At 46.7% G+C, this 119,638-nt stretch overlaps 5 protein-coding genes and 4 long non-coding RNA genes across 12 annotated transcripts; 3 read left to right on the top strand and 6 right to left on the bottom strand.

The window, feature by feature from the left end:
* Nucleotides 1–3,510: 3,510 nt before the first annotated feature.
* MRPL23 (mitochondrial ribosomal protein L23) lies at nucleotides 3,511–14,662 on the bottom strand. Of its 2 annotated transcripts, XM_068193945.1 has the most exons (5): nucleotides 14,552–14,662; nucleotides 14,282–14,404; nucleotides 13,561–13,643; nucleotides 11,640–11,713; nucleotides 3,511–3,852 (listed from the first exon to the last, which is right to left on the bottom strand). In XM_068193945.1, exons 1-5 carry the CDS (start codon nucleotides 14,575–14,577, stop codon nucleotides 3,688–3,690), a joined length of 471 nt encoding a protein of 156 aa, XP_068050046.1. In that variant the 5' UTR covers nucleotides 14,578–14,662; the 3' UTR covers nucleotides 3,511–3,687. The 2 variants fall into 2 exon arrangements, with proteins under 2 accessions (XP_068050046.1, XP_068050048.1); XM_068193947.1 differs by lacking the exon at nucleotides 14,282–14,404 and having other exon boundaries at nucleotides 14,552–14,595.
* On the top strand, nucleotides 9,047–12,437 carry LOC137475997 (uncharacterized). The gene is made up of 2 exons (XR_011000183.1): nucleotides 9,047–9,168; nucleotides 11,720–12,437. It is a non-coding gene; the product is annotated as an uncharacterized lncRNA (long non-coding RNA).
* Nucleotides 14,663–16,404: 1,742 nt separating the features above from the next.
* TNNT3 (troponin T3, fast skeletal type) lies at nucleotides 16,405–39,295 on the bottom strand. Its single transcript, XM_068194958.1, has 15 exons — nucleotides 39,274–39,295; nucleotides 37,934–37,951; nucleotides 36,875–36,886; nucleotides 36,275–36,289; nucleotides 30,302–30,313; nucleotides 29,916–29,936; nucleotides 25,822–25,840; nucleotides 24,993–25,038; nucleotides 24,080–24,196; nucleotides 23,680–23,757; nucleotides 23,315–23,428; nucleotides 23,046–23,155; nucleotides 22,124–22,214; nucleotides 21,389–21,429; nucleotides 16,405–16,794 (listed from the first exon to the last, which is right to left on the bottom strand). Exons 1-15 carry the CDS (start codon nucleotides 39,293–39,295, stop codon nucleotides 16,746–16,748), a joined length of 765 nt encoding a protein of 254 aa, XP_068051059.1. The 3' UTR covers nucleotides 16,405–16,745.
* Nucleotides 39,296–39,576: 281 nt separating this feature from the next.
* On the bottom strand, nucleotides 39,577–46,745 carry LOC137475994 (uncharacterized). The gene is made up of 3 exons (XR_011000179.1): nucleotides 46,437–46,745; nucleotides 41,683–41,731; nucleotides 39,577–40,506 (listed from the first exon to the last, which is right to left on the bottom strand). It is a non-coding gene; the product is annotated as an uncharacterized lncRNA (long non-coding RNA).
* A 472-nt stretch (nucleotides 46,746–47,217) lies between these two features.
* Nucleotides 47,218–64,171, top strand: PRR33 (proline rich 33). Its single transcript, XM_068194957.1, has 3 exons — nucleotides 47,218–47,736; nucleotides 53,361–53,496; nucleotides 62,555–64,171. Exons 2-3 carry the CDS (start codon nucleotides 53,476–53,478, stop codon nucleotides 64,169–64,171), a joined length of 1,638 nt encoding a protein of 545 aa, XP_068051058.1. The 5' UTR covers nucleotides 47,218–47,736; nucleotides 53,361–53,475.
* LSP1 (lymphocyte specific protein 1) lies at nucleotides 57,065–105,467 on the bottom strand. 2 transcript variants are annotated; one of them, XM_068193942.1, is made up of 11 exons: nucleotides 105,313–105,467; nucleotides 80,738–80,890; nucleotides 78,468–78,557; nucleotides 75,062–75,248; nucleotides 73,945–74,076; nucleotides 70,778–70,821; nucleotides 70,524–70,605; nucleotides 70,023–70,163; nucleotides 69,153–69,233; nucleotides 68,178–68,292; nucleotides 57,065–58,446 (listed from the first exon to the last, which is right to left on the bottom strand). In XM_068193942.1, the coding sequence occupies exons 1-10, from the start codon at nucleotides 105,390–105,392 to the stop codon at nucleotides 68,203–68,205; spliced, it is 1,080 nt and encodes a 359-aa protein (XP_068050043.1). In that variant the 5' UTR covers nucleotides 105,393–105,467; the 3' UTR covers nucleotides 57,065–58,446; nucleotides 68,178–68,202. The 2 variants fall into 2 exon arrangements, with proteins under 2 accessions (XP_068050043.1, XP_068050044.1); XM_068193943.1 differs by lacking the exon at nucleotides 105,313–105,467 and adding an exon at nucleotides 93,506–93,672.
* Nucleotides 92,604–94,437, top strand: LOC137475995 (uncharacterized). 2 transcript variants are annotated; one of them, XR_011000181.1, is made up of 3 exons: nucleotides 92,604–92,686; nucleotides 93,108–93,190; nucleotides 94,002–94,437. It is a non-coding gene; the product is annotated as an uncharacterized lncRNA (long non-coding RNA). The 2 variants fall into 2 exon arrangements; XR_011000180.1 differs by lacking the exon at nucleotides 92,604–92,686 and having other exon boundaries at nucleotides 93,072–93,190.
* Nucleotides 105,468–106,136: 669 nt separating the features above from the next.
* On the bottom strand, nucleotides 106,137–108,091 carry TNNI2 (troponin I2, fast skeletal type). Its single transcript, XM_068193944.1, has 5 exons — nucleotides 107,936–108,091; nucleotides 107,519–107,647; nucleotides 107,033–107,122; nucleotides 106,724–106,900; nucleotides 106,137–106,411 (listed from the first exon to the last, which is right to left on the bottom strand). The coding sequence occupies exons 1-5, from the start codon at nucleotides 108,035–108,037 to the stop codon at nucleotides 106,313–106,315; spliced, it is 597 nt and encodes a 198-aa protein (XP_068050045.1). The 5' UTR covers nucleotides 108,038–108,091; the 3' UTR covers nucleotides 106,137–106,312.
* Nucleotides 108,092–109,948: 1,857 nt separating this feature from the next.
* LOC137475993 (uncharacterized) lies at nucleotides 109,949–112,383 on the bottom strand. Its single transcript, XR_011000178.1, has 2 exons — nucleotides 111,687–112,383; nucleotides 109,949–109,983 (listed from the first exon to the last, which is right to left on the bottom strand). It is a non-coding gene; the product is annotated as an uncharacterized lncRNA (long non-coding RNA).
* Nucleotides 112,384–119,638: the final 7,255 nt, after the last annotated feature.

The following is a 119,638-nucleotide window of genomic DNA, read 5'->3' as shown; positions in this document are numbered from 1 at the left end:
AAACATTCAAGGACATGTTGGACTGCGCTGTGAACAACCTGGTCTAGTTGAAGACATCCCTGCTCACTGCAAGATTGATGGACTAGACGATTTTTAAAGGTCCCTTCCAATCCAAACCATTCTATGATTCTATAGTCTGGGTAACACAGCAGATAAAGCTGCCACAGTTTTCTGTCAAACGAGTTAGCAGCTGTGCTGAACCCTCTGAGGTCACATAGCAAGGCTCAGGTGATGACAAATGGTTACAAGACTCGGTACCTTTGTTATCTGCAGGAACCTGTCTCTAGTGCCTACCAGAGCACCATCTACAACACAAAACTCATTTCTAAGGCATAATGTTAGGGGAGTCACTTAGATAGCACTGTCTCTGCAATTCATTTTGGTTTATTTCAAAAAAAACAGAAGCAATTACATGTTCCCTCTGAAGTGTCCTGGTACTGCTGGAATAGCTGGATGGTACTGCTGGGATAGCACCCACTCAGCATAGCCAGATGACTTTCTCCACCAGACTGGCCAGCACAGCCAGCCGCACATCCGCCGGCTGTTCCAGCACTTCACTCTCTTTGGGGGATTGCACACATTCGGAGCGGAAAGAAACTGCATTCAGCATCTCCCTTGCACGTCAGAGAAAGCAGCAGCTGCAGAGCTGTGCACGCCAAGGGCAGGACGTGGCTTCTCCTGCACCACAGTGAACATCAGTCTCTTCAACCAAGTCATTACTCTGTTCCTTGGAGAAGTTGTTCATCTGTATATGCACATCCTTGGCCCACAGGTATGGCCACTAACACAGCCAAGGGCAGCTCAACACCTCTGACAGCAGGGGTAGACGGAACTTCACAGGAGCTACTGACCCTTTACATCACCCAAAACAAACATCAGGATGTGCTGGAAGGAGCACAGTACATTGAACAAAACTCAGAAAAAACTCTGAGTCCCTGTCCTAGTTTCAACACTTCTCTCTGGTACACCTGATACAATCTGTGCCTTTGAATTAAAGTATCCTGTCTGTTATTTTTTAGCCCACCTGTACAGCCTGGGAGATGGGATTTGTGAAACACTGAAGCACTAGATCATACTAACAAGGGACTGGGAAAGACTCGAGATCTTTTTAATCCCACTTCCATAGCAATTGGGAGTATTAAAGCAAAATAATGTTGGCTCTTTTTTTTAAATCTTACCTTAATTTCACAGGAATATTGTTTTAGAGGTAGCCGGTAACATCGATGAACTTGGAACTAGGTGATCTTTTAGGTCCCTTCCAACTCAAATCCTTCTATAGGATTACATGATTGCTCTCTTATGCAGCTTGAGTATCTGCCAGAATTTGGTTACAGCAACTTCATTCAGATATGGGTATATTTGCATCTCTTGTTTCTTCCCTTTCGTGCTACTCGAAAGAGAAACCTGCTTTGAACATGAGCTAGAAATTAATTGCCCGTGGAGAAATGACAGAGTAGCAAAGCATGGTAGACCTGCACAGGGGCTTTTGATACTCACTGAGCCTAGAGCACATTTGGGACTGCAAATAAATTTCACTCATCTTGGGTGAACACCGGTACAGAAGGTGGCAACTCCAATATCTCCTGACCATTAATAGGGATGGCAGAGGGTGATGGTTAAATCTATCTTTGCTGTTACACCTAATGCAGCCTCATTTATCCAGAACTAAACCTGACTGTTTGCTTGCTCAAAGCTGACCACCACCTAGGAAGACGTATGGCAGCACTAGATGAGCCCTTTCTATCTCCACCATGGTGAAAAACATCAAGTTACCCACATTGGAAATAACCACAAAGGACAGTGAAGAACAAATAGCAAATTCCATAATATTATACTGAAGGAACATAGCCCAAGTTGTAATATAGGTCATCTCCATAATGATCTGTGAGTTTGAGAAACAGCTCCTTTAAAAAATGTATTAAACAAAGGAGGTGGGAGGAGGAGGCTGTGTACAGCAGAGAGACCCTTGCACCCAGACAAATTCAGTCACCCTACTTTAAATCTGCAGGCCAACTTCTGATTTAACCTGGAGTTTCACATGTCACTACAAAACTCTGGAAATGTTGCTTTTGCAGATATGCCAAACACTTGAACTGTCTTCAGTGAAGTCAGTATTTTTCCATATCTGCTATTGTAACTCTGCTGGCAGGCTGGGAGTAGCAAATCCTCCCTTATCTCCCTCCTCTCTAAGAGCATCTCTCTGTTTAAGTACCAGCTAACTTAGATCATACACGATCCCCCTTGGAAAGTGGACAAAGAGGGGGGTGTAAGCAACAAACCACAGAAGGAGGTGGACTGTCATGCACAAGGAAAGTAGCAGGGATAAGGAGGTGACTAATGAACAGAAGGGGGTGCGTAAAATCCTACTTGGATTGACTCTCTGGAGAACAGCTGTTTCCTTGTAAACATCTTGCTAGCTGTCCAAACAAGAGGTTCAGACACAGAATAATAAAGGAGAGCACCCGGGTAGAAGCATTGAAGGCATGGGCTCATTCACCATCCTGCCTATTGCTCCAAGTGACAGAATTCAAAAGCCAGGGAAACATTAGCTATACATTTAACCCTGCATGTGCTGTGTTGCAGCAAACCTGCAGAGACACTCTTCTCCATCTGTGAAGTCGTTCTTAGCACTCCTTTTCCCCCACTATTTCTGACACAGCAGCAAAGCACATTATTGAAAAAGAGGAAATATCCTCAGCAGAGCGAGGAGAAACAGCCACAGAGCCAAGAAATGAAAACACTGAACGTGGCAGCCCAGAAGGCCTAGAAAAGTTCTACCACTACCCTGGCATCAGTAACATGGAAGTAGAGGGAGTTACACCAGAAAAAGTAAAAAGAGTCTTTTTATTAGTCCTCAGCACAACACAGGCTACACTGGCAGAAGCATTTCTATGCCAATACAACTGTGTCCACACAGGACACTTGCCAGCACGGCAAGGTAGCTGTGGAGTGGGGAAGGAAACCAGCACAACTATGCCAGTAAACATTCCTAAGGCAGGCTGTCCACAGAGGACAGCTACCTGCACAGCACAACAGCAAGCAGAGACGTGCACCACCTCTGCTTCTTGGTGCTTAAGGGGATCAAACACATATGTGCGCAGTCACAAACCTGTCCTATAAACCCTGTCCCCAAAATGCCACACAACTGTTACAAGACTACATTAAGATCACATGCGTTTCTCCAGGACAGGAGGGGTCACTGCAAGGAAGGCAACAAGATAGCAGGACATACTAAGTGACAATAGGGGAACCCTACATCCTGAGCCTATAATCCAGCTTTCTACACTGCCATGGCCACCTCTGGCTAACCTATCTTGACTTTTAGACATTCTAGTCAATACAAACTACACATATCCTAGGAAATTAAATACCCAATTTCTACTCAAAACAACCCACAGCAGCATGAAAAAGGTAAGCACAATGACACTCTCATAGTCAGAAATGACAACAAGGAATTCCACATTTTAGAAACAGTCCACAAGTTCACAGAAAAGACCTGGTGCAGTCAGATTTATTTTACCTTTTTATTTCTTCAGGGCCATTTTGTTGTAGTCATGTACAAACAGCCAGAAAAAAAGACATGCTAACAAGGGCTGCTCAAGAATAAACATTCGGTCATTACAAAAAGAGAAGAGTGCAAGTTATGCTAATCAAAATCCCTCTGAACCTAAAGGAAGGCAGCTGGCTTCAAAGTCCAAACCAGTCAGGGACTCCACCTCGTCTGGGGTCACCTTCCTGCTTCTGCTTCTCTTTCTCCATATATTTATCCCTGAAGTCATCGAAAGAGCGAGTTTCTGCGTCTTGTTCTTTCTCTGGAAATAGGTTGGGAAACTGAAAGGTTTGTCCTTGGCCCTAAAGAGAAAACAAATGGTCAGAGAGACATTCCAGCCTTTCTGCAGTAGCTATGATCTTAGGGTGAAACACCACCCTGAATTTTCAGCTAGTGCAGAATGGTACCTCGTGACCTCCCAAAATCTCTTTCCACCCATGTCCCCAAGATACATGTACGTCCCTTCTCCTCAAAAGCTAACTTTCAGCTTCTCCTCCTATGTGCTACTTAAAATACTGACATCTTTTTTTTTTTTTTTTAACAGATGAATGCTCAGGAAATGGAACATCTCTTCAAAGACTTTGAATCAACTCAGAGATGTTGTGTGAGTCATACAGTAAAAGCAAGATGAGCAAAATAAGTGATTTTGTTAAAGTAACCCCACCAGGGAAATACACAGTGGAGCAGGCATTCATTATGTTAACACTCAGGATATGAGTAGTGGTTGTAGTTGTTTAGATCTCAGCTAAGGATAAGAGAGAGCAGTCCTAGCAGCTGTTATTGGAGGGTGTAATGTGGGAATACAGAATAACAGATATCAGAGGTCTCTTATCAACAGACATAAAGACTATGGTGTAAAACAATTACAGTGGGAACAATCTAATATATCACTAATGAGACTAAAGTGATTACATCTGCATCAGTCATTCTGCCTAAGAGACAAGTCATTTTAGTGAAACATCATCATCAGATCTATGTCTCCCACTTGGAAAATAAATATTTGCTTAGTCTCTGGTTTTTATCTAACAGCAGGAAACCATTTTTCTGTGAAAATGTACTATCCCATTAACATTACCTACTTATTTTTAGTGGCGTTTGCTCTAAGCACAACTTCATTAAACTCAACAATATCAGCCCTTCCATTCTGTATGGGACCTTGCATAACAAAACTTGTTAACTGGTCACCCATAACCCTAAAACCATTCTCCAAAACACTCATAAACGCTACCATAGATTAACTTCTTAACTTTCTGCATACAGAAATCTCAAGAAAAGCATTTAACTGCTTCGGATGAAAACAGGTGGGTTTGGCTTTTTTTTCAGATCAGCCAGTCTTTAAATTTATGCAGTAAATACAACCAAACAAGAAGCTCACTTATGAAATGGTTCCACAAAGGACATGAAAGGAGCCTTCCCCAGCATACCTACTCTGCATTTTGGGATCAGATATATGACATAAATAAATCCAACAGAACCATCACCATATCCGTGACCCAGCTGAATGTCTGCTATGTTTTATTTAATCATATACGCTCAACCTGGCAAATAACAGGTGTGAAAAATCGAAACCTCTTATGCTTTGGAGAGAAAAAAGCATGTGTTATCCCAGATTAGATTATCCAGATATCTACAAAATACCAACTCTACCCAGCAATACCCCGGTTGTTTTTGTAGTGCATACTTCTTGGGGGTTTCCTAAGAGCCTGACCATACTACAAAAACACCAAGGGAGCTGCTGTGTACATTGCTTTTTCCTTGAGTCTAGCCTGGCTAAGCTCAACTGGAACATATCAAGGTTTTCTTTTCCATTGGTGTAGACGCTGGGGTTTCAGCTCTTTTGTACCTTTAAATTACCAACAGGTATCCTCATAATAGCTGTCCTCTGACAGCTAAACCACAGTCCCATTTCATGGCACAGAAGCTGGCCTTACCAGGGTCTTTGAGCAAGCCCAAAGCTGCAGCCTACTGAACCTCTTCCTGTACTAGGATCAGCAACAAGCACCCTTGAGGCCAAGCACTGCCCAGGATTTTAGCACACTGAAGCATTTGGAAAGGAATTTGCTAATATTACAAAAAATTGCTGTGTTTTAACTGCACTGCAGGTCACTCAGCCCTGCAGGACCTACAGAACAGACAGGGCCCACACTAAAGACCTGTCTGCCCTGGAGAGGAAGCCATTTTAGTTAAACAAGTCAGAAAACAACTCAGGCTAACATGGTAGGCACACCACCTCCACTGAAAATCTGAGAACTATTTATATTGGTAACAGTGTAGTAAGGGACTGTTCTTGTTATGCAGCTCTTTCCTTCTGGTATGCTTCCAGGACCAATGCATTTCCCTTACTGGAGAATGAAGGAAAGCTGTCCCTAAAGCATACTAACAACATCCACAGTAATTCACTAAGCATTGCAAAACAGTTATTATTTTAAAAAGAGGGAAGAAAACAAAAAAGATACACACAGAGGCTGTAGCAAAACCAGACAAACCTTTAAGCTGTTTATCAAAGTGCTCACAGTTCCCATTTCAAGGCTGGTGGAAGTCAAATATTGAGCTGAAAATGTCAATCTGTATCTGGAGTCTTTTAATAAATCCAAATCAGCACAGACAAGTTGGCTCTTTCCAGCTCTTGTTTTGTGAAGAAATTCTGATTTTGGCTGGCAGCCAAACACGATTTGAAACAGCCAAGACATTACACCCTGAGAACTGAAGGTTGATAAATCTTAAGTAACAATACTCTGCAGTAATACTGCACTGTAAGGCTCTGGAGTGATGAAAGCTGTTTGAAAAATAGCTGTTGTGCATGCTCAGTAGCTAGTTTTCAGAAGAAGCCTGTATCTTGGGTATTTCAAAATTTCAAAAATACCAAAAGGCATCAACTTACATAAACGATTGTGAGTCTGTCCAGGCATATTTACACTCAATGCATCTTCTACATAATGCCAGAGGCTACTGAGGTTCAAGCTCATATGCCACCTCCTTAAAAAAAAGCCTACCAAAGGGACAGAGGGATTGTCACTCCTTTGCACAGTGCTGCTTTTCATTAAATTTCTTTTTTTGCAAAAGTTTTTCCTTCTATATAGCAACCATCTGACAACCATATGATAAATGCATCCTCAGAATGAAATCCTCACTGGAATAAAGCAAGCAATTTTTACCAAGTTCATCAGGGTTTATCTGGTTTACAAATTGCTAGAACATGAAATGCTGGCATATCCAACCGGAAAAGAAGATTCTGCCTTACTTGAAAACCTTGTATATGTCCATAGTTTTACCTTTTGCAAGCTATTTATCCCTTTAATTGCTGAATTACTGAAATTATCATAAACTGAAGTAGCCTCTAAAAAGGCTAGAATTTGTTTCTGCTTTAGAACTTCTGCCAGCATAATTATCCTAGGTAGAAGCACAGAGAAAAGGGGAGAAGATAACACCACCTTTCTACTCAACACAGCTGTGCTAAAAGAAAATCCTGTGAAAAAGACACATTGGAAAAAAGTAATTTTGCTAGGAAAATTCAGTCTGTCATGGAACTGGATGGTGCACTGACAGTGGTGCACTTTTTCACCAATGTGAAGTGATCCCCTGATACTCTGGAATTTGTCAGGGTAAGCTCTACCACCAGATGTTCACCTTGCTCTCAAGCAAAGCCTTATGATACTACTAAAAAAAGGAGCAAAAAGCCCTGAACAAAGCAAGTCAGAGGTGGCACTGAACACCTAAAAAAATAAAGGCAACATGATGATTTTACACATTGCTGTTCTCAGTTTGGGGTCTTCCCAGAGACCTCCCTTTTTCCTACAAATTCTAAGGTTATGCACAAGTGGGATGTGTTGTCTCACAAGTGAGAGTGTTCAGATAACAGAAACGGGACCCATTAAAATGCTACTCCTCTAATCCTCAATTCAGCATTACCCAAAAGTAGACATGAATTATATACAAGGCCTTATGAGGATTCATTTGTTAAATGCTAGTAACATCCTTCAGGATAAAAAGTGACCTAAGCATCAAACATGTATTTTCCCTTTAGATTTCAAGCCTTTGTCCTAAGAAAGGGTGAAAACACACCTTGTCCTTGGAGTCTGTCTAAGGAGTTATCACAGGAGTGGTACAGATTGCCTCTGTTCATTTTAATGAGAGGTTATGTGACCATAATTAAGCCTATGAAGTCAAGTGCTGGCCTTTCCACTGCTGAGCCTCACGTCAGAAAACTGCTGGAAGGATTATCCAGCACAAATTCACTTATACTTCTCTGACCTTTGAGTCCCCTGAAAAGTTTAGAAATGGAAGATCAGCACAGATATTACTGTGCAGCAATGATGCAGCAAACACCGATCATGTAAACAGCTGTGAGATCTTCTGGTTATTTGGATAATTGAAGCACTTACTACTGTCCTTCAGAATTAACAGAAAAGTGATGTTTATCGTATCATTAACTACAAAAATGTTGGACTCCCAAAAGCACGGGATTCAGTCCAGCAGTAGCAGCAAATGCAGCTAAGTTTAATAATCCAGTGCATTTGAACAATTCTCCTACTACTGCAGTGGTGACATCTGATGCTAAAACATATGGCAAAATAGCACAGAAAGCAACTTCAAAAATCCACTCAGGAACAACACTTCATATGGATCATCCAAGTTTCCTCTGAGTTCAAAAGAAAACTGCTGTCATATCTGATGTGCAAATAGGCTAACTACTGTGAATGTACAAGATACTCTAAAAGGGGGTTGAGGAGAAAGCATTTGCAAAAATGTTCCCACCGGTGCCATCATTCAAGCAGCTAAATAGGTGTTAGTCCTAACGCTGACAAGGTCAGACCCCTTTTTACAGCCATCTCCACTAGATTTCTCAAAACAGGTTTAATTAAAAATAGGTCTGGATTCCAGAGGCTTGTCTACAGTTGTGCTCCCACGGGTGCTAACACCTGCTAAGCGGGAACACTGAAGGAGGAGAAGGAGAGGATGTTGTTGGTTTTTTTTAATTTCCCCGATGTTAATTCAACTGCAAAGTTTCCCACAGGCTTTCTTTTCATCTTTTTTTTTTTTTTTATTTTCATTATAATAATTATAGATGTATTTGAGTAAGGAGAAAGGCTGATGTATTACATGTATTTTATCTAGTTTGCAAAGATACAAAACTTGGGTTTAATTTAAAAAATAGAACAGTGTAGAAAAGTAGCATTTGATACACAGGGCCATAAGTCTCTAACTTAAACCTCTCTCACTACATACCAAAAGGGGAAAAAAGGCAAGCAGAGGCTCTGGAATGGCAAGATATTGTTGATCCACAGCCTTCTATGATTTGAGGTATTTTTTTAGTGTGAAAATATTATGCTTGGACAGATCATGTATTTGTGCAGTTACCGCCTGAGAATAAAGTAAACAGCTCTGAATCTCCAAGAAATAGTATTTGGAAAAGAAAGGACAACAATGCTTACATGTGGAGCAGCTGGAGCACTAGTCTGACACCTAAGGGCATGTTGACTATGACTTCATACACCTTCCACCTTTGAGACACTTGCAGTAAGTCAAAGGATGTGTGTGTTGCACTGGGACACATAAGGTGATGCTTTATGAAGCAGGGAAACATAACTGCTCATGAGAATAAACTCAATTTCATTCAGGTAAACTGCACCACAGTTGCAATGTCACACTGGAAAGAGCAATACTTCCACCTAGTGGGCAACAGAAAGATCAACCCAAGAGCTTCCAAAAACACATTCATATTTTTCCAGTCATAAGCAGTTTTAACTTGAAATTGGATTAATGAGAGAAAACACAGCTGGTAAAAATGGTGGGAAAGCCCAGCTACTCTGACTCATGGAAGATGCAAACTAATTCTCATGAAAATAAGGATTTTACAGTGGTTACCAAAGACTTCCCTAAATTAGGCAGATAGTAACAATGGACTGCATGGGGCCTGTAATGGCCTGATCACACCATGAATGAGAACGAAGGCAAACCCTTAAATTCAGAAATGACACTGGGTTTCTGGCTCTACCCACTGTTTCAAGCTGGTGTGAACACAGAGCTGGGAGCTCATTGTCTGAGACATCAAAGCTAGTGATGAAAAGCAACAAACAAAAGTAAAAAGAGAAAGGGGGAGGAATAAAGAAACCTAAATGTTAATGGAATTAACAGACCACAACAACAATAGGAAAAAAACAGACCAAAGAGACCAGGAATGAGGTGAGGAAAAAATACAGACACCAAGTTTCACTGGCAAGAGTTTAGCAAACAGCCAGGATTCCCTCCCTGGACATGAAAAACACCACCAAAAAGTGATCCCCTGACCCTGTTCACGGAAGAGATGGAAAACATGGCATTCCTTAAGAACTTATTATTGGCAACTACAGTGTAAGGCACTACGGGACTCTTGCTGTCCCATGTACTATGAGACCTCAGCTACAGTGCAACAGGGCTCTGTGCATTGCCCGGAAGACAAAATGGGAGGCTGAAGGAACAACCAAACTATTCCTGTGCACCTGCCTCCAATACCAAGCTTGTTTAGGTAAATCTCCACACCTGGGCTGACCAACCCTTATGGTTATGGCAACTATTCCAGGTTGAGAGGCTGAATGTGAAAGAAATGTAAAAAGACACTGCCTTAAACCTCTTGCTCCAACAGAGCAGCAGCATTCTGCTTCCCACTCCTTCCCCCTGAGTATCTATGGGTTGCAGACTACCTCCTTCTCACCTCAGCAGACATAGGATACAAGACTGCATTACAGTGAAATAAAATTTGAGAACTGACTACAGTTCACTAGAGACCCATGTCTCCTTCAGTCTTGGGAAACAAGTTTCTAAAAGCAAGGAAGTCACTAACAGGAGGCTGTAGCAATGGAAAGCGCCTGCAACTTCCTACTAAAGGGAATAACACTCAGAGAAAGCAATTTGTGAGATACAATATCATCAGTTCAAGCATTCACTTCCTAATCCTACAGTCCTGCTCTCCAGCAACAAAAACCTAGCACAGACAATCCAGGAGGGAGAATTTGCTCACCAAAGCCAACTCTTCCTTGAAAAAGGAATGTGCATTTTAGCCATAGTAATGTAAAATCCTCATAGAGATGACATTGCCTTTAACTTCAGCAGAGTTAATCAAATTAGCTCACCTAAATATAACTGTTACTTTTTAGTAACATTGCACGTTACATTATTCTTTTAAATTAGGTAAGGGCTGTGTAGAAAAACACTCTGTCCTCACTTTTCTTTCTACTTCCCTTCCCAGAGGGGCTTAGAAAAAAAACTTCTAAGTATATTTAAACTTTGAAATATTAAAAATCAGATTTCCCATTGTTTGTGCCTCTTGAGTTTGACCCCAAGTCCATATGAAATCTTAGCCAGTCTTTAGGGTCACAGAATGTTCTTCCAACACTGAATCCTTGTTCCAAGACAGAGTTAACAGTGACATGGTGTTGCCCACTGCAATTTTGAGCTTATGGTTTTACAACCATAAATACCATCCCTTTAATGTCATTTTAGTATGTGAAAGGGTTTTCTGTCACTGGTTGCACTTCTGTTTTGCATAAAGACAGGTAAGCCCGACAGAAGTTTAAACTATAAACTGGTCCTGTTATGAAAGAAATTTACAAGAACATGAAGCTCCTTTTCCACTGGGCAACCAATATATGTTTCAGAGACCGGTTCAGCCACAAAGCAAACTTGTTTAGACTTGACTAAAGGCTCTCCAAGGAATAAGCCTTAGTCTTCCCTGAAATTCAAAGACCTTTAATAAGAAGTTCCCTACCCTCACAATATATTCTTTCACTTACTGGACATTTCAGCAATCAACCACACAAGTTGTGAACCTTCCAGCACACAGAGTACAGGGTCAGCATGAAACTCTCTGGCAAAGCAGCACCCTATGACATCAGCCCACAACCTACAGACAGACCTCAAACCAACACGGGACTTACTTTGTTTGATTTTGATCTAGAGAACAAGTCATTTAAATCTCTTTACATTCTGGAATGTGTTAAAGAAACTGTCACTATTAGAGGATTGGCAGAAATATTCAGCCAACCAGCACAACTCACTGGCATTACTTTCAGCTTGGCTAGTTAACAGTGCCTTCCATGTTATGTTAACTCACCAGCTGTACATAGGCGACCTTGTAATCTGGCTTCTTCACTCTCTGATTCCTGTGAGTCCTCTTGTTGTTTGCACCTGCAGGAATGAAGAAAATCCCACCTTTTACTTCCCAGGACTTCTGAGTTCTCCAAAGCAAGGCTAAACTGAAGGAGGGACTTGGCTATCTCTGATTTATTGTTAAGAGGAATACTCTTCCTTCACTACCAGCACAGTACCACAATTATTAAAGTGTACTTTAATAAACTGGTAAACACTGCTCTCCTCGTTTATAAGAAGGGAAAGAAGGCATCACCAGCCTGCTGCCACTGTGCCTTCACACACAAAGTCTGCAAAGAAGCAAGGAGAAAAGTCTCCCAAGTAGGGGCCAGGGGTGATAAACTGCCCTCCCAACATCCACAGCTTCAGGAAAACAAGGAGAAAATTACCACTAAGTAGCCTTAATCTTGACAATTTTTACTGCTCAGCTATGAGCTGGATCTACTGTTTATACACCAAGATATTATATTCCACATCCAAACAAACTAAAGCACCTCAAACTTCTCCAACCATGCTGGTCACAACTGAAGTGGGGAGTACAACTCACCCCCTTCATGTCAGGCAGATACTAAACCTCTCAGATTATTAGGAGTTCTAACCCTCTTTAATTCCTGACTATATACCATCACCTAAAATTAGCAGTGGTGGACAAAATAGTTATAAGGACAAGCATGACTATTTTTCAGTGCTGTTTGGAACTATATGTGTTTGGTATTTATGACTTAATTTAATTCTGGTTTTCACATATGCATATTACAGATGATACTTCCAGGGTTTTTCCTTCCTTTGTAAGTTAAGAGTTTTAGAACCTTATTATGAAACTTCTTCTTTTATCCTTCATTTTTCACTACTACAAGTCTTTTTTCCTATTCCTTTTAAAATCATTCTTTATCTTACCATCATAAACAGACAATTCCTTTCATAGAGTCACTACATGAAAAATCAAAAACCCAGCCATCAAAGATGTCCTAACCAACAAGTCACTCTCCATCCAATAATTACACTGCCTGGTAATCAAAAATGTAAATTAACATGAAAAAAAATATTTTTGAATGTATCCAAACCACAGTCAGAGAAGGTCTGGAGAAGGAAGCATTCATATGTAAAGGTGACATTATCTAAATTTATCTTATTTCAGTTAGAGATGAGTCCCTCTGCCTCTAAGTCAGAATTCAGCATAGGTTAAACTAGGAATGTTTTTTCTTTTTCTCTTGGATTGTTTTTTGTTGGGTTTTTGGTGGACATTTGGGTGTATTTTTTGTTCTGGTTACTGTTTCTAGGGGGTGGACAGGAGAAAAATACCACAAGTGGAAACATTCAAGTCTGTAGCAGAAATCTGGTAACAACAGTGATAAAAACCTCAAAGTTTGTCAAGATGTTTTTCTGGCATTATCTAATGGTTCAACAGAGCATTTTTCTTTGCTCTACAAATGTTACCTTTTGTTAGACCATAACACCTCCTGTGTGTGCATGCAAACTAATCTCAGTTCATTTTTTAAATGAAGGCTACAGCTGAATTTAAGTTTAATTACTACTTGTACTAAAACACATGAAGCAGTTCCTTCTGAAGGGAGACACCCACTGGACTTCAAGTATCAACTACAAAAGCACAAGTTAAATAACTGGCAGGATGATCAGCCTTTTTAAATTCTAAATTTCTTTTTAGAGTGAAACTTACATCATCATTTAATCACAGCATTCAAATATGAAGTGGTGCGTGTTCATTTGAGGGGATGAATAAACAACTATGCTAACAGCTAACCACCCGAAACCACTGCAACCAAAGTCTGCTGAAAAGGTCTAGCAGACCTTTTGAAAGGTAAAAGTCTACTCTGGCTGCACAGGGATGCTGTATTCATCCCTTTGCATTACTCAACTGCACTTACCATACTGTATCCTGGTTCTCACAGCAGCTACAGGCACATTGTATATTCTTTCAAGGTAATTCCTGATATCCAGTTTTGTCATTCTAGGCAATGAAAAAACATTTTGGGGAAAGAAAGAAAAAGAAGTGTGAATATTTAAACAAAATAAACTAGAGACTGGTTGATACTGAGGAATAAATATGCCTTCTTCTTGCTTTAACCAAGACAGATTTACAACACGAAAGTGTAAACTCAATCTAGACCACACACTGCTACAGCGATTTATGATCCATATACTGTAACAACTGTCAAATACTTTATCCTCTGTAGCCTCAACATTCAAAATGCCAGGTATATTCTGTGTTCAGCAGGCTTTCTCGCTGCCCAACCTGAGACACCTTTATTCTGAGTAGGAGCTGCTGATCTTACCAGAACCTGCCACAGTCTTATGGGCTCTAATGTGTGCCAGCAAACTAGTCAGGCTGAAAGGGTCCTGACAGATAACTGGATACCACCTTGCTTACTCTGATCAAATTCTAAGCACTTCCTTCTTCCCAAGCCCGTCCCTGGGAAGGCCGAGCCTCACTAAGACTCGGGGAAAGGAGCCACGCAAAGCTGTCATTAAATCAGTGCCCTCGCCGCCCTCTGCAAGGTCTGCCTGATGCCGGGGCCCCTTCCCTGCCGCGGCACTCGGCCCTCCCAGCCCTCAGCCCGCAAGGCCGGCTGCCGTGCCCGCACTCACTCCATGGAGACGCGGAACTGCACGGTGTCCTCGGGCTGGGGCACGCCGGGCCGCACCGCCAGCATGAAGAAGTTGGGACGGAAGATCCGCAGCTGCGGGCCGCCCCTCTGGAACAGCGGGTACCTGCGGGAACACGCCGCCGCTCACTGACCGGCCGGCCCCCCGGCCCCGCTGCCCCGACTGAGCGCCACCGGTCCCCACCGCACCCCTTCCCAGCCCACCGCCGCCCGGCCCGGCCCGGCCCGTCCCGGCCCGCCCCGCTCGGCTCACACGGCCCTCCTGGCGCCCGCCGCCATGGCCGAGCCCCGCGCAAGCGGCGCCGCCAGAGCGGCTGCGGCGGGGCGGCGGCGCCCCCTGCTGGCGCGGAGGAGCGCGGCAGGGCCTCAGCCGCGCAGGGCCGGGGGGCCGGGGGGCCGCGCCCGGCCCGGGTCGCCTCAGAGTGAGAAGGACAAGGAGCCACCTGAGAGGGTCCCGCGGATCGTCACGAAGATGAGGAGGGGCCTGGAGCATCTCTCTTAAGAGGAGAGACAGACTGCGGGAGCTGAGGCTGTTTAGCCTGGAGAAGGGAAGACTCGGAGGGGTCTCCTTGTCGTGTACAAATATCTCAAAGGCAGGTGCCAAGAGGACGGTGCCAGACTCTTCGGCGCTGCCCAGCGACAGCACAAGGAGCAATGGCCGTAAACTGAAACAGAAGTTGTTCCACCTCAGCACGATGAAGAACATCTCCACACTGAGAGTGGCAGAGCACTGGAACACGCTGGCCAAGGGAGAATGTAGAGTCTCACTCCCTGGAGATATTGAAACCCACCTGGACACATTCCTGTGTCACCTGCTCTGGGTGACACTGCCTTAGCAGAGGGGTTGGACTGAACTATCTCCAGAGGTCACTTCCAACCCTAACAGCTGTGTGGTTACATGAAAATCTTGTCTCTGTGGGATGCTGCAGTGCTGTCTGCCTTTGGTCCTGTCCTGACTCTCCTCCTGTCCTCCACGCTGGTGAGACCCCAGCACAACACACACAGGGCTGTTGGGTCAGGTCCAGAGGAGGCCACGGGCGTAATGGAAGGGCTGGGACACCTCCCTTGTGAGGACAGGCAGACAGCTGGGGTTGCACAGCCAGGAAAAGGGAAGGCTCCGTGGAGACCTGATTGTGACCTTTCAGTATGTAAGGGGGCATACAAGAAAGACAGAGACTTTTTACCAAAGTATCCCATGACAGGACAAGGGGCAGCTGTTTTAAACTGAGAGAGGGCAAGTTTAGATTAGATGCTGAGATGAAATTCTTTACAGTGGGAGGGTGGTGAGGCACTGGAACAGGTTGCCCAGAGAAGCTGTAAATGCCCCATCCCTGGTAGTGTTCAAGTCCAGGTTGGATGGGGTTATGAGAAGCCTGGTCTAATGAGAGGTGCTCCTGCCCATGGCAGGGAACTTGGAACTATGTGATCTTTCAGGCCTCTTCACACCTAAACCACTGATGAGTCCATGACACCTCCACACATGCCAACAGAGAGCCAACAGTTACCAGAAACAGAAATTTGGAAACATGGGAGAGACTCCAATGGGCTTCCCTTCACCAGGGCAGTTCAAGGGTTGGCAAAGACAAGAGGCCCTACAGAACAGCTTGCATCTCAAATTTAGTAACAGCTATTCATCTTTTGACATCTACATTGGATTAACCAAGTAATTCACACTTCAGTATTGGACTTTTAATATTATATGCAGGCTTACAGCCTCAATAATAAATATTTTAATGTAATATTTGAATGAATCATTCTCTATTGCACTTGTCTGCATTTAATAAAAGGTATGTGCTACCACTTCTGTAGATTTGTTCCTTTATTCCCAATTCTTTGATTCACTTCGTCACTTGAACTTTGAAGTCAATTTCAACTACATTTGGCAGCCAGTTTATGAGCGCCCTGAGAACAGTCGGCTCTTGGTATCTGCCTGTACAATGGCTTAAAACAGGCCCCCAATCCTGAGTCTTTGCTGATGACCCTGAGCCTCTTCCCACTTGGAGAGACAGATCAAATGATACTAAGTAAGGGTTTGGACCAACTCCCAAATCCTTGGAAAATGGGAAGGCATTAAATAAAATACAAAACATCATTCCAGAGGGCTGCTATTGGAGTAGGTACTGGTTGTGCTTTATTTACAAAATCCAGAGATTTGTACACAGCAATCTACAGGACAGCATAGGATTGGTATCAGGAGGATAAGGGACATGCTCAGCAGGAATTGAAGATGCCAGCAAGGAGTCATCCCAGTTCCACAAGGAACCTGCTTCCCCTTGCCTGAGGAAGCCACCAGACCCCTCCAGGAAGAAAAGCAGCAGCAATAGCCAATCCAGGCTGATGTGATTTTTGTTATCATTGAGGCATGAGAACACAAGTGATCGGTGAAGGAGGAAAGAGGAGACCAGCAGGGGTTCAGCACACCATTAAAGGCCATCCTGCCTGGTGCTTTACTTCCAGCGCCCACCAACCTTGCCCTTGGCTCCTGCCTTCTTGCTGCTACAATGCAAAAGGAAAGAAAAACATGTCAGCATGATGGAAGCAGAGGGGGCCACTCTGCATTTCTGACTCTTAGGTTAGGTTTCAGCTGCTTTCACTTCTCACATGTTGGGCACACCTGCCATTGACCACATCCTGAGAAAAATATTGTTGATATTGTGGAAAAATACTCCTCCTGGGGCTCTTAGTGTGAAAGGTAGGATGTGCATGCCTGAAAGAGATGGACCCTTCCAGACTCCTGGATTATCAGCGTAGAAATCTAGGTGGTCTCCAAACTAAGCAACAGGTATATGCAGGCACAGACTTGATATTTTCTGAATATCTGAAATTTGCTGTGCTCTGGATTTTAGGATTTAGAGCTCTGTCTAGAGAAAGTTGCTCAGTATTAAAGAGCTCTGATCAAACTCCCCAGATACTCCATTCAGTAGTGGAGGCAAAAAGCTGAACACTAATTTAAATACAACTAAGAAGTGCTTTGCTCTAGCAGACTAGCTATTTTTATCATGAGAGCAAGAGCCTCCAAAAGAATTCAAACAACTTTTTAGGCCTGATCTCATATCAGTATCTTTGTCTTGTTCATGTGTGTGTGGGAGCAGTCCAGCTACACTCCCCCCTCAAAGCACCTGAGGCAAACTCTCTCCGAGAGTTCTTGCACACAGAAGGGCAATCCTACATGCAAGCCACTTACCTTCTGGCCTGAGAAGCCTGAACTCAGAATGGGGCTGGGCAGGAAGTTAGTTGAGTTAGATTCTGCACTAGTTCACATTAGCAGCACCTTGGTTTGTGGGGCTTGGTACACCCCCAAACCCTTCCAGCTCACACACACAATGATGAGGCTGCTTCTTGAACCAAAGTACATGCAGAGTGTGGGGCTGGGGACCAAGCACAAAGTGCTAGGGCCTTGCTGCCAACAGAGGCCTTTCTTCAGAACCACTGATTCCTCCAGGGAGAAAAACATGGGGACATGACATCTGGGGTGATTTTTGTTGTGCTGCCCCATGGATTGGTTCAAGAGCACCAGCCATATTTACAGAAGGATGTAGCACAGTGACAGACACACACATAGTGGATACTTTACCTTTGACCAAGATAGGCTTGGTCTATTTTAAAAAATTGATGGCTTGCATAAAAGAGAGAATGCACTTTCTGTTTATCTTAAATTAAGCTCTATGCCCCTTTTGCCAGCCTTTCTGAAGGTTCAAAGCCCAGTATAGCAACTGCATAGCTCCTCAAACAAAGACAGAGTCCTTTTATGTCCACAAGCACCTGTGATGTTTGATGTTACACCTAACCTTTAGAGTGTGCTTAAGGAGATTTAATAAAGTCTGAAGCAAGAGACTCATTTGATCCTTGTATAACACACTGGCAGGCACTGCCTTGGAATGATAGTGTCTAACATGGATAGAAACTGAAGCACACAGAAATCTCGTTAGCTCTGGGCTTCTCAGTGCAACCTTTTCAAATTATGTCCTTGGAGAGTATCATGTCTTTTGGGGGAACAAGCAGGCCTGTTGTGGGTGGTGTGGTAGCACCCCACAAGAGCAGGAGCACCCAGACAAGCCATGGCATCCTTCTGCAGTTGCGCATTCTGCTGAGGTTTATCAGCCTACAGCTCTGTACAGAAAATACCACAGGAAGGTCAAGCCTTATGTTTGGCATTACAGACAACCAAACCCCCAGTGTTATATTCATTTGATAAGCCAGGGTGTCTTGGGGAAGTGGGAGGGCAGTAACTGGTCACTCCTGTCATCCAAAGATATCACCAAAGACCACTGCTTCATTCCTGGTATGACTTTGGTAAAAAGATACAGATGCACAGAGAAGAGCAAACCCACCACTGGAGACCTCTCCTCCCTTTCTGCCCTGCAGTTACTTCTCTGTGAGTGTTAGTTTTCTGCATGTTCTAACCCTCAAGCTGCGTCTACCGCTGGTATCTCATAAATCCATTAAAAACACCTAGAATAAAAATATTAGACTCTAAAAAGTAATGAAATAGTCTTGTGATGAAGGAAAGTGGGAGAGAGATGATGAGTGAAAAGAACTCACAACAGAAATCCCATTATGTTAGTCTTGTTACACACCATTCTTCATAAACTTAGCAACCACTTGTTTATCCTTCATAAACAAGGGTTGTAGTCCCTCAAGTATTCAAAGCACCTCAATCAGGTGTTTGAAAAACCCAACAATAAGCAGAGGAAATTTTTGAAGGTGTGGTGTGAAGAAACATGATTTGTTCTTGTTAGGTGTTACATTCACTTCAGTTTCCCCTTCATTTTCTCAATGTGAGGCAGGATGGTAGTGGTCCTTCCATCTCTAGCCCCATTTCATTGCAACAAGAAAATGTCAGTGTTGAGGCTGAAGTGACACATTTGAACACTGAGAAGATATCCCCAAGCCAGGAGCTAGGAAGGGGATATATAAATACTTACTGCTTCTGTGCCTGATCAATCCGGTTTCTGAGGGTGACAATCTGCAAACAACATACATGACCAGGGTTTTTAGAGACAAAGAAACCTTGTTCCCTCAAGGAGAGGAGCATTTTACCTGCTGAAGTGCTCAAAACAGGCATCTGTAGGAGCAATTAATACTTTCTTGGAAATAAAAGCTCACCCATGGTTGAAGGACAGAAATGTTACTTCTTGGCAATAAATCTGCAAACCAGCTTCATAGGGACAGAAGAGCTAGAATTTTATAACCCTTAGCAAAAGTGTTTCTACATATTGAAATTAATCTCCCATGAACTCGCATGTCAAACTGCAGGCATGTAAACTGAAATGAGTATCACCTTGGCCAACTGGAAAACCCTTGGATGGCTCCATCACCTTCGTCTTTCAGTGTCACCATCTCACTCTTCCCTTATTCCTATGCATCAAGTGTTTGTGTAAACCCAAAGATGTTCAGTGATCTTTGGATGGGGACCTCAGAAATGGAAGATGGGTATCACATTCTGCTGGAATACCTTTTGCTGGCTGGCAGAGCAGGAGGTGAGGAGCTTGCAGCACTCACCACTTTCCCAGCCACTCATTTAATAAGAGAAGATTACCTGATGCATAGGATCATAGGAGAGGAAACACCCACCTTGCACGGGATAAACACATTATATAGCCTGACATAGTAGCACTGTTTGGTCTGTAGGCCTGGACTCATTACTGAAATCCTGGGACTCATGTACTGGAAGAGCCTACAATACACTAGGATGTGATAGAGACTTTTACCCCTTCATCTTCTAATTTGTAACTGAGTCAGTGTTCAACTTAGTTTTCCTGGACTGAAGCAATGCCCTTGCCATGAGGTATGCTTTGCTTTTGCTTTTGGCACAATTCAAAATTCTGCACTGGATCTGCCAGTCCAAGAATTGATGACCTAAATTTTGAATATTTAAAGTCGCACTTGACATTCCCTGCGTGCAAAAAAAGAAAAACAAAAGTCATACATTCCATTTGTCCCAAGAACTGGTAATTCCTGGCTCACGTCTTCCCATGGCAAACAGAAAAAACATAAGAGACTGAAATATTACCAGGAACAGGACAACACAAGCAAGGAAAGATCAACAGATCACTTGCTTTTGTACTTACTTGTGGAAGTTTTAGTATTTGTCACAGCAGTTTAAATTGCTATTTTCCAGCCAAGTATTTTCCCCAAGTGTTGAGGAGAACCAGTTTTCTTCAGTTTGACCCAAGCACTTCAGACTTACCTTCAGTCATAAACCTTATGATCGTGACTATGACACTCACTCTCCAATGAAGCACCAAAGAGCAACAGACACTAGAGCTAAAGAATGGCTCTACTTCTGTGTCCTACCTCCTTCCTTTTTCTCTCCCTTGCATCCTTGCTTGTGTCTCCTTCATGCTCTTTCCTATTTTCACTTAACTTTCTCCTTTTTTTCCTGCTGTCATCCTCCCTTTATTCTTCCACTTTTCCTCTCCCATCTTATTAGCTGTGCATTTTCCTTCTGCTTTGCTCATTCTTTGTACTTTGTCTCCTTGCTTTTCATCAGCAGGCACCCACCTCTTTGTTTATGCAGAGGTCTCATTACCATAGCATGTACCTCTCCCCTGGCACTGCCTTCTTTCCTGTTTTTCCACACCCACTTGGCCTGCCATAATTAAGCTAGCCCTCTGCAGTATTCTGGATCTAGATAACCATGTGCCACAAGGTGGAGAAGTTTTCCAAACCCATACTATTCTCTGTACACTGTAGTCCAAGCTATTATCCATGTATCCCTATTTCTGCATGTACCCCAGGTGCCTCAGGGTCATGCTCCCATGTATGCAATACCTGGTTTTGGATACAGAGTTTTGGATAGGGAATTATTTTAAGGTGCTCTCAAATAGACTGCATGCTCAGTTCTTTAACCAAATCCCTGTTGAACTCTTGACTCTTTTCCTAAATTACCACTTTGCATCTTTTCAAAGAATGGAAAGGGAGAGAAAAAGGAAGTGAATGGAAGACACAAGATCCATCTTTCTCTTTTCTCTCTGCACTTGGAGCCAAGTGCCAGCTCCCGTCTGGCACCGGCTCTGACCATGCGGCAGGCTCATGCATTTGGTAGCCTTTGCTGCTGCTGTTACACAGGCAAGTTCATTGTACTTACAACTTGGAAAGCTCCTGCAGCCTGCAACGCATTGTTAAAATCTAAGAGAGATTGAGATAGTTACATTGGTGTTGCTCACTGCCTGTCAGCATGTGTCTGTGTGATTGGGAATTAAAAGGAGAGCGAGACAGAGAGAGACCCAGTAGGATTTCTCAGCCACTGAAACCTAATGCGGGTGAGTGCCGCCCTATCCAGTGACTGTGTGAAGGAAAGACGCCCACTTTCTGTTACCATATGACACTTCCGTCAGATGCTCCTCTCTGGAGACAGTTTTCAGTGACTCCAGAGAGCTCGGGCCACAGGAAATCTGTCTGGGATGGAATAAAACTTACAACGTTCAAGTTTGAAATCAAAGATGGATGTAAAAATATTACTTTGCAATGGAGGTGTGAGAGAGTGTACTGAGAGTTACTGAATTTTCAGGCCACAATTACCTATAGATAAACAAGAATGAATGATGTTTCAGGAGAAGGCAGGTGGTCCATTTCCCATTGGGACTGCCTTTCCATGTGGCACTGAAAACCTTAGACGTGATCTATTCAATTTTAGGCTAAAATGTGAAATCTGGTTCAAGTACGTATGTTAGGGGAATGCAGTTCCAAGCATTTTGCTGCATCAATATTGCAGAGGGTCATTGGAGATCCAAATAATGTCACAATATGACTTTTGCCAGATGAATCAGAGATTTTTACATTTTGGACCCAGTACCATTAGCAAAATGGCCTCTCTACTCACCTCATATTTTTTCCTCTTGATCTGCTCTGTAAAGTCATACTTTTCAGTCTCCAGCTGATATAGCCAGTCCCACAGCTCCTTAGCTTTGTCCCTGTGTGTTTTTGGGGGAAGACAGAAGAAACACATGACATCAGATATTTTCCTTTGTTTTCACATTAATAGTGAATTTTATTTAATGCCACTCACACATCTTCCTGTAAACCCTCTGTGTTCTCTTAAAGCTACTCATCATTTTCAAGGTCACATTTTTCTCACCTTCAAGTCTTTTAGACTTGCAGTCTTGTATGTGTCACACATTAACATAATTCCTCTAATTTTCCCCCTAACTCTTAATGAAAGAAAAGACTGCAGTGGAATCAGACAAGAAGGAAGGAGGACTCTGAAGGTCACCCAGATAAGCAGAGTGGTTGCCATTGTGCAATCTCATCTGTGTCAGGGCTGAGGTAAGCCAGCTTAATCTTTCAATCATGTGTAAACTCCAACACATGCAGTCCAGACTATCATCTGATGACTGCTGTGCACCAGAGCACTTAGCTTCCAAACCTCCAGCCTTCATGGAGATCCTATTCATACCTTAGCAGCATTAACTCAGCCCTGGGAATGCTACAGATACCAGTCTGTAGGCTTGTTCATCTAATTGCAGAGCTAGGCCTGTGAGCAACTAATCCTAATTAGCAGAAGAGGCTAACAGAGCTATGCCAGGAGCACAGCTAGACGGCTACCAAACCATTTCAACACTTCCCTACATTCCCATTTCTCCTCCATTCTCCAGGTTAAGCAAGGGCACAACTTAAATGTGTCCCATGATGAATTTCAAAGAAGGCCCCCCTCCTCTACCTCACTTTATCACCAGAGAAGACTCCAGGATAGTAAAACCAAATATCAGTGGATTACATTCCATAAATTAGGATAAACATGTTACCTCAGCTTGTCTTCATTAAGGTGGTCAATGTTCAGGGGCTTGCGCCTCTCAGCCAGGACCTTCTTCTTTGTCTCTCTAGCTGTTTGCTTCTTTCCTCTCTTCTGGTCAGCCTATTTTCAGAACATCAATTAATGTCAAACAGCAGAAATTAAGCCTGAATGAAACAATTTCAACACTGGGCCTTTTCCTCAACTTCTAATGAAGACTGTTCCCAGTCAACTTAACGGTTAAATTTTTTCATATTTCTTTCATCAATCCATGATTTTTACCTTAGCCAGATAACTGCTGTATGTTGCACCCATGGAGGACAGAGCCTTCTTCTTCTTCAGATCATCTTCAGCTTTTCTCTTGGCATCTTCCTCCTCTCTCCGTGCCTTTTCCTCCTGTGGAGTGCAACACACAAAACAAGTGACGCCAGGTCAGACTCCCAGCTTCCCCAGCAGCCAGTGTCAGTGCAGGGAATGTGATCAGAGAAATACATTGATGAGAATTAGCAACTCCTGTTTTCTGCCCTTGCTTTAGAGAGCGGTCATTTCACCCCTGGACTGAGGCAGGCAGAACCTGTAGTTTTTCTGTCTCTAGAGATCTCTCCAGTCGGATGCAGGGACAAGGAGAGGGAAGCAAAGACACTTACCGCAAGCCTTGCCTGACGCTCCTTCTCCTTCTCAGCCCGGATTCTCTGCTGCTCTGCTCTTTCAGCTCTGCGCTTCTCCTGCAGTGGCAGAGGCATTGGATCACCACCGTGGCTTTACCTGCCTCCACGGCTACACCCCACTACCAAGAGCTTTGCTTCATTGAGTGTGAGCCACTTCTTCTCTCTCTAGAGCATGCAGAAGGGTCTCTGTGCAATTCTCAGATATAAAACAAGGGGCTACGAGAGGGGACAGATGGGGGGAGTAGACATTTGATGACTTGAGCAGTCACTTCTTGTACATGACAGCACTGCTTTCTGTCAAAGTCTGACAGCAGTTTCAGCTTCTCATCTACAGATGATCTCTCAATCTAGTACAGGGAAATGGAGTACAAGGACTCACAATCCTCTCCTTGAGGGCAACCAGCTCTTCCTCTTCCTTTCTTCTGGCTTCAAAGTGGCTGTCAATCAAGGCCTGCAGTTCAATCAGGTCTTTGTTCTGCCTTTTCTTTTGGATGTCCTAGAAAAGCGGGGAAACTCATTAAGTCCATATTGCTCTAGTATTATGTCCTGGACATTCCCAGCACCCTGCATGCACAGTGAAACTAAAGTAGAGACTGTCTGTATATTTCCATGGAAATCTATGGATTTCCATCCAAATCTATGGATTTGGTACAATCAGACACTCAGTCATGCAACAGTCAGGAGCCCAGAAGTGTAAGGAATCCAAATCTCCCACTTCCCTACACCCTATTGTATCCCTGGCTTTGCTTACACACCTATCTTTGCATATATTCAGCTGCCTTCTGTTAGTTTTGTAATAGAAATATTACCTACAAAATATTCCTGCATTTTGGGCAAAGCAAATATTTCTATGGAGCTTTTCAACCAGAATTTCTTAATTTTTCTATGAACATTCTAGGGAGGTGTTTGGCTCTCTACTTATTATTGTAATTTTAGCTACTGTTTCTCAGCAACAGATGACGGCCTGCAACTTTCAAGGCATTTGCAACAGTGGGACAGAGGATCTGAGATCCCTACAACACTTTCTTTCTCCTCATAATGGTTTCAAAGATTCAAGGAGATAAACAAACAAAAAAAAATACATAACTTTAGCTTAGTCATATTATCAGTGAATGCATTCAGACAGTTTCAGGGAGCAGAGCCTTTTGCTGAAATCAAATGACAAATCAACCATACTTTTGTCTTTGCCTTTACCCTCAGCAATATCCAATGCAGGAGGAGTAACATGGGTTTGCACTCATGTCTATTATCAGTTACAACGGACTAACACAGCCAGTCTGAGGAATACTTACATCAAAATCTACTTTCTCACCCTCTGGTATTTTAGGAGCAGTTAGTCTGCAGAGAGTCAAAAACAAAACAAAAAGAAAAATAAAGGATTTTCATCTTAAAGAATATGCAGCTTTTTAAATAGCCTATCCCACCCTGCCCTCAGGAACCACGCTGACAATAAGGAATGTTGGTGAAGATAGGGAGGGATGAAAGAGTACATCAGTGGAAAACTACTCCAGAAAAGTCCTAAGGACCACTGTCCTTCCTGGAAGGTCATGCACGGCAGGGAGTTATCCCTAAAACTCCTCTTTATTCCCAAAGCCTGTGGTCATTCCCTACCACATGGAAAGATGTGTTTGTCTGTGAGTCTGCCTGTGCAGGAGTCCATCCTGGGCAGCTGGTAAAGTGGGAAGGGAAGGTGCTGGGGCCCAGGGCCAGAAGGTCCATGGGAAACCTTAGCAAAGCTCAACTCAGCCCAGCCCAACATTTGCCATTGTCAGCAACCCTGGATGGAGAGGACAGTTTCCCAGCCATGGCTCTCACAGAGGATTTACTGTGGAGCTGCCGGAATTTTGGGATACTGTGAGCCCTCTGCATCTCAGACAGTCCATGAATTCTCTGGCTCTACCAGGAACAAGTCTTAAGGCCCAGGCCAGTAACTGCTGCTAAGGCATCCTCTGAAGGAAGCAAACATCCTGGAGTAGCATGCAGGAACAAACAGATGGATGTTGTGGGAGGGAGAGCTGCATAAAGGCTTCTGGTGGCCATTTGCCTAATAGAGAATCTAAGGGCTTCTGCTAGATCAGGAAAATGAGCCCAGGGTTTTGAAACCCTGCCCATCATACTTACTTTATTCTGGGCTTCTCCTCTGTATTTGGAAGGATGTAGCAAAACAAGAAGGGAAAAAGAGGAAGAAAGTTAAAACAACAGAGATCACGCCAGCTGCTAAAGTAAAAGGAGGGAAGGGAAATTTAATCTTAGGGGAAACATACAGAGAAACTGGTTAAATCTCAAGCACTTCCAAAACAAATACACACGCTCACACACCCCTTTTGCTAGGAGTGAATCTGTTTTTACCCTCGAAACAGAATTTGGCAGAAAATAATCAAGAAACTGTATAAAAGTCCCAAACATAGCATCTGGAAAGCAGTAGTTTTATGTAAATGCAAAATTATTTTTCTCAAACCATCCTGACCAAAACCCTAAGGAGGCCAGCTGGGCTGGAGGGTAGAAGAAAATTATGCCTTTTTCAATCAGCATTTTTTTTTGTTAAAGTTAACTCAAATTCACAAGATCATATCTCAGTGATAGCCAGGCTCCACCAGTTTTGTTCAAATGCCTCACATGGAGTCCAGGAGGGGAAAACCGTTATGACACATTTTTTCCAGGTTCATTGGCTTCATCTTAGGGCATGTGTCCCTGAGATACCTCAGTGCCATGGGGATGGTACTTATTCTTCTGCACTGTGTGGTGTTCCTCAAACCCAGCTTAGAAAGGCCATCCTCTCTTAGCAAGCATCCTCTCCTGCTGAGGTACATGCAAAATCCCCATGGGCATAAATGGGAATTATGTTTTAATCTCCAGGAGAGGCATAATGCCCTGACAGGCAGGCCAAACCATCACACAGACTGCCAGCCTGGGCCCTCTGGCAGTAAGAATTGTTCCCTTGCAACAAGTGACCTTTCCCTGGCTCTCAGACATGTGCTGGTCTCATGAGTTACTTGCTTAACATTTGTGCTTGTGGTCAACTCCCCTCCCTGCTATTATTTTTAAACTTCATTTATTAACTCCAGCTTAATGCCAGCAAGTTCAGTGCTGTTACTCTCACAAACAGAAATAAATTAAACCTATGTGCTTATTCTGGCCCATTCTCTCAGACACCCAGGTTGACTTTCATAACCACACACTACATTTGAACTTTCAGGGATGCTGATGGATTCTGCAAGACAAGACTCCCTGTGTTGGCTCAGTGGGAGGAATTGAGGTAAAAAAGCTTACAGCCTACCGAATCAGCTAAAAAAAATTTTAAAAAATTGTAAAGTAAAAGTAAGAATAACTGCTTCAGTAGCAGGTGCATGAACCCTGTTATCAATATCATAATTCAGAAAGATATTAAATTTTTTCAAGTGCTTATTTTTATCTAGCAGTTTGGGGACTGATGGTGGAAATTTGGAATAGCAAATAGAAAAAAAAAATAGGAAATAGAAAATGAAATATTATAAGGGGGAAAATAAACTTACACTGGAAAAACATTATTGAGGCAATCAGATGTAAGGGTGTTGGATAACAAAAAATTGAGAGAGTGGTTGGAAATGGGTTATTGAGATAATCAAGAGAAAAGATGTGAAAGATGGGTAAAAGAAATTAGAAACCAACATTTCCTTTTTTTCACTCTTTCCCATACAAATTTCATTAATGCCATTTTAGGGGGTAGACTTTTCTCATTTACTGCAAGAACACTGCGTGCCAAAACATTTCTCAGTTGAGGCCTCCAGATGCCAAAGCAATGCTAAGAAAATAAACAGCATGTAATTACAAATGTGCTTTAGACTGCTCCACTATAAAGGAAGTCCCAAATCACTCCTGAAGAAAAATACCATTAGCCAACAGCATGCTTTTCTATTCCTCCCCTTATTTTTTTGTTTTGCTTTTCAAATAGCCAGTGAGCTTTTTAACATGTTAGCTAAATTGCCTTTTACCTAGAGAGAGGAAAAGTAATTATAATTAACCAGGTATGTTATTTACACAGGATTCCCTTCCTTCATGACATACCCAGATAATTTTCATAGATATTCCTGTTTGGCTTAAAGCTGCCAGTTAGTAACACTTCAAAGAGAGGGGGGAAAATAAGAGTAGACAGGAAAGGACTGGTTTTGTTTGTTGATCTTGGTTGCCAGGATCGACACCTGTCTGTTATTACTGTGTGAATTTGGTCTCAGCTGCCACCAAATCAGCACTCCAACAAACAATTGTAAAAATGAAAAAACAAGGTTAGTTCTTGAAATAAGAAATAGTAGTTAGAATTCTTAAAGGTACCTCCAGAAAACCAGAAAAGGGGGTATTTTATTAAAAATTAAACAGTAAAAAAATCTATCTTCTGCAGTGCATGACCCAGCCTTTGTCCATACTGTATGAACCAAAAGCAGTCCAGGGATGGGATTTATTTTGAAATGCCCCTTCTTTCAAGACACCAAGTCAAGGAACTGGGCCAAAATTTGTTGACCAGCAGGAATTGTCATAGCAAATTCCTGCTCCTATGGCGGATTTTGACTGATGTTCCCGTCATTCTGACTGTGAGCCATGGGGCTGAGACACAATCCCCACACAGAACCCTGCCAAAAGAAGGCAAGAGACACTGCAAATCCAAGTTCACTGCCTGGGTGATTAGAGAGTCTTTGAGTTTCTGGTTTCCGAAAGGCTTCACACAGGGAGAGGGTACACCACCAAAATACCAACACCCTGCTTGCTTCTGCCCAGTCTTTAGATATTCACACGGTGCTCTCCTTCTCAGGGAATCCATCTGAACTGCCTTTATGTCACTCAGAAATCCCTAAACACCGTCCCTTAATCCCACTTCTCAGAAACAACATATCTAACTCACACTGTGTCCTTGGGGAAAAAAAGGAAATCAATATGCTATTAAAAAGAAAAGAAAATAATGAGAAAAAGAAAGAGATGGGCTTGGGAAGGTCCTCAGGATACTTCCCTATATTAAAAAAAGAATCCTGAAAAGCAAGCAAGAAAATTAAAACAAAAGAAAAACAACAACAACAAAAATAAATCTACAAAAGCAAAACAAGGAAACATAGAAAATGCAGGGTGTTTTCAAGTGACCTTGGGCTTTGTCTTTCAAAACAGCTGCCTGAGTGTTCTAGGGGCTGGGGCAGTCAGGAAGAACCCAGTTACTTCAACAGCCTCTAAACCTCCATGAGAACTTTCTATATGCTTAAACTGTCCAGGGCAGGGCTAAGCTATCTTCTACAATAGCAGCACTGACCTTGCATACATTTAGGTTTCATCCTTTCACATGAGTTTTGTCCCTACCTGTGTGCTCCAGCACCCACACAACCAAGTATTACAACCAGGCCATATTTAGCTCCACCCATCTGAATAGATGTTTAATGTTTAGCACAATTGTAAGTGCATGGCTTGAGCAAAAGTTTACATTTCTGTAGATTCAGGCCTGGAGCCCATGACCACCTAAGGCTGTTGAGGGATGCATGTTTATGCAGGGCTCAGCTCCATTTTCAAATATGCCACTATGATTTAAGAGATTCTTTCCTGAATTTTGGAGATAGAGACATTTTGCTGATGAGAGCTAGGACACAACAGATTCTGGCTAAAAGACAAGTCCAGAGCAAGCTTCTAGATCTTGATTTTCACCATCTACTATCCTAATGAGGATGTAGAGGCTTCTCAACACAATAATGACTCCCCAAGGGTGACTGGATATGCACAGTGAGCAATTCTTTGCAGCAGAGATGCTTTGGCCCAGTTCCTGAATTTAAAATAAAGTGAGGAACAAAAACAGACTCATGAAAGAGAGTGAGATGTTAGAAAGATGACTTTGTTGTCCTAAGACAACGCTGAGCTACCATCATTGTATTCGCCTTCTTCATTGGCTGTAGGTTGGAGGACAAAAGAAAAAGAGAAGAAGCACAGTAGTCAGTCCACAACCAGCACTGTTCTAAGAGCACCTGTCCCCACTCCCTCCCTGTTATGCTGGGAACCTTGGACTCTCCAGAGATGGAACAAGAAGGAAAAACACCGTTTTGGTGATTTGACTTGGCTAACAAGTGTCCCTTTCTCCATGTTCATTGAAATCCATCTAGAAAGATCATTTCCCTCCCATACTCTTTTCTCTTGAACAGTGTCAGTGGTTTTGACACTTTCCCCAGCACTGAAAGAGAAAAAGGATGAGGGTCTGTAGACACACCACATACCTTCCTCATGAGCTTCCTCTGCTGTTGTCATGGCACAAGCAGTGATGGAAAGACAGGAAATAGAAGGGGAAAAAAAAAACAAAACAGTTATTTAAAGCTCTTGGAATCCTGAGAAAGAGACTGGGAAAAAAAAAGGGAATTAGTGAACTAAGGCAGGCAGAAAACTGGAGAGATTGTCAGGACTCAAAAATGCTGTAATGTTAAAGCAGCAGTAAGCATGGAGGTTAAAGGAGAAGAGGGCTGCAAATGATAATTGTGGTTAATGTCTGTTTCTCTTGTTTTCTTCTCTTCTACCAGCCCAGGACTCCTGTTCTCTCCCTCTCTCACACACATACACACTTCCGTGTTGCACCTAGGTGGAGTAAACCAGAAGTCGTGTCACATACCTGGCTCATGAACTTCAGGTGTGAAGTGTCATGGAACAAGTTGCAGTAGACAACAAGAGAATGAGAACGAGAAACCTGTTATTTCACACACCAAAAGAGCTTCTGAGCCAATGGGGAGGAGGGGCAGGGAGGAAAAGGGGAGCCAAGGATAAAGTTAAGAAGTAAACAGGTAAAATATTTACATTTTAAATAACACAAAGAGAAGTCACAGAACAGGAAAGGTGAAAGAGGCAGATTTATGATAATAGTGCAGTGCTTAAAAAACACTTCTAATCATCATATGGCATAAAGCACAACCTGACAGCACAGTGTACCGAGGTTTACCTTGATTGGAAATATGCACATGAACATAGCCAGCACTCTCAAAGCACTATTGGACCCGTCCTTTACTACAGCAGTATTTCAGCCATTTGAAATAAACGCAGTGTGGTTCAGAAACCTGCTGAAATACCTGCCATAACTCATCATCAACGTTCAGCTAACTTCCAAAGAAGCTCAGTTCCCTTCTAGATCTATGGCTCAGGCCATTTTCTTCCTTGAAGACAACATTGATGTCTATGTAAATGTACTGCCGCTGTTCAGATCCATTTGCAATGTACAATTACAAACAGATTATTTAATAGGAAGAAAATGTTTATTAGAAGTCTGTGCAGGTCTACATGTCATTCTTCTGGGTTTTGGCAAAGCAGGAATAGATCAGCAATGTGAATTTGCAGGGTAGATTTTGCTTTTCAGCTATACACACACACCACCAAATATTTTGCAAAGCAGGCATAAAAAAATCCACGAACTCTCACAGTGTTTATATTCCCCATGTACAGTCAATGAGTCAAATTCTGCCCTGAGATTTTAAATAAATCCTTCCCTAGAGGAAGAAATATTAATTCTCATATCACAGGGCAGAATTTAATGCATTCCACAAAGAGACTTTTTGCTGAGCTACCCTTTCACAATAGTATATGTGTGTTCCCCCAGTTTCTAGTGAAATTTTCATGCAAGAAGTAAGTTTCCTCTGCCTTACTGCTGATTACACTTTACTGAGAAAAAATATTAAACTATAATAGAACCATCCCAAAGGCATGCAAGTTATAATCCATCCTTGACTGATCAGTTGTTATCCCCTGTCACCTTGTATACACTTCTCACACACACTATCACAGACAGACACCAGGGAGTTTAGAAGTTAAATCACATACCTGGAGGGGGGGCTTCATTTAGTAGGATGTGTCAGGGGAAAAACACAGGAAAGGAAGATAAAAGAATTAGAAATAAGTTATGCAGGAAGGGACCACCTCAAACTTTGGTAAGACTGGGTTGGAGAAGTATAATTTGCAGATCAAGTTATAGGGATGGACTGTTAATAAGAGTGGAAAAGGAGTGTAATTACAGTGGGAAGTAGATAGGAAGGAGATGCCATAGAAACAAAAGATAAAGGGAATTTGAATGTTGATGATTTGCAACAGTTTAAACCATGTGAATTTATAAACCATGGGCAAGTGTAATAACACTGGTGATCCTTAAATTTGAAAGAAAACATACCCAAGAAGAGAGTTTTACAAGCATTTAGTGTTACCTAGGTTTCAGTTGCCCTTTTAGCTACTGCTTTGGATGTATCCCTATGCATGCACCTGAAACTCCACCATCTACGAATCTCTGCTAGCAGATTCTGAGCTTAGCTCTGCAGAACTGGCAGTATTTGTGTTTGCACAGAGCTTGCCTTTGCTGCAAAGGACTAGAACTGCTTGAGTTTGTGTGCCAGAATCTTGCTGTAATCCACGCTCTGCAAGTGTAAGTAGCTTGGGTAAGTAGCTTGGGTTTCTGCAGCTCAAGTACCCTCATAGCTCAGGGGCTATGGGGTAATCACAGCCTTCAAAGTTTTCAGGGACACTAAAAAAGCTTGTTCTAAGTTTCTTAGATGGTGATCCTTCAGTTACAAACAATATTTATACTCTCCTATAGGGAAAATAAGTTTTAGGGAATTTCAAGAATGGATTGATTCTTCATGATTCTGGTATTCTTCAACATCCTCAAATTCCTACGTACAGGAGTGCTTCCGATTAATACATAGGAATTTAGATGTCACAAACATGAGCTTGGTTAGGTGGAAAGAGTCAAGAAGGAAAAAGAAAAGAATTAGAGCAAGAATTCCACAACAGCAACAACTGTGACTTGTGCAGGCCAAAGCTGTGACTTAGATGTGGTAGGCAAAGACAGCATTAATAACATAAATAGTCATGCAATTACATGAAAAGCTGGGACAGTCTCCTTATGACATAAAAGTTTTTTGTTAAGCTTGTTACATTTACACTGCCTTTTGGTTTTATTGTGCTTTATGTTACAAAGGGAAAAGAAAGCATGGGGAGGCTGTGGTTATGGCTCTATTTTTTATCATGCTATGTTAATATCTTGTGTTTTGCACAAATTTCAAGCTCATACATCTGTCAATGCTAGAGAACCAGCTCTCAAGTAGTGAGCAGCAGTTCAATAAATATCACAGAAAAGAGATACAGAGGCAGGCAGAGCAGCTCTGATGGGAGCAATGACCTTTAGCTCGTGCAAAACAAAGAAGAACCTTGGGTCCAGATTAAGAGACAAAAATGAATATGATTAAAAAGAGAAGAGAAGGATGTGAAACAAGAAGCAATGAGAACAGGAGAGACAATGAGAAGCAGTGAAGAGATGAATGTTGAAGTATTAAGTCATGTAAAAATCAATCAGCTTTCACCTCACTCCAGCCTTGGCAAAAGCATCAGTCTGCTCTGAACTAGGAGGCTGGTCTTCCTCTGTGGACAGCAGAGGGAAATAGCTGGGCTGGAGGCTGCTGAGAAGTGACTACTTTAATAAAACTACTCCAAATGGCACAGAATCATTTCCACAGACAGTTTAGAGGACACTGCAAGTTCAGTTTCTGTTTTCCCAGGTAATAACCATTATAACAGACCCATACGCACTGTGAGGGTGGCTCCAAGTCTGGTGAGCGCCTGTTGTTAGAGCTCATACATTGAGATGTTTGTCTACAAAAAATGTTACTACGTTTTTCATGCAGCAGTTAGCTTTATCCTCATTATTATGAGTCACAGAGTGATGAGGAAATTATGACTGGTCAAAGGTGTGAGGAAGCTGCAAGTTACTGTTTATCGTTAATATTTGATTTTTGCATTTACTTCCACCATCCTTGAATTCCTGAGTATAATACTAGAGTTACTGTTAAAATTTTCCAACATAAATCAGAGTTTAAATTAAATTTCAGTATTTCAGAACTCACATAGCTGAAATTTTAGTTAAAAAAAATTAGAAACGTTTCACAACCATAAAGGCTGCAGAGATCTTAACATCTCTGGAACAAAACTTTTCCACTTTTTGCCTTGTGGCATCTTCTTATTCCAGATTTGTTCTTGCATTATACTATATATACCCCACATTATCCATAAAGGCAATGCTTCAGAAGCATCTAAAATAGAATTTTCATTTCAAAATTTGGAAATCTTCCATAAAGGAGAGAGGGGAAAAAAAAGTTGGAACAAAATGTTTTAACTAAATAAAAGCCATAATTTTCAAAAGCTGTCAACAGAGTGTTCCTCTTTTTCTTTTTTTTTTTTTTTGGTTGGTTGAAAAGTTTCCATTTTGTCCCAATTCAGCACATGACCCAATTGTGAAATTGCCATGTGGAATTGAATTTCCAGCACACAATAACCCTTCAGATTGACGCAGAGGAATTCAGAAGTCACATACCTGGTTCATGGACTTCTTTAAAGGGGAAGTAGCAGGGAAGGAGATGCAAAGAAAGATAAGAGAATTAGAGCAAGAAACAGAGGATAATTAAAATCTTTACACTTTCCTTTGCCAAGGTGGTGGAGGGAGTATTAAAGGGATAAAAACCATTAATAAGATTAAGCGAGAAATAGATGGCACATGTGAATGTCAATTAGAATTGTGGAGAGGAAGAGTTCTTTGCATATAAAAATGCAGATGCCTAACATATAAATTCATAATGTTATAAATCAAATGCCACTATAGCCTTTGGCTGACAAACATGACTTGTATTTAAATTAAGTCCATTACCCATAAGTTTGAATGTGCAAAAGGGGTATAGACAACCCGCTCTTATTCATGTGCATAGAAATCCCAGCCACTGTGGAAATCAATGGGCTCTGAGGAGCTGGCATTGATTTTCTTGGTGCCCAGGATTTCACCACAGGTGCATAGGGCTGCACACCAATGTGGGAGGGCGAGTATGAGCATGTTACTGCTCTCCAACCTGCAGGATAAAATATCCCATGGAAGCCTGGCTGGGCAAGCAGAGAGGGGCAGGCAGAAGGGCAATTTAATGGTAAATGGGTTTGGGCTGCCAGGCTGATGCTTTAAGCAGCATGACCTTCTATTTTGCCAATCACAGAGATTGTCTTACCAGATCTGGACCTTAATTCTGGTTACAAAATCAAGTAAAGATACAACCCTGCCACCCCATTTTTTGCATAAAGCACATTAAACCAGAAACACCCCAATAGGTAGGGAAAATGCACACACTACATCTCTTCTCAAATATGCTCCAGCCAAAATGATGCCACTTAGTCCAATCCTTACCCCAAGAGTAAAAACTAGGTATGACACCATGTCACTTGTTGAAACGTTCATTACTTTGGGTGCAAGTCTCCCCACATCTCCATAAACTGCTGTAAAAGGGAGCTCTGTCTCTGTGCAGTGGCAGGGGAACTGGGGAAGAGGTGCACCCAGCTGAGGCACACAGTATTGCCTCAGGACATGGCTGTCCCACCTCTAACCCTGGGGCGTGGCACAGAGGAAGTGCTTTGAGGAACACTATCCCTGTACCAACTGGTGTCCATACAAATAGCCTGGCTGGAGACATCAGGTGCTGGGGAATACATAAGCAGTGCCCAGCCTGTGCCCCAGGCATTGTTTTCAAACAGCAGTTAGTACTCATTACTCATCACACCACATATCCTATGAGAGCAAAGCAACCGTGCAGAAGATATTTTTTGCATCGGCTCATCTTCAACCACCTTCAGAATTCCTGCACGAGTTACTGCTCCAGACAGAAACAGAGGAATTCACAAGTCATGGCACATACCTTCCTCGTGAGCTTTAGCATGTGGGAAGAGTCACAGAGCAAAATGCAAAGGAGATGAGAGCATTAGGAGCAGAGCAACTTTTTACTTGGGCAAAATGGAGGGGGAGGGAAAGACTAAAAATACGTTGCAAGGAAATAAAATTAGTATGGATACCAAAAGCAGTACTGGAAGTGAGGGTGCAAATGGCCTGAGATATTAAAAATATAAAGCTGATTTAAGCAGCCATATCAGATTACATTTGTCTTATACAGCCATTCCTGCAGTCCAGCCCAAAGCCAGGAGCAGCACGCTGTTTCATAACCCTGATGCTTGCCCAAGTGGATTTACAATCTGAGGCCAGCAGTTTTGGGTAGCTGCAAGTACTGCCATGAAACAGTGGCCTAGGAACTCCATTATATGAACAAGAATACCATCTTTAATCATTTGCAAAGCTAAAACATCATATTTGTCACCATTTGCTTTATACCACAGGGTTTAAGCTGAAAAAAAGACATGTGGAAAGGCTATTGTAAGAATATCAGCCAATCATGAGCATTTCTGCATACAGTCTGCAGGCCACATCCACCCCAAATGGTCCAAAATAAGCCTGCCAAGGAGATCCAACCAATCTCAGAGTAAAGGCTTTTCAACATTCATCCTTTTAAGAGGTTTACATTTCCCAGCACTTTTCAAGGTTTTATTTCATGCAACAGTTACCACGTATATTGACAGTGCATTCAATGTCAAGACAGAACGTGATGGCAGACAGCACAAAAAACAAAGTGGTGGCAAGTTTGGTCTATATTATTATGCCTATTTGTAACTCCTGTTTCCTTTTGCCATCTTATGGTTTGCTGGCTAAGCCAAAGCTTAAAGACAAGAATTCAGGAGTCATGTCACATACCTTCCTCCTGAGCTTCTTTAGGTGTGAACAGCCACAGGACAGGATGCAAAGGAACATTTGGAGAAATACATTATTACATGAGCTGAAATAGGCTGAAAACCTTTCATAGGCTGAAAATTCTGCTCAGGGGGAAAAGTTTTATCCCAATAAAGAACGTGCTAATGGCCAGGAGGGGAAAGGAATTTGAGGCACCTGTGGCTGAGAAACAACTTCCCTTCATGTGAAGGGAAAAAGCAAAAATATATCAGACAGGGAAAATCTCACAGTAAGCTCAAATATCATGTGCAGGAATTACTCTCTGGTTCCAGTTTTAGAGGACAGCTCCTGCCCCTGCCCAGCTGGGCTTTATGGTGAGCCCTGCACATGGCAGGGGTGGCAGAGAGGCTGGGTTACCACTGAGCCGACTCTGCCAGACCTCGCACTGAGATTATTCCTGTGTGTTCCAGTGGCAGAGCCCATCACAGAGGGGACGTGGAAAGCAAAGACAGCAGAAGCAAAAAGGCAAAGTAACTGGTACTGCTCTTCTTGCATCACCCTTGAGGCCCCACCACCACCACCAAGGAGACAGCAGGGAGCAGTTTGGAAGGTGATGGCACATACCTGCTGGAGGAGCTTCGTCAGGTGGGATGTGGCAGGAAGCAAAAGCAATGAGATGGAAAATGAGAACACAGTTAGACTAAAGAATGCGTGAATGCAACAGAGGGGGTTATTTATTTAAAAAAAAAAAAAAGCACAGGATTTATGAAATAAGGAAACAGAGGAGGAGATTAAATGAGACAGGTGACCAGAGCGCACACAGATACAAGAAATGTAAAACCATCTGGACCTGGATGCTGTAAAAACTCTGCAAACTGCTCAGAGTCTATTGTGGCACTACAGACAGTTTTACCCCTGTTTAAAATATGCCCATAGCACAAAGCTTTGCAAATATGGAACCAACACACCCTTTGGCTCCTTGCACCTGGAGCACCATATCCCAAACCTCTCGAGTGCAAAGGGTGAGTTTCTGTTCCTGCCCCTCTTCCACCATGACTGTCCCACCTTGCCAATGCTGTGTGCAATGTGAGGAGCCAGCTGGGGTTACTTACCAGCATCTACATAGTTATAATCCTGCAGCATTATGTATATTATATATCATATGATATATCATAGCTCATTAACTTATAAAATATATGATATATTTTATACACAATATGATATTATAGCATATGTACTATATAACACAGGGCTAAGCACATATTTTACCACAGATGGATTTTGACTTCAAAATCCATCTGGTCATGATCTGCCAAGCTACATAGGAGAAACCAGTTGACACCTGATAGAAACCTTTCTAGCCAGACCCCAGTTACTCCATGGCACACAAATACCCAGGGCTAAAAATCAGCCTCAGAGCACGTTGTGTCTTGGACAAAGGGATAGTATCTGCATTTTCTGTGCTGCTTCCTCACCAAAACTGGAGCAGAGGTGTCTGCACAGATACTCAGGGATGTGGGGTACCCTCAGTGAAATTTGTGCAAGGGACAAGAAAAACCCTCCAATAGTTTGTCCCAGCATCTTTCTCTTGTCTCTTGCTTTCTTCTACCACTTTGCAAAATTGAGGTGCACATCATCCTGCTGGTGCAGGAACCAGCAGGGCTGAGATGCTGCTTCACCTACCTTCTTCCTGAGCCTCTTCTGTGCATGGGAAATGTCACACAGCAAAAGAAATAGGAGGAGAAAAATTAAAACAGGAAATATGTTATTGGAACATTCCTGAGGTTTGCCAAGCTCCCAGACTGTTATGAGTAAGAATACACAATGATGGAATTACAGGGTAAGACAGAAACATTTTTATGGGCACATTATGGGGTTATAAATGTTACTGAAATATGGGAATATGACCACAAGTGAAAACCACATAAAAAGGCATCCAGTATGTTATTCTTTATTAGAGCTGGCTAAAATACCTTAAACCCAACTTTTGGTGAATTTTCAACCAAAAATAAAACTGTTATATTTCTTTTGCTTTACTTTTTTTCTCATATGGTGAAAATTTTTCACCAACATTTATCAATTTTTGAAATTTCAAACAAATTTATTCCTGAATTTTACCAGATGAATATAAAATTTGCAGGGTGTCTCCCTCCCTTTAAAATACTCCTTTTGACACCATTGTGCCAAAAATAAGTCAAGCAGTAAAGTAAAAAATGTAAAATAAAACAAATATATATATATGTTTGTTTTCATACACATATATATTTATGTCTACATTGTATACATTTTTATACATATATAGCAATGCATTTTATTTCTTTAGTATATATAAATGCTTTGGGGGTTTTTTTTAATAATTTTTTTAATAAAACAGGCCAAATTTCAACAATTTTTTTTAATAAAATTGGCCCAATTTCCTACCAGCTCAATAAACAACATCAATGTCCACTATTGCATTGATGTCTGTGGCTCAAGACAGTCCTGACACTGGTTGTGAAATATTTGATCTGGATTTCTTTACACACATTCTCCCTCCACACTGAGAGAGAAAGAAAGCAGGAGCCATGTCACATACCTTCTTCCTGAGCTTCAGGTGGCAAGTGTCATGGAACAAGAAGCAACAGCAAGCAGGAAAATGAAAACAGAAAACTGTTAGAAACTGGTGGTGGGGTGAGCTAAGGCCTGGAGAAAAAAGGTGGTTAGAAAGTGATGGAGAAAAGTTATATGGAAAATAAATGGATGACGTCAGAAAGAGACACAAAGATCAAGCAAAAGTATGGAGCAAAGAGAAGATACACCTCAGAGGAGCCAGTCATGCAGATTAAAAAGAAATTCACCTGCCTATTAATGTCATATCAGTCATTAAATTCTTGAAAACAAAAAGTAGATGGTTAGAGAAGAAAGGAGAAAGGCAAAAAAATGCTTTTCCTTTAAGGAAGGCTTGTCTGTAGGAGCAACACCCTTCACTTGCTCTTTTGACATTTGACAAGACGTAAAGGATGGAGCATGAAAAATGCCTTCACCTTCCTGGCTCTGCCACTCCATGCAGGACCAGAGAGACAGATGATGACTGAAGGCAGCTCCACAACCTATTTAGTTTTCTATTCTATTTTCTATTCTATTCTATTTTCTTTTTCTTTTTTTTGAGCCCGTGGTCCCTTCAGAAGCAATGCCAGGGGAAATGAAGCAGAAACTAGTCTCACCATGGCCACAGTTGCACCTCAAATTCCCACCACCACTGATGGGAATTTGCCTGTTGCAGCAACTTGGAGGAATCCATGACAAAAGAAAAAGAAAAAAAGAAAAAAGAAAAAAAAAAAAAAACCACAAAACTTTGTTGTGTATAAATCCCCAAAATGGACGTTTCTACACAGGGACAATTCTCTGTCTCTGAGTTGGTCTCATACCCTGCAAGTGCAAATATTCCACCTGCAGTAAAGGGTTTTTCTTTTGACCCCCTTAGAAGATGCCTTACACACTAAGGGCAGATCCTGGGAGAAATTCCAAGAGTTTGGCCCTTAGCTCTGTTCCAGACACCTTGAGAAAATGAAGGATGACAACTGGCTTCTACACTTGCCTGAACTGAAGCCAGTGTGTCAAAAGTGCCCAGCAAAGACAGTGATACATCTCCAAAATAATCTCCTCCCTACTGCCTACAAAAGGTGAAACAACTTGGGTGACAAGGATTTTTCATGCTCCATCTTTCCAGATCAGCACTCTGTCTCTCACAGCTTGTCAAATCACATTTTGCCAGCTAAAGGCATGGTAAGAAACTTCATCTTTGCCAGTTGGTTCTCTGCCTTGCCTCTGTCCTCAGCAGTGCCCTGTTGGCTGCACCTCAGGAGCTGGACAACCTGCTCTTCTTTTCAATTTCAAAATTAAAATGCAATTTGTGGACACTGCCAAAATGAGAATGGCAGGAGTTCACCAATGATATGTTATGGGGGCTCTGCACCAGTCCCTGCTCTAAAAAGCTCCAAGTTTATGGACAGATGAGCCCCCAGCTTTTTCACCATCCCCTCATACAAATACTCCATTTCACTGTAACACAAGGGCTCTGCACATCACAGCAACCATCAAGAAACTTGACTGGTTTTTTGTTTTCCAACTGGTTTACTGATCAAGTGTTTCAGATCGCCTTTAGCAGCAAGCACCAAAGAGAAGGGTGAAACATAGACAAGAGAAAAGCAGGACCAAGAATCAAAGAAAGATAAATTACGTTCCGCTTTTTTTGTTACCTTCTTCTTCGTACTCCTCTGCATTGAAATGGGAGAAGGGGGAAAAAAGCAGACAAATCAACCATCAGCCTTGATGCATTAGTAGGACATTAACCATGGCAGAGCCCTCTGTGCTCACAGGGATGCTGGGCAAGATGGTTTCTGAGAGGCCACTAGCAAACCAGCAAGTCAAGTAACAGATTAAATGACTTTGAAAACAAAGAAGAGTAGTTATAAAAAGGGGAGGAAGATAATAAGGTATTGAATTTTTCCTTGGGCAATGGAAACTCAAGGTTACTTGTGCATTAGAAGGGAAAAGATAGCAGCGAGGGCTTCTGAATAGAAGAAAAGTGTCTTATGCATATTGTTTTATGAACATTGAGGGGATTTGTGTTCTAAAAGCAGAATATATTACACATACAGAAGCTTCAAAATAAATTGCCAGCAGATGGCAGTGCCCTTACAAAAACTAGCAGCATCCCCTCCCACCAGGGCATCAGTTTGGGGCTGAAACCCCACAGGCTGCCCGCAGCACGGACACCGCCAGGGTGCTACAGGTATTGTAAAAACCCCAGAAGCTGGTGACAGTCAGACAGACAGAAGCACAAAGAAGAAACTTCAGATTTGTCTAACCATACCAGCTGACACAGCCAGCAAATGTTGCAGGCTTGCACAGAAGCAATTACAGACAGATTTAAGACTTACCCTCGCCTTGTTCCCTGTGAGAGAGGAAAAAAGGTTATTGAAACTAGGTAAGTATTTCTCCCGCTCTGTACTGATGTCAAGCTTTAAACCATACACTGAAGCAACCCAATGCAATGTTGCTTAAATACTGTTGTCTGCAGGTCTGTCCATGACTGATCCTATGACTACCCTAAATCTCCCCTCTGTACTACTGATGCAAAAATGTTAAATGATCCCATTGGGTTTGGTCATACTACTCTAGATTTGTTAAACCAAGGCAGAAATCACTGCAGTGTGGGTTTTACTCGCCCCTCCTCCAGGTACAGTGCCACAGCCACAGAGGACAGGCTGAGCTGGCTGGAGGTGTTTGGGGGATGTCCTGTGTTGGACAGCGGGGGTCTTTGATGCTCTAAGTCAAGATGCCCCTTCCCCACTGCCTCGGGGGGCTCCAGGCTGAGCACAGAGCAGCACCCTGCAGGGATGCCTTCGCTCTGCTGTGTGGAGCCAAACTGAGCAGATAAACACACACACAACTTTCTACTTACACTTCCTCGGTATCAGACATGTTGGCAATTAGTTTCTAGACAAAAGAGAAGAAAAGGAAAACAAACAAGAAAAAGAAGAAAAAAGGTGTTATTAGTGAGTGCACCTCATAAAAAATACCAAGGCAGAAGCAGATGGATTGACACTTGAGGACAAAAAAAGCCAAGCACCTGCTTTCCCACACACCAACCAGTTCCCCACCAACACTGACATTTTGGGAGAAGCACAAACCTTTGCCACCCATGTCAGAGGACAAAAGGAGGGGAGAAGAAAAAGATCATCTGGAAAGATATATCCCATCAATTCAGCTGCTTCCCACAGCAGACCCAGGGGCTGCCTAGTCCCAGCTTTGAATTACAAAATCCCCAGAGCTCATGGAGACAGGCAAGGCCAGGGTGTCCTCCCACACCCATCTGACATTTCCATTGCTCCAGTAAGGTCAGAGGAATTTTTCCTTCTTTTTGCTACCACAGGTGGGAAGGTGCCAGTTCCAAAGCCTCAGTCAGTTACAAAAATAACTGAAACTACCAATAAACTTAGAGATATGTGCTTATTTGTCAGCACCCAAAAGTGTGTCTGGTTTATACAACTGATAAGTGAGTGAACAGTAATTTGATGATTAGTTTAAGATGAAAACCAGCCACATGCCTAGTTAGGCAGTTCACATTGATATAACCATTTCTTTGTAATGCAACACTGGCTTTCCTAACAGCAGCAGCTGCCCTGAGGCCAGGGGAGAAGATGAGGAAAGGCCCCCAAAACTTTCTCCAAATCTACAGCAGATCTTAAATTAGAAAGCCAGACTTCTCCTTGCTGGCCCAAACCCCAACTTTCATGACTTCATTATTCAGCTGATATATGAGAGATGTCTTGAAGGAGCAGGTGGGCTGACTTAGGTTCAAAAGGAACAACTGCAGCTCAGCAGCTTTCTATTTCAGAGGAAGGCAGTAATCCCACAGGCTCCAACCCTGCCCTATAAGGGATTCTCTCCATTCCCCAGCAATGACCTTGGGCACCATACACTACCATCAACAGGATTTAAACCCCCATGTTGCAAGGAGAGATAAACAGCCAAGATTTTTTCTTCTAGTTCCTCATTTATTCTCTTTTGGAAATTCAGCATTGCCCTGGAAGTAGTGCTAGCAGAGTCTGTGTTATGGCATGTCCTGAGGTACTGGATGGGAGGGGTAATCTACTGGCAGATCACATGAGATTTGTGTTCAGTGGTCTCATGGTCCCAGGCTGCTTTTAACTTCATAGCTGTGGTTGCCCACTCCTTGACTACAACAGCCACCTAAAGGATGACTCTAGTTCTACCAGGCAGAGGGAAGGAACAGGGGGAATTTTGTGTTTGTGAGGAATTTCAGCTTTAAAGTGTTTTCTTCTCACCAATTTACACTGCTTCTTCTGTTCATTACTTGAATGCTACAATGCTACAACACTGCTGGTCTCTTCTTCCCTGGTCTTTTCAGTCTAGATTTCATAAAATCTTCAGGATGAAGACTTGCACTTGCTATCTCCTCAGTGGCTAGCATGTTAGCAATCTCATTTCAGCCTTCAAAAATTATTCAAGCTGTTAGTAATAATGCTTGACAGCAAGTTGGTTTAAGCAACAGGACAGCAGAGATTTTCCAGGCAAAAGCCTGCAGAGGGAACCTGCCTAATGCCCAGCTGTTGGCTTCTTCCAAAATACATGTTCTGTAAAAACTCAGGGCAATGGCCAATCCTCCCATGGATTAAGCTTTGATAAATGCAGCATTCCTTCTTCCTAAGGTAGAGGATTAAAACAAAAATGGACTTTTAAAAGGCTGTGGGCTAAAGTCCTCTCTCATTCTAGTAAAAAGAAAAGTAATACCACTAAATGGTGAAGAAATCAGCTCGAGAACACTCTGTGTGCAGACAGAGTGAATGTCTGCTCAGGGCAGGGCAGGCACGTAGCGCAGTGCACGCTGTTCTTTCCAATGCAATTGAAGTCAATGGGAGCCTTTGCAATCAGGCTTTCCATTAGCAGTTATTGGAATGAGCTCATCTCATCTCCAATTTAGCTCTAAGGACATCTTGCTGAGAGTTGTCACACTGGCTATTCCCCTACCCCCTTCCATATTTGTTAATCCAAGCGCTGCAAATGCGAATGGGATTTTGCATGGCATCTGTCCGTGTGCTATAAAAGCAGAGTGAGAATGCCAGCTCCCCTAACACCATAAGACCCCAACCCTGAGGGGATTTCTTGGCCCCAGTTAAAATGAATTAATAACAAGTGCATTGGCAGACTCTGTACAAAGATGAGCCAGATATGGGAACCCCATAGGCGAGGGCAGGGGGATAAAAAAAATCCAGGAGAAGATCACTAATTTCAGCCTTGCAAGGGCCAAACGTTCAACCAGGTTTGGTCCCTATGTCAGGAGAAGGTGGCATTTAAGGCAGTACCTGACTGCCACTGCCCTGGCTAGAAAGATAAAAAGGTTTAGCTTCAAGAAGAGCAATGTGTCTGTCCACTTCATGGCATTCAAAAGCCATCTGGTCTCTTAAAGCCAGGGGCAAAATGCAGACTGGCATAGCTACAGCCACCAAAGACTAGAAAGGCTCTTTGATGCCCAGCACTATCCACATAGCTAACTCTGTCATCAAAGCAGCCAGCAAAATTGGACTATATTTACATCCAAAAGGCAATAAAGAAAGCAATCTGTTAAGAGCGGCAGTTTTTGCAGCTAGGATTAAGTTTGCCCGAAGGCAATGGAAAGTCTCCAGCTGGCTCGGGATTAGCCTTTGGTGGAAATTACTTTACACACAGCAAACGCAGCCCAGGATTAAGGCTGTTAGCACCTTCAGGCAATAATTGGGCTTTGTTTGTATAGTGGCAGAAAAATGGATTCTGGTCTTGACTGAGGTTTAAGGATGTAATAAAATCAATTAGCTAATACTGCCCACCCTTTGGAAGGAAATCAAAACACATGGGAAAGTTTCACCAGACAGAAAACTTCCTGCCTGCTCCCACCCCTTAAGGGTGAAAGCAAAGATTATTCTGCATTTTGTTCAAGCCAAGCAGGTCACTAGAAGGACAAATATACCAATCCTTAGCCCCAGGTGGGCAGGAATACCATTTCCCTTTTGGCCCCAAATGCTCCTGGCCTCAGCTGAAAGAGCAGAGCCAGCACATCCCAAGAAGCCTCTTAGCAGCTGAGAATGCACCCGGGAGGGGGAATGGGCTGCCTTGCACCTCCAGGCCATCCCTGGAAATAACCCACCCATCAATCATCCCCTCCCAAGCCAGGCCATACAAGGTAGGCAAGGTAGCAAGAGCCATATGGAAAGGGGCAGCACAGAAGTGGCCATGCATGGGCAGTGGGACCTGGCAGGGACAGCTCTGGGGCAAGGACTGGGGCTGTGATCCACCAAGCACCACACAACCACTCTTTCCCAGCAGGAGCCACTGCAAACCCACTGCATGGATTTTTAATATACATACGTATAATATGAAAAGAGTTGGGTATTATACATAATATATCTAGTAAATGCATAAACACATGCATATACTTCTCTCTAATGCTGAAACAGAGTAGCAGGACTCCAGCACTGCTGCAGGGTCATAGCAAAATCCCAATTCCCTATCCCAAAATATACCCTTTATCCTTGTCTGCAGGGTAGTATGAGCTGTCTGTTTCCTGCAAGGGGCTTTCCAGGGATAACGAAGCTGAGACAGAGAACAAAGAGCCAATGACTGTGCTCAGCTCACATCCCCTGCCTTTCCTTGGTCTTAGAATCACCAAGGTAGGAACAGACCAACAAGATCATCCAGTCCAAACATTCAGCAGGCTCGCCCACTGTAAACCCTAAAGCACTCAGCCAGGTGCCTCTTGACATCTCCTGGGGACTCCGCCACCTCCCTGAGTCTTGCCCCCCATGAAGGATGGCTGCCTGCCCTGGCAGTCACCTACAGCCTCACTGGAGCTCCCCCACATCAGCAGCACAGCTCCCACCCAAACTGCTGGCCCCAGAGTCACCTGTGCTGGTGTCCCTCCTGCCCCCGTAGGATATCCACCACCCGACAGCAAGAAGCTGATCCAAGAAATATAAATATGCTCATGGAAAACTTTCCACTCTCACAGAAAATGAGAAAATTGTGAGAGAAATTACTTGTGTGTGCAGAGGGGCAGGAGGAGGGGGTTAAATTCAGAGTGGTGATGGGATGCTCTCTATATTCATGACTTCCAACTCCTTCACTTTGCTAGCCTGACCATGCAAAACTCACAATTTTCTTCTTTCCCGTGGGAGGGGACAGTTTTCCTTGGCCACATTTTTTTTTCCTGGATCTCCCTCTAGACCTACAGCCCTCTTCATCCACCAGAAGCTCCCTGAAGGTCTGCCCTTCATACCTCCTGCCCCAGCCATCAATTTCTCTGGGTGAGTGACAGGGCAAGGGAGTTCAGCACTTTCTTCCTGCTGCTTGAGGGAACTTTCCCTGACTGCCCCAAGAGATAACAATTTCCAGTCCCAAATCTTGGTTTGGAAGGATCTATTCTCCCACTACTAGTTCTTGAGAGATTAAAGCACCCAAACCTCTGTGGGTGACCTAAGACTTGTGAAATGCCCAACTAAAGCTCAGACCTACAAGTGCCTTTTCCTTAGGATCCTGTGTCAGATCCCAGATCCTGTGGACCCCAACCCTCCCCTGGTGCTTCTCCATTCAAAGCAAGGCTCATCCCTTCGTAGTGCTGCCCCCCTTGCCAGGGGATCCCACTTACCTGGGAGGAGTGGAGAGAAGCACCAAGCTCCCTGTTGGAGGGGACAGGCAGGCTGGGATCTGCGAGCGTCCCAAGGTGATGCAGCTCTCAATTTATAGTGACATTTGATCGTCCAGAAGAGCCGATTGGCCCCAGGCTCCCTGTGCTGAGCAGGGAAAGGAGCAGGGATGGGCGGGGAAGGGGTGAGATGGAGGGGGAAGCAAGGGAAGGGGAAAAAAAAGGTCATACCATGTATAGGAGCAGCTGGAGGAATTGCACAGATTATGCTAAGATAGGAGGGACATGTTTGGAGAGAAAAACCTCCAGGGCTTTTGTTTCTATATTTACAGCCAGGCAGGCAGGCAGGGCTCAAAGAGGGGTATCTGAGGCAAAGGCACCTCAGAAGCAAATTGGAGGGCTCCCATAGCTCCGTGGTACATGATCACTGCTAAAAACTTGGCTGTGGCAGCCTGGATCTCCCAGTCCCAACACACAGCAGCAACCTCCACCCTCCCCCCTGGACAGGGGCTCTTCCCAGCTCCCCTCCACATGCAAAGGGTTTTGGCTGTGCTGCTGGGTGAGAACTTTGGGAAGGCCTGTGGACTTCCTTCCACATCCAAGGCTCTTGGAAAGCAGCAGTCACAGGCACGCAAGAAGGCAGAGGCGCTTGGCACACATGTGGCCTTAAGTGCATCTGTGTATGGGTGCTGTGTGGCTCACACCCACCTCTCACTGAGACTGCTGGGGCTCTGCCACGCACCAGGGCTTGAGGGGACCTGGAACAAAAAGCAAGAGAGCAGGAATGCAGCTAAAGAGCTTGTAAGCCTTTCTTAGCATGATATGAAAACATTATTTACATTAGGACTTCTTAGGGAGGGCAACCCCAGGTGGCTGGAGCTCGGGTGCCTGGAGCAGTTTTGCTGCCAGAGCTCTCTCCACAGTTGCATGACTATTCCAGCAGAGGATTGCAGTGCCTCGCACAACCCTCTGGTTCAGGGTTTCCATTTCACTAAATATCCCAGGCTTCAGCTTCCCGTCCTCTCCCTCCCCCCCCCACTCCCCTTGGCAGGGCTCCCCAGCAACAGAGTGTGTGCCCTCCTGTGTGCCTGGCAGCTCCAGCACCCCCTTCCTCCCCGCCTGTAGGAGCAGAGAAGAAGTTCAGGAGCTGTGGGGCAGGCGATATTTTTGGCTCAGGTCACAGATTGATTCCTGCCCACTCTTTCCCTGCTGCTTGCAAGAAAGGGTCCCCATCTGAGGATGCAGAGACAAGCTTTCAAAGCCGTGGAGTGGGAGCACAGTGCTGCAGCTTCCCAGTCATCAGGTAACATGCACGAGCTAAAATCTCCTGTCCAGCTTGCCTTTTCCAGCTGTCCTGCAGCTTATCCCCTCGCCTCCCTCCTGCAACCCACCTCCAGCCAATGCTTCTGTTATTTGTCAGGCGGGAGGGGGACAGTGTATCCATCCTCAGCGCCCCGGCTCCATGTGGGAGTTTGCCAGGTAGGGTGGGGAGATGGGTGGGCACCCTGTGCTGCTGAGGAGAGCAGCAGCTGCATGGGAACACATGGCCAGACCTCATATCATCACCTCCACACCCCACTCCAGCTCTGCCCAAAGCACTAACATGGCAAAGTGGCTTTCACACTGTGCCTTCGGAACCATCGAGCAGTTTTACTCTCTTCCACTGGCTTGTTTCCCTCAAGCTCTCCACCACCTGGGCATGCCTCCAAGAAATACCACATTTGCCCAAACTAGCAGCAGAGTGGGGGTGCATGGGAGGAGAGGCTCCCAGCTGTTTCTCTTTTCATGTCTGTGGTGGGCCCAGTTTAGCAATGGCCTTCACCAGCCCCCTGTGCCCGCCTGCCAGCTATAGACTGTCCCTGCTGCCAATGGGCGGCTGCAACTCAGGCCTGCCACGCCAAGGACCGGATCAATCAGCTCAAAAGAATGTGTGTGTGTGTGTCCAAGTGCATGCAGAGCCTGGGCTTAAAGCAGGGTGCTTCCCAGCAGACGTGGACTGAGTGCTCCCGTGGGCCCATCTGCTGCCAGCCATTTGGCAGGAGCAGAGTGAGCATCTTTGGGCTGCACAGCCTCCACCAGAGCAGCGCTGCTTGTGCCCACGTCACTCAGGGTTCACTCTAAGCATCCTGACAAACGTGCAGCTGGTACAAAAGCAATGGGAAGGGCAGGTAATCAGACCTCTCTGCTATAGCTCCATTTGCAAATAGATGAGGAGCAAACATTGCTGCCTGCAGTATCCACTCAGTTCCTGGACATGCCCAGCAACTGCTCCGGACAACACCCATCTTTAAATCATGTGTCATGTCCGTGCTCTTTCCTCCCCATCGCCATACCCTGGGAGCAGGGCCTTTCTGCTCAGTACTGTCCCAAAGGACATTTGTGCATCCCGTGGGCTGCCTCTCTCAGAACTCATGTCCATGTCATGCATCTCATTTGCAGTCCCAGCATGATCTGGATCCCTCCTCACATGGGACAGAGGGTACCTTTTCCATCTCTTGGTAAAGAGGGCTTGTCTGATGCACACCTCTTACATTTGTTCTGCTGACACCTAGTTCACAACCGAGACTCATTCCCCACAGCCCAGTTTATGTTTGTCCTTTCTTCCCTTTGTGGGTCTCACTATCCAGTTTAGCATGTAACTACAGGCCCCTCCAGCATTTGTTTCATACCTTAGCCACATACCCTGCTTTTCACACATTCTCTGTCACGTCCTTATTTCACCTCTTGATTCCATCACACAGCAGTTTCATTCACAACCTGCCACATTTTCCTCATCAGCTTTGTCTCTTGTTACTTTAGATGCTCCTACTCTAGGAGATATCATTTTTGCTGTCTTGACATCATCTGCTGTCCCTGCACCAGCAGCAAGGTGACTGGGGCTCTCCTCTGAGCTCCACAGCACAGCCATGCCAGCCTAGAGAGCAAGCAAGCACCACCAAGTACTTCACACTCCCTACTGATCACAGAGACCAGATGAGGGGGCCATGATCCCAGCTGTGCCTGCACAGCTGCCAAAAGCTACCCAATTTCATTAGGTAAGGGTGCAGCAAGCACCTGTCATGGGATAAACCCCTCTCTGCCACCAGCTGCCAGGTTAGAAGACAGGACCAAGGCTAAAGAGCACACGTGAGGTCACAGACACAAACCAGGGTCTCAAACCACAAAAAGTCCCTCTGCCAGCTGTCCTCAAGCCAGAGCCTGGCATGCTTTTACTGTGACAGCATACAGCAGACCAGTGTCCCTCCTTGAACAAGAACTAGAGGCTGGAGCAGAGATTTAGGCAAGTTTCTATAGGTAACCTGGCCCCATGTCACATTTCTTCTTGGTAAATAGGAACACCCAGACTGGCTACTTGAGATAGGCTACATTAATTTATTGTGTTGCTGGGCCACTTGCAGGGAAGCTGTATTCAACTCTTCTCATCTTTTCTAGCTTTTGGTTGATCTATTGCAGCAGCCAGTGCACTCGGGGGAGATGATTTTACACACAATATGCATACACATTAGCCCAAATAATTTTACAAACTGCATAAAGATGTGCACCTTGGTCAAAGGCTGATGTGCATGTTTTGTTTGGGTTTGGGTTTTTTTTTAAATATCCTTTCCCTGTGCTCACTGAACACCAGTCAGCATTTTCATGGATCATTGCCTCCACGGCTGGTTAATACTCAGCCAGCGAGCTGAAATAGCACTGGACAAATTCATCTGAAAACCTCTACAGTCCTGGATGTCTGAAATCCTATATGTTCATTAAAGACTACAGAGTTTGTAAATAAAATCAGCTACATCCTTCCCATTAAACTGCCCAGGAGAGATCCAATTTCTGAGATAAAGTAGTACCTATCCCTATGTACCATTGCTCTCCAACACTGAACAAACAGATCTACTTCCAAAGCAGACTTTGCTTTGGCCCTGGAGTTGGGCAAGAGGAGCTCCTGAGGTCCTTTCTCACCCAGACTTGCCCATGACTGCACTTACATCTTCGTGGTAGAGGTACAGAGGAACTTTCACTGACACCTTCTGTCATTCAAAAATGGTTAAGTTATCCAAAGTGAATTTAGTTATGAGGAAAAGGTGTTTTACTTGAGTTCGCAGTCTGAATGATTCTTTATACCCCCTCCTCTCCAAAGTCATGTTTGAATGCTTTCAAAGCAACGTTTTTTACTCTTTTGCATGATATAGGTGTTTTGGGTTTGGCATGTTTGTCTGCTTCTACAAATACCAGCCTTGAAATAATTGAAGGTATCCAGAAAAATGTATTAAGCTAACTGGCAAAGTGTGGGGATGTGTTTTTCTGTTCTGTGACATTCAGTTATAAACCTTTTACCATGATTCAGGGCAGAGGGGAAATGGGAATCACAAAAGCCATTTAAGAAGGCAAAGTAAATTTTATACAGTTCCCCTTCGTCCTTTCTTCTCTTCATCCCACCCCAGAGAAAGGGGTTCTGCAGGGGGGTTTATTCAGCAGTTCAAGGTTAGAGTAGATGCCCTATGTTCATTAAACACTCTTTCCAAGTTAATTGAAGTAGCTGTCAATAAAAAGGCAGATCAAATAGTGGCTAAGTAAGTACATTCAGAGAAAGGACAGAATATATATTTTATATATATATATATATACATATATATATATATATATATATATAAATTCTTTTCTGTTCCTGGGCAAAATCCAATGACCTGTTTTATGCAGCCAGTCAGAAGAGATCAGAATAGCCTTAAACTTTATAACCAGCTCCTCTGAGTTATCAGCAGACCACTGTCATTTTGCTGGTGACAATGAGATCCTGGGGAACCTGAAACAGCCAAAAGGGGCTGAGCAAAGACCATCTTTTCTCCCTGGCTCCTCTAATAGCATCCTCTTGGCACTTGGGCTCAGGATCTCTGTCCTTGGTTGCCTCTCCTTTCCCCAGAAGTGCCCTGGTGCAGTGTTTGCCATACACAGTGATGCACCTCTTGCAGCAGTCATTCAGATAACAAGGAGAGCAAACAGTTTCCAAGCTGTGGGTTCACCTACCTGAATCTTGGAAGGTGGCTGGGGAGCATCAATGTGCCAACACCTTCTGCTGGTTGTAGCTTCATGAAATCACAGTTCAAAGGCATAAAAAGGAGAATAAAAGGCAATAAACTAGCACTCTCTTATTGATGACTACATTACCTACATACACCTTCCTGGCACTGCTGTTCTCCTCCTTGCATCTGGTGGGAGGGAGTCAACCAACATTTCCATGGAGATCTCTAGTGAATATCCCTTCTGTGAAAATTGGTTGTTAGAAATAGCTGCCTGTCTTATCCCCTCTTTGCCTGCAAGAACAGAAACTCTACATCTTTGTTAAGAAATAGGAAGGAATCTGAACACTCCCTACTTCAGCATGTGCAAACACAAGCCAGCCCTTTGCATCATTCATACAGTGTGTGCTGCAAATACATGCATTAGGCTGGTGTGGTCTCAGTGGTAGAGCAGGATACAATGTGTCCTTGGGCATTTCTGAAGTCTGCTAAAATATTCTTATTCAAAATATGGGGTTTCTTAAGTTTTCACTTGGGTTGTTATTGCCTGGTTTTGTTTTGGGTTGGTTTTTTTTTTTTTTTTCCCCTCAGTAACATCTTCAGTGTTGGGGACTCACAAAGTCACTAGCACTCCTAAAAGACAAGGGCATTTTTGAGACATTGAAGTTGTCAAAGAGGAATTAATTGCATTAGGGTGTTTGTATGAAGGACCAAGCAGCTACCCCAAATCCTTCCGGAGGTCTGCACTGCAATAAGGAGCAGTGTGTCCTGCAGAGCCAGGCAGGATCTTACCAGTCATCAGGGAGGCAGAGGGGAAGAAGGCAAATGGAGAACTCACCTCTGAAACCCATTCCAAAGCACCAGCACATACCCTCCTTCCACAAGAATCAGCCTCATCAGATGGGCCAGACTTCTGATGGATGAAGGAAGAGCTTTGCTACCTTGATCCATGACTAACTCAGATTAGAAGAGTCAATGAGCAACAAGGCTTAGCAGGGAGAAGCAGAAGGAATTTGCCTTCAGCGCTAGCTTTCTGGTGTTGCTCACCAGCATCTGAAATGCCATATGAAACAGCCCAAGCTTAACCTGGGCATAAAGCTGCTTTATAGACCTCCAGGAAATTGCTGTCACATGCCCCCGTCTTCCAAGGGAATATGTTTAAACCCCCAGCTGCCATGGCATTCACACTTAAAGGCTCCTGAAAAGCTGGGAAAAAGCAGAACATGCGAAGTCAGCTGGAAAACGGATGAAATGCCTCAAGGCCAAGAGGCAGTAAGCACCTGCATGGTGTCTGGGCAGCTCACAGACTGCCCAGGACAAAGGCAGGCATTGATGCCATCCTTAGCAGCTCATTTCAGCAGTCTTAGCTGAGATCTTGGGAGTCAAACTGCACAAAAACCCCTCAACCAAAATTCACCAAAATAATCAACTCCAAAACTTCTCTGCTCCCAGTGCAGCATTTTCTACACTTGCATCCTCTGCACATAGCACGACCCTTGCCAGGAACAAGTAAAGACAGAGCCAGAGTTTGCTCTCTTCCTCTCTTGGAGAGGTAACTATCAAAGCACAGCTCCAAATTTGCATTTTGCAACCCTGACTTTTACAAAACAGTAAATCTTACCAGCCAACTTGAAAAGCCTCCAACTGGTTTCATCGCCTGGAGCTACTCTGCTAGAATAGCCTTCCTGGCAACACCACCATCCTCTGCCCTTCACCTCTCCAGTACTTCAGATGCTGAACTTTGCAGAGCCAAAGTTGGGAGCACGCAATGGTGTCACTCAATAGCCCCTCTTCACGCTAATTTTAGGTGGTGGAACTTTTCATGCTTTTAAAAAGTCCCTTTATTTAGTTTTGAGAAACCTCTTTTACTTAGTGGCTACCATAAACACTTTTCTATCTGATGTTTTGAACTCACCTACAGGGCTCTAGAAGTCACAAACAACCAGAACCTGGCATCATCTCAAAGGAACAAGCACCTGTTAATTTTGTAAACTGGACTGAGTAGCATGATGCTCCCAACAGGCAAATGAATTCAGATGGAAACAAATTACACATCAGTAAGTAATGCATTTCTTTTTTTTTCCAGTTAATATTGATTTCTGACTTTTGTGGTAGACTGTTTGTCTATCAGTCATTTGTTTGCCCTGGGACATGTCCTCACTGCATCTGCTTTAGAAAACCAAGGCACAATCCCTGTGGGATTCAGGAGATCCTGCTTGGACACCCTAGATCTAGGCTAGGTACCTCTCCAAAGATAACAAATCAGGTTTGGCCATTCAAGATAGGGGCTGGGTCTCATCCTCACACTCTTTACACCTAAATGGATGAGACAGGTTGACAGCAAGGATGATAACTAAGCAGCAGCATGGGAGTCAGGACCAATGCCTGGAGCTGCTGGTTTGTGCCCCTAAAGGAGGTGAGCAAGGCAGGAGATCAGTCAAGGAGCTCACAGCTGCTCCACAGCCTTGGGGAAGACCCACCTATCCAACCAAGCATCCTACTGGATAATTACACTTGCAATTTGCTACTTTCATGCCTTAAATGGCTCACTTGTGTAAATCCCAGTGGGATCTCCCCCTTACTTTTATTCAACTTTTCCCCATTCTTCCCATCATTCTTACAAGTCCCAAGTCCATGACACATTTTTCTATTTGTTTAATGCCTGTCTTTAGCATTGCTAAGCCACTAATTCTGAGAGTTATCAGGAAGAGATGAAGCACCGTTCTGAAAATTTGTGATCTAAATCAAATCACTCCACTGCAATCAAAACCCTGAGGGGACTCAATGCAAAATCCCAGGGAAATCACTTGTCTCAACACCAGGATCCTTGGAATGGTTCCATTTCTAAAGTAAATCCTAGCTCCAACTGCACTTCTGTCAATGTGAAATACATTTTTTCTCTTAACCTGTTTATATACAGATAGAGATATATATAATGCAGCATCAGGGAAAGTGTCTTGAGCTGGCAAGACACCAAGAGACCAACCTCAGAACCTTGTTCAGCAGCATATCAGCTGCCACCTCAGTATTTATAGCCACCCTGCTCTTTGAGCTTGTTTATTTTCCTTCCCAAAGGTGGTGGTGGCAGGAGGGAAAGCTCTGATATTCAGGCTCAGGTGTCCCTGAGGCTGACCTTTCCTTCAAGGAGCAGAAGCTGCAGACACATTTCAAGGAACAAAGTCATTTGGAAACTCTAGACTCTTGTGTCCATTACCACACCAGAGGCCCAGTGCAGAGCTGCAAACAAGGGTTGAGCAGAGATCTGTTAATTAGCATGCACTCATATACATTAGGATAGATGTAAAAATTAGTCTAATTATTTCATACCTGGAAAGAGAACCAGATTAAGTCCAGCCCCCAGGGTCGAGGCAGAAGAAGTGCTACATAAAGACATAACACTCAAAACACACTTGAGTTTTCTGTTATTTAAGTTTCCCCCAAGTTTAAATAATGTTGCTTTATAGCAGTACTGTAGTCATGGAACACATTTTTCAATCCCATCTTGCATACATTCATGTAGAATTCATATGTTAAACTCTGTTGGGGAAAAAAAACAGCCCTGAAGCCCACCACAAAGACAAGCAGCACATTTCTGTATCACTGGAGCCTCCACAGATTTACTTCAGAGCCACTGCTGCCAAAATAATGTTCCCCTTCTACATAATCTAGACAAGATGGGTAAAAAAGAAACTGTAGTGAAGCAACACCTCAAGGTATGCTACCAGTTCAGAGCAATGACAGCCTACATAGGGGTTCCCTGTCCCTCTTTTTGGGTACTGCCAACCTGCCAAGGGGATGGTAATTTGGGGAAGCATGGCAGGACAGGGATGCAGGCAACCATCAGATACAGGGACCAGGAAAGCATCACTCTTCTCCAGCAGGCTTTGAGGGTAAGACTAAGCCTGCAAGACTCACTCAGTGTGACAGTTTGTCCTTGTTATGCGCAAAATGCAGCAGTCTCAGGAGAAGACAGAGCTAAGGTCTCATAGCAAAAGCCTCTGAGATGCCAGCACTGCAAAACCCCCAATGCTGTGAAAAATGAACAGAGGAAAGACAGGAAGCAGTCAGCCACTGACTAACACCAGACAAGTGACTGCTGCAGAGTGGCACCAGCCTGCTCTCCTTCACTCATAAAATCAGCCACAGGTGCCTGCAGGTCCCTGCTGAGGGAAGAGATGAGCCTCCGTGCCCTCATCCCCCTCTTAGCATTGCCCAAAATGCACATCCAGCATGTCTGGGCTGCAGCATCCCTTTTTTTTTTATTATTTTTTTCCATTTTGGGGAGGTAGGGGCAGGTTTCACCATTCTGGTAACCCCACCACCATGTGCACACCATGTTACTTTGGGATGAGAAACAGCACATCATCAAGTTAATTTAGCTGTGGAAACATTTCCCCTGGCAGGTATAAGTACCTCATGAAGAGCTGCACACATTTACTCTGAGCCAGTTCTCTCCCTCATTCCTAACCACCACTAGAGAGCTCTGGTCTCCCATAACCTGCTCACTTCTCTGCTGTCACCACAACCTGAATTACAGCAGTTGTTTATTGAAACCGCATCGAGGTCCCTGTGGGCTTTAAGTGGAGAAAATATACTCTGCAAATTAACCCTCCTTAGAGAAGGAATCTCACACAAACAGCCTTTGGGGCTTTCCCTGCCCTCTCCAAACTGGCAGGGTAGCGGAATAGTAACTGGAGAAGTTCTCAGCCATCATTCCAGCAGCCAGCTACAGAACTGTATTGAAAAATCAGTGCAACCAGTTTGTACACATGCAAAGAAGTGTTATTTTCACCTCAAGCTAGAACATCTCTATGCACCACACTGCTACTGCTTCAAGCCCCACTTGAAAATCCCAGCACAGCAGAGGAAGGGCTGAAAGGAGGAAAATGGGGCCATGCTGCTCAGTGCTTTGAAGAACACTGAACTCCTTTAATTCCTACTGAAGCAGAGAACAAGGGTACCAATCGGCAGAAATATAAGAGCAAGAAGTTATATTTGGAATTACCTCCTTCCTTACCTACAGTTTCCTGAAGTGTTAGGATAGTAGAAACTCTTCATTGTCTCTACACCATAAAAGTGTTATTACTTGGAAGGTCACCCCCATAAAAAGGTTTTTCCATAAAAAGGGAGATGGTTCCAGATAGAGCCATGAGCTCATTAGTGTGCTGGGTTCCAGTACAGACAGCTACACTGACCTTATCGAAGCTGGATGAGCGGGATCCAGAGGAAATTTTTTTTTTTATAGCTGACATCACCAGTGATTTTGGTTGAAGCCTTTGAGGTTGCTCAGGTCTATTAACTGAGGAGTTAAGCTCTGTGCTTCTCCTAGCTGCTCACACTCCCCAGAAAGTCTCTGCAGGCTGCTCCATTGCTCACCCAAGCATTACTCCTTCCCCTTTTAGAGGAATTGCAATTACTCCCAATGAAAAATTCAGCAAAATAACATGGATCTAAATGGGGCAGGTCACAGAAAGCCCCTTTCCCTGCATATGTCAAGCTCCTTTTCTTCTTGTCACTCGGATTGATGCTTCTTCTCCTCCACCTCACATTCAAGCAGAGTGTCAAGGTCTTGGAAAACAGCTTTGCTGCAGACTTCTACATGAACAAAACTCTCAGAGCTACCATCATTACAACATAGTCTTCAAATTTTATTAAATGCTTACAAAAAAAAAAAAAAAAGAAAATCTGGGGGCAGAAAGTTTTAAGCAGAAAGCACACTGATGCAGGAGGAAAAACAAGCTGCCCTCCCTTCTCCAGGAGGGTAGAAACAAGTTGCAAAATTATGTTGATATGGGAAGAAGGTAGGAATGAGACTAAAGAGGGGATGGGGAACATGTTAACACCATGAAGTATGAAGACATAGGAGAGTTCAGGTCAATTTGCAGACCTCAGGCCCAAGCCCAGAAATGCCACTCTTGAAGGACTCAGTTCCCTCAAGTTCACAGCAAACCTTGGTCTCCCCAACAATTCACTAGGATGCTAATTTCACCAAGACAGCTTCCAGCAGCAGCCTGATATATTTCCCAGATATCCTGCTCAGCTTCAGGAACATAGCTCACAAGACATCAAGGTGCCACCACATCTAACTTTCAGAAATGTTTCAGTCACTGGCACTGCAGCTGACTGGCTGGAGAATAAGCAAATCACTTTCCCAGAGAAGGGAGATAACACCAGTGGCCAGGGCTCCTCACCTGGGAAAGGAGATCTCCAATCCATCTTAGGCAGAAGAAGGCAGCAGCTATTAGAAACAAAGCTGCTATTGCCCTACTGAGAAGAAAAGTGGCAGGAACATTTTGGCATGGGCACATAACTGGGATTAATGAATGATTTGGGAACTAAAGAAAAAGACCAGGAATAAGTCAAATGCAACTTGATGTACACTGACTAGTGATGGAAGTCCCTCAAAGCAGATAACATAGAGGGACAGAGGCTGCATCATAAACAGGGCAAGACTATACCCACAGCTGGCACCAGCAGAGTGACAAGTGGTCCTTGCACTCTCATCACACTCTCCTTGCAAGTCTTTTTACACTCAGGACCTGCCCACTGCCCTCCTTTCAAACACCAATTCTTCACCAGATTTCTGTTGAGTTCCCTTCTCTGCCACCACCCATCCACCAAGGGGCACAAAAAGAAATTCTTAATCACATAACAAAAGCCTTGCCTGCTCAGCAGTGCAGCAGATCCCTCTCTTCCAACACTTAAGGTGAGGGAACAGAGCCTCTCATCTCCATAGCAGAGACAGATTAAAAAAAAAAAAAAAAAAAAAAGAAAAAAGGCAAAGAGTCACATAGAAAGTTAAAACAGGTATGAGTTTTGTCAGCTGATCTAGTTCCTTTCATCCATCTGTAGGCAGTGTGGGTTATTGCTCAAACCCCAAGAGGAGTCAGGCTGTACCCAAAGCAGATTGACAGCAGTTAGGAGAAGAGAAACATCCTTCAATTATCTTCTCTGGAGCAGAGGAAATAGTGGCATGGAGGGTTGCATTGAGTCAGGATCAAGCTCAGCTGCAAGACAAGAAAACACAAAGTTATGGATACCATTTGGCCTCTCATGAGCAACACCCAGGGATATACAGAAACTGTATCTTCCCTAGCAATTACAGGTGGGTTTCTCCCACCCATTTTCACAAAGCCTTGTGAAGCAGCCCACCCATAAGGCTTTGGCATAAGTGAAGCATGCAGGGAATGTCTATGCCCATGGCAGAGGAGATGCTGAGGGCTGTACACCCCACAGAGGTCATGGCTGCACTTCTGCCATGCTGTCTCCCACCCCAAAAAAGAGATTTGCAGGCTTCCTCCCAAGCCCAAGAAAGCCTCTAAAGCAGAGAGTGTCCCCACAGCCCCCGGCAGCCGCAGCTCTGTTTGGGACCATCTGCAGCAGGGCTGGGTTCCTGCAGCTCTCCATCTGCTCCACGCACGACAGCTGGTGCAGCCAAGGGACTCCAGCACACAAATGACTTTTCCATCACTTGATAAATGACTCCTGCATGCTGACACTCTCCCCACTATTCCTGATTTGGGGCTGACTGCAAATGGAGCCAAGTCAGGAGAACAGTTGGGGTCCAAGAGTGGATGAGCATCCATCCACCCATGGGAGCTCAACCAGCAGCAGAGAAATTTAACCCTCTGAAAGCCTCTTGACATCAAGGTTCACTTCCTTCTAGCTTATTACAAACCCACACAAGTTCCTCAGGCAGTGATTCCCCTGTTGTCCCCAGGCTTTCAGCTCCAGCCTTTCCACTGGCAATAAAGTAAGTTTGTCTGCCCCTTTATTTTTGCTTCATTATGTGGCAAGGGGGAAGACAAAACTTCCTTGATGAGAATTTCTCCTGAACACACAAAGCCCTGAAGGAGACTCAAAACAAAGCCAGGCATGACAGGGAAGACAAATAAATTAACAGCTGATTTCCTTTTGCTGTCTCTCAGCAACTCGCTGTTCCATTAGTCAAGCACACAGATTCCAGTACAGTCATGTGCCATGGAAGTCACCACCCATAAGGACTCCAAGACCCACAGCACAGCAGGTTTCAAGTCAGATGGGATGCTGAGATAGCAACAAGAGTGATCTTAAGAGCACAGACTATTTGTAAGAGACAACAAATCTTGAGGTTATACAGCATGAAGCAGCCCCTGACTTTGGGAGCAGAGGGATTTTCCTGGTGTGTGCACACTAACTTTCCACTCTGAGAGCCCCCATGCCCTCCTCAGTAGCATCTGGCAGTTTACAGCAAATCCCAGGCAAGATCCTTCTCTGATTCATGTGGGGAGCTGCATTTTTCTGGAGTGCAGCAGTCCATAGGACAAGGAAAACACTCCAAGAGCTGATCAGTAGCTGGGAAGTTCACTGCCCTGCCTCTTTAGTATTCCCTACACAAGTCTGAAGCAGGTCAACCTTATAAATCTGGTTTACCAGTGCTGCTGGATCATAGCTCATCTTGTAGTACAGGCTGTCCATGGGACCACATTAAACAGGAGCAGATTAAGTCATTCCACAATAAATCCTACCAGGAGGTGCAGGTATTTGCTCACTCTTCAGCAGATTTTTAAAAAGGCACAAAAAAAACCCAAAAGCAATTACCAATCCCTACACAAACAGAGCCAGAGTAGTGTCACACAAACATACCTGCATGTCCCTCCAACTGAGACATTTTGGATTTCTGACCCAGAAGAATTTAAAATACCCATGAGGCTGGGGAGGAAAGCAGGTATATGACAAAGGAATGGGCTCTCAGCCTTTTTTTGGAACAGTGTAGACTTGCCTCTAAGAGTAGCTCCTGGAACAAAGCAAATCCTAATGACAGCCTTGTGCCTAAGGAATGAAGCTGATAAGACACTGGGAATGTCCAACAGTTGTCACCCCCAGCTGACACAAATCCCCTCCAAGCCCCCTCACAGAAAACAGCAGGTCTCTCATGCCTACAGCTAAAGCAAATCATAGAATGATAGAATAGCTTGAATGGGACCTTCAGTTGAAAGGGACCTTTAAAGGTCATCTAATCCAACACCCATGCAATGAACAGGGACATCTGCAACTAAATCAGGCTGTCCAGACCCCCATCCAGCCTGACCTGGAATGTTTCCAGGGACAGGGCATGCACCACCTCTCTGGGAAACCTGTTCCAGTGTTTCACCACCCTCATCATAAAAAAAAAAAAAAAAAAAAAAAAAAAAAACCAAAACAAAAAAAAAAACCAAAACAACACTTCTTCCTTATATCTAGCGTGAAGCTACCCTCTTAGTTTAAAAGCTTTACCCTTTGTCCTCTTGCAACATGCCCTACTAAAACACCTGTCCCCATCTCTCTTACAAGCCACCTTTACATATTAAAAGGCCACAACAAAGTCTCCCCAGAGCCTTCTCTTCTCCAGGATGAACAACCCTAACTCTCTCAAGCCTGTCCTCATAGAACTGTTCCATCCCTCTGATCATTTTTATGGTCCTCCTCAGGAGTTGCCCCAACAGATCCATGTCTCTCTGGTACTGAATGCACCACTTGCTAGACACTGCCTGTACTCTGCCCACCACAGCCTCTGCTCTGGAGGGCAGCTCATCCACCACGGTGAGGGCTTGACCTTGAAGCTTTTGAGCTCAACATGCCACCTCTTCAGTGTTTTATTTGCTGCTGCCTTAAAAAAAAGTCATCCTTCTCCCCCCATGCCCAACCAGTTTTGGCAGACACGCCACCTGCTTGCTGGGTATGGATCACCTTCCTAGCCCAGTGCTGACAGCAGCACTGCAAGCCCAAAGCCATCACTGGGCACTCAAGCACAAATAGCTGTTCTGCACTTTGCAGAGCTCTATTCAGGATAGTTTTCCTGCACAGTAGGTATTGCATTACACACCACACTAACCAGAGCAGGCTGGGAGCCATCAGGAGCAGAACACAGCACATGAAATAAATAGCCCCCCAGGCAAGCCTGACACCACCCTGCCCTCCTCTTCCTTGTTTCAGGATGCTCATTTGCATCCAGTACCAGCTATTAAGGGGCTCAGTGATTTATGCCTCATTTCATGGCAAAACTCAGCAACTCTGTGCTGACCAAGAGCCAGGATAGAGTCAGATTTCCTTCCTGGGGCTGCCAAAGAGTCATTGCAGGTCAGAGGCTGTTTGGTGCTCCCCAGCTTGCTCAGGAAGAGAAAGGAGAGAACTGAGACTAGTTTTATCTTTGCATCCCCAAAACAAACCCTTAGCTCCACTTCTGCTCACCTGACCAGTAGTCACTGAGCTCCACTGAGCAGCACTCACCAAAAAGGAGGCAGTGATGAGTTCGCAATAAAGAGCGGGAAAAGCAGCCATGCACCCCTGCAGGAGCAGCCCAGCATTGGCCAAAGGGCTGCAATTGCCATTGGAGATCAGACCTGACACAGAGCACAAGCCATTTCTGCTTCATTCAAGAATGAGTGATAAAGGCAAGACAGGGACAAAGCTTCCCAAGGGAAAGAGAAAACTTGGTTTTATCTTGGAGGAAAATGTTCCTGGGCTTCATGCAGCAAGAGAAGACCAGCCAGAGTCAGTGCTGTGACAAAGCACTTCCTCACTGATAAACAGAGCTTCTGAGAAGCCCTGTATTTCACAGGGGTGCCTTCATGCCAGCTGAAATGAATCAAGGCCAGCACTGACTTTGATTCAAATGACACATGTAGTTTATGGCTGTTCTGTTGTATGTAACATTGTATCAAGATTTTTAATAATTGAAATTTGGAAAGCCATGAAACATTCCTGTTTTTGCCTCTGGAGATGTTTCAAAGCTTCAAAATTTCAAACCCACTTTGTTTCCCTTGACATTTCCTTCCAAATCCCATTAGGACTTGCCAAGACACGAACATCTGGGGTCCCCAGGAGCTCTCACTGTGCTAATGCCAGGAGCAGAAGGGCTCCAGGTTTGGCAATACAGCTTCCCCCCAGGACATCTCTTGCCCTGCCACACCCACCCTCAAGACTGGCTGAGGTTACCTCAGGAGAGTAACAAAAAGACTGATGCTCTTCTCCCACAATATTGACTCCATACTCATAGCTTTTACAGAGAGGAAGAGGAGGACTTGTGTATAAATATTTCAGAATCCAGCCCAGGGCTAAGCCCACACCAACTCTAAACTTGGTCTTTTCTTGCAGGAAATGACAATGCTGATAACTGTATCATCCTCCACCCAGCCTGTTTCCAATCACCCCCTCTCTCCCCCTCCCACCCTCCCAAAGCCTGGGAAGGACAACCTGCGGCTGCAGCGGCTGCTGAAGAAGGCAGCCCGGAAGAACGCCATCCTCACCTCAGAGCAGGGCAAGTCCTTCCGCTCCAGCCTTTCGCCTGTGAACGAAGCCAGCCCTGACCAAGAGTGTGCTGAGAGCGCTGCCCCAGCAGCAGAGACCCCTGAAACCACAGCAACCCTCTGTGCCCCCCTGCCAACCCACCTCTCCATCAGGCCCGTCAGCCACCGCGCCCCCTCCCCCTTCCGAAAGGGGAAGCCTTTCGCACTGAAGGTCACCGAGCAGCGGCGCATTGCTGAACATGTCAAGCTCACAGCCTCCTCAGCCATGCCCCTGCTACAGAAGCCAGAAGCTCCAGAGACTCCACAGCAGTCTGAAGGCATGGGCTCCCACCTTCCCTCTCCATCTGACCCTTCAGTATCTGTTTTCCCCCAGCCTCCTCCTTCCAGTACACCCAGCAAAGAAAGGGCACCAGAGGTTACCTATGTCACCAAGGTGAACACTTATTTCCACAGTGTCAAGCCACCCAGGACTAAGACTCCCACACCAAACCTGACCCAAGGAACTGTCAGCCATGAAGACAAAAGGCCTACTTCCCCAGCACCTCAAACAAGCAGCTCTGAACCATCTCCAGAGCAGACACCCACCTCACTTAAAGATAGCAAGGCTGCTCCCCACTTGCCAAAACCTCCACTCATTCCTGCTGCAGAGACAGAGCCTCCTGATCAAGCTCCCAAGCCTGTTCCTACTGAGAAGCCCAGCACCTCTGATGCCCACACCAATAAGCCTACAACCCATGGAAGTGACGCTGAAATACCCAGATCCAAGACAGCTCCTGAATTACCGGTGCAAGATGGAGACATCCTAGAGCCATCAACATACAGCACTCCCTGGAGGCAAGCACGCCCAGCAACAGCAACTCCAGCACAAGCTGATGGTACTGGGTCCACCTCCACAGACACCGAGGCAGAACACGTCACTGAACCCCAGATGACTCCCAGCTTACCCAACACCAGCTGTCCCCCCAAGGCTGAGGCAGCACCATCATCAGGAGAAGTACCAAGACCTCCTGGAACTGGTGCCAGTGGCTGGCATCGCCTCAGGAAGCACTTGATGGTGCAGCCAGAAGAAACCAACTTCCCAGAGTCCAAGCTAGAAAAGCTGGGACAGGAGGAAGGGAATAAAGAGGACGCTGCTCAAGCAGTCATCAAGCAAGACTGCATGCTGGTTAAATCAAAAGCCATGAGAATGTGGGATGCCATTTTATACCAGGTGACACTCAGCAAGGAGAAGAAGCAGCAAGCAGAAGAGAAGAAGCCACAGAAGGAAGAAAGCTTCTTTCTTCCCCGCCGCTTACCCATCCTTCTACACAAGCCACGTTTTGACGCCCGGAAACTGAAGGAACTGGCTGCCAAGCCCATGACAAAGATCAGCACCGTGTTTGAGGTGAGCCGCTTTCGGCCCAAAGGGGCCGAGGAGCACACCAAGAGCTTTAACAGAACAGCATCAGGATGGTCGGTCCACTGAAGGCAGGCTGCCCCCCGCCTCTGGAGGTGCACCAACCTCTGACCAAGCTTACTGCCCAGTGGAGCCAAGTGTAAGGAAAAAAGGAAATTAAAACCCCTCCAAGCCAGCAGCCTCATGCTGCAGGTTTAAGGGTTACTCTCCATACATTTAGAAGCTCAAATGCATTAACTACCACATCCACAGATCACAGGAAAACAAACACGTTTGTTTTAAAAAGAGTCAAGAACAATCACTGGAGGCAGTAACACAGTGAAGGCACACAGTGAAGAGGACAAGCTGCCTACAGAAAAAAGACCAGTTTAGACTAGGATAATGGAATCTGAATTTTTTTGTTGCATTTATCTAAGAGCTTAATCCTAGGAACAACAGCAGTTACATCTGAAATGAAGGAATCTGGGTTGCTCCACGTCTCTAGGGAGAGTCTTAGAAACCAAACTCAAAGAGTATCCATATAACCTCTATCTCCTCTACTGAAAGTGTGCCCCATGCCCATTTGCTGAGAACAAAATGGAAACTCATCCTTTCACCCAAGGCACAGACAAGAGACAGATTAAGATATCCTGCTCTCACCAAGCAGTTCCTCTGCCTATCAAAACGGGCATCATCTGACACCCTCCTAGGCCAGTCTACTAAATAATGTACAGAAGAATAATTTTGTTTCAGTAACCAAGTTCTGTTATGTATTTTACCATGTTTTCTCCACAATAGCTGATGGTTAATGTTTCCATGATAACCAACAAGACCCTGCTTTAGCATGTGGGTATCCAATTCTGTATTCAACAAGGTGCTGGTTCTGAGGAGTTCTGCTAACCACATGTAGTCTCATTTTCAGGGTGAACATCATGACAGTTGTACACCCTCTTGTCCCTGACATCCTGAAAAAAAGAGCATTTAAAGGAAAACTCTGCCCACCCACAGAGACAACTGGGTTTTCCAGTATTACCCCTTGCAACTCCACTGCCAGCAGGCTTGTGATCACGAAAGCTTGGAGGTTGGTTATTTCTGTTTCACAAGGGATTTGATCATATGCTGGGGTGTTCCTACACAGCTAATATGGGATTGCTATGTTTAGCCCAAGTAGAATATAAAGAGCTGTGTACAGAGTTTCCTTTTACATGTGCAGAAGATATGGAACTGACCAACAGCTCCTCAGGCCAAACTGCAAACAGAAACAAAGAGTCCCTTTTTCCTTTTTTGAAGTCTCCCTATTTTGCAATGATGCTATAAGAGCAGTTCATTTAGCAAACCTTAAGTTTTCACTTTACCAGTATTATCTCTATTCTATAACCCCTTCCCTACTCAAAGGGCAAAAAAGAAGGAAGAATAACCCAATTATCTAAAGTGGGGATTTCTTCAAACCCCCAGTTTTCAAATAAAAAGGTAAAAAGAGGTTGGAAATGTGGCAGTAACCACAAGTGAATACTAGGTAAGCCTCTGCAGGATAATTTAGCATTGCTGCAAGAGAAGGCTACAGAGAAACATCCACGCAGCAGCACAGCCATAAAAATTTAAAGAGTGCAGCGTAAAACACGTGAAGCAGATAAAGGGCAACCTTAGCAGAGAGTGATAAATGGCACCTTAGTGCAGCACAGCCAGATGGATGCCTCTGCACAAAGGTCTGTATGCACAAGAGCCACAGAACTGGCATGAAGCAGAGCAGCCGACATCAGCTACATTTGGGAGTGAAGATGGTTTAAGAAGCACTTGGCTTTAAAACAGCTTTTGTCCTGCACGAAGGACAACCACCCAGAGCAATCCAGCAACTCTCACCTAAGGCTTAGGTTTTGCATCTGCTAGGCTTCCACTCAGGCTGCATTCCCACCCTGGCCCCACTGCACGTGGATGAAGGATGGGGAAATGTCACTGGGGAGAGCAATTCCCACAAGCAGAAGGAAGGAGACAGAGGAAGGCAGGTCTGGGTGCATGCTTTAGCCCTTTTACCCCAAAATCAAAGGGGGTAAGAGGCCCATAGCAAGTATGGCAAGTCCTGCAGAGACACAGACCCTGACACCAGAGTACCACAGATGGGGGGCATATCCCTGTAGGCAACATATTTCTGTTTTGCTGCTCACTGAAAGCCATTGCGGTGTGTTCCAGCCTGAGCTACTGTGCTGAGGAAGAGAAGGGGAATGCTACTGGGCACAGAATTTGCCTATTTTTCAATGCCAAACAGCATGAGGCAGTTGCTAAATGCCCATATTGACACTTACAGAAAAACCCTCCTTCCATAGCCTAAAGTGAGGTCCTGCAGCCCAGGAAGGGAGGGAAGGAGAAAAAAAAACCCATCTGTGTTTAAGCAACTAGAAAGCTGCTAAGGTGGTGTAAAGCAAGTGACAGGGATGAGCCAGAAGGGTTTGGGAGCAAGAAGGCCATGACAGTGATCCAGCAGTAGGGAAAAAGGATGAATATAGTTCAAGGGGGTGCAGAGGAGCTGGGGAACAACAGAGTATACAAAACAGACAGCTAAGAACCTAAGTACAGAAACAAGCCAAGCTCCTTCAGCTATCACATCCATTTTGCTATTCACAGTAGAATAAAAAAACCCAGTACTTCCATGTGAACAAACCCAGAGAGCAACAGTGTTATGCCATGGCTGTTAGAAGCACTGGGTGGATCCTAGAGGACATCCTGTGACAGTGCCTTGCCTTTCAAGAAAGGCTGCTGGACAAAGACAGAGCCAAAGGCACTTTCATTTGAGCTGCTTAGAGAAACCCAGCTAGGGCAAACAAAACATGCTGACAACCTAGCAAAACCTGTTTGCTGCAGAGAACTGAAGCTCAGTAGCTTCCCACCTGGTGCACTGAAACAGACTTCAGGAGAAAGATGAGACTGATCAAAGGGGAGACCTTATAATAGGTTTCTCAAAGTCACAGGCAGAGAAGCAAGTTGAGGATGGAAGTTCTGTGGACTAAAACCACAGCTTCAGGCAGTCTTGGGCTTATACTGCTGCCCATCTCAAAGTAGCATTCAGATGGGCAGCTCCTCTAAATGGGCACTACAAAAGGAAAAAAAAAAAAAGCCTAAACAAACAAAACATTATGCAACACTCAGAAGCCAGCTCCTTAAGGGTGGGAGGGAAGGGAAAGAAAGAACACAAGCCCCAGAAGAATTCAGAAACAAAAGGTGTTTTGTAGCAGGCAGAGCTATTTTAACCTTGGCAGTGAAATAAAGCTTCTTTTTTATAGTAGGAAAAAAAAAAGAGAGAATGAGCTTGTTTTCACCCTCAACTTCCTCTCCACTCATTGTGCCAGATGCTGCCCAGTTGGATCCAACCATTTATCACCTCCCTCTACACCATTCCTCCTTATTGCCACAACCCTTTACTATCATCCACTCAAGATAACACCAGGATACCTATGAGCCTAAACACAATAGGAACATAAGATCCACAGGCCATTTTAAGAGAGCACAGAGACAGCAGCCTAGCTCTACCTTCCCCTTGCTGCACAGAGAACAGTCCACTCTGCTGGTCTACCCAGTACAACAGATGTTCACATCCTTCCTGCTACAACTTTATTATAGACTGGTTCCAAGACATTACTGAAGTCATTAAAAGTTTTCTCCCTGATTAATTCAGTAAATCTGGGAATTAAACCCCAGAAACATTTGAATTTCAGGAGTACATACGCCCCCATGCTCAGCCAGAACAACCTCCAGCTATCTCTCTCTACTCCTTGCAACTTAAGAGAACATAAGGAAAGACAGCAGAGAGACCATTCCTTTGAACTAGCAAAGGCAAGCACATCTTCACCCAAACAGCAGTAGCTAAGGGACTTGCAGATTAAACAGAGGTATCCAGCAGCATCAGAAAGGCAGAGACCAAAACAAACCCCTGCTGTGCACCCACTCTGCTCCAGCCCAGACAGCGAGGCCCAGAAGCCAGGCTCAGCTGCTCCCATACAGCACCTTCCAACTCACCCAAAGTGCTGCTGGCAGAAACAACCCCAGCATCCTGCCAGAAAAGCCCAGGAGTTTGTTACACAGAGCAGAGCCATATCCCACCTACCTGGTTAACGAGTTCTCCAGACACACTATTGCTCTGCAGCATCGTCTATCAACACCTTCTTGTACTGGCCGTGGCCTGTTGCAACAAATTTGTACTTTTTGCCAGAAGGAATGGACTGAACAGGAGAGAAAGGAAGAGCCAAAGTCAGCATTTTTCTCTGTTAAATAGGCAGTCAAAAGTCAAGTAACTGAAGCCAGAGGAGCACATGATAGAGTTGCCTTTAATCCCAGAGGGCTTGGAGACAGCCCATTCTCTACTGCCTTCTTGCCCCCTTCACACAAACTCCCTGCACAGATCCATCACTACCTTCTATAAGAATAAGGTATCACAAAAGAACAGGATATGCAATAGGAAAGAAGATGCAATGCATGCATTGTGAGGGAGGGCTCATCTAAGAGCCCAGACACCCAAGCCAGGGTTGTTTTTATCCGTGGCAAGAGACTGTGGGATTTACCAGGTACTCGCAGTTTCAACACAGTAACTGACAAGATACTTTGACCTTCCTCTCCCAGCCTAGACATTTTCAGCAGTAGATGCTTGCTGCATTTTAGAAGATATTTTCACAAACATTCCCACAAAACCCCAAATCCATCTGCAAGTGATACTGTCTTAGGGTCAGTTCCACTTAGTTTTGCACATTTTGTTTACTCTCAGTGCCAAAAGCAAAACTGCTCAAATTTGCAGTTCCATTTGAGCCTAGATGGCTGGAACTCCCAGCTCGTGGGCTGAGAATAACATGCTATTCAAGAGACCTTTCAGAATTACTGGATATAAAAGTATTTTTGCCCCCATTTTCACTATAGCTGAACCAATAGCAATTCACTGTCAGGAAGAGGTCTTAAGCATACAATTGCATTGACAGATACAGGTAGCCCTTGTCCCTACAGAACATCTTCTCTGTACTTCCAACCCAGCCAGCAACTCTGTTCTTTTTCAGCATATCAAGTGCTCTCACACTCACAGACACCAACTCACTTTGATACTGCTCTCAGGTTTGGGATTCCCCTTCTGTTCCCAAAGGCTTCTTTTACTCACGATGTCTCCAGCCACGATATCCTAAGAAAATGATGATTTCATTACCGTTCACTGCTAATGCTGCTGAATGTTTCTTTGTTCACATCCATTTCCAACCCACACATCTGACCTCCATTTTTTATTTATAATATCACATCTGACCTATAACAGCTGCTGCTAAAACCCATGACTGTGAAAATGTCTTCCTGTTCCCAGTAAATCCTATGTTTTCCTATCACTCTTCCACAAGAGTCTGAATTGGCTCCAAGATGTTTATTTTCTCACGTTTGTTAACTATTTAGGACATGTAAACATCAAGGCTTCTCTACTGAAAGGAATTCTGCTCTCATAAACAGACTTGCAACCAACATATTACAGAACCAGCCTCACCCACAACAGCCAGAAAGTGAAATCACTGAGAGCAATACATAATGTTCTCTGCATTTTCCAAGTTTATAAGATCTATCACCTTGGTACTAGATGCAACTGCATGCTTGACAACTGGAGCTCAGCCCTAGCCCCTGCAGGGGACACATGCATTCTCCCCATCAGCTGATTTTATTCCCATTTCAAATCAGAGCTTCAACCAGCAACACAGAGGTTTTCCTGCATGTACCACCAAGGAACAGCTGAGGACCCTGTCAGAAAAATTGAATCTCCAAGGTGCAAAGCCTTAAAACATTATGGAAGACCTCTAATATCAATGCCTTTGGAGCTTGTAGGCCCCACAAACAAGATGTACCAACAGGATAAACAAGGACAACGCACATGGTGCCCAGGGACCAGTCCCTGCCTCTGGCACAAGCAAGGCAAATCCTCCAAGGGCCGTACCTTACAGGCTGAGGGTTTCATTGTAGATTGAGCTGTGACCTCCCCCGTCTCCCAGAGGCTTTTTGTGCTGGCAACCATCATGCTCGTGGTGGGAAGGTCGAGAGAGGGCGGCCGGACAGGTTTTGGAGCCTTTGTGGAGGTCTGGAAAATAAATGGAGACAGTTTGCCATCAGAGTGTGCCTCTTGATTATGTTTAACCCCAGAAGGTCCTTGGAGATAAGGGGGTGTTAAAAGGAGACTTGTAGAGCCCTACTAGTTCCTGTCAGCTACTCCCACTCTTTAAGCAGAGAACATGAAAAAACAAGCATGGGACAGCTTGCTAAAGAAACCTACTTTATGCTGTGGAGGGACGCACAAACAGGAGTAAGGAGTGCTCCCATCCAAGGGAGGACAACTTAGTTGTCATCTCACAGATGGTAAGGCTGGGAGGCATGGTGGGGGAGCAACACCAGCAAAGAGGGTTCCTGGCAGGGTGGAGGCAGAGGCAACACAGCAACCCACCTCAATAGCCTGTGTGTACTGCTCCAGCCTGTCATCAATCTTCGACACAGGGAGAGGAGGCTGACTCTTCTTTATGCTGTTGCTGCAGAACAGAGAAGAGGATTAAGGTGTTCCCCCAGTGCCTCCGGCAGAAGGGAGGACTTTGTGAGCCACAGGCAGCCCATCACTCCTGCCCTTCCCCACAGCAGGACCTGCTGACCACCTCCCTTGGCAGAAAGTGACCTGCTCTACCCTGAGGCCAACCCCAGAAATACCTTTTCTGTATTGAGCGGTTCAGCGACTCAGCTCTGTCCGTGATCTAAAGGGGAGAAAGAAGACAGATATTACTTTTGTCCAGGGACCTCAGATGGATGGAGGTCACCTTAGCTGACCACTTCTTGGCCCTCATCTCTCACCCATATTTTGGTTAGAAACTACTCACTCAGCCCCCATGTTCCCCTACAGATCAGAGAGACAGTGAGCATTCCCTTTCCTCCTTCTTTCCAAGCAGGGGAAGAGAATCCCAACCAATTTCAGGGGCAAACCAACCATGCGTAAATTGACTGACAGCTGAAACACCAACCAACACCATTTTTTCTACTCCCTCTGGTGAAGGAGAAGGTCTCTCTCAGACCTTTGGTTTCCTAGCCAGACACAAAAAGGGAAATGGCAAGTACAGAAAGACAAGGAGGAAAACTAGAGGCTACATCTTGCAGAAGAGAAGCCAAGCATGGGAGCAGCACAGGCATGAGTTAGGTCAACTTATCCACATCAGAGAAAAACACAGACAGGGCAAATCAGCACCTGGAGCCACCTGTGAGGCAGCTCTTCATGCCAAGCCATCAGGAAAGTTTTGCACAAGAGGCTCCTGTGCAATAACTCTTTGGCCAAGACAGGAAGGCAAGCAAACACTTCACAACCACTGCAGGAAAGGAAAGCTGAAATGTTGCTAAACCTTGTGACTCTTTCATGCCCCAGAAAACAAGCATACGGAGAGAAAAATCACCTTGAAGCCAAAGGGGGGGGCTTTCTTAACACCAGCTCCCACAGAGTCAAGGAGCAGCAACCAAGTAAAAAGGAGCCTTCTCCCCCTGTAAAACTGCTGCCTGTGCCACAGGAACCATCACCTACCAAGTCAGCAGATAAAAACAACACTAAATGATCCTTTGCGATGCTTTCAGGATGCCGGTGCTAAATTTTAGCTAAACAGAAGACAGTGTCACATTGAGGACACATTTACCGGCTGTGCCCAGGAGCACGAGGCCCATTAGAGAACAAGCAAACAGTGCAACCCTGGCTAATAGAGATGACCTGGGGAGAGCCTCTCTGCAGGGTACCCCCGCAGCAGAATGACAGAAGCCCATCAGCCAGCTCTGTCTGCCGGGCAGGCTGTCTGCCTGCTGTCAGCTCACTCCTTTGCTTGCTGCTGCAGGAGCTGCCGTTTGCCTCTGAGCCATGACTTCAGAGACTTTACCTTGCTCACTGATGGGCAGGCTGGTACCTGACAGGGCACAGCACCAACCCGAAAAGGGAATCTGGTAGACCTTTGCCTCAGCTTCCCAAACACAAGTACACATCAATAGGAAAAAGCCTTGCCAACCCTGCCAGGGAGATGGTGTGCAGGTGCAAACCATACACAGGCATTTCTGAAAGGTTGTCAACAAGCATCAGGTTAAACACCAAGGAGCCTAGAAAAAGCTGGAAGTGAAAATGTATCTCAGTATAACAGTCTAGGTAGGAACAAACTTTCACTGTGCTATTTGGAGACCACCTCCCTCCATCCCTGGCATTTCCTTGCAGTGAGAATTGTGCATTTTCCTGGTCCCAAGCACTTTTTGAAGGCCAGAAGAAACCACAGTTGCTCATTCAGCCAGCCTCAAAACTCAGGGCTCACAAGCAGCCTGTGACAAAACAGGACTGGTACAAAACCTCCCCCTTTTTCAGCCCTCAGGCCACGCTGGCCCTCTGAACCCCAAACAGCCTACAACCCAACATCAGCCTGCCCCAAGTGTGTACCCGGCCTCCACCAGCCACGTCTAGCAGGGGCACACACCACTGACTGCAGATGCTTTTGCCTTTCCTCTACAAGCAGGGCTTCTGCTGAGCCTCCTGAGCCAAAACACCTTCTTGGTGGCTAATGTGCTTAATTCTCAGTGTTCACAGAGCCCTGCTAGCTGGGGTGTAAAGATCATCCTTCCTTTGGAAAGATTCCAACCTCAGATTTTTCCTGAACAGTTTACATCCAGCTTCATGTGCAGGTGAGCTCTGACATCACCATTACAAAACAGAGGGACTGCATTTCTAAACCTTTCCCTGGGCTAATCCTAGCAGGAGCAGTTAAGCTGAGGTCAAAGAAGCTATGTGTGTTTTGGGGTTGTAAAGACAGAAGGTGCAGCACATAAAAGTCGCTGAAAGCATTTTCCACATTTTCCCACCAGTCCCACTTCAGGAATATGCTTCGGCTACCCCCTCCACTTCTCAAAGCTGGCATTAGCACCCAGCCTGCATCCACACCCACTCTGTTTCTCCTCTTTTAATTTGACTATAAAATGGATTCTCCACTTAGAGCAAGAATCTGATGGCTGTAGATGATGAAACCTTCCTCTTGCCATCTATTGATGCAAAAGAAAATCCTCATACAATCATTCCCACTCAGGAAATATTGAGTAAGCTGCAAATAGCACAAAACTAGACTCAAAAAAAAAAGCAAAGATAGTTCTAATAGCAGATTAACAGGCTGCACAGATTCCTCACCATCTCCCTCACTGCTACAATCAAAAAGGTTGGGCCTTCCAAAGACAGAAAAAAACATTCAGTACAGAAACACTTATCTGTATCTATTGTATTCAAAAGCACACACAGAGAACTGAGGAATTGTAGTAAATGCAATGCAAGTCATAAGACGCAATTCAAGTGGTGTTAAGAATGGGAGTTTCACAAGAACATCAATGCAAACAGATGTGATTGGGAAGGACCCAATGCTTCAGAGATCAGAAATCCCCGTTTGTTTAAACAACCTCAGTCAGACATTTTGTTCTAATTAAGAGGGAAATGCCACTGTGCCACTGTTTCAGTTATTGGGGTTTTTTCCCTTTGGAAGGGAAATTTCATTAAGTTCTTGTGAATGTTGTTAAAGACTACACAAGTTGAAAGCACAGGTATCTCAGTATCACAATATTCCCTGGAGCCCTCAATGAATTTTAGACTTTTAGAGTGACTGCTACAGCCTCCAACAGCTCAAGCAGGCAAAGTAGGAGGAGAGGATGACAGCCATGAAAGATGAGGCAAATTGCTCAGGTGGTTTGTCTCAGCTTGTAGCAGGACGGATAACGGGACTCACACCCCACATTGCTGCAAGCCCTGGGTAACCCTTCCTCAGCATTAGCTGGGTCCTCTGCTGTGACAGTTGTCATGCATCCAGCAGGGCCCCAGGAACACAAACCTTTGTGGAGCACACCGCAGTGTGATCAGAGCACAGCTCCTCCTCTTCCAGGCTGGCAAGGCTTGGGGCCTTCTGGCGTTTCTCTGGTGTTTCTTCTTCCTTCTCTCCATCATTTCGCCTTCTCTTCTTTTCCTGAGTGCAGAAAAAGAACAAGCCAGGAAGTGAGTCGGTCAAACTGCTTATTATGCAACAACAGTGATTTTTCCCATCTCCCAGGCTTCCTGCTTTACACTAAATAAACAGAAAAGCACAGAAACTTTGTGTTAACATCATCTAATTTGGAAACATTCAGGAAGCAGCTCATATGTCATTTGGAAGGGAGGGCAGAAATCAGAAATTTTGCAGGTTCAAGACTCCCAAATGGTATGAAAAGGGGTCCTTGCATCAGTTATAAAGATCTCTTACCACAACTGAGATAGAAAAACATTAATTTCTCATTTAGAGGCCAAAAGGAGAGAGAGAAGTTACCTTTAGAATAAAGGGTTTGAAAGGGTAACACACAGTTCAAATGCAAAAATCTTACTAGCCCTAGACAGTCAAAATCAATTTATGACAAATTATATTTGAAGCTCAGCCCCCTGACTTGCACACTGCTTGAATTCCAGCTTTGTCTCTCTCTTCCCCTCCCCTTAACCAGGAATTATCAGAACCAAAAAAAAAAAAACCACACCAAAAAAAAACCACCACCTCAGCTGGGAGCAATGCAAGGCTAAGAGATCTATCAAGATAAAGTACTCTAAAGGTGTGATAAAGGCTGGGGAGAGAAAAACAAGCAGTATAATTTAGATTTGAGTTCTGTAAAGCTACTCACTGCCCACAAAGCCACAGGAGAAATAACACTTTCCTCCTTAGTATGACAGGGACATGGCAAAGCCCCATAAATTCTGAGAGCAAACACACTCCCCTCACAAAAGGGCAGAGGTTGCCTGCAGTGACCACAAGAAGGCACAGCACACAGGCAAAAGTGGCACCAGCCCCAGGTTATGCTGTGAAGGCACATCTAATGTCTGCATGGGCTCAGCTTCCAGCAGCAATGGTGAGCCAGGACACAGGAGAGCAGCCCCCAGCATCAGCTCTCCCATCAGTCCTCTGAAAAGAAAGCTCCTCCTGACCCCACCTCTTGCTCAGCTTGTTCCTCTTCCTTCTGCTGCTCTTGAACAACTTCTTCCTCCTGGCACAGCCTCTCTTCCTCTCTGATAACCATATTCTCCTCTGGGCTTCCCTGATCCAGCTGGATCTGCTCCAGTTTGACTTCAGCTTCTCTCACACCACTGTCCTCTTCTTTGTAGGACTGCCTTGGAGACCTAGAGATGGGGGAGAGAGCAAAGAATAAAAGCACATTAATGAGCATACAGACACCATGAGGCACCTCACACCTCTAGAAATCCAATTTTATCACTTCCCCAAGCCTACAGCATGCTGGGTATTCCACACCAGGGCTCACAGCCAGTTCCAGGCACCCAGATGTAACAGCAGTCACATCTCACTCCCCCCACTTTAAGTGTCCAAGACTCAGCTCAACTAAGAGCTGTGGCAGAGCTGAAGGGATCTGCACATTACCAGCATCATGATGGGCAAAACTCATAGCAAAGCAGAGAAGAGCCCTCTACTCAAACCTCTGGCAGAGAGGACACTGCTACCATGATGTGGCACTGGCTCAATTCCCTGCCTGGCTACAGCTAAAATTCCAGGTGCACCAGCACACCCTGCAGTCAAACAAATCTGATGCTGCCCCCATGGCTCCAGCATTAATTCAATGTGGGGCACCAAACAGCCCTTCCCTGCCTAAACTCATCTTCCACGTTAACAGAGCCTCTTGCTGCAGGAGGGCCCAACCAACAGCACATGAGCATGCTTCTCAAGCTGAAGCTGAGCTCTAGGGAAAGGCTGCAGAGCCACTCCCCTGGAATCATTCCATGGGCAAAGCACGGTGCTTCACAAGCAATGCTGTATTGACACTTGGTCCCAAGCCTCAGTTTTGCCCACTGGAAAAAATTACACCTCCACTCACATCACTCATCTCATATCCCAGCAAAACAAAGGAGCGCCAAAGCAGATAGGGTCACCCCATGGCTTAGGGGTTTAAAAACCACAATGGGTTTGGTCCAGGAGAATTGCTCCAGGTCTCCAAGGCTGCAAGAGGAGACCCAGGAGTATGTTTATGCAATCAGCTTTGCAAGAGCAGAGCAGCCCATGGCTTTGGGCACAGGGACACTGGGAGTATATAACCCCAGAACTCTCACTGGCTCACAGCCACACACCAAGCTGTTATTGCCATCTTACTTTCCCCAGCCAAAAGAGCTTTCTCCTCCCACCCAGTTCTTAGAAAATCGCCTGGCTTGAGAGAGCAGGGCTAGAGAGCTGGCTAGCAGGCAGCTGCCAAAGGGCAAGGCTGACTCACTGCTCCTCCCTCAAAAGGCAGCACCAAAACACAAAAACAAGTTCCAACAAGACCTTTCCACCCACCCCTCTGCTGCTGGGAAGGCAGCTCGCAGGTCAGCCCCCATCCAGCCCTCCACATTGACTACATGAGGAAAAAGATGATGCATACACGGGCTCGCTTGACTTGTTTCTCATCATCCTCTCACCAAGAGCAAACAGGCTCTGAAGGCCCAGGAAGCTAGCAGCTCTCCACCAGGATGCCAGCAAGGGCTCCAGCTCAAGTACAAGCTCATATTAAAAATTAAGGCCAGCAAACAGAGTGCACCCATAGGATGCCTTTCACACCACAGCAATACTGTATGGGAGGCAGCTAGACTGGCACAGCTTCACTTTCTTGCACACAGCTGATAGCATGGATTTCCTACCTCAAAGAGGAGAACCAGGACCAAAAAGAAAACATACATTAGCACCAAGGCCCTTAGGGAATGCAGGGCCTGGTTTAGTTCTATCCAACAGAGAGCAGCTGTCTCCATCCACTCTTTCACCACTTAAACCCCAGGATTTGCTTCATCTTCAGTTAAACAGGAGCAAAGGGACTTGGGAAAGCCTGGCCACAGCACTGCTTGTCCCAGCCCGGGGCACCACAGGCAAACACAGAACGTACCCGTGCTCACACCACACTCCAAGCTCGTCCTTCGATGAAGCAGGTCCCCAAGGAGAAAGATGCTGCAAGGACCTTACAGGGCACAGCCCCGGCTGTGAGGGCAAGCCCAGCCTTTGCACAAAGCCTGCTCCCAGCAAGCCCACAAAGTCCGAGCTCCTTCAGCCACCTCTCCCAGCCAGCCCTTAGCCAAACAGCCAGCACCTACTGCTCCTGCTTTTAAAGTACCACCTCTCACTGATGGGCTTCACCTGCCATGAACCCTCCCCTGCTCAGCACCCTCCCATCCCACTACAGGATAAACACCAGCATCACATAAAAACCAACGAGAAATACCTGGGGAGGATAATGTTAATTCCAACTAATTCTCTTTTGAAGGCCAAGGAGGGAAAAGCAGTGGCCTTTCTTTCCAGAAAAGTTCTTTGCAAGGGGGGCTGGAAAAAGAGGCAGCAAACCAAGAAGCAGATGATTGCTCCCACAGATGTTATAATTATATTGTCCTGGGCCTTGGAGGTGCTTGAGAAGAGTTTGTGGGGTCAGGGCTGCAAAGGTACAGCTTGCAACATGGTTTAGCCACAACGTTTCGAGAAAAGTATCAAAACTTTGAGCTCATTTTTATTTATTCAGCAGTAAATATTAAGCTTAAGCATTTTTTCAGTCACAGAATAGTTTGGGTTGGAAAGGACCTTTAAAGGTCATCTAGTCCAATCCCTCTGAAATAAGCAGGAACCTTTTCAATCAGATCAGGTTTCTCAGAGCCCTATCCAACCTGACCTTGAATGTTTCCAGAGAAGGGGCATCTACCACGTCTCTGTGCAAAGAATTCTTCATTGTAAAGAAGAGGCTATGCCAAAAATTCCCTACAAAATCAAGCTGCCAAGAGAGCTGAGTCACAGAGTTCATGTGCAGGTAGATAAGTATCCAAGGGAAGTGGTTAAGGCAGGAGTTTGGTTTAGTTCTGTAAGGGAGGAGTGATGGGAGGGCTCTCAGGGCTCTTTGCTGCCTGTTTTTCCCTCCTCAGAGAGGAGTCAGGCACAAGGTGGGCTGGGGCCATAACACCCACTATGCTGACATGAGCCAGGAAGCAGCAATAACTTAGAACAGCTTTTTAGGCTGGCCTGGATTATGTTAGAGACTGTTTCAGCCCCTGCAGCAGCTCAGGTGGCTTAAATCTGCTGTTGTCACTCCTCCAAACCCAGGAGTCCTGGCAGGCTGCCATGGCTTGGAGCACAAAGCTCAATCCAAATATCCCCAAAGCTTGGGGCTGTCCCTGGGCCATTCCTCCCTGCTAGCCCAAATGGCAGGCAGAGAGCATCTGCCCCAGTGGTGTGGGCCTGTTCTGTCCTGCTGATGATCCAGACTCTGGCCTCCTCCTTACACATGCTAGACTTGACCTGGCTTTGGTCACCACTCCTCAGGGACAGTCCTTTTGCTGGGGACATGGGTACCCGTCCCCTTGGTTCATCTGTGTCCTACCCACCTCTGCTTGCGCTGCTCGAGCTTCTGGGACCAGTCACCGAACCCCTCATCTTCCTCCAGCTCTGAAGTCCCAGATGGCTTGAAGTCATAGCTGAAACACAGCAAGAAGGAAAATTACCATGAGGGGTATGCAAAAAGGCCTAAACCTGGCCTGAAAGAGCCACAGACTGACACAGTCCTTCTCCTTTCAGTTATTCCATTTATTCTTCTCTGGGTGAGCTGTACTGTTGAAGATAGCCATGGCAAAATCATTGCAGTATCTGTGGCCCTGGCCACAAATGTGTGCTCAGGCTAACAGAAAAGCTCCCAGGGAGCAAGGGAGACTGGCTGAATGCTGTCAGAAAACTGGCTGCTTCCCTGTGTCCCTCTGCAAACCCAATCCGAGGAGAAGCACAAAGCCAGCACAGCCCCATCATCACCACTTCAGCTGATGTCCATCCCTCTGGCTCCCAAGAACGCTCCTGTCTTTCCTTGCAAAGCCTCTGTCCTCATGACTATTTCTGGTTTTCTTTAGTGGGGGTAAGGGAGAACAGGAGGTTCACTCTGTCCCTTTGGAGCAAGGAAATGCAAGGGTGGGTTTGAACTAAGGGGAGTGACATGGATAGGACGAGTCACAGCGTGGGAAGAGCCACAGGAAGGAGGGGGCAGGATTTACACAAGAGAGAATGAAGCTTTTCAGAAGATTAATAGCCAGGGCTGACCCTGGCTGCATGAGCAAGCCCAGGAGCCCAGGTGGCTGTCAGCAGCTGTAAACAAAACCAGGGAATGGCCAGAGAAGAAGGAACATCCTTGTGGTTGAGCCTGGCCCAGCAAGCTTTGCCATCATGGAGCAGGGAGCAAAACCCTTCATTTTAGGAGTTGTACTTGTCATTGCCCTCTTAAGCACTCAATTAAATTTGGGCTATGCCAATGGTCCTGTGGGGCCAGCAGCATGGCTGTGCCCATGCCAACAGGACTGGAGCCTGCAAGCTGGGTTACTGGGGCTGCTGCACGCTGCTCTGGGCCTGAGGCTGCTCACGGCACCAACTGGCCAAGCAGAGACCAGAGATCTCATCTGCTGTTTTAAAGACCTTTTCAAATTATTTCCTAGCCCCTACATGAAGGGGGGGTTTGGAAAAGCTAATGACTATTATTACTTTCCAGACCTTCTGTTTGCTTTTAGAGCAGACTGAAGCAGCTCGGTCTGCGGAATATCACTGTGTATTTCCACAAAAAATTGTGAAGGTGTTTTGCAATGCCATTAAAAAAAAAATCCTGAATAATTTTGGAAGTATCTTGGCAAAAAAAAAAAAAATTAATGGAAAAAAAAAGGTTTTCATAAATAACTTTTACTTTTTTCCCTAAAATGAAGATGTTGCTTCTCTGTGACTATAACTCCAAATCCTGCCACTACTTTTCCATTGTAGTATTCCATTCAATAGATTTAGAAATAAATTGAACACATAAATAGTGGTAAGACTGAGGACTTTGAGACAAGAATTTGGCAATTCAGAGTGCAGACTAGTTTTTCTGCTAGCCCCAGTGCTGCACGGCATCTGGACTGCTGAACCATGGACATGGGGAGGCTGCAGTAGGATGTGGTGTGGGATGCTGAGGATGTCATCCTATCCTTTCTCCAGGTGTTTCCTCTCTGACAGTAGAGAGCTCAACAGCTCCATAAATGCCTCCTGAGCTATTTCCATGTAGGACTTGCCCCATTAAAGCACAAAGTTTATTTTAACCCTTGGAGCTGTGAACTGCACCAGCTCAGGTGCTGCTTCATGCTTCCCAGTGCCAGGGCAGCATCCTCCAAGGAAGGAATGGGAAGCCCAGCCAGGATAGGTGATTGCTTGCACTGTGATCTGCCTGAGATTGTGCATCACCTCCTCAGGCACATCTGTCTTTGCATGTATCAGGAAACTCCATTACTTTTAGTGTAGGATGACTCCCAAGTTGAAATTTAACCAAGCACTGAAATCACTGGCAATGGGAACTCCCTACCAGAGCCCAGCCTGCCCCAAGCTGTCCCAGTGTCAACTCTCAGGGCAGTAAAACCCCCAGCCTCCATCCAAGAAAACTATCAAAGCAGGACTTGTGGGGTTTCCTGCCCAAAGAAAAAAGCACACTGTTTGCTAGTGTGCACTAAATCCCCCAGCCCAAACCTCTCAGAGAACTGCCCCATCTTCCCCAAAACACCCCAAACAACGGGGACACACACTCGGGGGCTGCAGAAGGGGTTTGCTGCAAGGAAAACATGTGTTGCTGAAGGATTTGTCCACGGGTGTTTCTTACTGGTTTTCCTGTGCCAGGGCCACGCTCTCTGAGCAGGGGACGGTGCCATTCAGGCCCTCTTCTGCCTGGGACCGCAGCTGCTTCTCCCGCTCCCGCCGCCGCCGCTCCCTCGCCGCCTCCTCCTCATCCTCCACGCTCCACTGCGCTGTCAGCCTGCCAAGCCAGAGAGAAAACCCATCTTTAATGCCATCAGGCAGTCCTGTGAAACCTGGTAACAATCCTCTGAGGTGTCTGGCTCTCCCCAGCAAGCAGGAGCCTTCTGCAGAGGAGTGCTCCCACCATGAGCAGCGATCCTCCAAGTGGCATCCTCACCTCCATCAGCACAGCTTCACAGTGGGACTGACTGATGGGCAAGGACAGGGTGGGACACAGGGATGGGGAGAGGGGTGCAGGAGAGCCTGCAAGTCTCTAGAAGGAAGATGTGGTACATATCTTCTTCCCACCTGTCTGTGGGCTGACGCCCGCTGGACAGCACCATTCCCTGAAAAAACAGCTTTGCACCCCCTCTTTGGAAGGGTTTGTAAATGGTCCTGCAATGCTGCAAGGTGTCTGAAGGGTTTGTAAAGGGTCTTGCAGTGCTGCAAGATATCCAACACCTTCATCTCAAGCTTTGGCCCACGGAGGGCAAGATCTGTACCCTGGGGATGAGTTTCCTTAGGCAGTTGAGCTGCTCCTGCCTGACCAGGAGCCAAGGAAACAGTGGCAGATGGCAGCACCTATGTCCTGCCCTGCTTTGCCCTGCCTGGCTTCCTGTCAACCCTGCAGAGAAGAAAAACCTGCCCTGGCTTCTCCCAGACATCTCAACTGCTGGACAATAACGCCTCTGTGAGCAGAAGAGCCTCTTGCATCCCCAAGGAAGTGATAAGGTGGATGCCACATTCCTTCTCTGGTGATAACGCCAGTCCAGTCACTCCCCACGTGGGATCAGCTCCTGCTCTACTGGCAGCACCAGCTGAGATTCAGGCAGAAAGGGACATGCCATGGGGTGGCCACCAGTCACCCAAAGGGCCTATGATGGCAGCTGGAGCTGGGCAGGTCTGATTGTAGTACACAGGGCTGATGCTGGTGTAGATGCCTCCTCACCCCACTCACCCCTAGCTCAGCCAGGTCCAAAGCAGACACAAAAGCTGTTTCCCCTGGCATTTTCAAGCCTGTTTATAGAAATGTCTTTCAGGAAGGCACACACATGGGAGCTGGGAAGTCCATCTCCCACCAGCAGCAGGACCCAGACCAACCTGTACTTCCCCACCTCAGGCACACCCTGAGGACCACAGTCCTCTTAGGATGAACCTGCTCAATGGGAGATACAGTGCAAAATTATTCAGAATGGAACAAAGAGCCTGTGGAAAGGAAAATGGGGAAAAAACCCAAACAAATGCCTTAGTTGAGACATGTTTCAGCCCAGTTTGAGTGAATGAGGGGCAGGTTTCAACTGGCCCCAGGAGTGCCACTCTACCAGCCTGCCCGGCTTTGCCCTCAGTCTGGACTATGAAGCACGTGAGAGGGCCTGACTTCACCATGGGTCTCACCAAAAAGCTGTTTTCTTTTGAAGTTCAGGGCAGATACCTCCCTATCCCAGCAATGAGGGAGGAAAAAAGCCCATTGGGATTAATTGATGAAAAACATAGCCTTTCTAATTACACTGTGAACCTTGTTTCCCTTTCCAGGGAAGACTCACTCATAGCCTATTTTACTCTGCATTGAGCTTAGCCCCAGTAGCATCCCTTTGCACAGTGGTCCAACCACCACCCTCTCACGAAGCTGGGGATGACTCCAAATCACTGCCCTCCCAAACTCCCACCTGCCCCAAGGCAGCAAAGCCAGGTTGTGAGCCCAGAGAAGAAAGGCTGCCCATGGCTGCTGTGCCCACAGAGGAGCAGTGAACAAAGCAGACCCCAGGATTAGCCCAAGAGACTGCTCCACTGCTGTGCAGTTACTGCCTGCCTTATTTTGGGTGGGGTCCTTCTGCAAGCACCAAATTCAGCTCTTTCCCTTTTTACCCCCTCATCGCCCCTTGCCACCTGGGTCTCCATGAGGAACAAAGCAGACCCAGGCCCGAGCCTGAACTCCCCTCCTCCCTTCCCTACTCATCCCACACTCCTATTTATTATTTTTCCTCAGGTTCCCATAGAAACCCTTGTCTGTGGACCTGGCAGGAAGCCACCATGTTGTTGTTTTTTTTTTTTTTTGTTTTTTTTTTAATATATAAATGAAGTCATTCATTAAACCCTGCCATGATCTCCCTCCCTTGTGCGACAGCTCCAGATAGTCTCCAATTCGGAAAGGCTCTTAACCCCCTCTCGCCTGTATCGCCCCACTTATGAGAAGCAAAGTCCATGTTTATGTCAGAAAAAGTTAGATTTTGATTACAATCTTTCACTCCTTCCTCCAGTTCCTTGGGAAGCTGCTCCAGAGGCGGTGCTCCACCAACACTCCCAGCTTGGGCAGGGTGCTCTGGAGTGGGGGGGTCCCTTCTGAACAACATGAGCTTTCCACACTGTGCGAGCAACATTGGTTGGCAGCCCTCTCCCTTTCCCAGTTGGATGTGACTAACTCTCTCCCCATGACCTCACCGGCTCGCTATTCTGTCCCTGCATCCTTCAAACAGGCTGAGGACAGAGCCGGGGGCGACCGTTCTGGGGAGAAGGATTTTTCTGCAAAAGCAGAGAAATAACTTTCCCAGCTCCCCTTGGCACAGAGCAATCCAGCTTTGCCACAGAGCAATCCCAGCTTCCAGGTTGCCCGCTGCTGTGCTGGGATGTGTCTCAGACACTCTGCGCATCCTGGGGGGCTGCGATGCTGGGAACACCATGGCTCTGCTCAGCAAAAAGGGCTGCAGATAAAGCCCCCACAGATTCAAAGATACCAGCACACTCCAGAAAACACCTAAACTGAATTTATTTTCAGATTCTGAGCTCTCTGTCATGCTCAAATAGGCTGGTAGGGGAGTGAGGTTTAATAAGTGATGCATTGGGGTTCAGTAATCACACTGACAAGCAGAGGAAAAAGGATGATTACTTTTGGACTGACCCAGCAGCACAAATATTTGTCTTCAGTGAAAAACAAACAAAACAAAATTAAGCAAAAAAACACAAGCAAATGAGAAACTAAGGCTTGCCAAAGTCCTTGTGTTTGGGTCAGCTACAGGGGTTTGTTGGACCCCAGACAAAATGTGCCATTTCAGTTTGGACAAGCACAAGTGTGAGCAGGGGGTCAGCTGTTAAATTGCCTTTCGAAGCAAAAAGGTGGAAAGATTTAATTTCCAAATGGTTCCATTTACTAAAACGGGGCCATGGTCTCCCGTTTGCTCTAATTGCTCACAACCGCATTCAGTAACTCAACGTACTCAGCCCACAGTGGTATTTCACAACCGTCTTTCCCAATTCTAGAAATAATTACCCAGTGCTTCTAGATCAGGCTGATCCCACGTATCTTCTCCTCCAGCCAGCACTGCCCCAGATTCGTCCCAGGCTGCGGAGGTTTGGGGAAAAAGCAGAATCATAGCTGCCAGTGGGACCAAGAGTTCTCAACTTCATTTCACCCATCACAGGATGGGGAAATGGAAAGCAAGACTTGAAGCTTGAGGAGCTGCAAGATAAGCTACAGCATGCTACACTCCTGAATCCAGCCACCTGCCTTTACAAAACCCCTCCACAGAGGGAGTCTCGTGCAATGTGAAAGGAAATTCATCCCCTTAAACAGACTTTACTGTGACTGGAGAAGGGAGGAGAAAAGGTAGAGAGACCTCAGTGGCCCAAGTAGCCCAGAGCTGTGGCAAGATTTGCTCCAGCAAGAGCTCATCACAGGGCTGGGTCATTTCTCTTACACGGTCCCTACATCTCTGCCAACAGCTTCTGGATGTCTTGGTGGAGCCAAACGCGCTTTGTGGAATGGGCTTCTCCCTTCTTGAGGACATCCTGCAGGGGTAAGGATGAGCTGAAAGCGCTTTGGTTCAGCTGTGCCCACAGAGACACTGCCTACAAGCATTCAGGATGCTTAGATTTCTGCTCTGACCAGGGCCAGCTGCCTGTTTCAGATCCAGCTCTTGACCTCACCTCCCTCTGGACCCCCAGCCAAGGGAGGGGCTTTATTTCTGTTTGCACTGCAGAACACCTCTTCCTGCAGCACAGCAGTACAGGCACCCACATTCTGGCTGCCCTGTTCCACATGGCCACAAACGCCCGCTCCAGACAAGCCAGCATGGCTGGGAAGGTCACGTTTCCTTTGGGCAATTCCTCACCGGCACTTGAGGAGATTTTAATATTCAGGCAAGGGAAATTTCTGGCAGCAGATGAGCTGTGTTTAAGGGAAACTCTGCAGACTCAAGGAGTCTTTTGCATGGTTGACGGCTCAAAGGAAGCTTTGTTGGCCCAAACCCAACCTTCAGCACTAAAGCTAATTCCAGAAAGGAAAATCAAATGCCTCCCACAGGCTTTGAGCTTTTGCAGACCTGCGCCAGAAAAACTCAGGAACCCTCTACCAACACACTGGACATTGCTGTCTCCTGAGCTCACCAGGGTACCAGGCCAGGAGTGTGTTGGCTTTGGTTGCCACCTCTGTTGAGTAGGTTGTCCCCACAAAGCCAGGGCACAAGAGGGAAGAGGTTTTGGGAACAGGATTTAGGAGGAGCCAGGTGCAACCCCAGAAGATACATTACCCCATCACCTGTGAAAAACCCAGTGTCCACCACAGCTGGAAATATCCCCTGGGAGCCGAGGGGCTGCATGAATTAGAGAAGAACTGGGAAGGGCAGCCATCCCATCTCCACTCTTTTGAGGTCTGGGGAAAGGGAGATGCCAGAAACCAATGCAAGGGACCTTCCCCTTCTATGCAATCCCCTGCAGCCTGCATTGCCCTGTCACAGTGCCAGATACAACACCAGTGCAGAATATGGCCTAGGACCATCAACAAGTTCATTTGCTGCTGAGCAGAGCTGCCAGGCTTTATTTCATATTGCATTTATCACACATTTACAAAGGGCCCTGACTGCTGGCAGGAGATGTGCAGCTCACCCTGTCACACGACAGGGAAGAGGACACCCTCCGAAGGCTACAACTCCCTCACCCACTTGACCTTCTGCTAACAAATTAATCACTTATTAGTGGCATATAATGGCTCTGTGTGACTGAGTCAAGTATGCTGAAATACACAGATAATGCCTCCACTCATGTTATTCAGGACCACTGGTGTCAGGCCACCACAGGAGTCATGGGTTTCCATGCCTTAGGAGTAACGTGGCTGGATAGCAAAGATTACAGCTGGGTCAATCATCCCACTGCATAATGAATGGGGTGAGGATAGCAGTACAATACAGGGAGACTGAGAAAAGAAATAAAATCAAGAATTATGATGTCACATCCTGAAGTTTATTTCAGCCTTGCCTCGGGAGAGTTATTCTAGCTCCGAAACAGCAGTGTGTCAGTCAAAGGCAGCCAGAGATACTCCACAAGCCTCTCCCTCCCATACATTCATGTAATTCCTCAGCTGCATTGCTCCGTTCAGAGTCCACGCTACAGAGTTTGAACAAGAAGGGGGGCAGGGGGAGAGGAAAAAATGCATCTATGTACTTCACCCTCAGCCTTTTTCTCATACCAAGATTCCCCACCCCACACATAGCTGTGCAGTCTCCCTGTTTCTCCTATAAATCGTGGGTCACCTTCAGGATGTGAACAGCAGGATAGAGCTGCTTCACACCCAGGAGTGGCCACAGATCCCATCTCCACCTCCTGCTAGAACTGGGGCTGAGGAAAGGCACAGCACGTACGGGGTGATAAGGACACACCAAGACATCTGAACAGAATATGATACATCCTAAACTTTCATCGAGCAGAATAGAAGGAAAACCACATTTAGCCTCACAGAGACCTATCTCCTTTTTAAAAATAAAAGCTACTCTTCTTTTTTTAAACAGATCTTGGATTTCCTCCACACAAGCACATACCTTTTTTGCCCTGAGAAGGATGTGCAGATGTACAGCCACGCATCACATGTACCATGTATAAAACTCTGCCTAGTTTAGCCTTCATTAAATCCCCTGTGAAGACTGACCTGTCACTGTGGCATGACAGGCAGGGAAAGCCCTAGGAAGGTAATTTACTGCTTCCACAAGCAAAACAAGACACACTTGAGAAAGCTGGTGGCAAATGGCAGGAGGAGACCCTGGAGAAGGGATGAAAACAGGGCTGGTCCTTCATCATGAGCTTCATCCGTCCCCTGCTGCCACTCACAGGACTGTGGCTCCAACAAGGTGCATGGAATGCTCCATGCTTCCAGACGCCATAGGTGATGCACAACCACTCACAGAGGCATGAGGCAACCAGTGGGAACAACTGTTTCTTTTTATTAATATTGATTTTAGTCACGGCAGACAGAATCCAAACGAATCGCCTCCAAGATGATGAATTGCACCCTCAGGACCGTGGGTCCCTAGCACACAGAAAGGCTGGTGCAATCATGTATCAACATCACCGGCCAGGAATTTGGCAGGGAGGAGGAAAGGGCTGGAGCCTGAGCCCTCCCAGCACTCCACTGCATTCAGTAGGTGTGAGAAATCAGTGCTGGGTACAACCTCGAACCATGGCTCTTTCTCACGGTCTCTCCATCTCAGCCCTAAAGTTCAAGGAATTGGAGGGGTTTTCCTACAGGGCAGGAAGTCTGGGCTCTGTTTTTGCAAGGGAGAAGCATGTCAGAGGAGAAAATAGACTTGCCAATGAGATGCAGACTGCCTTACCCAGCTTTTGTACTTTATTTTTCTCCTCCTTAAGAGGGAAGCAAGACTCCACAGCCTCCCTGCCTTGGCTACAGTCCGCCAGCATCCTTCTTGACACACTCCTGCTGGAAAACAAGTCTGAGCCTAGAAAGGTGAGCAATTGCCTTATCCCTGCTTCAAGCCGGGATTAAGAGCAAGATTCGTATCAGCGTGGTGGTTTGTACAGCACAGCTGGCTTGGCCCTCACTCTGCAGCCCTGGGGGCGAGGCAGTCCCCCCAGCAGCAGGAGGGAGTTTGCTGTCTGAGCACTGGCAGGAGGCCGTGAGAACGCGCTGCTCCACTCCCTGGGAGAGTGGAGGCTCTCCTCGTTTATGGCCATCGCTGAGAGTTGTGCTGCAGCAGGAACCAGAGTCAGCAGCAAGCCCTCGCTCCCTGCTGCGCTAGGGCAGAGCGTCTTCATGAGAAAAAAGAGTCTGCCCCAAAATACTCATCACAAAATCCTGTGTTTGAGGGCATGGGGAAGCTGTGTCCCAGCTTCTTGCTGGGGCACTTGGCAGCCCCAGTTGCCCTTTGCCCACCATAGAGCTGAGAAACAGTGCTGATGCTATTTGATGCTCCATCAAAAGAGTTGGAAATGCAGGGAGAAAGACAAATAAAAAAAAAAAAAAACGGAATGTGTATGAAAATTAGTTTTCAGACACTATCCCAGCTGCAAAGTCTCAGGCCTCAGCTTCTCCAACCAGTGCCCTTCTAGATGAACCACACTCAGATATACATGGTGGTCCTCCACACCATCAGAGGATGCCAATAACCTGTGGTTGCAGCCCTGATGGGCTCAAAGGCTCACAACAGCTTCCCAAAATTTCCATGGGCTCAAAGTTCAGGCCCTGAACATCCAATTGCTTGAGAGTAGGTAAAAAATCTGAGTCAGGCCAGGCTAAAGGCAAACAAAACCCATGCACTGGTTTCTGGGAAAGGTCAGTGGTAGGTGGAGTTCTAACAAAACAAACCCCAGGGCTGGAAAAAATCTGGGAATGGATCCACAGAGCTCTCAGAGGGAAGAGATGAGCTGCTTCAACTGGAGAGAAAGGATGAGCTGTTATCCTTGGGGTGAAAACTGAGGGTGGGCACCCCACAAGACACCCAGGGAGGAACTGACCCACCACACACTGGCTTAGACTTTACCCTCACCCTGCCCCACAGCTCAGCTGGGCTGCAAACCCCCAGGTTCCTCCTGGGCTGCAGATTACGGTGGCATCCCTCTGCAAGCAGCTGGCACCACAGAAGGCACCCTGGGATGTGGAAATCCCCCAGCCATGCCATCAGTCAGGCCCAAAGGGCTCTCCTGGATGCTCCTCCCTGCCAGCAGCCTCTGCTCATCCTCCCTTTCCATCTGCCCTCTGTTTGTGGGGTCCACAAAGGTGCCCATCTGTTCTGCCCTGGCCACAGCTATGGGGCACAGAGGGATAAAAAAAAATGAAGGCCACTAATAAAAGCATCAAAATAGGGAAGATTCAAGAAGGGAAGCACCATTGGCTCCTCATGACACATTGAGGTAGTATTGCAAAGCATGAATCACACTGATGAAGGCCCTGTGTCCCCTGGTGTCCCCATGCAGGTATCCCTCCCTCCTCTTCCCACACAACAGCTCTGCTACTGGCTCGTTCCTACACATTTCAGTTTCCACATCTTCCCCTAAAGAGCTGCCCCACTTCTTCACAGCAAGAATTCCTTGCTCCCTACACCTATCTAGGAGCCAGGGAGTTGAAGCAAAGTGGTGCTGCAATAGCCCCTGGAGGCAGCAGCTATCTCCCAGGCAACAAACTGTGCCCAGACCATGTCCTGGCATCAACCACACACTCCCCCACCCCACAAAAAATGTCCTTCCCCTTCAAAGCACCATCCAGCCCTCCCAAGTGCTTCAAGCTCCTTGTTCCCAGCTCAGCACTCAGGAGGTCAAGACAAAAATACTGGAGTAGCATCTTCCCTGCTGACACACATCCTGCCAAGCTTCAGGAAACATCAAATGCAGGCAGAAAGGAAGGCATCCCACAGAGCTGGGCAGAGCCCCTATATCCTGATCAAACTGAATATTACACTCACAACACGCACCAAAATTCAAGTTCAGGGAATTTTAAAGCTACCCCTAGTGCTGAGAAACGCTAAGCATCACCAAGACCATTGCTTGAAAATGCAGTAACATGTTGCAGGGAGAAAGAAGGGGCCCTGCAGGCACCTCATGGGTGCCAGGACATGAGTGCTGGAGATGGCAAGCACCTCATCACATATAGCAGGCCAAAACAGCACTGTTCAAGATTCATTTCAGATCTCACATTGTGGCTTCATGTTAATGACTCCACAGAAGATAACAAAGCAAAATCCCATCCTACAAAGTAATTAGCTCTATCCCATGATCAAATTTTCTGACTTGTTTTCTTCCCCTGAGCTTTTTCATCCTCAAGATTCAGCCCCCTTTTCCCACAGGATTATTTGTATTTCAAACTCCATGGCATTGCAAAGACATACAATTAGAGACACTGGTTTATTTGTTGCTCGTGCAGCAGCCATGCTCTGGAGCCCCTGTTCTGGACCAGGTCCCCGATGTGCTGGGAAGCAAAGGGGTGTTGTAGCATGTAAGAACACTGTCCTTTCTACCCAAGAACAAATCACAGCTCGCTTCCCAATGGAACCCCAGATTCAGCTACATGCCAGATAGAAGAGACAAGAGCAGCGGTGCTTCCACTCACATCCATATGCCCACACACTCCACCCCGGGGCAGCACGTCCCAGCCAGGCACCCACAGCCCAGTGATGGGGACACCACTGCAGCAAGCCACCACAGCACCCAGTGGGAGCAGTGTCAACTACTGGCCCAAAAATCCAGTTCCAAGGAGCAGCACAGCTGCTTTACAGAGAGGCTGATTTGTAGGTTAATTAAACAGCCATATTCTTTTGTGAAACATTTCAGGCTCAATAAATAGAGGGAGAGTAAAATTCCAGCAGGAGCAGATAATGAACTGAATGAATCGACATGACAGGTGCTGGATCCCTATCTTATTTATAGGAATTCATTAGAAGGATAAGGAGAAAGATCGTGATAACAAGATAGAGTGGCTCATGTTTGGAGAGGACTTTAAAAAAATACAAAGCCTTGTGGGCGTGTGGGGGATCATCGCTGTAAGCTTGCTACAAAGAGAGAAATATTTCCCCAGTGATATCCTGATAGAGAAACTATGCTGGACAAGGGGAGTGCCTGGCACACGGGCCAAAGCAGGGAAGGTAGATAGCCCTGCAATTGCCCATTCTTCTCATACCTTTCCCAGGCAATTACTCAGCCCCTCGTGCTCTGCAGTTGCAAGGCCTAATCCTGGGCTCTTTTCAGCCTCCAGCTTTTCACATGTCAATGGAAGGTCCCTGCCTGCACCTTCTGCAAAGCCACTGAGGAAGAAGGAGGGTTAATTTTTCCAGTCCACCTCCTGGCTGGGCAGAGGTGAAAGATGTTTCTGCAAGTACTGGCTCAGTGCTTCAGCCTCCAGGTGTCCTAATGATCCCAAGCACACCAAACCACTCCGGGAGCACGGCGTGCACTAAGCCTGTCAGCAGTCAGTGGAAAAGCCATTTCATGCAAATCTGATGCCTGGGACTGGTATTCAGGTGATGCTTCACCCATGGTCCCCTTTGTCTGAAATGCTGGGGTTTTCTATCAAGCACAAGGCAGGATGCTTAAAGCATTGGAAGTCAGCTCTTCAACCCAAAATCCACAAGACACTGGTTTCAGCTCAGGAACCCTTAACCCAGCTGTTGAACAGCTGGCAAGCAGCTCCTGTACCTGAGCAATGCTCAGAGAAGGTAATTCCTGGTTATCCCTGCTGTTGCCCTGCAGCAGGAGCAGCCAGGTAGATCCGGACACCACACTGATATCCCCAGTGCTCGTGGTTATGGCTCTGAGCAGCTGTTTTCACTGTGTGCTCCAGCTCTCCAAAGCACTCAGGCACACCAGAATAGCCCAGGACCTACACAGTGTAACCACTCTGTTGCAGTCACCTTGGGACACAAAAAAGCAGAGCACAGCAATCTTGACAGTCAGGTATCTTCAAGCCAGGAGCCTCGAGCCATTCACTAAGGAAGCTCCTTCCTGCAGCCAAGGTGGCAGGACTTGCAGAGCCAGCCCCACAGCTGATCTCAGGAACTCCAGGAGAAAAAAATACAGCTGCAAAATAGGCTATGGTGTGTATGGAGCAGACCCTGCCTGTTCCACTGTTGAATCCTGTGAGCACAAGTGAGGCTTTTTGTGTGCAAACCATGGAAATCCCCCACACCCCACTCCACTCCTCATCTGTAAAGCAGGACTGGAAAACACAGCCACAAAGCTAAACCGCAATCAGGTTAAGTGTAATAACCCCACTCAGGAAACATGTCACCTTGTAAAAAAGTCCCTTTGAGTCTCTGGGATGCCAGAAGTCCCTTATCCAAAGCAGGAGTAACTTGGAGATGTCACTCAGGACAGGAAATCACCCCTGGTTTAGGCTGTGCTGAGGACAGTTCTTTGGACACCCCTTTTCTCTGCATGAAGCACATGTGCTTCCCCTTGCTCCCCCCCATCTGTCACCCTGCAAAATAAATTGCTACCCAGCTGTAAGCAGGCGATTCCCACTCCAGTTCATTTGCCTGTCCCTCCTCAGTACCAGCTGGCCCCAAATCCGAGCTCGTCCCTGCCTTCTGCACAGCCACAGAGGTTTCCCTACCCCTCACAAGCTGCTGACAAAGCCCTGCTCTGAAACAGGGACGTGTAACTCAGATCTCAGTCCCCCTGGGCTGAGACCAGGGAATGGGTCCAACAGGCCAAACAAAAGATGAACCGAGAGGAGTCCGTTTCTCCTGCCCATTTTCCAACCCAGGGGCCTGTGCAACCAATGGGAGCTTTCTGCCAACTTCCCTGGGTCCAGAGGGGCAGAAAGTGGCAAGGACTGGATGGGCTGTAGGCGCCCATTTACCTTCCAAGGCAAGAAACTTATTGAGAGATGAGGTTTAGAGGCTGCATTACCAATCAAGGAGATCCCAAACTGACTAGAAAATGCCTGGTGAAATAAACCCCACCGTGACATCCTTCACCTCTCAGCTGGAGACCGGCAGTCACAGTGAGCACAAGGGAGCCAAAGGCACCCAAGATACAGAATGTGAGTCCAGCACTGCCTAATTCCACCTCTCACCCGTCCATCTGCTCAACTAAATATGAAAAGGTGAGAAGTGCCTCTCTGCAGCCCAGTCAGGGCCATCAGCATGGCACACCACCATCATCCAGAGATGGATCCCAGAGACCCATGGAGGGAAGCAGCAATTCCAGCCCCCAGGGAAGAGCACAGTGACCGCATGGCAGGGAAATCTCAAAGCCAGCAGACAATGTAGCTGTCCTCCCGGGCTCAGCGCCGGCTGACAAACGGGAATAAGCCCAACTGAGCCATCCACCTCCCTGCCCTGGCAATTATACTCTGAGAGAAAGGTTCAAAGCACTATTGTGATCAATTAAATCGAAAAAAGAGCAGTGTCAGCTTGCAGCCCTGGGAGGATCCAGCCCTTTACTGATCTCTGAATTAAAAACGCGCATCACAGCGTGCACAACGTACAGTTCCTGTAGGGAGAAAAGAAAAATCCTTTTTCTAGGCAGAAGCGTTCAGCACTCAGGAGACACAAAAAGCCACGTACTGAGACATCCCTTGCAGGGAGAGGGGAAACCAGCGGCTCAGGTGAGTGTCACAGTACAGTTGTGCTCAGTTATTTCAGTTGGGAGCTCCTGGAAAAGCCATCAGTAAGTTCAAATCTGCTTTTCTCATACAGCTTTAGGGGAGGAGAGGGAGGGTTATCTATTATCCTTCCTTCCAATGCATGGGGTCTGCTGGAAAACCGGGGTAAGGACGAAATTCCGCCGATTTAAAGGGACACGAAGACGGTCGGTCTGAAACACACTCCCTTTCCCCCGCGGCGTCCCCCACCGCGCCCCTCGGCGCGGGCACATCCAGCGGGAGCCGGGAGCGGATCCCCGCGGGCAGGTGGGCGCTCACCTGATGAGGTTCTGCAGGCCCTGCTTGCTGGAGTTCCTCCTCAGGATCGCGCTGGTCATGGTGGCCAAGCCGCGGCGGGCAGGGTCCCGCTGCCGCCCCCTCCCCAGCGCCGCAGGCAGCCGCCCGGCACTGCGCGCTCCCGCGGCCCCCTCTCCGCCTTCAGGAAGTTCTGCAGCTGGTTTCCTTTTGTTTCTGCTAGCCCCCCCTGCTCCACACCCCCGGCTTGTCTCCTCCACCTCTGCCTCCTCCTCCTCCTCCCCCTCTGCCTCGTGGAAGTGTCACGGGAGAATCTCTGGGGGCGCAGCCACCGGCCGGCCCCCCAGCACAAAGCCCGGCGCTCCCCTCTCCCCTGCGAGGGGGATCCTCTCCTGGCTTTAACTCTTCTCTCCCTCCTTCATCTTCTCAGCCCCCTCCTCTCCCCCGCCCTTTTTTTTTTTTTTTTTTCTCTCCTTCTGTTTTTTCCCACCTTTACCACCGTTTTTCTGATTACACAAAGCAACTAGGGAGAAGACATCCAGGCTGGCAACTTGCAGGCGATGGACTGTAAATCACTCCCGCTCCATTCACAGCAGAAGTCTTGCATGAAGGTGTCACCTCCAAACAGTCCCTGCACGTCCGGAGGTGAGCCAAGAGTCAGATTAACACGAAAGGGGCTTAGCACTGGGAAATGCCGCACCAGAGGAAAACGTTCTCCTGGGATGGAGATAGCAGCAAGATTTTGGGGGAAGCCACAGAGCTGCAGCCTCAGGCAGGCTACACCCTGCTTGTGCTCTCAAATATTGCCCCCTCACCAAGTCACCCGTGCCTCAGTTTTCCCAGCCATCAAACTGGCCAAGAGGCAAAAAATTTTGCTAAATCTGGCTTGCCTCCATGAAACACTGATATTTCAGGAGATAAAAGAAGTGCATGAGTGTTTGATGATGGACTAAGATTGCCACCTGCTAAAGAAAATGCCCATCTGCCACACATTTAGATGGTTGTTCTTCATGCTGCCTCCTCATGGGAGTGGTCTTGGGAGGAAAAAACAGAAGAGTCTTTCTCCCTAAACTGCATCTCCTGGTCCACATGTGCTTTTTGGGTGAAAAGAGAACCTCCACTATGCCAAACCAACAGGTGCCTGGACTTGTACCTAGCAAGTTTCAGCCCTGCCTTGTACTTGCACATTATCGTGCTCATGGCATGGCCTGCCCATGTTCCCCAAGCTAAGTGGGAATATTCCTCTGGCTGTCTGCAAAATGGGAGCAGTTATGATGGAACCACTCTGCTGAGACCCTCACCTTCCTTCTGCTTTCAGCCCCTCTCATCTCATTTACATGTTTCCTTTTGATCTCTTCTGCAGAAATGTTTCTTGACACCTCATAAGCTGAAATAGGGAAGTTGCCCATAAAATACACCAAGAAATCTCAATTTAAAAAAGGAAGTACCTGCCCTCCCTTCCACTGTCTCTTCATTTCAAAACAGCTTGGTTTTTTTTCCCTGCGGGTATTTACTAAGCATCGCCTAAGTGATTATGAACAACAAAATCCACAAAGCGCAGACATTGATGCTGGCGTCACTCTGTGGGTTGTTCAGATGATATCACACTGCATATTTTTCTTTCTAAATTCAGTGAGAAGATGCAAGAGATCCACCACAAAAGATCTCTTGCTAAAAAAAAAAAGAGCTTGTTCCAGCCCTGCAAGTGTTTGCAGGAGTAATTAGGCTTAAGCATGTGAGCATTCCTACTGACTTCACCACAATTGGCCAGAGTTGAAATGAAGTGTGCACCTACAGGGTTTTCTTTTTGGAGAGAAAGGGCCCAAACCTGCCACTGACTCCCATGGTCCAAGCCAGGCAAGGAGGCAACTTGAAGGAGCCTCCTTCAATCCTTCAGGCAGAGATTATCTTGCAGCCATGGGCCAGCAGCAACTGGGGTTGAATGAAATCACTGCAAGCATTCTTCATTCAGGCAGAGATGCCACACAATCCTCAGGGAGCTGAGGGGGAGCAAGGAGGAATACAGCCACTGTCACCGGGAGAAGGCAGGAGCCTCCTGGAGGTATCAGGACGCTGCTACCTGAGGGAGGCGAAAGTCTCTGTGTAAATGGGCAGAGGAAAAGCTGTTAATTCTCCCAGCAAGAGAGCCTTGGCTCCACACCGGGTTTGACTCCCAGAGGATGCCAGCATGAGCTCCTTGTCTTGAAAGCACTTGGCAGACTTCCACCGCAGTTCTAGGACTGACTGCCTCTCAGAGATGGGGCTTTCAATGAACAGGGCTGACAGAAGCCATGCTTGGATGATGAAATGCAGGACTGGGGAGAGGTCACGACATTAGCTCTTGCTGGTCTAAGGTGCTAAGATAACTTGGAAACACCAGAAGTGAGTCAGTGAGGAAAGGGGTCTCTTAACTGCAACAGGCAGCAGGCTGAGCTCTGTGTTGCTCCCAGGGAGAGAAATTCCTGGTACTGAACTCTGCCTGGAAAAATCTTTCAAGGTGGCTGGGCCACTCAACCTTTGGAGAAGGCTTCCTGCCCTTCTCCTGGCTTTCACCTTTGAGAAAAATATTAAATATGACAAGAAAACTCATCCTTCCTCCAGCATCAGCAGGGTCCTGCAGGACCACAGGGGGAAGAGAACAGGGCAGGACCCACAGCTTGCGAGAAAGGGAATGGACGGAGTCACTATCCCCATCTCTGTGGGGCAGGGAGCATTTAAACCCACTATTCAAAAGCACAAAGGACATGCCCACAGAGGAAGAGCAGTGCAGGAGAAATCCCACACCACTGCCTTAGAGTGCAGAGGCACCTTGGGTCCCCTCTCCTGTCCTGCCCCTCACTGCCACGTGCATCAGTGTGAGTCACAACATGTGTCCAGGAACAGTAAGGTCAGCATCAGTCCCACAGCTGCTTGGATGCTTTCACAGAAACAAACCCCCTGGTCCCACCAGGAAGTGGGTAGGAGTACAGTGGACACAGGAAAAAAAAAATTAATTCATCTGTTATTTTTTGGCACAGTTTAAGCTAGGAGAACCACCATAAATCTCTGCAGCAAAACACCACCCCAGTAAAGGAACTGGAGCACCCAGGAGCACATTGTGTGGCACTGGAGTTCCCCAAAGCTCTTCCCAGCAGCAGGGAAGGCAGAGAAGGTGAAATGCTGTCAAAGAGAGCGGGTCTGCCTCCATCACTGTGGGAAGGAGGGCTGGAGTCCCAGAGAGATAGGGCTGCACCAGTTCCCGTTAATTACACAATCATTCTGCTATGTAGCACTAGTTGCAAAATCAGTTGAAGGCTCACACATGGTCAAGGGGAAAAAAAAATTACCCTAGCCCTGCTAGTGAGCATACAGCTCAAGCATTTCTGTCCAATACTGCTGGGATGTCAGCCACTGTCAGCATAAGCCCCAAAGCACAGTCACTGCAAGGGCCAGTCCTTTACAAGTGCCACCATCTGCCAGCATGGTTTCAGAGGTCCATGCCACCATGCCAGTGGTGGGATCCCACCCCAAGATGTTCTCACAGGGACAGCCTCACATCTTCAGCAAGGACTAAGAGCCTTATCTCAGCTGGAGACCCTGTGCATCCACCAGCAGCCCCTAGGACAATGGAATAGATGGGGGAGGGTCTCTGGTTTCCTTTAAAATGATGCATCTTTCCCTCTACCATCCCAAACCTCTCCCCCTATCCTGACCTCCCAGCAGCCTCTCCTCACCAGGCATGTGCATCCACCACTTTGAAAGCAGCCTGGCTGGCATCAGCATTTGCCCAGCTCCCCAGGAGCCCCAGTTCAGGGAACAGGGGCTGGTACATTGGTACCTCAGCTGCACAGATGGTGTGGTTTACACACTGGCCTGCGGGGTAGGGTTTGTTCACCTCACCTTCACCCTGAATTCCCACTTAACTCAGTCCACCTTACTCTGCCAGCACTCACTTTCAGGCAGCCAAATACAGAGACCAAGACAGGTAAACAAGAGTTAATCCTGAGGAGACAGAGGACTAGCAGCCAAAAGCAGCACATTGTCTCCTTCCCACCAGAACAGCTCTTTACAAGCACCAAAGTGTGCTGCCAGGAGGGCAGGGCACCCCACCTCTGCAATTAGCTCAGGGTGCAGGGCAAGGAGTCCAGTCCCAGTGATGCTCCCCAGCAAGCCTTCCTCTGTCTTGGCATGAGTGAGGAGAGGAAATTCCCAAGGCAATGCACGACCCCATGGGTGTTCAGGGAGGGGGTGCTGTAGGTGGGAGCCAACTCTGTTGGCTCAGAGTTGTTGCCAGGCCGATATGCTCAGAGGAGCACCATGAAAAACATGTATAATTGTGGGTCTAAACAGCCAACAAACACTGTGTCATACTAAGTCTGAAATATTTGGCATGGGATCAGTGATGACTTTCTTCCTCTGATATCCAAAGAGGCAGAAATTAAAGGGAATCAGAAGCTGGATCTAGAAGGAGCATACTTCTTCCTCTACCCCACCACCACCTCTCACCCTCACACAGAATGGAAAACAGACACTCCCTGGGGAACTTAACTTAAGGGGTACATCCATAAACCTAAAATCACTAGGTTTCATCCTGAAGTTTGCTTCATTTATCAGTGAGAGGGGAAGGTGCACGTTTACAAGCCTTGTAAGAGAAGATGCTTTTGCCCCAGGGGTGATACACACAAGGACAAAGGATGGATTTAAAAAGCAGGGGAAGGAGAGAAGCATTACCAGAGCAGCCCAGCACAGTTAAAGGAGATCTGGGCTCCTGTTGCACCAAGGGCTGGGCAAACAGCAAGAGACCACCTGAGCCACTGCGGTGAGCCACCATGCAGGTTTCCCAGACCAGGGCCAAGGCCAAGTGACTCAGCCAAGCCCTGGAGGAGTGCAGCTGGTCCAGCATGTCGAGCCAGCAGCATTACTGATACTGTGCACTGCTATCTATATATTATGTTAAATCAACAAAGCCATTGAGAAAGAGACAGGAAGACAAAACAATGGTTGCAGATAAGACACTCCCATCCCACAAAGGAGGGTCATTACAGGACAAGAGGAGAACTATTGGCCCCGAGGAGGCAGGCTCCATCTCTTAAGGATGCTTGTCTACCACAAGGCCAAGAAGCAGGACAAAGGACTCCAGCCAGGATGGATAAGATACAGGCAGCTGCTGCCAAGAGATTGTCTTCCCCCAGCAGACACTATAGGAAAAAAGCCTTTTTATAGCATCACATTGCTTCGTCATGAGTCTCTGCTGAATGAATTTGAATTTTGAACGTCTATTTAAAATAAATGGAGCGGTCTTTGCTTTGACTAGGTGGATTAGATGGACACTGGGCAGCTGAAGGCATCTTCAGATATCTCCCATGCTGGGTATAAGAGGTGCACTACCAGTAACGGAGGCACCACCTTTCTTCACCAGGTGGCATCTGTGTGACACATTTAAGCATCGCCCAAAGCCGTGCAGCATATTTAGTGGATGGGCCTGGAGGTGAGTTCACGAGTGCACAAGTGCAGCCCTGTGTCAAGCCGTGCTGCTCAGCTGACCACATAGCTTTCAAGAAGTAAAACACAGCTTCTGCCCAATATAAACGTATTAGCTCATCTGCAGCTGGCTCCAGGCTCTGATGCAGCACCGTGTTGTGCATCACAAGCAGTTTTAGCAACCATTAATCTCCGCTTTACGCTGCCAGGCTGTCACTCCAGCTCGGGTCAGGGGAGACTACATGGATAAGAAGGAAGTCCCAAGCACCATCGGACAGTTCCTGCATCCCTCACTTCAAGTTACTCCTTGTCCCAAGGAAAGGCATCTAATATCACCTTGCCCATATCCACCCATGCTTCCCTCATTGAGCTGGGCAAAAGACAGGAGCTGTTTTGAAAGGGCTCACAAAAGCATCGTCATGTATTCAGAAAGCTTGAAGACACATGGCTCCATCGAGGGGGAATAGTCATTAATGCTCAAAAGTGAGGCCCAAAGAAAAGCTGAGAGGAGCCTTTCTGCACAAAGGGCAGCTAATGCTCTATGCAGGAAGATGGCAACTGGAATGCAGAAGCAGCAGAAGAGACAAATGCCACCCCCAGGAAGAGGTCCCACCAGAGCAGGGGTGCACAGCCTGAGTATCACAGTAGTCTGCTCTTCAAGACAGCTCAGCTTGGGCACAATGCTGTCAGCTCCTCTTATGGGAAACTATGTGACAACTGCAAGGAGGCACTTATTTCAAAAGGAAATTATTATTGTCATCAATTTTATTGGGAGAGAACTCTGCCCCTCCTAAATAGCTGGCAGCCGTGATTGTTTGGGGTCTGTCAATAATTCAGAGTTTGTCAATGCTAATGGCTCCAAAGCAAGCTTGCACTGGAAACTGCTTCTGCAGCAGAAAAGCACAAGCATGCACAAGCACAGAGGAAGAGATCATATTTTCCAAGCTATCTGGCAAGGACTTGATAAAAGTTGCTGCATAAACTGTCTAGTCAGCTGCAGCAAGCAACAGATACCTAGAGCTGGGAGAGAGGCTTCCTAGGTAATGCAGAATGAATCCCTAACAAAAAAAAACCTGTTTTCAAAATGGGCAAGTCAGCAAAAGAACCAAAGACCTCCAGCTGAGGCAAACTGGCAGAGCTTTCTCTATGGCAGGCAGAAGGATGGTGCTGACATACAGTGGCAAAAGCATTTGGGCCTACATGTCTGTGCAATAGCAAGAGAAATCCAAATAAACTGAGCTCCAGCGAATTTGAGTCTTGCACTTCTCAGATCAATTGCTTGTAGATTGCCCCAAGCTTTCAGACCACTGGATGGAAGTCACCAATTAAGCCAGTAGAAGCCCTCTGACTGTCATTTCCATTCATTAATAAATCCAGCTGGGTTTGCTCGTGTATCTTCCTCTTTATCCATGTATTTCTTGGACAGTTACCAGATGCACCAGGCTGCTGGGCACCACCACTGCTCATGTGAGACAGGCTGAACCCAAGTAGTTCCTGGGTTTGACACCCCTATGTAAGACTGAATATAGAGCTCTGCTGCCAGCCCCAGCAGCCCATCCCAGGGGGACTTGCTTAAAGTAGCAAATAACAGAAGATATTTTGTCCTGCCATGCTGCAAGTTCTCCTGCAGGGGATGGGGGCTGCAGGAGTAGAGCCCCCAGAAAGGCACTGGAGAACTGCCCATGAGAAAGACAACTCTGAGTGCCAAAACCTGGGATTAAGACAATTCAAAGGCTGCCTCACACATCTGGTGTGTGTTAGGATGGATGCACTGGCAAGGAAGACATACATGGGCTCCAAGTGGGGCTGGTTAACCCACTCGTGACTGGGCCTCTGTGGAACATGTGGACAGGCTGAGGACTGAGAGACACCTGGCCCAGCCTCAGGAGAGATGGGCTCAAATCTCACTAGTGGCCTGTGCTTCCCAGCTGATTCTGGGAGCGATCCAGGTGCCTAAGCACAGGTGTCAAGTGTGGGATGCCTTGGGTTACCTAAGACAGCTGCCAAGGCCTGGCAGATGTCACAGAGGTTCAATAGGAAACCGCCTCTTCTGGGCACCAAACCCACAGTGGGCAAGTTCTACAGTCAGGGCATCCTGAACATCTCAACCTCAGCTGTCTGGCCTTGCAGTAGAGAAAACCTGTCCTCTATCCCTGAGGCAGTAGCCATGGGCATAGCCACAGAACACCCACCATGGTGACACCCTGACCTTGGCTGGGCACTGTGGGTGCTCCTCTAGTACTGATCATACCAACTTCATGTCATGCAGGACAGCTGCTTTCCCAGAATGTGCAGCACCTTCTAGGACATATTTTTTTACCCATACCAGATGGGTATGATCCAGAACACGACCTGGGTAAAGAGGCCTGAGCCCCTATCATACACCCCTGTGTCTTTTCACTGATGTACATCTCCTCATGAAAGGCTTTAGAACAGAACCACACCATGAAGATCCATTCCCCGTGCACTTGGCTTCAGAGGATGCCAAAGACTCAGCCTGATGAGGAGTTTACTGGACTCATTAAGAGAACAGGAACTGCAGCTACAGGAGGTCCAAGCTGCTGTGCAAGCTAGGGGAGCAGAGCCCTCCCTCACCTGTTCCACGTGAGCAGGCACCGTCCCTCCCAGGCAGGTTTGCAAAGCTGGACTGTGCCAGGAGAGCAGCATGTAGAGGATGAAGTGAGAGCATAAATCCTTGTGATGTTCCCTCTGAGAACCACTGCAGGTTTGCAGTCAGTCAGAGCCAGATTACACTCTCAGGAGCCTGGTGGCCATACCAATCCTTCCTGGAACCTGAGCAACAACTTTATTTGGGTCAGGATTCCCACCCCCCTCAAATAAAAAGCTGTTCCCAACAAAAACATGACACTGAGGAGGTCTCGGAGCACCTCCTGGCTAGGTGGTCTGTCCAGATGTGAGTCAATGTCCTGACAGAGGCAGCAGCCAGGCTGGATGAGTGCCTAGCTGGGAGCAAGCCCTGCTCTGAAGAGAGCACCAGGGCAGCAAGGAGTCAGCTCAGCCCCCAGGCAGACCCCACAGTTGGGCATGTGGGTCACAGGGGTGACAGATGCAAAGGGGGATGCAGGCAGAGCATCAGTCAGGGCTGGATTAGCAAGGTCAGTGAAGGTCAGAGCAGAGGGGCCCAGGATCCCCAGGGCATACCAAGGTTAAGCACTTCCCTGCTGCACAGCCAGCCCTTCCAGTTATCACAGGGTTTTCAGATTTGGGGAAAAGCCCTAAACCCTCTGAAGTAAGTTCACCTTACAAAATCCAGGGGCAAAGGATTCCCACAAACTTCAGAGCCAGATTTCACACCAAGAGTTTTTAAAAAGCCAGCCTTTCAGTGAGGAGAGAGTCTTCTATGTTTTAAAAAGAAAGTGCAATTCAAATGAAGGCTGCTGGGCAATCCCCTGCTTTAACACACACTCCTCCAAACCCATAGCTTTACAGAGCAAAATAAGCCTGGAGGCAAAGCAAGGCAAGCCAGGCTTAATTTATTTTTTTTTTCCTCAAGGAGAAAAGGACAGTGAAGGCACCTGATACCTCCTATAATTAGAGACAGTTCTCTATCCCTAATGCCACTGCCAGACCACCTATATCCAATTTGGAAACCAGAAGTATAACCCAGCTTCATTAAATAATCCATCTGGTCCTCCCCTGTTAATTTCCCTACTATTTTTCCACTTTAATGAGCCCAGCTGGGTCTAACTGTGACCAGTTACTCCGGAGCAGGGATCAGCCCTCCCTCCATTCTACCCCCAAGGAATCTGGTGCACTGAGGGGTCCAAAAACTCTTCAAGTATCAGTTTTCCCAAACAACTTCCTTCCAACCATGGGTATATTTAGCAACAGCAGTCATTTCAGCAAAGACCCTTGAGACTCCTCTAAGGATCCTCTAAGGATCTGGAGAATTCAAGACAGCTGGGGATGGAAGTGGCAAGGAAAAGCCTGGGGCTTGCTGGCACAGCAGAGCCTCTCCCCAGGCAGTGACCATACATGGGCTGCCTGCCCTGCAGCTCATGGGGAGGGAAGCCCCAGGAGGACGGAGACAGGGGAATTTGGGAAAATCCAAAGCCAATCTGCCTCCCAGGTGCAGATATCCTGCAGAGCACAGCCCAAGGGACATGCCTGGCCATGGCTGTAGGAACTAAGGGCAGGAGTTACCTGAAGCCTCCAGAGCTTTACAGAGAGCTGTGAGTAACAGATCCTGTACATACTGGGCTCCCAACCTCTCCCCATCAAGGCAGGACAGCCCAAGCAGCCACCTCCCCAGAGCTCCCCCCAGCTTCTCGCTTATTTGGGAAGGCTCAAATCACAGCAGTTTCCCACATAGCAATTCCAGTTCATGGGAGAGAGCATAACACAGGTCTGGTTTAAGCAGTGTTACACCTGCATCAGCAGGACTTTGCCAGTATGTCCCAATTTGTATGAGGAAACAGAGTAGGCTGTGTTCAAATTAATATTTCTAGAACCTTTTCTAACGCATGCTCCTATATACACTGGGCACAGTTAAATAGACAAGGTTCATTGTCTACAGAAACACAGCACCAATATTTTTCTCCTGATATCTCCCACTATGCATTACACCCAGGAGCCTTGGGATTTACTTTCCTGGCAGCTCCATCACAAGATTGGTTGCTCTGACATCCATCATGCTTTAGGCTGTCCTTAGAGCTTTGGCCTGCCTCCATCCATACATGGGTCAGATTGAAAAGAGCTTTTTCATCAAGGAGAGGAGATCAGGGAGATAAGCTAGCCACAGGGTGAGAAAAGGTAGACCCAAACAGCAAATAAACACTTCCTTCCTCCATTTTGGGAGTGGAAATCACCAGAGTCTAGCAAGTGTTTAAACTGTACAAGGAAAAGCAAGATAAGTTTAGAGCTGCACATGAAACTATTATAGAAATTGTAAGGGAAAGTAATTATTCATCTTTTTGAAACAGAGGAAGTAATTTCTGCTCACTATTTTTGGCATAAATTTTCATGTTTCATTAAGATTCTGAAACACAGCTAGAGAGGAAAGGATGTGCCACCCTGCTGTCAGTGTTCACACTCTTTTTAAACAAGGCTGTAAGGGTCTGCCTGCTACAGAACAGACTCCTCCAAGTAGCCTTTTATTTAGCTGAAACTCCAGCAGGAAACAGAAAAGGGAACAAGCCAACCCAGCCCCACCAGCAGACCCCACCAGTGGCCCTGCATGCACCAAAGTTCCTGCACTCACTGAAGCAAGAGGGGAGCAGGAAGGTTGGCTTGCCTTGGGCAATGCACAGCACCTGCTCCTTGCTGCTGCAAGGTGAGCTGAGCCTGCGGCAGAGGCACAGCCAGGCAGGAACAATGCTGGGAATCACATCGATCCCGGTGTTGAGGAAACCCCTGTGCTCCCCCAGCAGCCAAGGCTTCCCCTTTGTTTCAGGAGCAAGTCATGTACAGAGACTTTCAGCACCTTTTGAAGCTCCCAGTCAAATCTTCAGCCGAGGCTAATTGCTGTCAGGTGTCAGCCGAAGCACTTACTGCAACCACTGATGACAGAAGATGACACACCTTTCTCCTCTCATTGTCACTCAAGGGGGTTTTTTCCCATCAACATTAGCTGTGCCAGCTCTCAGAAGCCTTGGGGAGAAATGCTAATGCGAGCTTTGAAGCTGGAGGTGAAAAATCAGGCAACCTTCTAAGCTCCCTGGATGCTCAGCCTGAATCCAGTCCAAATCTGAGTACTTCTGGGTGATGCACTTTGGCCAAGCTTATCTATCTGACTCCACCACAGACAGATGTTGTCTCTGATACTGATCTGTCTTCTTTTAGCCCTCATGGAAAGCTGTTTGTATTCAAGTGAAGAGACCCCAAATTTTACAGTCTCTGCTGATAAAGCAGTAAAGCAGAGCAGAGGCACAGGGAGATAGATAATTTTACAGCAGCCAGCCTGAAACATTGCCAGGTTAATTCGTCTGGTGACATAGGGGATGCAGCAATGAAATCAGATGTGCTCAGAAAGGAGAGAAGGCAGCTGATCTCCACATTAGAGAGGTCTTAGAGATGGGGCTGATTTCAGCTACAGAGCAGCACCAGGCCACCAGACCTCTCACTTGAGCTCTCTTCCCTTGAGCTTTCCTGCTTCTGGAGCTGGGGTTCCCACTTGATCAACCCCTTCCCAAGGGCTTTGAAATTCAAAGGGGTTGAGACCTTTAGGAAATCTAAGTCTCATCCTAGCTGGAGAAGCTTGTCAAAAGCCTGATGGAACATCTGATCTATTCCAGCCTCATGGGTCATCACTATTGTGGCTGCACATCCTCCTTTCCCTCCGTGCCCCACCAGCTTCCCAGCTTCCCAGTATCCTGGGACTGGAAGGCAGCTGTGGTGTCCCCAAGCCTCACCTCTCGTTCTCCTCAGGGGATTCATCTCCCACTTGGCTCACTCCTTCTGCACCCTCCTGGCACCCCTCCGAGTCTGACATCTTCTCCCCTGGTTGGCAGAGCAGCCCCACAGACAACTCCAGCACCAGGGTGCTGCTGTTTCGCTTTTCCTGTGCTCAGCAGAAGTGAGCTGTGCCGGAAACTTCATAGGCTGAGGGCTTGGGGGGATGGGAGAAGGCAGAAGGAAGGTGAATTTTGGGGTTTGTTTTGTTTTCTTTTAAAAGCCACTGAGACAGATTTAAGATTTTACTTGTCAGCAGCTAAAAATTTGGAAGTCCTGGCCTAACCCAAAAGAAAAGTGGGCAGCATAGACATCCCCACCATGGCAGGGAAAGGAGTGGCCCACTGCCCCCCTAGCCCCCCATGCCACTCTGGTGACAGCCATCATCTCTAAACCACAGCACCCTACACTGTACCAGTCCCAGGGTGCTGCTGCAGGTGCTGCCAAGGTTCTCCCGACCTCGCACCTCTCAAATCCCACTGGAGCCAAAGGGTCTGCTTCTGCCCTGCAGATGCCACCCCTCTCCCTCCTTCTCAGCTCTTCCCCACAGCTTCCTGCTGATGCCATCATGGGTTGAGGTTCTGCAACGCCTCCTGGGGCTTGCATTGTTCTCTCTTTGTCTCTTCACCACTGGGGAAGGGCATGAGCATCTGCAGCTTTGGATAGGGACCAACAGCAGAGAGATCCCCCATCTCCTCAGCACAGCCCCTGCCAAAGCCTCCCCATCCCCACCAGGACTGCCACAATGAGGCAGTCCCTGCTGGCACCATGGCATGAGTCGGGGCTGGCCAGGCAGGCAGGCAACACCCACCTCTCCCACCAAAGCTTTATTTACATTACTGCTGCCATGATGCAGCTCTTCACAAAACTAGAGAGAAATGGCACCCAGTCAGCGCCCCTGAGCCCGGCGGGGCAGCGGGGACAGTGGGGAGAGGAGGACAGCTGTGGAGATGCAGGTGCTTAGGACTCGCCAGCCTCAAACATCTTCTTTCTGCCCTCCATGCCGGACTTCTCCTCAATGTTCTTCCTCCAGTCACCGACATCACGGAGATCTTTCTCCTGGGGGAGGGATGGTTGCGTTGGTGTGAATGGCGCTGTGGTAAGAACCCACCCGGCCCAGGCCCCAGGCCAGTCCACCCATGGAAACCCCCATGTCAGCTAGAGGAATCCAGTTCCACCCATGCTATACATATTTTTAAACTGCACCCTCCTGTTTCAACATCATGGGTGCCAGAGAAGGAAATACTTAGCAGGAAGAAGAACAGTATGGAGAAAGAGTCATTCTCAACCCTGTCTATCTTACAGGGAGGTGTGAGCCCTCAAGGGTGGGGGCAAATCCTGTTAGGAGGAAAAAGAGAGAGGGAAGGATACCTTCTCAGTGTCCTCCTTCTTCACTTGCTTCAGGTTGGCTCGGAGGTCCATGCAGACCTTGTGCTTGGAGCCCAGCAGGGCCCGCAGCATGGCGTCAGCCGACATCCGCACCCTGCGCAGCGGCGGCCGCTTGAACTTGCCACGCAGGTCAAAGAGTTTCTGGCTCAAGTCTTCCAGCTGGGGGGGATGAAATGAGGGGACGTGGAGAGAGAGGGGGGCATGGTTTAATGAGATGGACCCAAGCAGTGCATGGAGGCATGGGGAATGGGCTGCAGACTCCCCTGAAGGATGGCTCCAGAGGAAACTCACCTCCTTTGTAGTCTTCTGTAGCTTCACCTCTGTGTCATACCTCTCTTCATCCACTGACTCTATCTTGGCATGAAGCTTTTTGCACAGCTCCTGGGAAGAAAGCAAAGAGGGATGTTGACTGCTAGGACCCACACATGATTCCTCTCTCTTGAACACTCTGGCTCTGAAAGCCCTCAGTCCAGAAGGCTAGATGGGATTGAGATGAAGGGGGGCTTGTCAGACAGCTCCTGATCTCCATGCTACTGGCTGCACACAAATGCTGCCTCAACACATCATTTAAAACACATCTTTCCTGTCAGCCAGACCCCTTTTTTTTTTGGAGAAAGACCCCACCTGCCTCTCAAGCCAGCTGCATGTTCATCTGGCTCCAGGGAAACACAGGTGAGGAGAAAGTCAAGATGGGAAGGCCAATCTAGATCCACCAGGCTGACTGATGGAGTCAAATATTTTCTGCTTCAGCACTAAAAGGGTTAAAGAAGCCTGTACCTGAAGTTCCTGCATGGATCCTGGGAGTGACAGAGGAGGGCAATGTTCTGCCAGGTAGTTTTGCTTCTCCACTTCTTTAGCAGCTGCTTCTTTTTCTATTTCAGTGACAGCAAGCTGGAGCATAGCACTCTGGAAGGCAGCAGGAGAAGCGTCAGTGTGGGATGAAAGCAAGGAAGGAGGTTAGGGGGGTCATCAGGGGAGTGGGAGTCCTGATGGAGAGGCAGCCTCAGGAGTTCCCATAAATACCACCATTTCCAAGCAAGGGACAAGATAGAGACCCAGTAAGGAGTGGAGTGGGAGATCTATGCTGTGCATCGTGGCCTCTTCTAGTAGGGAGAGTGCTGAGAGCTGGCTGGCTTGGGATGGGAGATGGGAAGGTTGGGACACACATCCCACAGCCACAGCAGTGCCACGTACCTTCAGGTGCTGCCGACGGGCAGTGGCTGCCCTCCTCTTTTTCTGCAAGTGGAAGAAAAGACAAGAGAAAAGAAGGTCATCAGGTGCCCATTCCCTTTCCATTGCCCTTCCCCATGCAATGCCACAGTCCGCCAAGGACCTGCAACCCTGCCAGGGAGATTGCTCCATCGTGACACACAGTTTGTCCCCAAACCAGCAGCACTCAAGGAAGAGGCTCCCTGCTGAACCCAGCTTTGCCAAAACCTACAAAGTCCCTGAGGAAAAGATAACAAGGGTAATGAACTTGAAAATATATATATAAAATATGGCTTCAAACTTGGCTTCTTGTGACTTTTAGCCTTTTCTCTGATTTCCTCTTCACTCAGATGTGTTTTACACTGTGCTCAAGCTAATGACCCCATGTCCCTGGGCACTCAGGAGCTGTGGGATGTCTTTCTGAGCAGGCCAGGGCACGTGTCCTTCTGACACTGTGGTGACAAGGACAGCCAGGCAGGTGAAAACATGAAGGCTGTGTAATTTCTTGGAGCTGGAAAGACCCAACACAAGTGATGCTGAAGCAGGAGTTCATCACAGCTGGAGGACAGACCCGACCACAGGCTGCCCTTCTGTCTTTGTCATGCTGGACCAGCAGCAACAGGACTCCTACTTACAAAAAACCACAACTTCTGCATTTCAGCTGTTTCCTGAGCATTTCATCTAGAAGACAGGGCACGGCTGAGTTGGGCTGGCCCAGGGGAAACACTTCTGATATGCTGAGGGGCGGGGAGTAGAAAGCAACACTTGGGTGTGGGTCTGTGCTGCGGAGAGGAGGAAGTGAATAAGGATGTGCAGAGTGAAATGCAACAAAACCTGACATGTCTCACATATGTAAATGGTGCCAAGGCCCTCCTGACAGGGCTGGAGGGCTCTGCAGAAAAAAGGCACCCAGCTCAGAGATGCAGCACACTATTAACCATTAGACAATCAGATCCCTTGAGGATTGCTAGTCCAGGGCTTATTCTCCATCTAAAAACTGGTGCTAGCAAAGAGTGTCCTCCCAGCCTTTTCTGGGAGGTCTGAGTTTGGTGGGGAGTAAAAGAACATGTTGGTTATCAGCACCATTTTGTGGCATTTCTATGTGTCCTTGACATCCTCTTTTCTCTCAGTGAGAACAAGCTGGAGCTTGTGGTGTTGCAGACATATAGGGAGATGCCAAGCAGAAATGAAGGACGGAGCAATTTGCTAAGAGGAAATGTGGAGAGACAAAGCCACGAACATCCTCCCACACCCTCCCCTGCATTCCTCCAGACACCCCCAGCCCCACCTGGCTTTGCCAGAAGCCAGGGAAAACTTGCTAAGAATGCAATCTCCACCCTGCTCACGCTCCCCTGGATCCAGGTTTCCTTGTGTTGCCTTTGGGAAGGGATTTGTCAGTGCTCAGTGGGTAGAAAATGAAGGGCTAGATGTGGGGAAGGAGGAGAGGATGCTAGGCCAAGGGCGGGATGGTGGATGGATGATGGAGGAGAGGCAGCTCTGGACCACTGCCTTCCCAGCACCATCTCGTGGCCGGCTGGGGAAGCAGGAATGGAGGGAAAAAAGCATCTAACTCCATGCCAGGGGACAAAAAAAAATCTTTCAAGAGGGATTTTTCTTCTCCTTCATGTGTTTACCAGGAGGAGTCAGCAAGAAAATAACCATGAGCCATTCTTCCCCCCTCTCCCCTTCCCCAGCAGCTGATTTTCCTAGGGAGGAACAGTGAAGCCAGGACTGCTGCCGTAAGCATTGCTAAAGGAAAAACCCCAGCAAAACACACTTACCTCTTCACTGTTCAGGAAAAGCAGATGGACAAAGGAAGGAAGAAAGGGAGAGAAGAGAAAGAGGAAAGGAAGGAAGAGAAAGGGGAAAGAGGAAAAAAAAGGCAGTTAGTTAGCATCCTAACTGGAAACAAGCAGAAGAATCTTAACAAGCATAAAAGTTGGTGGTGAACAAAAGTTTTTAAATGCCAACACTATATTAGAGACAGAAAAATGGGAACTTACTCAGACATCTTGGTTTAGATGGTTGTGAGCCTGAAATGAAAACCAAGAGAAAAAGTTTACAACTATTCATATTTGTGGTAACTTTTTTGTGGGTTTTAAACTCACTTTTTTGTGGATTTAAAAACAAAGCAAGACTCCTCTAGAAAATAAAAAGAGGAACAGGTCTGTTCTTATTTCCCAACTTCACCAATTTTTCATCATATAGGGAACTAGGCTGCAGTTTGTAGACAAGAGGCAAACATCTCCTTCATAGCAACACAAACCACAGTATCAAGGGACTTCTGGAAAAGACTACATGGGGTTGAGACAGAAAAAGAGAGATTTGTGACAGTGATTCCTGCAGATATGTTTCTTGTCTGACCCCCACAAAACCATTTTATTCAATGAAGGAAGAAAAGGCAAAAAGTATTTTCAGTTTGCTGCTTCACTTTGCCATTCACCCTTACTTCACTTCATAAAAAAGAAATATCCCAAAGCCTGCAAAGGGTCAGCAATGACCCCCGGTGACAAGGAAGGATTTCAGAGGATGCTGCTGCCAGTGTATGCACTCCTTCTGTGGGATAGGGGAGCCTGTTGCAGCAGCCTCAGCACAGCTGGAAGTTGTGGTTGAGTTGATACAAGCACAAAAAAAATCCCCAGGCAATCCCTTGCATTTGCTTTAAGTGGAAATTTTACACATACAACACAGCGTATTAGGGAAGAGATGGAAGAGCACTTTTGCTTTGCTGTAAATGATTTCCACAAAAATAGAATTTTACTTTTCTGTCAGAGCAATATCTACTTGCATCTCCTAAGCCTGTCTTTTGCAGAGCAGACAAGGCAGCCGTCTGCAGAGCTGGGAGGCTCTGTCAGGAGGGGAAGTGTTAATGGGGGCTCATGCCCGAGGCAGGAGGCACAGCTCGCAGGGCCAAGGAAACTTTATCCTGGAAAATGTGCGGGCCCATCACATTACTTCAGAGAGGAGAGGCGGGGGGAGGAAAGTGCTTCTAAAAATGGCCAGGGAGCTGCAGAAGGAGCTGCAGCTGTCTCCTGGGACGGCGGCCTTTCCCCGGTGCCAGCCCCGTGACTCAGGGAGGCGGCGGCGATGCGGAGCGCAGCCGCCGCAGGTGGCGGAGCTGCAGCCGAGGCCGAGGAACGCGGGCTATTTGCCCTGACATCCCTGCCCCGCACACGCGCTCCCGCTCCGGCCGCAGCGACGCCGCGGAGCCGAGGGGACAACGCCGGGCTGCAGCTCGCTGCCCGCGACGTGGGCTTCGAATCACCTGTTCTGCGGGGAGGACGCCATAAATTTGGATGTCGGTGCCTGTCCGAGGGTGTTTTTGGGCAGGAAGGCACGGCAGGGGCCGGGTAGGGAGCTGGAGGAAGGGGTGTATGTAGGGAGCGCGGCCGAGTCACCGCAGGCAAGGGTCCGGAATCCTATGGCCCTGCGGAGGTCAACCTTAGGCTCCACTTGCCATCGCCACTCAAGCTGAGAGCAGAACCAGCCAAGGCAGGGGAAAGCATGAAATCAGAAAGAGAAAAGCTCATTGGAAGAGACAGAGTGAACCTTTCCAATGCACAGACCCTCTCCAATAAGCAAAGGATGGAGAAAGTGTTATTCGAACCCCTGTTTCTCCCAGCAGGCCACCCCCACCTGGTATTTATCTCCTTCATACTCAGGTAAGTAAATCTGCTCCCCCATCACTCCCTAAGAGCAAGCTGCGTCATTAGGAGAGATATGCAAAAAGGCTCACCCAAGTCTGGAGAAAATCAGAGTCGTGCTGGCTGGACAGGATGGACAGACGAGCCGCAGGCAGCTGGCTGAGTAAGGAGGTATAAAAGGGCTTCTCGGGTGGCTCAGCACAAAATCCACCTTCTCTTTAAGGGCATGGAGACCTTCTCAGACCAATGATGTGCAAGAGTCCGCTGTGCACCTCCCTTGGCTGGGGCAGGCCAGGGCGGCAGGAGAACGGGAGAGGGCAGCCCCCAGGGAAGGAGGGGTGGGGAGGAGGAGAACATCTTCTACCCGTGGGATCCAGAGGAGCTGGGGAGGTGTTTTTCCTCAGAAGTGCCAAGTAGGGAGCCCTCCTCTCCCTTCTCCTGTCATTAACCATTCAAAATAGATATGGCTTCAAATCTCTGGGGAGCCCAGGCTCCTTGCACACAGCCATCCATCTGCAAGGCCTCTAATTAAAATTTCCCCTTTCCCCTTGGATACACAAAGTGGCTTTTCCATGGACAAGGGCATGACTCAATTTGCCTTCAAGGGCTTGGGAGCAACTCTGCCCTTCAGGAAGGGAGGAAAGAGTTTGCACCCCAAATATCCACTGCTGACAGCATATGCGAGAGAAATCCCTTAATAATAAAAAGCCATCCAGCACTAACATGCTTTTATAACCTCAATTATTTCCCTCACACAGTAAATACTTGTAGCTCTTCCCTGTGTGAAATATTTCAACACAACTCAGAGTTTGTTTTTTTTTTTTAACAAGCTGTGGATCTGCTGCAGCCGGCCTCAAGACTCAAATCCAGCTAGGGGCTGGGCATAGGCAGTGGAGCCTGGGGGAGCAGCCCCACACTGACAGCAAGAAGGGTAATCCCCTTTGTGGGATGACCCAGACCCATATCTCCATGGATCTGAAGGAGAAGCAGGTGGAAATGTGGCTGGAAATATTCCCCAGCCCTTGTCACAGCACATGTAGAGTGTGTGTGTAGGGGATCCCATGGAGACAGGGACCCAAACAGCTCCTGCTCTCCTCCCCCAGGCCAGGCTCCCCCTCCTCTACCAGCCAGGGCTTTTTAGGCTGATTCAGACATGGCCCTGACAATATTTTGCAGATGCCTCCCAAACATTATATAGATAGTGGCAAATCCCTTGCTGCAGGCTTCCTGTTTCACCATGCTCAGCACCACACAAGTGGTGCTGCAGGTGCTGCTGAAGGACAAGCAAGGCCTTGCTATGGGCTGGTGTTTCGCGGGGTTTGCCATGGTAGCAGGTGGAGGAGGGAGAAACCCCTAGCGTGGGCAAGGCTGGGTGCGCCTGGACCCACATATCCCACTTGGGATATGTCCCTTTGAAATGCTGCAGCTACGCATTCTGGCCTCTGCTGGCCCATCAGGCCTCCAGAGAGCCGCTCAGCTCTTGGTGGAGGAATCAGAACTGGGGGAGTTGTCCATTCAAAATTCCCCACAGGCAGGGAGCTTCCTTCAGCTCTGTGTGAGGAAGGCATCCTGGAGCTCCTGGAGTCCAGGCATGCAGCACAGCAAGAGAGATCTGCTCAGAATTTCAAGGGTGTGGTTATCACCTTGTGATAGGAAAGTGTTGGCCTGATATAGTGGAAGAATGAAGTTCAAAGAAAGAAGTCCCATGACCAAAATATTGACCAACAGAAGTGTTTGTAGGATACAGGAGGAGTGGATGGTGAGGTGTGGTAATAACATGAGCAGTAGGTCGAGTCTCCAAGTCTGCAGAAGGCTTTCCATGGAGCTGCCTTGCACAGGGCTTAAGCTGTAAGGCAGCTCTCCCAGAAAAAGAAAGAAGCACCAGACTTAAATGACATGAGGAAGAAACCCAGTGAAGAGAAGAAAGAATGGAAAAACAAATCCGTGTCAAAGCTAGAAGCCATCGTTAACATCAGGAAAGACAGAAGTTTCCAAAGGAATTATTTAAATATTTGAGTGATGAGAGAACAAGTTTCTTGCAAAAAAAACCTCAGTGAAGGCATAATGAAGCTCCAGGCACATCCTTCAAAGAGGAGTTTGGCTCTGAATATTAGGTATTAGTGAGGTAATTAGGTAGGGACTAGGAATGGATGCACTGTTCATACTTGGGTACTTTCCTATGGACCATCTGACCTTGTTCCTTTCCCTCATTTCCCCCCACCTGAACTAGAGAAATGCACCATGGGTGTGGGCCACCATTCCCAGAGCACTTCCACCATCCTGCGAGGTCAGACAGAGGGAAGACCTATCACACACAGGAGCTTCTGCACAGTGTTTTAGAGACTCAAGTGCAGCTCTTTTGGGCCAGGCTCCTCCATGGAGTCACCACGTGGTAAAAGGATGAGGCTGATGAATCCAGGCAAGCTGCTCCTCATGACACTCTCCTACTCCTTTACACCTTGCCTCCTCTTCAGCATCCCACAAGGATCAAGTGGAAAGGCACTGAGGAGTGACATGACACCAGATGATGCTATGCATTATTTCCAAGGATGACACTGTTAGCAAAACACAAGCGTGCTACTCAGCAGCAATGGTGATCACAGTAAAAGTTCAGGCAAGATCACTGGGGAAACCTGTATTTGACTGCTCTTTGCTTTCCCAAAATCGCATTGCACCAAAGCAAAGCACATGTCTCCCATCCTGCCCAGGACATACCCACTTCCCTCCAGTGTGTCCCTAAAAGAGCTCCCCATTTCTCTACTTCTGCTGACAGCAACCCCCAGGAACTCTACAAAGGAAGGCCATCACTTTCACATCATTGTGCCAGCGCTGTCCTTCATCCCACAGCTACCTCCCCCATCCCACAGTCACCTCATTTGCCCATGAAATGGGATTAGGGTTTTTGGCTTTTCCAGTACAGGGCTGCTTCCAACAACACTGCCACCCTGTGCTGCACATCATTTAGCTCCATGCTATCTTCCTTGACAGGGAGTGCTTCAGGCACATGATGTCGATGCCCTCAGGCTCCAAACCCACCAGCAGGTTCTGTTGACACTCCTCATGTTCAGCAGATATGTCACAAACTCCTGAGCTGACAGCTGCTTCATGCTGTGTTTGACCATCAGCTACACAATGATGCACACAGGACCCTGGGAGAAGCCATCCCAGCAGTGGACGAGGACACAATTCCCTTTTTCCGGTGAGACTTTGATGTCCCACAAACGGGGCTGCCCCATTCCATGACAGTCCCCATGGAGCAGAGCCCAGATGTCAGCCATGAGGTGTGAGCAGAACTCTCTCTGTGGCAGAGGTAGGGGTTACACTCAGGCTGCCATCGCTGGGCAGGCAGCTCATGTCAGTGAAGCTGTCACTGCTGAAGCTGTCACTGCTGAAGCTGTCGGTGCTGTTCAGGCACAGCCCTACCCACTGTCGATGTTCCCCAGGTGGATGCACTCAGTTACCTGAGTGATGACAGGTCCTGTGAAGGGGCAACGCACAGGTTCCTGACCAGTGGGTACCTTGGGATGCAGCTTTTTCTTGTTCCTCCTGAGGGATCTCTTGGAGCTGGCATGTGGTGCAGGGGGCTGAAATTGGGCTCAGAGCCCCACAACAGCAGCAAAAAGAGGGGCAAGTGACAGGAGAGCTTGGCACTGAAGGGGAGTCTGCTGGAGAAGGCAGGGGAGGAGCAGAGGTGGATCTGTGGGCCTGCATCAGGGCCCCATGTTGTGGATTGCCCCTCTGCTCTCAGCCTCTTCCATCTGCCAAACAGTATAAAGAAAAGGACTGGTGGGACCACAAAAACTCATCTCCCCAGCTGCACGAGCAAGGAGATATGCAGACCAATCTTGCTGAAGCAGTCATTGCCTCCTGCTGAGGGTGCTAAGTAGATTGACCAGGTATCTTGCCACATTGCAGGACTATGAACACCACATCCCCTCCCTTCTCTTCATTCACTTCACTTTTATAGTAAACAACTTTGGACAAGGGCCTGTAGGAACAGAACAACTCCCTATGGACACACACAAGTACTCACACATGGCTACTTTCGATGGAAACACTGGCCTTGAAGAGAAACAAGGCATTTTAATGATCCCTTCCACTCCAAAGGGACACTCTTTGGTGTGGGCTTCCAGAAGAGTTTGCAGCTCACTGCAAGCTAGAGCCTGGTGGAAGGGCAGCATTTCAAAATGAAAACACTAAAGGGTGAAGAGAGGCTTCAGGGAGAGGACAAAAACCAGAAAACTGCTCAGGATGAAGTCCCTTCTGACCATGGCAGCACACAGGGGCTTCAGTCTCCAGTGATGGAGAGTCTGTGTTTATAACCAGGATCACTTGGTTCCTAGCACAGCCCTGGGCACAAACCTTACTCCTCTGAGGAGCTTTTCTCACTTCTGCCCAGGACCAGAAGCCTTGGACTCTTCCACAGTGTGGCACATCCTCCATGACTCCAGGCTGAGTTGGCAGCCCACTGGAAAGTGAACACCTCTGACAAGCATTGGTCCGTGCCCAAGCCTTCAGCATTTAATGTGTACAGGAGGTGATCCCTCTGGAATTTCCACCCAGCTTGCCCCTGGATAGTATTACCGAAGTGACCCAACACCTGATCACAATCCTTCATGTGTATTCACATCCTCAGAGCCTGGTTAAGACAGGGTATGACCCAGAACGTGTCTGGAGAACAAGCTGAGACCTCTGTGTGCTCAAATGAGTATGGCTGAAACATGTCTTTGCTCTCAAAAGGTCTTTCAGGCTCTCTGTGCCAAGACAAAGCAGCAGCAAGAACATGATATTTTAAAAAAGGCCATAGAGCTCAAGGAAAACTGATAAATCACAAAGCTCTTCTCTCCCCAAGGTCAGTAATTGCTCTACAAACCAGTAGCCATGCAAGGAATGATTCTCCAGAATTTATCCATTCCAAGCACACTGGCTTTTTGTAAATGCTGTGTGACCCCAGACACCTCATTTTACAAAAAAAAAGCTGTTAGCTGCAAAGACCCTTGGCAGCCTCACCTACCTGCACATGCTGAGAAAGCCTTGGGAGAAGACAGCTGCAAGGAGATGGGCCTCTGGAAGCTCTTCTAGAGGTGCTTCTCATTCAGGTTTGGCAACGGAGGGGATGAGCTCAGAGTAGGAGAGGGCTGTGCCAGGAAAACTCAACACCCAACCCCACTGAGCATCTCTTAAGAACATCCCCAAAGCCAATTAATTCACAGAGTATCTGCCTTCTTTTATGAAGGCAGGCCTGAGTTTAGCACATATGCAAAAGTTGGGAGTGGTGTGAGATGAGTGCATCCAAAGCGGAGAACCCTTCAGCAGAGGCCTCTGCAGGTATGAACACATTCTTTGCCACATCCAGAGTGAACACCAAAGCCAAGTGTTTTAACTGGATTGTGTTAAGTGAAAACCTTCATGCCAAGATTCAGGCTTCTATATCTAAACTGCTCTGACTTGTATGTAAAAGTTAAGAGGAAAATGCTCTGTATCCAAGGCAAAACCTGATGCCAACTAGGCTGGTTTCCACGTGAGACAGCCACCTCTTTTATGGGCACTGGACTCTTCACCGGCTCTTCCAAGGGGACAATGTTTCTTTTACTAAATCAGCAATGACTGATTCACAACTCAAAGTGCCAATTTCCCAGAGAGCTTTTCAGGCTCAGACAAGGACATCTGCAATACCCATGCTCACAAGCAGGGTGATGAAACACTTGTTTGCAAACCCACCGTCTTCCCAGATGCTGCTTACAGAATGTAAAATACGATATGGGTTGGGTTGTTTGCAGGTCAAGGCCTCTTTTCAGCTCAGTTAAACTCCTCTTCCTAACTGACTCTGTGCTTGTTTCTCCAATTGAGTGGTAATAAGTGCCTGCAGGGGTTTCATAAGCTCTCTGTGAAGTCAGCAAAGCTGGTTGAGAAATTCCCATCTTGTTGACATGCAACAAGTCATCACTGATGGGTACCCATTCACCCAGAACGCTGAACTTCTTCAGGGAGCACTTTTTGCCCAGCAGCATGAAAGCTATGCAATCCTCATACTGCTTCTCCTTTGGTTCCATCCTGCCTAGATCTGAAATATGGAGAAAAGAGAAGTCTGTTTTTTCCAAGTCTGCCCACAAAGTTCAAATTGGAACTTTGGGAAGCAGCTCTGTGCACCCATTATTATTCCTGTTTCTCAGACTGGACTGTCTGGGGCTTCTACCCCTCCCTTCCTGCCCATGGCAGGGCAAGGTGCATTAGGATGTAAAGTGGTCCAAACAATATTTCTGTATCCAGAAGCAAAACAAGCCCAACCAGGGGCAGGAATACTCCCAGACACAAGAGTCCCAGCAGTAGTCAGAGCAGGGGAAAGGGGCTGGGAAAAGGGAGGAGGAAAAAGAGGGAGAAAAGGGTAGGAGAATGAGGATAGAGAAAGGGAACTAGGGATAAGGATCCAGGAACTGGAGCTTTTAAAAAATAAACCCATGCATGACAAAAGTACACATTTTGCCCATAAAATTGTAAGGCATAAATATGCTAGCTAAGGAATATTTATAAAGCAGGCATGCTTGCTCCTAGTGAAAAGAGCTTAGATGCTCTCCAGCTCTCAAAAACTCTAAGACTAGCCAAAAAATCTGTGGCTGGAGGACAGCCAGCCCATACCCAGGCTGAATGATGACAGCCCATAATGATTTTTGTCTCACTGCAGACGACTGGTGACAAGCACATATGAGGCTCAGCCTTCTCCTTGTGCAGCCCTCCCATTTGATTTCCTTGAGTGCAGGGACAAATAACAAAAATAAAAAATCACTGAATGAGGGAACAATTAACTTTGGGAGGGACTTTTGGAGGTCAGAAGTCTTGGATCTGGATGTAAATAATTGAGATTATAAATCTTAATAACAAACACCTCAATTTTCAGTGCTTCTTGTCTCTTTTATCAGACCTCTGCTTGACCCAAGCCCTGCTTTTTGCCCTGCCACTGACCTGCAAAGCTGCTAATTAAATGCAGACAGACAAACTCCCCAGCCACCACCTGGGCACCTTGGACAGACTGGATACCTGCTTTTGCCCCCTTAACCACCAGCAAAATCCTCTTTGCCCCTGTGGTGCAGGATCAGGCAAGGGCTGGCTGTTGCCTCCTGGAAAAGCCACTCAGACACCTCCAGCATTGCCACATGGCTACCAACGGGCTATGCAGCCATGGGAACGGGCTTGCACAGCATCGCTGCTTTCTCTCCCTCTTGAACACGGGCTCCATCTCCAGAAGAAGAAATCTTGGCTGATGAGGCTCTAACAGGGGCCACAGGCCAGATGACACAGAGACCCAGCTCAGAGCACGTACTGCCCTGCCCTCTAGGTGCAGACACGGGAGTACAGCACAGACAAAAGCTGAGGAGGAGTTGGTTTTCCCCCTCCTTTACTTCTCTTCTTGTCTCATCTTCCACTCTCCAAGTGCAGGAGGAGCATTGGTGAGGCAGAAGATGCTCAGACATCTGGCTTTGATCGATGAGGAACAACCACCCCCGCCAAGGCCACAGGGAGGTGGAAAGGAGATGGCTTGCACACGAGACAGGGCTGTCTGCCGCCCTGCAAACACGCTCCCGAGCAGGCTGTGTTCATTTGGGGTGAAATAAGGCATGAAATGAAGCCCAGATCCACCAGCCCTGCTTCAAACAGCTGCCAGCAGATACTAAGAGGATCCTGCCAGAGGAGGAGAGTGCTCAAAGCCGTGCTGTAAGCACACAAGGCTTACTGAGAAGGAGAAATGATGACAGAGGAAAAAAGCAGCCTTGGCGGCACATTAAAAACTGGAGCTGGGTGGAGAACAACCTCACCTGCTCGCCTCCCCCTCCTGAGCAAACAACTCGGCTTGCTGAGTTTTACTGCGCAAAGGCTCACTCCAGGTTGCCCAGAGCCAGCCCAGCTGGGTGCTCACTCCTACATTCCCCAGCCTTTCCCCTAAAAGCACCATGGGCTTCCCTCTCCAGCTCTGCTCACCCAGCACTACGCTGGCAATCCAGGCACTGAGCAAGGCCAGAGCTGGAGAGAGAAGGGGCAGGCACTGGTA

Source organism: Anomalospiza imberbis, chromosome 6 (genome assembly GCF_031753505.1).
Source record: "Anomalospiza imberbis isolate Cuckoo-Finch-1a 21T00152 chromosome 6, ASM3175350v1, whole genome shotgun sequence".
In the NCBI taxonomy this organism is placed as follows: Eukaryota; Metazoa; Chordata; class Aves; order Passeriformes; family Viduidae; genus Anomalospiza; species Anomalospiza imberbis.
The sequence above is the reverse complement of the archived record's forward strand: the minus strand, read 5'-3'. Positions and strand labels throughout refer to the sequence as shown.

Bases quoted from the DNA above. Each gene is read 5' to 3' on its own strand.
- PRR33 (XM_068194957.1), top strand. From the start codon at position 53,476: ATGGAAACAAATTACACATCA. The intron at 53,497-62,554 runs GTAAGTAATGCA...CTTTTCTTGCAG, and splicing joins TGGAAACAAATTACACATCA to GAAATGACAATGCTGATAAC.
- TNNI2 (XM_068193944.1), bottom strand. From the start codon at position 108,037: ATGGAAAGGGAATGGGCACCTGATGACCTTCTTTTCTCTTGTCTTTTC. The intron at 107,648-107,935 runs GTACGTGGCACT...GCTGCCTTCCAG, and splicing joins CCCGTCGGCAGCACCTGAAG to AGTGCTATGCTCCAGCTTGC. The intron at 107,123-107,518 runs GTACAGGCTTCT...CTTTCTTCCCAG, and splicing joins GATCCATGCAGGAACTTCAG to GAGCTGTGCAAAAAGCTTCA.
- MRPL23 (XM_068193945.1), bottom strand. From the start codon at position 14,577: ATGGCGGCGGGCGCCAGGAGGGCCGT. The intron at 13,644-14,281 runs GTGAGTGCGGGC...TTCATTGCCTAG, and splicing joins CAGTTCCGCGTCTCCATGGA to AATGACAAAACTGGATATCA. The intron at 11,714-13,560 runs GTAAGTGCAGTT...TCATTCCTGCAG, and splicing joins GAGAACCAGGATACAGTATG to GTGCAAACAACAAGAGGACT.
- LSP1 (XM_068193942.1), bottom strand. From the start codon at position 105,392: ATGTCAGACTCGGAGGGGTGCCAGGAGGGTGCAGAAGGAGTGAGCCAA. The intron at 75,249-78,467 runs GTGGGTAGGACA...CCCCATCTCTAG, and splicing joins CTCGAGCAGCGCAAGCAGAG to GTCTCCAAGGCAGTCCTACA. The intron at 68,293-69,152 runs GTGAGTTGGTGT...TCTCCTGTTCAG, and splicing joins AACCTGAGAGCAGTATCAAA to TCCATTCCTTCTGGCAAAAA.
- TNNT3 (XM_068194958.1), bottom strand. From the start codon at position 39,295: ATGGAGTGGCAGAGCCAGGAAG. The intron at 23,156-23,314 runs GTAAAAATCATG...TTCTGAAAATAG, and splicing joins ACAGCAGTTATCTGGCTAAG to GCTGACCAGAAGAGAGGAAA. The intron at 16,795-21,388 runs GTAAGTACAATG...TTTGCATTGTAG, and splicing joins CTGCAGGAGCTTTCCAAGTT to CAGCAAGAAGGCAGGAGCCA.